Source organism: Heptranchias perlo, chromosome 8 (genome assembly GCF_035084215.1).
Source record: "Heptranchias perlo isolate sHepPer1 chromosome 8, sHepPer1.hap1, whole genome shotgun sequence".
NCBI lineage: Eukaryota > Metazoa > Chordata > Chondrichthyes > Hexanchiformes > Hexanchidae > Heptranchias > Heptranchias perlo.
Genome location: NC_090332.1, coordinates 26,795,296 through 26,907,148, shown reverse-complemented (window position 1 = coordinate 26,907,148; position 111,853 = coordinate 26,795,296). Strand labels below are relative to the sequence as shown.

Genomic DNA, 111,853 nt, shown 5'->3' with positions numbered 1-111,853 from the left:
TTGTGGAAAGGAATGTTGAGGAAGGAGGAAGCCTCCGAAAGCTTGTGAATTTCAAATAAAATTGTTGGACTATAACTTGGTGTTGTAAAATTGTTTACAATTGTCAACCCCAGTCCATCACCGGCATCTCCACATCAAGAAAAAATAGATCATGGAACTCTCTTAATTTGCTGGATGAAAGTTGCCGAGGCAGCTCACATTGATGCTTTGTTCTCACATTGAAAGTATTACAGCATGAGTGCATTTCCCCCCCATTAATGGAAACCTGTTGGAGTTCGTGGCCTTCAAATTGCCATGAATAAGCCTGGCCACATAAACCATTCACGAGTTATTGCCAGATTTCCAGATGGAAGTAAAAGTATGCAAAACTATTCAGCTCTCTGTTTATAGCATCCTCGGGTGTTTTCCCCCCTTTTTTTGTTGGTGTTTAACGATACTTCACTGCTCCACAGTAATGTAGAAATATTTTATTATGAATTTTGGGGCAGGATAAATGTTATTAACAGCTCTTTAATAAACATTAACACCACAAAAAACGCCTATTTTCTGATGACAATGCTATTTAGAAAAATTGATTTGACAATCAACTGTGATAACTAAGTGCAGACTATTCTAGCTAATGGAAGAAATGAATGTTCACATACTATGACTGTTTGCAGTTTGCAAACTACATTATTTTCAATTAAAAATCATTGCTGTGAATTACATATGCAAAATCTAGAAGTCGAAAAAATGAATCTGTTCTTCAGTATATTTTCTAAATTTCTCAAATATTGTGTTGTTTTAGCTCTGTTTCAATTTTAGAGCAGAAATTATGCTGCAGTTCTGGGTTAGACTTGATCTGAGTGAGTTGATGTTATTCCGGGCCAAACAGGGTAAGCCCATGAAATATCATTAACCTCTTAAATCTCTACTTTTGGAGCTAGATGCCTATTTAATATTCACGGGGTCTCAACATTTAACCCACTCTACCTATTTAATGTAAAGATTATTTACTGGACTGTTGGTACGTAGGCCAAGTTTGCCCATACAGTAACAGTCACAGCATGTTTGAAAAAAGTGATCCATTGTGAGATGTTTTGACATGATCGGATGCTATATTAATAGAAGTCTTTTTTTAAATCTTCAAATTAGGATTCCGTGTTCAAATCCAAGTTTGTAGCTATTATCTTCCATTCACATCCCCTTATTCAATGATGCCCACCCCTCCTTGCTGTAATATCAATGGCATACAGTGTGTAATGTTATGAGAAAACATTTATGTAACACACGTGAAGAGAATTAGCCATTTACTTTAAAAGAATAGTGCTGAGAGTTGAAAAGCCAGGAACAAGCCTCTTGATGAAAACTTAATTTCACCTGATTTATTAGAACAGCCCCTGTTTATGGACCTTGGGTGCAAGACTTTCATAAGAAGTTAGTTTATGGTCACGGACTTCATTTCTAGCCATGAGTATACATGAATAAATGTTAGGGAAGCAAGTTCCCAAATCAAGAGGTATTGTAATAATAATTTGGTGTATGTTTATTTTATCTGAGAAGGATTATGTTTTCACACTGAGCTTTTCAAATCCTGTTAAAATATGCCACTGCCTACTCATTGCTATTTCAATAAAATACAACTCCCTGTTTATTATTGTGATTAATCAGTCAAGCATTCAACATCATGTAACAGAAACTGGGAAAAGCACAAAAGCCATACTAAAACGCTCATCTCATAACCAGGAAATCTAAGATGAACCTTTGTAACTGGCATCAGTTGACCTTTGTATTGGGGCCTCACCCTACAAATAAGTTTCCTGCTCTTGGAAGGATCATCTAAAGGAGTGAGGAGAAACATTCACAATGGTCAATCTTGGGCCTAGTGCTGGGTTGATTACAAAATCAGTTGTAATTATAAAGATATCTGTGGGCTGAACTGTCCCAACCTGCCAATTGAGGATATATCTATCCATCACTAAGACAGAGTACTTTCCTCTTCACAACATTGCCTGTCTTTACGCCTACCTAAACCAGGCTGAAACCTTTATCCATACTTTTGTTACCTCAAGACTCAACTTTCTTCGCAGCATCCAAAGCTCATCGCGACACAAACTCCAACTTGTGCAAAATTCTGTTGCCCACACTAAGTTCTGTTCGCCTGTCACTGCTGTCCCCTCCAACTTCCAATGGCTTCCTGTTTCCCAATGCACTGAATTCAAAATCCTGGTCCTCTTTTACCAATCCCTCCGTGGCCTTGCCCCAAGTTATTTCTACAACCTCTTCCAGCCTGTGCTCTACAGTCCTGTGACTCTGGCCTGCTGTGTATCCACTTCCCCCTCCTAGCATTCCTCACTCGTTGGCGGAGGTTTCATACATCTAGGTGCCCAACTCGAACTCCCTCACTAAACCTCTTTGCGTTACTGTTTCACTCTTTGCCTTTGAAAGTCTGCTCAAAATGTATCCTTTTGACTGTACTGATTGATTCTTCCATCACCGTTCCATCTGTTCTCTCCATTATGAAGTGCCTTGAAATGTTTTATTATCTTAAAGATACTCTGCACATGCAGGTAATTGTTGCTAGTTTAGGATGGAGTTGAGGGAAATGGTAAAAGGATAAATAGGAGATAATATGTGTTTTAATAGATTCATATCCATGTCCACTTTCTACACTATCTAATTTGAGAGAATTGAATATGGCAGCATATGGTACAATGTCTATCCTCTCTTATATTTATCTCACATTTCTGTGTCAATTTAGATGTCATGATGAGTTAATCCTATAAACTGGTATTAAGCATTCTTAGGACTTTTATCCTTGAAGCTGTTGTGGACAGTTGGATCTCAAACTGCTAACACAAAAAAACATTTCAAGTCATCGTGAAAGACTTAGGTTTATGAGACCTCCTTTGAAACCATTCCAAATTCTATTACATTTTCAAAAATATTTCAGACTGCCTGAATTGAAATACTACACAGAAATTTTTCAGCTATAATCTTGTAGGCAATTTAAATACATTTAAAATCTATCCTAAATGCAACTAAAATTTTGGCAGTAACAGCAAAACTATTGATAAAAATCACACATTTAATTAACAAACCATACCACGGTTTAGTTTCAATTGGATGTGAATACAAATAATTCCTGTACAAATTCATGAAAAAATTACTCTGCTTGTACATGTCAGTATATGTGGTGGTATCAATTTGTTATATATTAACTGCATCTCCTATTCAACTGAATAGCTAAAAACAAATTTTGATGTTAGACTCACCGACAGGTCAGGCAGGGATTTCCTCATATTCATGTGGAAGCAGATTTCAGAAAAGTATTGGGAAACATCATATTGATCCTGCTTACATTGTGTATTTTCTGAAATCTGAGCCAACCTTCATCATAGATTTCCCAACCAAGTTGTGTGCCTTTAATGGCAGCCCTGCTTTGAATACAGAACATTCTAGTTCTATAAAATTGATTTTTCACGTTTATTTGATTTTTTTGGGGGGGGATTGCTAAGATAAAATTGTTGAAATACATAAAATATTAATGTAAAATCTTCATTTAATGAAAAAATGTCCTTTTTTCTTGGAAGATGCTTTTAATATTGAACCCTATTTTGTAACAGCATATATACTATATAACTTCACAGAGCATTTGAGCTACATTAATGATGGCAGGTGTATTTTAAATATGTATCTTTGTCACAAATCCCGATTTTGAGATTCAGACGCAATACTTTGGTTATATTTACCACTTTATATAGTACAAAGCATGGTAGAAGACTCCTGCTGACCGCATAATGCATAAATTGTCAATGAGTTTAACATAATTTAAGTTGACAATCCAGGTGCAAATTGATGGGTTACATATGAATACAAAATACTGGAGAATAAAGTCCTTGTTAGCGTATTTACTTTATATATTATAAAATGAAGGGAATTATTTATCTGGTTTTGTATTGTACATTTATTCAATTTTCATTTCCTTCTGAGTCCAAATTGTTTTCCCCCGAGTTGTGTCTCAGTCTCTTCAGCTGACTGTGGTGACAATTGTAGGGCCAGTCGTGCCCTCTGCCGCTTTCTCCTCTTCAGCTGTAGCTACCTGATTGAACTTACCCAGCTCTTTAATACTTGCCAGCACAGATTTAAATGTTTCCATCAGGCCTTTCTCCATTAACCAGCCCTCACTCTCACACTCAGGATCCTCCGGGTTTGCAATGCTTTCCAGGGATGTGTGCAAATATTGAATCCCAACCATCGTAGCCACCTAAAGTACAGGTAGAGAATACAGAGCCAGTTTACCAATAAATAAACTCAAACCACTCTTATCCACACACAGGAAAAACATTGTTCAAATACACATCAGTTTATTAATAGAAAGTACTCTGCCAATGCACTTTGCAAATTATAATTACTGCAAATTGAAAACAGGTCTCTTGAAATTAATTAACTCACATCGTCGCCTCGTAGATTAAAAATAGAATATGTGGGGCCTGTCATTTAGTAGTATTACAGCAACAATCCATTTTCTGCATCCTTTCAGATGCACGCCATACCTGAAAATTTTTCCTGTTACATATTGTTGCACGTTATCTTCTTTTGTAACTTCCACCATTGGAACTGACCATAGTTGCATTGGGCTAAGCATAAAAATAATGCTGGTGAATTGTGTGATGTCAGCCTAGTGAGGACTCAAACTTTTGTTTGTCAGTTGTCTAATGACCAACTAGTGACTATCCTTCTTGGGTAAGCACTGCTCTACAGTTTTGTTGGTTCCAGGATGACATGCCTGCTGATGGAAGAGTGGAATCCTGTATTTTGATACCTGAGCCAGACAAGTCCCTAGTAATTCTGGGCACTGTTGACAATTGACCAGACAGCCTGTTGGCATAACGTTGGTGGTGGGAAACATAATGGAATCTTTACTCAAAGATGTAATCGAAAGACATCTGGAGAACGAAAATATAATAAACAATAGTCAGCATGGATTTCAGAAGGGAAAATCATGCTTGACCAACCTTATTGAATTCTTTGAAGAAGTAACAAAGAGTAGACAAGGGTCATGTAGTAGATGTAATATATTTGGATTTTCAAAAGGCCTTCGATAAGGGACTGCATTGTAGACTCATGACAAAGGTCCGAGTATGTGGAGTCAGGGGACAGACAATAGAATGGCTACAAAACAGAAAACAGAGAGTAGGAGTTAAGGGTAGCTACTCAGATTGGCAAAAGGTGGGAAGTGGTGTTCCACAGGGATCGGTGCTGGGACCACTGTTGTTCACAATTTACTTTAATGATTTGGATTCAGGAATCGGAAGTACAATTTCAGAATTTGCCGTTGACGCCAAATTGGGGGGTGTAGTTAGTACAAAGGAGGAAAGTGACAAAATGCAAGAGGATATTAATAAACTTGCAAAATGGGCATGTAATTGGCATTATGGCAAATGAATTTTAATATAGATAGGATGAGGTGGTGCATTTTGGTAGAAAGAATAAGAAGGCCACATACTCCTTGGATAATAAGAGTCTAAACGCGATAGAGGAGCAAAGGGATCTAGGGGTACTGGTGCACAAAACACAAAGTATTTCACAGGTTAATAAGACCATAAAAAAAACAAATCAAGCACTAGGGTTAATTTCTAGAGGGATAGAATTGAAAAGCAAAGAAGTTATGTTAAACTTGCATAGAACCTTGGTTAGACCACACTTGGGAGTATTGTGCACAGTTCTGGTTTCCATATTATTGACAGGATATAGCGCCATTGGAGAGGGTACAAAAAAGATTCACAAGGATGATCCCAGAACTGAGGGGATATCAGGAAAGGCTGAACAGGCTGAGCCTCTTTTCTCTCGAAAAGAGAAGGCTGAGGGGTGACCTGATAGAGGTCTTTAAGATAATGACAGGGTTTGATAGGGTAGATGTGGAGAAAATGTTTCCACTTGTGGGGGTAGTCCAAAACTAGAGGTCATAAATATAAAATAATTGCTAATAAATCCAAAAGGGAATTCAGGAGAAACTTCTTTACCCAAAGAGTGATAAGAATGGAACGTGCTACCACAAGGAGTAGGTGAGACAAAAAGCAGAGATGCATTGCAGGGGAAGCTAGATAAGCACATGAGGGAGAAAGGAATAGAAGGGTATGCTGATAGGGTTAGATGAAGTAGAGAGGGAGGAGGCTTGTGTGGAGCATAAATGCCAGCATAGACCAATTGGGCCGAATGGCCTGTTCATGTGTTGTTTTTATGTAACTTGATGTAGACCTGTCACTGGGTGTTGGAATTCTCACCTGGCTCTGGATAATCCTGCAAGTCAATGTCGTAACTGGATAGTCCAGGCTTGGCCTGCAGCAGGAAGCTTACAAATGCTCTTTGCTGGCACGCTGCACACTTTAAGCTAGTTCAGCACCAACAGTACCCTGGAGCACATTTGGGGGTCCCTAAGCTTTGACTTGTACTAATCCTTTCCTACCTTCTCTGGATTTAGCTAAATGGGGTATGAAGAGAGTGTGCATTCCATATTGTGCAAACAAACTCTATCTTTGTGAGCTTGTCAGTAACTTGGTTGCAGACTTCTAGGCATGGTGATGGGTTTCTATGCTTATTGTAATCCCAACTGACCAAAAACAGGCCCTATTTTGTTATTAACCGATTGAATTTGGGTGTTTTTATCTTGACTGCTGGCACGTTGGTATTGAGCCATTCATGGCATTCTCTGTCTGATCTCCACATAGTTGAAGGTGGCAGAGACACAACTTTTTTAATGGGTTACCCAACTTGTTGCCACAACGACCTCCGCCACTGGCTTGGCAAAGCACATAGAGGCTGTTCATAGTACCAGCGTCCTTGTTTTGGGATAAGCTCACTGATTGAATCAACTGGTTAAATGTAAAATTCCCTGACTCATCCACCACCTGCAATTATGTCTCAATGTAATTTTCCAGGCTTGCCTCCTGAGCAAGGCAACAGTATAGCTACATGAACAGTGAACCTAGATTGCTTTGGTACCAATCTCCCTGAGCCCAGAAGGTAAATACACTGTTTCATTGACTTAGTTTATGATATCATCTGAACCCCCATGTTGTAATGCATGTCAACACAGCTGTAACTGCACCAAGTTGGGAACTGCAGCAGGGGGAAAACTTTCCAGTGGCTGGAGTCATACCGAGCACAAAGGAAGATGGTAGTGGTTGGTGGAGGCCAATCATCTCAGCCCCAGGACATTGCTGCAGGAGGTCCTCAGGGCAGTGTCCTAGGCCTAACCACTTTCAGCTGCTTCATCAATGACCTTCCCTCCATCATAAGGTCAGAAATGGGGATGTTTGCTGATGATTGCGCAGTGTTCAGTTCTATTTGCAACCCCTTGCCAAACAAGTGCCAGACAATGACCATCTCCAACAAGAGAGAGCCTAACCACCTTCCCTTGACATTCAACTGCATTATCATCGCCGAATCCCCCACCATCAACATCCTGGGGGTCACCATTGACTAGAAACTTAACTGGACCAGCCACATAAATACTGTGGCTACAAGAGCAGGTCAGATGCTGGGTATTCTGTAGCGAGTGACTCACCTCCTGACTCCCCAAAGCCTTTCCATCTACAAAGCATAAGTGAAGAGTGTGATGGAATACTCTCCACTTGCCTGGATGAGTGCAGCTCCAACAACACTCAAGAAGCTCGATGCCATTCAGGACAAAGCAGCCTGGTTGATTGGCACCCCATCCACCACCCTAAACATTCACTCCCTTCACCACCGGCGTACAGTGGCTGCAGTGTGTACCATCCACAGGATGCACTGCAGCAACTCGCCAAGGCTTCTTCGACAGCACCTCCCAAACCCGCGACCTCTACCACCTAGAAGGACAAGAGCAGCAAGTACATGGGAACAACACCACCTGCACATTCCCCTCCAAGTCACACACCATCCCGACTTGGAAATATATCGTTGTTCCTTCATCGTCGCTGGGTCAAAATCCTGCAACTCCCTTCCTAACAGCAGTGTGGGAGAACCTTCACGGTTGAGAATACGGACTGCAGTGGTTCAAGAAGGCGGCTCACCACCACCTTCTCAAGGGCAATTAGGGATGGGCAATAAATGCCGGCCTTGCCAGTGATGCCCACATCCCATGAACGAATAAAAAAAAAAAGTTTTTAAAATTCTAGATCAAACACCTGACCCACCATGGTCTCCCCATGGAGAACTGTTCAGGCTCTGAAATGGGTAACAAATATATGTGCAACTCATCATTTCACCTCCTAAACATTCAGCTGAACATTCAGCTAAACAAACCTTGTCCAACTGAGTGTGGAATTCATGGCCTGACCTCTTGAAGGATAAGTGCATTCTAGTAAATTGTTCCATAATCCTTTAATATTATAAAAGTTAATATTTGTACACTTACTAATGTACTTAATTTACCCATTATAACTGGATTGAATAACTTTTTAGAGGCAATCTAGGCAATGACATCTTGGTTAAGAATTTCTCCCTCCTACCTGCCCCCTGCGCCCCAACTTCCATTTAGACAACATGACACTCTCTCCTCTGACCATTGTTCTTATTCATGATATTGCATAAGGAGAAAATTATGTACAAAATGCTTATTCACTGATTGTTTCTAATTAGCAATTCTGAAGCACAGAGCAGAGAATGAAAGTCTTGCATTTATATAGTCTTTTATAACCTCAGAATGTCCCAAAGCACTTTACAGCTAATGAAGTCATTTTTGAAGTGTAGTCACTATTGTAATGTAGGTAACGCAGCAGCCAGTTTGTGCACAGCAAGGTCCTACAAACAGCAATGAGATAATGACCAGATAATCTGTTTTAGTGATTCTGGTTGAGGGATAGATATTGGCCCGGACACTGGGGAGAGCTCCCCTGCTCTTCTTTGAAATGGTACCATGGGATCTTTTATGTCCACCTGAGAGGGCAGACAAAACCTCAGTTTACCGTCTCATCTGAAAGACCGGGCTTCCGACAGTGCAGCACTCCCCCAGTACTGCATGGGAGCGTCAGCGTAGATTTTTGTGCTCAAGTCTCTGGAGTGGCACTTGAACCCAGAACCTTCTGACTTGGAGACAAGAGTACTTCCACGGAGCCATGGCTGAAACATGTAACAAAGACTGAGCGCCCATTATATGTACCTTTTAGTATAGCATTTCAGGATTATAGGGCAACTCATTAGAATATATTGTTTAATTGGTTTAACGGTGACCTTTTTGGTTGGAGAAACTTGGCTTATATTTGCTTTTGGTATTCTCCTGGAGTATGAATGCTGGCAGTCTTGGTATCATCTGAGCTTGAGTGGGAAGGGAGGAAAGTTATCTCTGGACTAGATTATTTATTTAAATTTTTTTAAATTATTCGTTCATGGGATGTGGGCATCACTGGCAAGGCCAGCATTTATTGCCCATCCCTAATTGCCCTCGAGAAGGCAGTGGTGAGCTGCCGCCTTGAACCGCTGCAGTATGTGTGGTGAAGGTTCTCCCACAGTGCTGTTAGGTAGGAAGTTCCAGGATTTTGACCCAGAAGATCTCAGGGCAATGCTATAGTGTGTGGAATGTGAGAAAACAAGCCAACATTTTACATATATATTGTAAAAATATCTCACTACTTGTAATTGTGACAAGTTTGTTTTGCTTAAATTGCCTGATATTCATATGTTTCAAGCAGGAAAAGACCACTGGGCCCATCAAACCAGCTTTAGCCAGAGTTCATGTATGATTATCCTATCATAGTCTTCCCTCCTCCTTTCCACTAATTCCTCCTGCCCCCACTTACCCGGGTTGATCCCTTACTTAAAGGAACTCTAAGTATTAGTTGCAGTTAGTTCATTTGGTGCAAGGTCTTTATGGAGAGTTGGTCCCAGTATTTGCAAAGTCAATTTTATAAACAAGATGTACAACAGTGAGGCCTCTCTTTAGTCCTGTTTAAACTGACTTGTGTATATGTGCATGTTTTTCTCTCTCTCTCTCTCTCTCTCCCCACATGCACATGCACATATTGGGATCTGAGTTTGTATATGTGGATTCTCATACAGGCTATCCTGGAAAAGTACTGAACACAGGATGGACCTTCAAGGGAGACTAAAGATAGGGTATAATGAAAGAAAGACTTGCATTTATACTGTGCCTTTGACAACCTTAGGACCTCCAAAAACACTTCACAGCCAATGAAGTACTTTTAAATTGTAGTTAATGTTGTAATGTAGGGAAACACAGCAGACAATTTGTGCACAGCAAGGCCCCACAAACAGCAATGAGATAAATGACCAGATAATCTGTTTCAGTAATGTTGATTGAGGGATAAATATTGGGCAGGACACCAGGAGAGCTCCCCTGCTCTTCTATGAATAGTGCCATAGGATCCTTTACATCCACCTGAGAGGGCAGACCTTGTTTTAACATCTCATCTGAAAGATGGCACCTTTGACAATGTAGCACTTCCTCAGTACTGTACTGAAGTATCAGGCTGGATTATATGCTCAAGTTTCTGCAGTGGCACTTCAACCCACAATCTTCTGACTCAGAGGCGAGAGTGCTACTACTGAGCCAAGGCTGGCACCACTTAAAGGTTACGAAAGCCTGAATCTATAAAGACGATTAAAGACAAGTGATCCATCCTACACCACAACAGTAGTCCGAAAAATACTGGGTCAAGATTTAATGTAATACTACATCTCAGCAATTGCCCGTGTTAATTAACGGCAGGATAAACCCATCTTGTCCTGGTTTAGATTATTTCTGTAGACATACTCCTTTTGTTGTTTTCAAATAGTCGAAGATATGTTTATATAATTCCTTTTTCATAATCTAACTAATAAAATCTCCCCCACCCCCAAAAGCACAACTCCAAAGAAAATTGAATAATTTACCTGATTACATTAATGAAGCAGTTTGTTAAAATATTGACCAATATACAGGATGTTTAGGGACTTTAGGCAGATCTGGAATCCACCCTGACCCAAAAGTACATTGCGTCAGCAATCTACTAAAATGTCACAGTAATTCAGAGACAGGTGAGCATAAATATTGCATAATTCCACAGATTAACCCCGTTATCAACATCGTTGCTTTTACAAATAGATGTTTAACTTCACACATGTTTGCGGTTTATGACACAAAAGGAACTGAAACAAAACCATCAACAATTCAATAACATAGCCACAGAGAAAAAACACCAGCTAATCTTCAAACTGCTTATCTGGACTTGTTGGTGAAAAAGTAACGCACAAGTCTTAGTGCTGTAGTCTGCATTATACTTAATATAGTCCTCTCAGTATTGGTCCTGTGAATATGTGACTGTATACAATGAATGTAACAAGTAATATAAAAGTAATTCTTGTTTTAATTATCGAGGCTATCCTATCCACTTAAGTCAAGATGTTATGTTTAAGTTCTAAATTGATCAAGCTTGTAGACTGCCCACGTACTACTTATCAGAACAAGAAGCTGGAAATAGGTGTTTAAAATCAGTGCTGAATCTGAGGAACAACTCTCAATTTTCTTCAACGTTCTGACTAGTAAGCCATATGCATACATATACAGAGGAGGAGCTGGGCTCATTGGTCACTCTGCAGAATGGAAAAGCAGATTCCAAAATATCAAGATGTACTCATTCACGTTGATTTTTCTGCCTTTTGGAAATGCACCTCCCCACAATCTGACTGCAGAAGATTATGGTTCTGCCCGTAAAGTATACACAATCATGCATCTAATGCCCTTACAAACACTCTCCAACAAAGCCTGTGCATTACATTCACGTCAGCCTCAAAAAGTGCAATAATTTCCCGAACATATCATCGGGGTTTTAACATTTATAATCAAAGATAGGTAAAAACGTTTACCGTTTAATACACGAATCGTTTGACAAGAACTTATAAGGTTTACAACCCGGCTCAAGTTTTTTTTCAAATTTGTGTTAATTATTGCCCCTCTTACCTCTAGTACTAAATCAACTAAGATCAGAGCTCCCATAGACTGCATCATGTTAGTGTAATAGTTGAGCAGTGCTTGCTTGCAACCCCGTGTCCAGAGGTTCAACTCTTCGGTCTGGAATTCATAGCTGTAATGGGCTGAATTGTTGGTGATCTGCTGCTGGATGCAGGGTCGAGGGGAGCCCGGATTGCAGCAGCTGAATGGGACCCCGTCCACCAGGTATTTTCCATCAACATTGCTCTTAACGCGGCTGTAGGAAAGAGAAGGCAGGCCACTGAATGAATAGGGCTCAAAACTCAACTAGCGCGGAAAGACAGTGGCCAATGCATTTTATAATCCCAATTTCTTAGTGATAAAACTTTAAAAAAAAGACCCGAGTTAGGGCTGAGAGTAAGGACATATCCTACCCGCACTTTTCAATAACACTCATCTCATTTCCCCCACCGTGGTTTTCCTGCTGTACTTACTCTTTCACTTCCTTGGAGCTGAAGTCCAGGTATCTGTTGCTGATCCATTGGATTTCAAACCAATCTCGGAAGCCGTTGTTTCCACAGCAGCGAAAATCGATCTGAAGCTGATCGATGGTTTTCTTCATGAAGCACCTGCCCGGCGTGTCGGTGTCTCGGTAGTATTTCATTCCGTTCTTCAGCCCCTTGGCCAGCGTGTCCTCCAGATAAATCCTCATCAGAAAACACAACACCACGACAATGAAGGTCAGGAAAGCGAAAAACAAACAGGAGGCCAGGTAGAACTTGAGGAAAGATTTCCATCGGGCGTATTTAGCCGGATCGAGGGAGTCATAGCAAAACTTGCCTCCAAGGCTGTTGATAACGCAGGCTAGGATGCCCACCAGGATCAGGGAATTGGGCACCAGGTGGCTCTCTTCATTGTCCATCACCTCGCTTCGTTTCCTGAGCTCGATCTTGAGGAACAAACCCATTCCAAAGATAATGATTCCTGTCAATACACAGAACCAGTTCAGGAGCCATAGCCCCTGGGCTAACTTGACCCGTTTCTGCACGTTGAACTTGATTTTCAGAATGGTCATTTTCTATTATTCTAAAGTCGAATCAGTCGAATTTGAAGCTTGATTTTGGGTAAATCAGAAAGATTTGTGCATTGGTGCAGAAAGGGCAGGAGACATTCCGCCTGCGATTAACTCAACGTTGTATTCCTCCATACTGACCACCCTAAAGGTAAGTCTACAACTGACGCAAGGAGCCTATGGAAGCTACGTGCTCTCCAATATGGCCAGCCAGGAGGGGGGAAAGGAAAAATAGTCCGCGGCTAAAGCTAACGTTGGCGGTCCTTCGGCAAAGGAGATGGATGTTCCAGAATCCACTGGAGAAAATCTGAGACTGCAAGACGTCACCTTAATACTAGTAATAGGTTTTATCTCTAATCATTTAGAGAAAGCTTTGCCCCAGATGAGCGATTGGAATTAATCCGCCTTTTTACCGTTTAATTGCTTTGCCCTCGGGTTGTCAGCGATTGTACCTTTACCTAGAAAGTTTCATTGTATTTGAGAAGTCGGTTCAGGGAGTTTGCTGAAAATTAACTTCGCTGGGTATCACTTCGTGGGCGGCGCGATAGTTGCATTTGAAATTTGTTTTCGATTATTTATTACAAATTTATATCGAGTTAATATCGTGCTGTGTCGTACAGTCTTTGTTTGCTTAATGTTTGTTTGTGTAAAGTATAATAAAATCAAAATAACGTTCAATTTAATAAGCTAAGTAAGTTTAAATATAGGTTAATACCCTGGAATGAACATTGGGATCAAACATAAATAGATCTGCAGCAGTAGCGTGCTTTTAAAGCTGGTCAGGATAAAGTTCTCCAGGAAACGTTATGTTTAGAGGAGTTTTATTTTAGGCTGAACATTCAACAAATGGTTGATTTCTCATACCTTGTACCTCCCCATCTCTCTCGCAGACTGTAATACTTAACAACAACCACCTGCATTTCTACAACGCCTTTAACGTGGAAAAACGTCCCAAGGAACAGTGGAATACAATTCTATAGGAGTTGACAGACAGGGGTACACTTAATTTTATATATATGAAATGGTCTTATCCCTCTATCCCTCAATACAGTATATAATAAATACTGTGATGAACATAAATCATTACCTGTCTCAGGATTCTCTTTGCCTTTGTCAAAGCCCGCAACAAAACCGCTATTTCCAAAGAACATGTCTTGGGCAGAATCAGTTTAAGAATTCTTGAGGCCCTGGGCACCAAGAACATTTGGAGCCTCTCCACACCACCTGCAAATGCTTTCAACCCCCACCCCCATCCATCAACACACAAGCCTATAGTAAAATGTGTGAAGAAATAGGCCCATAGAAAGTTTAGACACTGCATATATCAGGAATACTACACTTAAATGAAACTATCCCCTAGCGGGGCCCCTTATTTGATTTGGGCTCCTGGGCACAGGCTCCATATGGTCCGTACATTAATCTGCCCCATGTCTTGCGCTGAGTCTGGAGCTGAGGCTGCAGGTCTCAGGCGGGACCTGGAGTGCGAAGCCAGGTCTCTGGAAGTGAAGGACAGATATAACTTTACCTCACCTGCCATTGGTATGGGCACACCCCGGCTAGCAGCCTTTTACTATCATGCCCAAGTTGCTGATCCCCAAATGGTGAATTGCCTCCCTGGTGTCAGGGTAAGGAACATAATGGATTTGGTGCAGAAGTTCTTGGAGAAAGAGAGACATCAGCTAGAAGTTATGGTTCATGTCAGAACAAACGATGTAAAGAAGAATAGGATTCAGGTCTTGCAAAACGAGTTCCATGAGCTAGGAAGTAGATTAAGAAGAACCTCAAAGGAGTAAACTCAAATTTTACCAGTGCCATATACTAGACCTTACAGAATGGCGATTAGGGAGCTACAGATGCGGTGTAGGAGTGACGGGTTCAAATTCCAGGGCATTAGGACCAGTTCTGGGGCAGGAGTCAGGTGTACCAATGGGGCAGCGTACATCTGAACAGAGCTGGGACCAATATTCCTCTGGCAGAGCTGTTGGGGTGTGGGGTGGGGGGAAGCAAGAAGTAGAGCAGGCAGGTTGGAATAGAAAGTAAGTTCCAGGTATATAGGTAATAAGGTAGAAAGGTTCAAAGAGGTTGAACAGGACCAGACAGTACAATAAGAAAAAAAATAGGATTTATGATAGGAAAAAAATCCCAAACTACGGGAATCCAAATTAAAATGTAGGTATATCAAGGCACAGCTTATAAGAAACAAAATTGGGGAACTAGAATCATTTATTAAAATAGAAAATCATGACATAATTAAAATAGCTGGAATATGGCTTTAACTGTATCAACATTGACAATTAATTATTCCTAGATGTAAAACTTTTAAGATGGATATGGAAGGACGAAGGGGAGGAATGGTACTAATTAGAGACAATATCAAATCATTAGATATAAGGATTTAAATTTGAAAGTGTCCAAACAGAATCCCTTGAGATTGAGCTGGTGAATAGCAAGCTATGGGTCAGCTTACCAGGAGTATATTATAGATAGTGGAAAGGAAATTGAAGAAGAAATTTGTAAATTCGAGAGGTCTGTATTAACAGTAGAGTTATAATTGTAGGATATTTTAATTATCCATAAGTCGACTGTGATTGGGCAAAACAATTGTGGTGAGAAAAGGAAGTTTTCTGAAGTGTGTTCGGGACTATTTTTTCAGTCAATATGTTGCTGCTCCAAGAAAGACAGGAGCCACTACTTGACCTGATTCTGAATAATAAGGATGAGCAAGTAGACAACCTAAAAGTAGGGTAATGTTTGGGAGTCAGTGATCACAGTATAATTATGTTCAGAGTATGAACAGAAGAGATTTAAAAAATTGAGGACAAGAGTAGTTTATTGGGAAAAAAAAAATTATAGTAAAGATAAAAAAAGCACCTTGCCCAGATTATATGGAAGGGAACATTGTCAGGTAGAAACCGCGATCATTAATAGGAAATATAAAAACAGAAGATGAAGAGTTTACAAATCAAATACATTCCAGTAAAGAAAAAAATGTCTGTTGAACCATGGATGAATAGGGAGATTAGACCAAATTTGAAACTAAGATAAAGAAACATTTAGAACCAAAAGGAAGCCAGAACAAATGTAAAGAATGTAAAAAATCTACAATACAGCAGGAGTGAGGGGATGGGAGGGTGGAGAGGGAGAGGGGAGGGAGGATGGGGGGACTGGAGGGGAGAGAGGAGGGAGGGGGCGTGAGGGGATGGGAGGAGAGGGGAGAAACTGGAAGAGGGGAAGGGGAGGTGAGGGGGGTGGAGAGGGGACAGGGGAGAGAGAATGGGCAAGAGGGGAAGGAGAGAGGGGACGGGGAGAGAAGGAGGGGGGAACGGGAATGGGGAGAGAGGGAGAAGGAAAAGGGAGGGGAGGGAGGGGGGATGGGAGGAGAGGGAGGGGGAATGGGTGAGAGAGGACAGGAGAAGAGGGGTAACGGGAGGAGAGAGGGACATGGGACGAGAGGGGGACAGGAGGAGACAATGAGGGGACTGGAAGAGAGAGAGGGGGGGATGGGAGGAGAGAGGGGGACAGCAGGAGAGGGAGGGGGACGGGATGGTGGCGGGAGGAGAGTGAGAGGGGTAGGAGGAGAGGGGGGGATGGGAGAGAGAGAGGGGCGGAGAGAGGGGGGTGGGAGGAGAGAGAGGAGGAAAGAAGAGAGGGGAAGGTGAGGGGGTGGTAGGTGAGAGGGGAGGCGGGAAATGAGAGAGGGATAGGAGGAGAGGGAGGGACAGGAGAGATAGGGGATGGGAGAGAGAGGAGGGGGCAGAAGGAGAGGAGGGGTGGGAGGAGAGAGGAGGGGGCTGATGGAGGAAGGAGGGAATGAGAGGAGAGGAGGGGGTGGGGGAGGACCAGAGAGAGGGGGGCAGGAGAGAGGCGGGGAGCAGAGGTGGATTATGGATGGGGGGGAAGAGAGGGCCTAGGTGGGAGAGATGGGCAGAGAAGGACTTGAGGGGAGTTCAGCAGGGGAGAGAGAGGAGACTGCAGATAGAGACATGGATGAATAAGAATGAGATGATGGGATAAATGAGAGCCTAGGGGGGAAGGGTAGAGTGGAGACCATAAACTGAGATGTACAAACATAAAGTTTATACTTTACGTTTGGCACCAGACAAGTGCCAGGCAATGACCATCTCCAACAAGAGAGAGTCTAACCACCTCCCCTTGACATTCAATGGCATTACCATCGCCAAATCCCCCACCATCAACATTCTGGGGGTCACCATTGACCAGAAACTTAACTGGACCAGCCACATAAACACTGTGGATACAAGAGCAGGTCAGAGGCTGGGTATTCTGCGGCGTGTGACTCACCTCCTGACTCCCCAAACCCACACATTTTTTTGTCAAAATTTGTAACTTACATTAAGCGTTCAACCAAACATAATGTAAGGAAAGCTGATTGAGAATTAAGTCACATTTCATAAATATAATGTTTTTTGTGAAATTATTAACATTTTGAATATTATTGATGGTGATGTATTTTTGAGCATTTGTAAAGACACAATAACTTTTTATTTCATTATCAACTATTATAAAGCAATCTGGATGGGAAGTAAATGGACCCTCTCTCAAATTCAAGTCAACTGGATAAAGTAAATGGATGAAATAAAATGTTTTGTTTCATTGACTGTCATAGTGCATGGTTATTTTGAAATACTAACAATACATTTTTGTACTTTTTGCTCTTTTCTTCTTCCAAAGTAAGGCTTAGTTAACCTGCAACATCTTTGCAGAAAGTCAATATCACTCTTGTGGCAAGTTCAAATTCTGAGAGAAATTCTTTCACTAGCTCTTCTTCCCCTCCTCAGAAGGCCTAAACAAATTAAGCAAGCAGCTCTTAGGGGAAGCCAAAGTGTGAAAAATCAAGTATGATGAATTTATACTCACATCTACTACTTGAGAGAATTTCAGCATTACACTGTTGCAGACTATATCGGTTCAGAACATAGATCTAAACCAAGACAACGAAGCAGAGTGAGTTTGTTTGATAGTAAAAGGTCGTATGGTTTCTGCTTGCAAAGATTTTAAACTTTCCTACATATCAGCTGATACTTCAGACCAATATCTGAATTGTTCTTGAACATAAAAGTTGCTATTTTAACCCTTAGTGCAGTGGACATGAGTTCACTCCTTTTTTGGTCCTGGGTCACTAACAAATACAATCATCCATCCACATCCCCTTCATCTCCAATGTGAGGAAACATATCAAAGAGTGTCAGACACATCAGATGGGTGTTTGCCATTTGGCTGGCTAAAAGAAACTGCATTTTGGAGCTGGCTTATAAGTCAGATAACAAATCCAAAGTGGAATAGGCTAGGAAGGCAAAAAATAGCAGTGATATTAGTAAAGGATGGGTAACATTTAGAAAGTATAGGTGGAAAAGAGACAAGGTCATTCAAGGAAAGGTGCTTAAACTGTTTTTGATGTAAAAACTGTTTCAAGTGTTTAGCTTTCATAGTTTAGGATTATACTAATACTGATTGTGGAGGAGCTTTATTACAGTGAAATTAATGTTCCCCTCCCCAATTTCAGTGCAGTAGCTGAAAACTCAAAATAGATTTAGGCAGCTTCCCTAAAGCTGGCAGCCATCTAAGCTTGAATGAGTTGGAAATTCATCCACGGTGCTAGGCTGACACGAACCAGAACAGGTCAGCCTGATCAATACTGGGGCCTCATTTTAATAAGTCTGACGAGAGATGAGAAATAAGGGATGAAGTTTAGGCTGCTGTGCTGCCACTAGCAATGCTATGCTCTCTGGTAGGTGCCGGGGGGGGGGAATGGAAGTGAACAGGATGGAGCCGAGCAAGGGCCACCAGCTCCTTACGGTTTGATAGCCTCTAGCAGTTCCTTTCAAGGGCCGCTGTAGACCTGGAAAAACTACTGGGGCTTGCACCTATTAGGCTAATGCCAGAAATGGCTCCTGGTCACCGAACCAATATGGCAGTGGATATGTTTCTGATGCTGTTCAGGCACAAGAGGCTGGCCTCCTGCACTGCTCTTGTTTCTGTCAGGAAAACAGATGCAATGAGGTTCAATTTCATCCCCTATAGAGATTTTGGAATCTACAAGGGATGATTTCAGATTTAAGTAAATATTGGCCTTTATGTAAAATCAAACTGGTTAAAGATGGTCAAAAACACCAAAGACAGGAAGAATTTTTAATTTCATTAATTACTTTTCTCCATTCTAAAATTAGTTTCAACTCTTCTTTTAGGAACTATATTCCAACAGTACAATAATGAACATTTTCCAATAGAAACTCAAACATTACAATAACAAACTGGTGACAAGGGTACATTGCATGTAACATTACATCTCACACACAAAATACCTTACAACAGATCATGCAAACTGTACAAGTTGGGCCTTAACACAAGCCAACACAAAGTCCTACAAATAAGCATGAACAAAAATTAAATAAGCTAACTTTCTGTCCACACGAGGCTTATTTTACTTATATTAAAGTATACGAAGTGCTGTAGATTGTAGCATGAGCTGCAATCAAGTCACGAATTCCTGCGATTGCTCAGTAAACACTGACTTTAGGCACACGGTACACACTTATGGCGTTAAGATTTGGTCCCAATCAGTTATTCGAGACTCTTCAGCCAGAATACTCCAGTTAGGGGAATGATCAGATGCGAGCCAGTTGAAATCGTCAATGATGTTCCAATTGTTTTTCGCTCTGTCTAAACCTGCCAGTTCAAAATCCTTCTCAATGCCTTCGTATTTCCAGTTAAAAGGAGCAAAAGAAACTCCGGTACAATCTTCTACGATGGCTCTGCTGGTCACATGCAGGTACACATTTGCATCCTTAGTATTATGGGTTCGCAGTTGCTGACAAGCGAAAGCAAAAGTGCAACCGACGGACTGGTCAATAAACACAGAAGTCGAGACAGGTCCACACAAAACCTTGGAATTGGTGACATTCTTGACATGGAGTGTGTTGGGCGAGCCCAGCAGCTTCACCACACAGTTGGACAACCGGCTCAACAGCACGTCTTTCCCACTGATCTCGTCCGCCCGCCGGACCAGCAGCTTGGAGTCGGCGTCTGAAAAGCCGCAGAGGTTTTCCTCGATCGCTATGGGGTCGCTTGGTTTCTTGTCGGACGGGGTATCGGGGGATTTGGTTTCTTTGGGGCCGGCGCCTTCCTTTTTGCGGGATTTGAAAGCGAATTTCTTCTTGGGCAGACACTCCTCCCTCTTCTCCACCAGCGCCCCCTGCAGCTTCTGCACAGCGTCCTGGGCCTGGCGCAGCTCGTAGGCAGAGAGGAACATCATGCTGTCGTTCACGAACTTCTGCAGCTTCTGCATCTTCAGGGAGATCTCCTCGAAGCGGGCGCTCAGGACGCTCCTGTCGGTGCCTTCGCAGCTTTCCAGCAGCGCCTCGATCTCCGACTTCTCGCCCGAAAACGCCGCGGTGAAGAAGTTGGACTTTTCTTCCTTCACGCCGATCACGTCCTTCTCCAGTTTCCTCCTCTCCACCCCCTGTTGTCTCTCCTGGTCCCTGCGCTGCAGGATCTCCACCATTTTCTCTTTCCGCCGGTCGTATTCCGGTATTTCCTCCGTTAACTTCTCTCTATTCTCGCTCTCACCCACCAGCGCCATCTTGAACCGTTTCTAACCGATCACGCAATAACGAGCCATTTTATTGGTCCGATCGCAGGCTGCGGTGCCTCCTTGTATCAGTCAATCTGATTGGTTCCTAGGGAGATAGTTATTGCTCTGCAGACTATAGGCTGTGAAAATGCCTCCTCATCTGAACAGTGACATTTTACAAACCCTTATTTTGATTTGACCTGTAGGGGTGACACTACCAAAGGGAAACAGAAAATTGATCTAACAAGTGCCCTTGGGCACCACTTGTACAATAAACAAACAGTTCAAAATAATAGACATGCCCAATGGAACAACAGAATACAAATAACAATTAAATTATAATATCACGAATGTCCAAAATACATTCCATACCCTGCGGTGCCCACCGGTCACGGAACCAAGCACATTCAGGACAGGTGATGGGTGTGCTCGTTTCAGTGTTTTATTTACAATACAGTGATGCTATAATTTCAGTTCAAAAGATCAGCAAACCCTGAAAATTATTACGACTTGACAGGTCTACCACCTCTTCTGTAGGGCATTTTTTTGCTAAAATAAAAACTGGTTGGGGAAAGGGGAGGAAAAGGGAGGAAGATCATGGACTGTACTCGTTTTGCTGAAATTGAAAATCTTATTAACTACAACTTGCATTCATATAGTATACATTATATGGCTGGGGTGAGGGGGTTGAGTAAGTTTTTGGTCGTGATGCTCCATTCAGCATGTATGGGGCAGGCTTGATGGACCAGCTGGTCTTTTCCTGCTCATCATTTTCGTATGTAGGAGGAGCTGTGGATACTAAACAAAAAGTAGGACAGGAATTAGGCGAGGTGACCAAAAGAACAGTTGAGGAGGCTTTTCAAGGAGGATAGAGAGGTAGGTAGGTAGACAGCATTCCCGAGTGCTGGTGCAAAGTGGCTGAAGGCTCTGCTGCTGATGGTGGGTGGGGGTAACACACAGTAGACCAGAGTTAGAAGAAAGGGAGCTATGTGTTGGGACATAGGGGTGTAGCAGATTGCAGAGGTGAGACTATGACAACATTTGAAAATTAGGATAAGGATATTGAAATCTATACACTGAGAGACAGGGAGCTAATGCAGGTCAGCCAGAGCAGAGTGATGAGTATGTAAGAATTCATATGAGATGCCTCCTTCACCCTCTTCTTTGAGCCTCCTCAGGTCTGTGCTGCCGTGCTTGTTGCTGCTGTTGTTCCCCCTGGTTTGGCAGCCTCAATGGCAATCCCAGCAACATTCCCACCTTTCCCAGTACTCCTGAAGCCAATGAAGTGACAGTGTACAGCTGCAGTCAAAAGTCAGCTCTCCAAAGCTATTTAGTATTAAAGACTTTCCAAACTCAGCCAAAGTAGCTAAAATTGTGGCTTCAAAACCTCCCGGCAGCCAATAACAACTATCCAGAGACTTATCTTAATGGAGGTAAGGATCTCTCTATCAGTCTGCTTCCTGAGTGTCTGCGTCATGTTTTTCTGGATAGACTTAAGAATGATCGAATCAATGCTCCCTGGCACCAATTTCCCAAAAGGGTCCTAATACAAGCATAGAGCCCCTAATTAATTAGTTTAATGAGCCCAGCATTCATTTTCAGGTGGCCGCCAGGGACACCTAAGGAGTGTCTTAACCAACATGGAGGGGTATGATAGAGTAGTGGTTATGTTACTAGTCTAATAATCCAGAGAACATTGAGTTCAAATCCCACCATGAGAATTTGAATTCAATTTTAAAAACCTGGAAATTAAAAGCTGGCATCAGTAAAAGTGACGACAATACTGTTGGATTGTCGTAAAAAAAACAACTGATTCACTAATGTCCTTTTAGGGAAGGAAACCTGCCGTCCTTACCCGGTCTGGCCGATATGTGACTCCAGTCTCACCAATGTGGTTGACTCTTAACTGCCCATTGAAGGGTCCTAGCAAGCCACTCAGTTCAGGGTAACTAGGGATGGGTAATAAATGCCAGCGATGCCCACATCCCAAGAATGAATAAAATAAATATGGTGACCGCTGCATTTCATGCACCCTTCTGGCATGGGACATCCCACTGGTAATTTTATAAGTGGAATGCCAATTTAGTTCCCAAAAATTAGATGAAATGCAATTACAATTCTACTCCTGATGGTTTGAAAATGGACACTAGGATCACAGAGCTATTATGTAAGTATACATTGTTTGATAATATACCAGATGTGTGTGTCATAAAGGCTAAATTAAGAATAATAAAGGAACAAACACTAAAATTCTTTAACACAGGTGTGTATCATGTATGCTTTAAAAAGCAAAATTTTGGATGAACTGAAAAAACAAATAGAATGGAGTAATCACAAAGGTAGCATGCTCAGAGTGGGCTAAACCCTTTGTTTCAGGGCAAAAACCAGATGGAAGTATGAGTATAAAGTCATCACAAGTCATGATTTAGAAGTCCTTCAATATCTAATGCATAAACCCGCAAGAGCTATGGAGGACAGAAATCTTCTAAGTTGTACCTTCTTAAGGCTCATCAGCAAGGTTGGCACCAGTTTACTCCTGAAAATTTGAAGTTTGTTTTGCATTAAAAAAATGATTATCCTCTAATTTAAAAGCATATAATGTTGAATAGTAGGAATTTAGTGCTTTTAAAAAAATTATCAGGTAATTTGAATGAAGCAACTTTAAATTGAGTAGACTATAAACTTTATTGTCTTTTGATATTCTTATCAGCTCCTCCTATATTCCAAAAGACTATAGATAAAATTTTACAATGTTTACCACATACAGGGATGTAATCTGGATGATTAGGTTATGACAGGAACAGATGATTCAGAACATCTACAGAACTTAAAACTGTTATTCAGCTATTAGATAACTATGGCATAAAAATAGGTCAAAGTGTTCTTTCATGCAACCCTTTCTTCTGTATCTGGGTTTTACTGCTGATGCTGAAGATCACCATTCATGTTGCAATAAAGTCAGTACTATCTTGGAAGCATCTCCACATGAAAATCTGATCAGTCTTTCCTTGGGCTAATAAATTTACAAGTGAAAGTTAATTTTGAACTTGTTAATTATAGCTTGTCCTTTAAACATCTTGCTTTGGAAATGCTATGGAATTGAACTGCTGAGTGTGAGGCAGTTTTTCAGCAGTTATAACAGATTGTGGTATCAGCTAATGTTTTGATTATGATTATGATTCTACCAAAGTGGTCATTCTGGTGGTAGATGTCTCACCTTATCATTCTGGTGGTAGATGTCTCACCCTATCATTTTGCACATTTTTAAAGGAGCTGCAGAAAGACCAGTAGCATATGTATGTTACATAGAATTACATAGAATGAACAACACAGAAACAGGCTATTCAGCCCAACAGGTCCATGCCGGTGTTTATGCACCACATGAGCCTCCTCCCTCCCTACTTCATCTAACCCTATCAGCATATCCTTCTATTCCTTTCTCCCTCATGTGTTCATCTAGCTTCCCCTTAAATGCATCTATGATAGTCACCTCAACTACTTCTTGTGGTAGCGAGTTCCACATTCTAACCACCCTATGGGTAATGAAGTTAAATGTTGGTCATCGACCTCTGTGGAAAGAGATGGAAAAGGAAGTACCAGCTATCATAATTGGTCTACGTAAATTTTACCAATATCTGTATAGCAGGAAGCCAGTAATTATAAGCCACTTATGTAGATACTGGAGCCAAAAAGAGGGATTCCAGGCTAGCAGCTTCTAGACTGCAAAGAGGGGCGTATTCAGCTTATCATTGTAATATTAACTGTAAGTCTAGCAAACAGAATGCTGGTGGTTTATACCTGAAGGGTATGACATTTGAAAGAAGTATCATAAGGCTTTACTGTCCCTTTGACATGCAAAAGCAGTGTTAAATATTTCCCAGTTATAAAACCTTCCAGTAACACCAAGTACAAATCTGTGAATCTACACCTAAAGAAATACGTTTATCACAAAGCTTGCATTTCACACTGCAAAGCTTGACAGATGTGAATGACCTAACAGGAGGGATGGAACTATTACAGGAAAAAGGATGAAAAAACTCTGGAAGAAGGCTATTTGGTATGATGTATTCTAGTTAATGAGCAGTTCAGTGTCAAGGTTATGTATTGCAGGCTTCCAATGAAAACCATATTGATATTGTACAAATGAAAGCCCTCACCAAGATGCATGTTTGAATTCTGACAGTGACCAAATGGTATGTGATTGTCCATTTGTCAAGACATTCAAACCATGCTAGTCGCTGGGTTTGGCTTTCAGGACCATAGAAATGGGTCGATATTTATAATATTCCATTTATGAATTTTCTTAATACTACCAAATCTCCAGTGGCATTGCTCAAGTAGCCTGGGGTCTGGTTGTGGTGTTTCGGTGGATACTAGATCCAAGTGACACTAGTACACCATCCAAAACTACCAGTATGTTTGAGTGAAACCCGTCGAAAAAACACCGGGTTGCTCCAGTGTCCAGAACCCCAAAAACCTAAAAAAGTGCCGCCAAAAAAAAAATGTTTTTTTGACACACCCAATCACACAATTTAGACCAAAATGCCATTGTCCTCATCAGTTATGACTCCAGTCCCTGCAGTGCCCACCGGTCGAGGGAAGACTCAAGTGTACTGGCAGACACCGCGTGCTCCCTCTCTAGGGTGTGGAGAATACCGCGGAAGAGAGGCAGTCGTTGTGACCGCCCCCATGGGCCGCATCTAGCCTGGACCTGGTAGATGGTAACGTTGGCCAGGCCCAGGAGCAGACACAGGAGGTGGTATTCTAACTTGCCTGCCCCCTTCCCCACCGGGTGGCCAAAGATCAGGATCGGGGGACTGAAGTGCAGCCAGAACTTGAGAAGCAGCCTCTTTAAATAGTGGAACAGGAACAGGAACCTCTCACTTTCAACAGATACATGAAACACGGACACATCCAGGCCACAGATATTACGGGCAGCCTGGGTGTCTGTGAAATGGCTTAAACGCTGGTTTGTCGGGACTGCTGCATGCAACACTCTCCGCCCCAGATCCCCAATGGTGCAGGGGAGGACTCCTGTGTAGAAAGCCCTTCTTTGGGGACCTCCGCCGGACAGGAGGATAGTACGTGTCCTGATGGAAGACGAGGAAGTGGAGAGTGTGCAGGAGCAGCCCATACAGGAAACCTCTCCATGCAGAGTGAAATGGCACAGAGGGGATTTCCCAGAGACGGCTCAAGTTGTGAGGCACAGGCTCCCGAGGATTCGGGGCCTGGCGCCGATGAGAAATTCCGTCCGAACATGGGTCAGCTTGGACGGGATCGCTCCACGTACTCGACACACCTGGTGGAGTCAGGGCTGAGTGTGACTTTTAGCGCCTTGATTGCTTTGGCCGCGGGTCGGACGTAGCGCCCAAAACTACCAGTGCTGCAATGAATGTATTGAGGATTGTTTTTTCATCTCATTGTTTACCAGGAGAACTCATTTTAGGCAATGGTCGTTGGTTTACATGCCAAAAATGTGACATTTGTAAGGCGTAATGGGATGCAGCACATCGTACCATTCCAGTTTGAATGGAGGGGCAGAAAACTTTGTTAGATCTTTCAAATAAGCAGTGAAGACAATCAGAGTTGGACACAACGACTCTGAAGATGTTGTCCATTATATCATATTCAAACATGCCACACAGTACCAACAAATGCATGCCTGCTGAATTGTTGTTGGGTAGACAACTGTATATCTGGTTGGATATGAGGATAACCTTAAGGGGCTGTTCAAAAGCAGGCCACACTTCCAAAGTAAATGACACGTTCTCTGAAGATTGGAATCCAATTTTAGTTTCTGATTACAGAAATAAGTTGGAATGCTAGGTTCCTGGAAAAATAACTAAAAAGCTTGGACATACCATTTCTGGGATTGGGGAGTTAATACTTGGATAAGATTCATTGATCAGATCCTGGATCAATCAGGAACAATTTTATAGATCACCTGCGGGCTGTAGTCTTAATCATCAGGAAAGCCTGTCAAATGTATAATTTCTGGTCCATGTCCCATTCTTTAGGCAAGACCATAACTGAAGAACAGTCTGTAACACTAAAGCCAGTTGAACAATCATTGATGCCAAGTGAGGCATGTAGTCAAGTTTAGCTTCCATTACCTAAAAGGGCTGAAATGAAATCACTACCATATCTCAAAGAGCAGAGATAACCATAGTAACAAAGATTTAATTTGTTACTCATTAAAGGTAGATTTTAAACATGACTGGACACACATAAATTGTACTATACTATACGTTGCTTAGTGAAAGTTATAAGATTGTTACTATATCTCTTTTCTAAACACTAAATTTAAGGACAACTACTTCCTACCTAAATCGTAGTGAAAACTTGCTTGAAATATAAGTTTGGTACAAATGTACCTGGAGTATTTGATGGACCCAGGGAATGGAAACAATTGCGCTTTTTTCATGTATTGACAATAATGAACTGGGCATTCCCTCCATCGGTTATTAATAGTTTCCCAAGGTTGTCCCTAATTAAAAATCTAACTCGATAACTCATCAGACCGTTGCAATTGAAATACTGAGGCCATTGTATTTCTTTTTATGGATGTTGGTGTCTCGGAAATCGAAATGTGTTGTTATTCTTATAGAGTTCCTGTACGGTTGATGGTAGATCGTATAAAACACAGGCAGGGAGATTATTTCGCCACCACCACCTATTCCGTGTTTCCCAAATTGAACAAGATGGGAAACAGCAGAATATACAGTATCTTTATGCATGATGTTTACGTGGATCAAAACAAACACCAGTCTGTATATTTAGAACCAGAAAACACTTACAGCAGAATAGTACGCTAAATCATATATAAATTATCCTTACACAAATTGAACAGCTACAGCGATGGACTCGAGCATAACTGAACTTAATTTCAACTGCATCGAGAAAGTAATAATTGAGTTTGATTATGTTTCACTTGTCACAGAGACAGAAGCGCTTCAAAAAAGGTTCTTAGAATCAACGCAGTACTTTGCGTGAACATTCATCTCACCCTGCAAAATATAAATACTTTCTCTCCGATCACTAAACGTAAATAAATGATTACATTTGCCCATTTTTTTTCATACAAATAGGCCCTTCAGTGGAAAAGTAAATTAACAGCCACAACCTGTTGCACAAGTTCTTGTGTTTTTCAAATGATTAGACAGAAATTTAAAAATACCGTCGCTAAATTAGTCAGTCACATCCAAACGTTTTTGTACTTTACGTTACTGCGTCATGCCAAGCCCAGCAGATATTTAAAGTGGAACTCGATACCGTTGAACAGTAAAGAATCACATCGAACGTGTATGTATGTCACGACGTGGACAGCAGGTTTCAATAGTAAAGGCGATTTCTAAAACCGACAGTGCAACAAAAATCAAACGAGAGGTTTTTAATCGCAAACTGAATTACAGAGAACTAAATATTTCTCTATCCGTCCTCCCTCCAGTACTAAGATCGGATACCGCGGTTACAAAGTAGAATTCAGCATTTCCAATACTGTAGTCGAGCAAAGTTCGGAAGCAATTGGCAAAACTTATCCAGAGACATTTTAGGCACGGAGACAAGATCCTTTAATGCAGATCTCCTCATCTGTTTTTTTTAAAAAGTAGTTTAACACGTGATCGCTCGATAAAGGTCGGTCTCAGTCGAAACGCAAACATAAATAAATAAGAAGAGCTTCAAGAAAGACTCGAGCGGGCCCGCACCACTTCCCCCTCAGCCCCGCCTCCTCCCCCCCCCGGTCGCCCGCGGCCCAGGGACACGGTGCTGACCAATGAGCGTAGCGACCTGCTGGGGGCGGTGCCTCCCCCGCGGACCAATGGGGAAGCAGCGGGTGGTTGCGGTGCGCGCGCCGTGTTTGTTCAGGGCAAGGACCCCGGCGCCATGCGCTGCGCTTCGTGCACTTACAGGAAGAGGGAGGGGGCTGGAAACCATCTCATTTTACTTTTCTTAACAAGTGTTGAGGTGCTAGAAAGCTTAAAGAAAAATGATGTAAAAATATTTATATCTACATGATGTGTATATATATATATATGTATAGGTGAGACTTCTTAAATCTTAAACAGTAAGAGATGATCGCCCTTTCAAATCGCTGTGTCATGTGATCCTGGGACCCACCAAGAGCACATTTCAATTAATTTCAATATTTTCATCTATTGCTCCAATTTCTACGGTAGAGTTCGAGGATGCAAAAAGAAAAAAAAACGCCACGCAACCCAGACATCGCTTTTTTAAAAAAAAAATCATTTTTTCCGCAATTGGGAAAAAAAGGAAAGCCCAAACACGGCTTTATTATACAACGAAACACAAAGAAATAAAATCCCAATTTATTAAAAGAATTTCCACGTCTCACACTTTTTTAATACATAAAAATAAGTTTCAAAAACACTCCTCCCCCTCAAAAATATACATATAAAACAAACATGTTCAAACAAATTGAAAGTGGTGTATTTTAAAAAAAAATAGAAAGGTAATACTTTCAGAACAGGCGTGTAATTTATTATATAAAATTATATATATATTTTTTTCCTTGCAGGAAAATGCCCTGAACAGCTCTTTTTATTTTTCAATATGTGTTGAGTCGGATTTTTTTTGTTCTTGGTCATCTCGCCCCTGATTTGATGGCGAGGAAACCCCGTTGACAAGGCACGCTTCATGACGGTGAGTTCCTTCAGTGTATTATAATTTTGTGATAAAATTTTCAAGGAAAGAAAAAACAACTCCTTCGGGGAGGGGGAAAAGAAAAAATAGGGTCTAAGGGAAAATAGATTTTAAAAATCACCTCCCCGGCTTTAGAAGCAGCAGCAGAAAGAGGAGGAAAAAAAATCCACCCATCAACGACAACAACCACCACCACCACCACCAAAAAAAAAGCTATTAAGTTGCAAGAGGCACTTTTTAAAAAATACTCTACCCGTCTTAGTTCCCCCCTCATCTCCACCCTCTCCCCAAACTAAATGAGTCATTGATTGTACAGAGAGCTGTTCGAAAATATAGTTTTTCTTTCCGCCCCCGTGATCACGATGAGTTTAAAAAAATAGACGCCAGAGAGGGAGAGAGAAATAATCGTCTGAGATCCCTCCCTCTTTTTCCTGCTTTCTAAGCGGTTTTGTCTGGAGTCACGGGCGGCTGTTTAGTAGCACCATTTGGTAAATTGACCTCACGGGGTTATTTTTCAAAGCGGCGATTCTAGATTCTCTCAGTAGATTCCCCCCTCCCCTCTCTCTCTTCCCTTTCATCGCCTCGAAAACGGGGAGCGAAAAAAATAATCCCGACCAAAGGTGGATGAAGTCAAAGACTCATCAGTCACCACCGTCTTTTTGATTTTTCTTAAACGTTCCCATTAAAAAAGAAACCCCACAAATCTCTCGATTTCGAGCGATAACGAGCAGCTGCTCGCCCTGAGCAGCTTAAAATAAAATAAACCTAAACCCAACGCCGCAAAGAAAAAAAACCTAAGAAGCCGTTTGGTCCGCTCCTCCCGTTCATGGCGATGGGCGGGATTGGAGGTCGATCTTTGCTTTTAATTTCAGACTTTTATTTTCTCTCTTCCTTTCTGATGGTCTCTGACTCATTTCCAACCGATTCTTCTGTTTCTTTTATTAAAACGTTTTTTTTAAAGGGGGAATAGACGGTTGCTGCTTTCACAAAACATGGTGACATGAGTTATTTTTTCCTCCTCCCTTCATCTTGTTCAATTCTAGGTTGATTTTTCTTCTTTTTTCTTGCTGGTTGGACTGCGCTTCCGGATAAAAAGTAAAGCCCCAGCTAATAATCGCCCGCTTTCAATGTCCCGCCGTCGGTTCTGTTCGCTGTAGATATTCGTCAGTTTTGCTGATTTTTCTTCGTACCATGTAGTATCTCGCTGGAAATGTTCATTTTTTTTTAAAAGGAAAAAAATATTTCCTTTCCCCCTCTTATCTCGATGCCCAGCTAAAGTTGACGGGAAAAACAAACACGATTCGATTTTAGTTTGTGGAAATTTTTTTTTAACCGCTGCCTCTGTGGGCGGGATTTGAAGACTTATTTTTACTTCGGTTTCAACCCAGTTTTTAAAAATCAACTAAAACTGTCCTTGACAAGCCCTCGTTTTTACTTTTAAACCGAGTTTTTAACAGCATTAATTGCCTAGTGCCAGATTTGTCCCTTTTATTTTGTAGGCCACAACCGTAGCGCAGTATGTCTTTCCGCCCTGTTTTATTGCTTTCGCTTTTTTAAAAAAAGTTTTTTATTTTTAAAAAATCTTTCTACTGACCATGTTGGCAATAAATAGCTCAGAATTCTCTAGTAAGAGACCATATAATTCAAAGCTCCACTTGTGGATATAATCATTGGCGCTTTGCCAACAGTGGTTGCGCAGTTTAAATTCGCTGAAGCGACGCCATTTTAGCTGCTTAGAGATACCGAACATTTCCGTTTGACAAACATTTTACGTAGTAGAATTTCGTTCTGATTGCAAAATCATTGTGGCCTGATCTGTTAATGTGTAGTACGATATAATGTATTTTTCTAACAACGAATCTTGATTATAGTATTGTGTATTATAGAATGATAATACATTGATCTAATAAACATCGTGCAAGTACTTGCGAGCTTTTGTTGGAGGGTATTTGTAACCATTCAATTTGCTTCAAACTTAAATGAATTACGGTCCCTTAAAGTGCTTTATGAATTTTTGGAGATATCTTTATTTTCGTTAGTTATAGTTTTAACATACCTGAGTATTTTAAGGGGTTCATCCAGCGTTTAAGCATTTTGTTAAAATGCGTTGCAACGTAAACTAAAGTAGTTTAGCTAATTAGTAACTAATTGGCCTACATTTGATTCACCAAAATCTTGTAACAGTTAGCAAGGCTATTTAGCATCATCTATAAAAGATCCACAAAATGATGCAAAACCACAGCTGCCAATATTTGAAAGTATATACTAGAAAGAATTTCATTCTAGTGGCATTTTATGTATCTGTTCAAAACTTGCATGATGCACAATGAGGTTATGTAAAATCTGGTGCTTGAAACAATTGTTTTGTAATACCATATGTTGGTTCTTGTGCTGCAAGGAGATAGTTATCATGCAAGTAACCTGTTTAAATTGGAGGGAATTGAATCCCACGTTAAAAGCGGACAAGTAGGAGAGTAGAACATATATCTTTTTGCCTACCATGCCCTTTTCAGTAAACACCCAGATCTGAGTGCTTTAAAACATTTTTCAAAATCACTGAGCATATAATTAATTCAGGGGTAGGATATTATTTTGCACCTAGCATTTTCAAAAATTATGCAAAGGCAAATTTGAATATCTATAGTAAATTACTATAATTTATAAATGAGAGATATAGGCTAATAATTAAACAAGTGGGGATGCAAAGCTGATTCCACAGAGACAAATTTGAATATGAACATCTTTTAAGTGGTATAAGCTGAATACCTGCTGTTCCCTGTTATATATTACAGTGTGTGTGTATATATATATATATATATATGTCCAAGGTCCTTGAACATGTTGTGCTCCTCCCAAATGCCTATCTTTCCAGCAACTCTGTGTTTAAACCTCTTCAATCAGGTTTCCACCCCTGCCACAGCACTGAAACGGCCCTTATCAAATGACATCCTGTGTGACTGTGGCGTACACCTCCTCATCCATCTCGACCTGTCTGCAGCCTTTGACACGGTTAACTACACCACCCTCCTACGATGCCACTCCTCTGTCGTCCAGCTGGGTGGGACTGCCCTCACCTGGTTCCATTCCTATCTGTCCAGTCGCAGCCAGAGAATCTCTAGCAGTGGCTTCTCTTCCTGCTCCTGTATGGTTACTTTTGGAGTCCCTCATGGACCTATCCTTGGCCACCTCTTTTTTTCTGATCTACGTACTGCCCCTCAGCGCCATCATCCGAAAACACAATGTCAGATTCCACATGAACACTGACGTCACCCAGCTCTACCTCGCCACCACCTCTCTCGATCCCTCTGCCTCTGATTTGTCACGCTGCTTGTCCTAGCAGAAGTTAACCTCAATTAAATATTAGGAAGACCGAAGCCATTGCTTTCGGTTCCCGCCACAAACTCCCCTCCCTCACTACTGTCGGGACTAGACTGTTCACAGCCTCGATGTCCTATTTGACCTTGAGCTGAGCTTCTGACACCATATCCTCTCCATCACCAAGACCACCTATGTCCACCTCCATAATATCACCCATCTCCACCCCTGCCTCAGCCCATCTTCTGCTGAAACCCTCATCCATGCCTTTGTTACCTCCAGAATCGACTATCCCAAAGCTCTGCTGCCTGTATTCTAACTCGCACCAAGTTCCGTTCACCCATTACCCCTGTGCTCGCTGACCTACATTGTCTGGGACCGCCTCGATTTTAAAATTCTCATCCTTGTGTTCCAATCCCGCTATAGCCTCGCCCCTCCCTATCTCTGTAACCTCCTCCAGCCCTACAACCCTCCGAGATCTCTGCACTCCTCCAATTCTTGCCTCTTGCATATCCCAGGTTTTAACCACTCCACCATTGGCGGCCGTGCCTTCAGCCACCTAGGCCCTAAGTTCTGGCATTCCCTCCCTAAACCTCTTTTCCCCCCCCCCCCTCTCTCCTCCTTTTAAGACGCTCCTTAAAACCTATCTGACCAAGCCTGTCCTAATATCTCCTTATGTGGCTCGGTGTCAAATTTTGTTTGATAACACTCCTATGAAGCACATGGGGATGTTTTACTTCGTTAAAGGTGCTATATAAATGCAAGTAGTTGTTGTGATATATATAATTATAGGCCTGGATCCATAACTTGCATTATTTACATAAAAGTTAATTATGTGGAAGTATGCAGAATCTCTTAATGATATAGAAAGGTAACTGAAACGTATTGATAACGTGTTACTCCAACAGTGTATGTGGTGGACTCTGAATCTGCATGATATAGGGAAGTTTTGAAGGGGGTAAACTCAGAATGTTATAAAATAGAACATTGTACCAAAAGTAAAACCAATCTAATGTTCATGGTGCTACTGAACCTTCTTTATTAGTACCATTGTGTTTTTACATGTATGAGAAAAGTTGCAATGCAGAGGAGCTGTGTGATACAATTTATATCTGATAACTGAGGTAATATAAGTCATCATGATTGATGAAGTTGCAAGTTGGATATAAATGATATCCACAGCTCCTCTTGCAGTTTTTTTTATTGCAATTGTTCAGTTTCAGCTAAAAGGAGAAAAAATTACCACAGATTATTTGCATGGTCTACAGGATGAATGGTATAGTGCAGGAGTGCATTTCATAATTTGTGATTTAAACAGAATACAGGATTGCACGCACATTAGTTCTGGTTATGTATTCTGTTTATATCATACACTAAATAATGTTGCGCATTTATAGTGGTGTTCAATAATAACTTGAATGACAACACTGTTTTATAAGGACTGGAGAGTTACATTGTATAACAATACAGTATTATTCTACTGTTAAAGTGGAGTTGTCTCTAAGCCACAAACCTAATTACTGTAAAGTAAGCATTGGGTGTGGTCAGAATTTAATTGCTCTTCAGACTGCAGGTCAGTTGGCTTCCTCTTTTTTTAAAGGAGGGATTTGTAAAATCAGTCAGGGGTTACAGATATAGCTCCCTTGACAGCTAAAGTTTATTAAATTGCTGGGGATCTTCGTATATTGCAAATGATTGCTTTTGTTTCTTTATACTGTTTGACATTTGATATATGATGGAGAGGAAATATGCATTATGCATATTATTTTAAAATTATTTTAGTGACTCTCCTGTGGAACTGATCATGGTGAATCAGTGAATGCACAGGAACAATAATACCCTAAAAGGCTAGGAAGCATAAATGCTATGAATTCTTGGGCCTGGAATTTCCTGCGTATTCAGACCCAGAGACACGTGCAGTCTGGGCGATAATCCAAATACGGGGCCGAAAAGATTGCGGAATTTTGGGTGTAAGTGTGTAGAGCGTGTAAGTACAACCCAAATCTCCTTGAGTTTCTACGATTGTCTATTGATCCCTCAGCCGAATGCATCTGCACCCAAAATAATGCCCCCCCCCCCCCCCAAGTTACAGAGCCTTATACGTGAGTTTCCTGCAAGTGCGTGTGCTTAGAAGCTCTGTTCAAATTACGGCCAGATTTTCAGGCGCAGCAGGAAAGAGTCATTTTTCTGGTGTTTTATGAAATTTTATTTAGCGTTTTAAAAAAAAATTATCCTCACTGAGACCTGCAATTTATCTTGTGGCCTGTTACAGTTCTTGAGAAAGAAGAGTAGTACGGTAGCAAAATGGTTATGTTACTGGACTAGTAATCTGGAGTCATGAGTTCAAATCCCATCACGGCAGCTGGGGAATTTAAATTCAATTAATTAAATAAAATTTGGAATAAAAAAACTAGTATCAGTAATGGTGGCCATGAAACTACCGGATTGCCGTAAAAACCCATCTGGTTCACTAATGTCCTTTAGGGAAGGAAATCTGCCGTCCTTACCCGGTCTGGCGTATATGTGACTCCTGACCCACAGCAATGTGATTGATTCTTAGTCGCCCTCTGAAATGGCCTAGCAAGCCACTCAGTTGTACAATCTCGCTACAGAAAGTCACAATAAGAATAAAACCAGACGGACTACCTGGTATCGGGCAACTAGGCACTAAACGCGACAAAGGCAAACCACGCCTAGTCGAACCTGCAAAGTCCTCCTCACTAACATCTGGGGACTTGTGCCAAAATTGGGAGAGCTGTCCCACAGACTAGTCAAGCAACAGCCTGACACAGCTATACTCACAGAATCATACCTTTCAGCCAATTCCATCACCATCCCTGGATATGTCCTGTCCCACTGGCAGGACAGATGCACTAGAGGTGGCGGTACAGTGATTATACAGTTAGGAGGGAGTGGCCCTGGGAGTCTGGACCCCATGAAAGCGCATGGCATCAGATCAAACACAGGCAAGGAAACCTCCTGCTGATTCCAACCACCCTCCCTCAGCTGATGAATCAGTCCTTCTCCACGTTGAGCACCACTTGGAGGAAGCACTGAGGGTAGCAAAGGCACAGAATGTACTCTGGGTGGGGGACTTCAATGTCCATCACCAAGAGTGGCTCCGGAGCACCACTACTGACCGTACATTAGCTTCCGGTCTGGGAACTGTAACCATACACGAGGGAAAAACCTACTTGACCTCGTCCTCACCAATCTACCTGTCGCAGGTGCATCTGTCCATGACAGTATTGGTAGGAGTGACCACCGCACAGTCCTTGTGGAGTCGAAGTGCCATCCTCACACTGAGGACACCATACAATAGGTTGTGTGGCACTACCACTGTGCTAAATGGGATAGATTGAGAACAGATCTAGCAGCTCAAAACTGGGCATCCATGAGGCGCTGTGGGCCATCAGCAGCAGCAGAATTGTATTCCAGCACAATCTGTAACCTCATGTCCCAGCATATTCCTCACTCTACCATTACCAACAAGCCAGGGGATCAACCCTGGTTCGATGAGGAGTGTAGAAGAGCATGCCAGGAGCAGCACCAGGCATACCTAAAAATGAGGTGCCAACCTGGTGAAGCTACAACACAGGACTACATGCGTGCTAAACAGCGGAAGCTAAGCGATTCCACAACCAACGGATCAGATCAAAGCTCTGCAGTCCTGCCACATCCAGTTGTGAATGGTGGTGGACAATTAAACAACGAACGGGAGGAGGAGGCTCCGTGAACATTCCCATCCTCAATGATGGCAAAGTCCAGCACTTGAGTGCAAAAGACAAGGCTGAAGCGTTTGCAACCATCTTCAGCCAGAAGTGCCGAGTGGATGATCCATCTGGCCTCCTCCCGATATCCCCACCATTATAGAAGCCAGTCTTCAGCCAATTTGATTCACTCCATGTGATATCAAGAAAGGGCTGAGTGCACTGGATACAACAAAGGCTACGGGCCCCGACAACATCCTGGGTGTAGTGCTGAAGACTTGTGCTCCAGAACTAGCCGTGCCTCTAGCTAAACTGTTCTAGTACAGTTACAACACTGGCATCTACCCGACAATGTGGAAAATTGCCCAGGTATGTCCTGTCCACCAAAAGCAGGACAATTCAATCCGGCCAATTACTGCCCCATCAATCTATTCTCAATCATCAGCAAAGTGATGGAAAGTGTCGTCGACAGTGCTATCAAGCGGCACTTACTCACCCAATTACCTGCTCACCGATGCTCAGTTTTGGTTCCACCAGGACCACTCGGCTTCAGACCTCATTACAGCCTTGGTCCAAACATGGGCAGAAGAGCTGAATTCCAGAGGTGAGGTGAGAGTGACTGCCCTTGACATCAAGGCAGCATTTGACCGAGTGTGGCACCAAGGAGCCCTAGTAAAATTGAAGTCACTGGGAATCAGGGGGAAAACTCTCCAGTGGCTGGAGTCATACCTAGCACAAAGGAAGATGGTAGTCGTTGTTGGAGGCCAATCATCTCAGCCCCAGGACATTGCTGCAGGAGTTCCTCAAGGCAGTGTCCTAGGCCCAACCATCTTCAGCTGCTTCATCAATGACCTTCCCTCCATCATAAGTTCAGAAATGGAGATGTTCGCTGATGATTGCACAGTGTTCAGTTCCATTCGCAACCCCTCAGATAATGAAGCAGTCCGAGCCCGCATGCAGCAAGATCTGGACAACATCCAGGCTTGGGCTGATAAGTGGCAAGTAACATTCATGCCAGACAAGTGACAGGCAATGACCATCTCCAACAAGAGAGAGTCTAACCACCTCCCCATGACATTCAACGGCATTACCATCGCCGAATCCCTCACCATCAGCATCCTGGGGGTCACCATTGACCAGAAACTTAACTGGACCAGCCATATAAATACTGTGGCTACAAGAGCAGGTCAGAGACCGGGTATTCTGCGGTAAGTGACTCACCTCATGACTCCCCAAAGCCTTTCCACCATCTACAAGGCACAAGTCAGGAGTGTGATGGAATACTCTCCACTTGCCTGGATGAGTGCAGCTCCAACAACACTCAAGAAGCTCGACACCATCCAGGACAAAGCAGCCCGCTTGATTGGCTCCCCATCCACCACCCTAAACATTCACTCCCTTCACCACCGGTGCACAGTGGCTGCAGTGTGTACCATCCACAGGATGCACTGCAGCAACTCGCCAAGGCTTCTTCAACAGCACCTCCCAAACCCGCGACCTCTACCACCTAGAAGGACAAATGTAAGGAACCTTACAACACCAGGTTATAGTCCAACAATTTTATTTTAAAATCACAAGCTTTCGGAGATTGTCCCCTTCGTCAGGTGAGTAGTGAATGAGAGCTTCTCAAATCGCATATCTTATATTAGGCTGGGACACCATCACACCAATCAAAAGGTGTCATTGGTGTTCAGACAGGTTAGCCATGGAAAACAGAAGGTCCCAGTATACTGAATACACATTGTGTCAAATTATACAGACAGAAAGAAAGAGACCCAACAGGCAGAGGGAGAGAGAGAGAGAATATTAAAAACAGATAACTTTTTTTTCCCCCCTTGCTGGTGGGGTTATGTGTAGCGTGACATGAACCCAAGATCCCGGTTGAGGCCGTCCTCATGGGTGCGGAACTTGGCTATCAATTTCTGCTCGACGATTTTGCGTTGTCGTGTGTCTCGAAGGCCGCCTTGGAGAACGCTTACCCGAAGATCGGTGGCTGAATGTCCTTGACTGCTAAAGTGTTCCCCGACTGGGAGGGAACCCTCCTGTCTGGCGATTGTTGCGCGGTGTCCGTTCATCCGTTGTCGCAGTGTCTGCATGGTCTCGCCAATGTACCATGCTCCGGGGCATCCTTTCCTGCAACGTATGAGGTAGACAACGTTGGCCGAGTCACAGGAGTATGAACCATGTACCTGGTGCGTGGTATACGTGTCGATGATCTGGCATGTCTAGCAGAGATTGCCGTGGCAGGGTTGCGTGGTGTCGTGGACGCTGTTCTCCTGAAAGCTGGGTAATTTGCTTTGAGGTTGGGTGGCTGTTTGAAGGCGAGTAGTGGAGGCGTGGGGATGGCCTTAGCGAGGTGTTCGTCGTCATCGATGACATGTTGAAGGTTGCGGAGAACATGGCGTAGTTTCTCTGCTCCGGGGAAGTACTGGACGACGAAGGGTACTCTGTTGGTTGCGTCCTGTGTTTGTCTTCTGAGGAGGTCTATTCGATTCTTCGCTGTGGCCCATCGGAACTGTCGATCGACAAGTCGAGCGTCATATCCCGTTCTTACGAGGACGTCTTTCAGCGTCTGTAGGTGTCCATCGCGTTCCTCCTCGTCTGAGCAGATCCTGTGTATTTGTCGGGCCTGTCCATAGGGGATGGCCTCTTTGACGTGGTTGGGGTGGAAGCTGGAAAAGTGGAGCATCGTGAGGTTGTCCGTGGGCTTGCGTTAGAGTGAGGTGCTGAGGTGCCCATCTTTGATGGAGATTCGTGTGTCCAAGAAACCGATTCTGAGGAGTAGTCCATGGTGAGTTTGATGGTGGGATGGAACTTGTTGATGTTATTGTGTAGCCTCTTCAGTGATTCTTCGCCGTGGGTCCATAGGAAGAAAATGTCGTCGATGTATCTGGTGTATAGCGTTGGTTGGAGGTCCTGTGCAGTGAAGAAGTCGTGCTCGAACTTGTGCATGAAAATGTTGGCGTATTGGGGTGCGAATTTGGTCCCCATGGCTGTTCCGTGTGTTTGGGTAAAGAACTGGTTATCGAAGGTGAAGACATTGTGATCCAGGATGAAGCGGATGAGTTTTAGGATGGCGTCTGGAGGTTGGCTGTTGTTGGTGTTGAGTACTGAGGCTGTTGCAGCGATGCTGTCATCGTGGGGGATACTGGTGTAGAGTGCCGAGACGTCCATCGTGGTGAGAAGTGTTCCTGGTTCAACTGGTCCGTGGGTGCTGAGTTTTTGTAGGAAGTCTGTAGTGTCGCGACAGAAGCTGGGGGTTCCCTGTACGATGGGTTTCAGGATGCCCTCGACGTATCCAGAGAGGTTCTCACACAGTGCTCTCATCCCACGTACTCCCCGCGTGGGAGACTTCTACTGCCTCCCAAAGATACACAAAGCCAACACACCCGGACGTCCTATCGTATCAGGCAACGGAACCCTGTGTGAGAACCACGACACCATGCAACCCTGCCACGGCAACCTCTGCAAGACATGCCAGATCATCGACACGGATACTACCATCACACGAGAGGACACCACCCACCAGGTACATGGTTCATATTCCTATGACTCGGCCAACGTTGTCTACCTCATACGTTGCAGGAAAGGATGCCCCGGAGCATGGTACATTGGTGAGACCATGCAGACACTGCGACAACGGATGAACGGACACCGTGCAACAATCGCCAGACAGGAGGGTTCCCTCCCAGTCGGGGAACACTTTAGCAGTCAAAGACATTCAGCCACCGATCTTCGGGTAAGTGTTCTCCAAGGCGGCCTTCGAGACACACGACAACGCAAAATCGTCAAGCAGAAATTGATAGCTAAGTTCCGCACCCATGAGGACAGCCTCAACCGGGATCTTGGGTTCATGTCACGCTACACATAACCCCACCAGCAAGGGGGGAAAAAAAGTTATCTGTTTTTAATATTCTCTCTCTCTCTCTCTCTCGCTCCCTCTGCCTGTTGGGTCTCTCTCTCTGTCTGTGTAATTTGACACAATGTGTATTCAGTATACTGGGACCTTCTGATTTCCGTGGCTAACCTGTCTGAACACCAACGACACCTTTTGATTGGTGTGATGGTGTCCCAGCCTAATATAAGATATGCGATTTGAGAAGCTCTCATTCACTACTCACCTGACGAAGGGGACAATCTCCGAAAGCTTGTGATTTTAAAATAAAATTGTTGGACTATAACCTGGTGTTGTAAGGTTCCTTACATTTGTCCACCCCAGTCCATCACCGGCATCTCCACATCATACCTAGAAGGACAAGAGCAGCGGGTACATGGGAACAACACCACCTGCACGTTCCCCTCCAAGTCACACACCATCCCGACTTGGAATATATCGCCCTTCCTTCATCGTCGCTGGTCAAAATCCTGGAACTCCCTTCCTAACAGCACTATGGGAGAACCTTCACCACACAGACTGCAGCGGTTCAAGAAGGCGGCTCACCACCACCTTCTCAAGGGCAATTAGGGATGGGCAATATATGCCGGCATCGCCAGCGACGCCCACATCCCATGAACGAATAAAAAAAAAGGTAGGAACATAAGAAATCGGAGCAGGAGTAGGCCATACAGCTCCTCGAGCCTGTTCCGCCATTCAATAAGATCATGGCTGATCGTCAACCTCAACTCCACTTTCCTGCCTGATCCCCTTATCCCTTGATTCTCCTGGAGTCCAAAAATCTATCTCAGCCGTGAACATATTCAACAACTCAGCATCCACAGCCCTCGGGGGTAGAGAATTCCAAAGATTCACAATCCTGTATGATGAAATTCCTCCTCATCTCAGTCTTAAATGGCCGACCCCGTATCCTGAGACTGTGCCCCCTAGTTCTAGACTCTCCAGCCATGGGAAACAACCTCTCAGCATCTACCCAGTCAAGCTCTCTCAGAATCTTGTATGTTTCAATGAGATCACCTCTCATTCTTCTAAACGCCAGAGAGTATAGGCCCATTCTATTCATTCTCTCCTCATAGAACAACCCTCTCATCCTTGGAATTAATCTAGTGAACCTTCGTTGACCACCTCTAAGGCAAGTATATCCTTCCTTAGATAAGGAGACTAAAACTGTACACAGTACTCCAGGTGAGTTCTCACCAAAGCCCTGTACAATTGTAGCAAGACTTCCTTACTCTTGTAATCCAACCCCCTTGCAATAAAGGCCAACATGCCATTTGCTTTCCTTATTGCTTGCTGTACCTGCATGCTAACTTTTTGTGTTTCTTGTACGAGGACACCCAAATCTCTCTGAACACCAACATTTAAGTTTCTCACCATTTAAAAAAATTCTGTTTTTCTATTCTTCCTACCGAAGTGAATAACCTCACATTTCTCCACATTATACTCCATCTGCCACCTTCTTGTCCACTCACCTAACCTGTCTATATTCCTTTGCAGACTCTTTGTGTCCTCCTCACGGCTTACTTTCCCATCTACCTTTGTATATCAGCAAACTTGGATACATTTACGCTCGGTCCCTTCATCAAAGTCATTAATATAGATTGTAAATAGCTGAGGCCCAAGCAATGATCCTTGCGGTACCCCACTAGTTACAGCCTGCGAACCTGAAAATGACCTGTTTATCCCTACTCACTGTTTTCTGTCCATTAACCAATCCTCTATTCATGCTAATATATTACCCCCAACCCCATGAGCCCTTATCTTGCGTAACAACCTTTTATGTGGCACCTCATTGAATGCCTTGAAAATCCAAATATACTACATCCACTGGTTCCCCTTTATCTACCCTGCTAGTTACATCCTCAAAAAACTAATAAATTTGTCAAACACGATTTCCCTTTCATAAAACCGTGTTGACTCTGCCTAATCATATTATGATTTTCTAAGTTCCATATTACCACTTCCTTAATAATGGATTCCAGCATTTTCCCGATGACTGATGTCAGGCTAACTGGTCTGTAGTTCCGTTTTCTCTCTCCCTCCTTTCTTGAATAGCGGGGTTACATTTGCTACCTTCCAGTCCGCTGGGGACCGTTCTAGAATCTAGGGAATTTTGGAAGATCATAACCAATGCATCCACTATCTCTGCAGCCACCTCTTTTAGAACCCTTGGATGTAGGTCATAGGCCCAGGAGATTTATTGGGTTTTAGTCCCACTAATTTCTCCAGTACTTTTTCTCTACTGATATTAATTACTTTAAGTTCCTCACTCTCATTAGACCCTTGGTTCCCCAATATTTCTGGTATGCTTTTTGTGTCTTCTACTGTGAAGACAGATACAAAATATTTGTTTAATGTCTCAGCCATTTCCTTATTCCCCATTATAATTTCTCCTGTCTCAGCCTCTAAGAGACCAATGTTTACTTTTGCTACTCTCTTCCTTTTTACACACTTGTAGAAGCTCTTACAATCCATTTTTATAGTGAGTAATATGAAACAGAAAAAGGGGCATATTACAGATGTCAGGTTGATAATACAAGTGAGAACCAGGCAGAGTATAGAAAGTTCAGAGAGGAAGTGAAAAAGGAAGTAAGAGGGGCAATGAGAGAGTGTGAGTGGCGGCCAACATAAAAGGGAATCCAAAAGTCTTCTACGTGGATGTAAACAGTAAACAGGTAGTAAAAGAAGGGGTGGGGCTGATTAGGGACCATAAGGGAGATCTACTCATGGAGGCTGAGAGGATGGCCGAGGTACTAAATGAGTACTTTGCATCTGTCTTTACCAAGGATGAAGATGCTGCCAGAGTTTCAGTGAAGGAAGATATAGTTGAAATATTGGATGGGCTAAAAATTGATAAAGAAGAGGTACTAGAAAGGCTAGCTGTACTTAAAGTGGATAAGTTACCAGGTCCGGATGAGATGCATCCTAGGTTGCTGAGGGAAGTAAGGGTGGAAATTGCGGAGATTCTGGCCATAATCTTCCAAACATCCTTAGATACGGGGGTGGTGCCAGAGGACTGGAGAATTGCAAATGTTGCACACTTGTTCAAAAAAGGGTGTAAGGATAAACCCAGCAACTATATACCAGTCAATTTAACCTCAGTGGTGGGGAAACTTTTAGAAATGATAATCCGGGACAGAATTAACAATCACTTGGACGAGTGCGGATTGATTAGGGAAAGCCAGTATGGATTTGTTAAAGGCAAATCGTGTTTAACTAACCTGATAGAGTTTTTTGATGAGATAACAGAGAGGGTAGATGAGGGCAATGCAGTTGATGTGGTGCATATGGTAGGCTTATCATCAAGATTGCGGCACATGGAATAAAGGGGGCAGTAGCAACATAGATACAGAATTGGCTACGGGACAGGGAACAGAGAGGAGTGGTGAATGGTTGTTTTCCGGACTGGAGGGAGGTGTACAGTGGTGTTTCCCAGGGGTCGGTGCTGGGACCACTGCTTTTCTTGATATATATTAATGACTTGGACTTGGGTGTACAGGGCACAATTTCAAAATTTGCATTTGACACAAAACTTGGAAGGGTAGTAAACAGTGAGGAGGATATAGACAGGCTGGTGGCATGGGCAGACACGTGGCAGATTAAATTTAGCGCAGAAAAATGCGAAGTGATACATTTTGGTAGGAAGAACGAGGAGAGGCAATATAAACTAGAGGACACAATTCTAAAAGGGGTACAGGAACAGAGAGATCTGGGGGTGTATGTGCACAAATCATTGAAGGTGGCAGGGCAGGTTAAGAAAGCGGTTAAAAAAGCATACAGGATCCTGGGCTTTATAAATAGAGGCATGGAGTACAAAATTATGGAAGTCATCGTGAACCTTTATAAAACACTAGTTCGGCCACAACTAGAGTATTGTGTCCAGTTCTGGGCACCGCCCTTTAGGAAAGATGTGAAGGCCTTAGAGAGTGTGTACAAGAGATTTACTAGAATGATTCCAGGGATGAGGGACTTTAGTTACGTGGATAAACTAGAAAAGTTGGGGTCGTTCTCCTTGGAACAGAGACGGTTGCGAGGAGATTTGATAGAGGTATTCAAAATCATGAAGGGTCTAGACAGAGTAGATAGAGAGAAACTGTTCCCATTGGCATAAGGGTCAAGGACCAGAGGACATAGATTTAAGGTGATTGGCAAAAGAACCAAAGGTGACGTGAGGAAAAACTTTTTTTTACAAGCCAGTGGTTAGTATCTGGAATGCACTGCCTGAGGAGGTGGTGGAGGCAGATTCAGTCATGGCCTTCATAAGCTAACTGGATAAGTACTTGAAAGGAAAACATTTTCAGGGCTACGAGGCAGGGCGGAGGAGTGGGACTAGCTGGATTGCTCTTGCATAGAGCCGACGCGGACTTGATAGGCCGAATGGCCTCCTTCCGTGCTGTAACCTTTCTATGATTTAATGAATGGCCGTTTGAGAATTTGAATATGGAGTCACTGGGTTTCCTGCCAGAGATGTGATAACAATGGAGAATGCAGTTCCACTTTTTGGCATTCCCCTGCAGCACCTTGGCATCCCCATCTCACCCGGTCTGTGATGTCTCGCCGGAAATGTGTCTTTGCTGACTCCTTCCTACATTGCTTGACCACTTTTTCTCATTTTAACTCTCCTACTTGCAAGAAATATCCCAGTTTCTGTGCACACTTTCAGTTTCCCTTCTCTTTGCTTTTGATTACTGTCGTCATACCTGTCAAATTGATGCCAGCAAAGCCAGCTGCCCAATCTGTTTGCTTTACAGCGCCACAAAGAGTATTACTGCACTGTTTATATGATTGTCGGGAGAATGCCACCCATTGTCATGGTATCATAGTAGGTACAGCACTGGAGGAGGCCATTCGGCCCTTTTTGCCTTTGCCGGCTCTTTGAAAGGGCTATCCAATTAGTCCCATTCCCCTGCTCTTTCCTCATAGCCCTGTAAATTTTCCCTTTAAGTATTTATCCAATTCCCTTTCGAAAGTTACTATTGAATTTGCTTGCACCACCCTTTCAGGCAGTGCATTCCAGATCGTTACAACTCACAGCTTAAAAAAATGTTTCCCCATGTCGCCTCTGGCTCTTTTGCCGATCACCTTAAATCTGTATCCTCTGGTTACCGACCCTTCTGCCACTGGAAACAGTTTCTCCGTATTTACTATATCAAAGCCGTTCATGATTTTGAACACCTCTATCAAATCTCCCCTTAACTTTCTCTGTTCTAAGGAGAACAACTCCAGCTTCTCCAATCTCTCCACATAACTGAAGTCCCTCATCCCCGGTACTATTCTAGTAAATCTCTACTGCAACCTCTCTAAGGCCTTGACATCCTTCCTAAAGTGGTGTCCAGAATTGAACACAGTACTCCAACTGAGGCCTAACCAGTGTTTTACAAAGGTTTGGCATAACTTCCTTGCTTTTGTACTCTATGCCTCTATTAATAAAGCTCATGATCGCATATGCCTTTTTAACAGCCTTCTCAACTTGTCCTGCCACCTTCATAGATTTGTGTATGTGCACCCCCAGGTCTCTCTGTTACTTCACCCCCTTTAAAATTGTACCGTTTAGTTTATGTTGCCTCTCCTCATTCTTCCTACCAAAATTACCACTTCACATCTCTCTGTGTTAAATTTCATCTGACATATGTCTGCCCATTTCACCAGTCTTTTACCGTCCTCCACATTGTTTGCTACATTTCTGAGTTTTGTGTCATCTGCACACTTAGAAACTGTACCTTCTTGCCTTCTAGCCCCCAGTTCAGGGTCCCGATTTTAAAATCAGATTGTGGGGGGGGCGGGGGGCCTGTGAAAATGAGGAAAATCCCGAACGGGTTTGGAAGCTGGCTCCAACCTGCCGACTTGCGGGGTTGCCACAGACGCACTTGTGTGCGCGCGCGCTTCACGAATCCGGAAGTCCCACTGTCAATTAAAGCCGGCTGGACGATAGTTAAACCACTTATTGACATAGTTGATTTTGTTTAAGTCATTAATTTTGTGGAGATTGGAATTTTAATTCAACCTCAGCATGTTTCTGGTGCTGTGGGAAACACTCCATGTCCAAGGAGACGTGTTTCAGGCAGCAGCAAGTTGGACATTTAAATGCCTGTTACTCGGGGATAAAATTGCAGCAGGACACTCGGGTGTCTCAGTCAAACTTTTGGCTGGGAAATCTTTGTGTTTAGGCTGAAAATTTTTGGTTTACACTCAGAAATCTTCTGTTTACGCATATTTACAAACTTTTTGGCCCCCCTCAAACTGACATCATCAGGATGGGGGCGCCATGGCTGCATTCACCACTACATCCGAGGACGAGCAATATCACCATCCTTGCCAGGCACGGCATGCACTTCCGCCACTTGGAGCTCCACAACACAGTGCTGCACCACAGGCACCTGCACAAGAGCACAGAGGGCAACAACAGAGGGCGCGCCATTGCAGGAGGCACTACTTTCGCCAGAGGGTCTACAGACCAAGGCTCAGCTTCCTGGACCTTTCTGAGGAGCAGTGCATACGGAGGCTCAGAGTGAGTCGTCAGGTGGTCGAAGACATCTGCAGCCTCCTTCATGCCGAGCTGCTCCCGGCTGGTCCTGGCGGCATCTCATTACCCGTTGCTGTTAAACTCACCACTGCCCTCACCTTCTTCACCTCCGGATCATTCCAGGATGCCACCGGTGACATCGCCGGTGCCTCTCAGTTGTCTGCGCACAAGTGCATAAGGCAAGTCACCGACAGCTTGTTTATAGCCTCACAGTACGCCAACTTCCCCATCGACGACCTCAGCCAGACGGAGAGGGCAGTGGGATTCCACTCTGGCTGGCTTCCCACGTGTACAGGGTGCAATCGATTGCAATACGAGCACCTCCACACAAGCCAGGACTATTCATGAACAGAAAGGGGTACCACTCCGTCAACATTCAGCTCATTTGTGACCACTGCAAAAGATTCCTTCACGTGCACCAGATTTCCTGGCAGCTGCCAAGATTCGTTCATTCTGAGGGAATCCAACATCCCGCCCCTCTTCCATGCACCGAAAACCCTTAAGGGCTGGCTGCTCGGGGCAAGGGATACCCCATGCTCACGTGGCTCATGGCACCTCTGAGGAACCCCATCACCGAGCAACAGCCACACCGCAACCAGGTCTACAATTGAGCATGCTATAGGGTTGCTCAAGATGCGATTTAGGTGCCTTGATCATTCTGGGGGAGTGCTTCCATACACACCAGACAGAGTGGGATGCATTATAATAGTGTGTTGTGCCCTGCACAACATGGCACAGCAGAGAGGGGTGCCGCTTGAGGAGGCTTCATCCACATTGAGGAGGAGGAGGAGAAACCCATGGCCAGAGCAGCGGCTTACTTGGCTGCTCATCAGGCCAGGGAGTCACTGATATGTGAACGGTTCTCCTAACATCAGAAAGCGTGAAGAGTCCAGTCCTCACACCACCTGGAAAGACCAGCGCCGACACCAGCCCCCTCCACCCCCCCCCCCCCCCCCCCCGCATTAAATAATCGTGCAACTACACATACGCCCACTGTAAAGTGACCCATTGGGTGGCATCAAGTGTCGCTGTTCATGGTGAAGCTCATGAAAGGGCGCTATCACAAAAGCCAATCAAGAATGGGCAAGATGTGGTAGTAGTGGTGAGACTGATAACATTTAATGTGAATATAACAAAAACCAAATATAAATGAAAAACTTGACAGTCTGTCAGACATCCATGTGCATACCCTTCATGATCACAAAACCTTAGCCTTTCTCTTCCTACTATTTCTATGTGGTGCATCCCCTGTGGCTGCAGCAGAGGTAGTGAAAGGTTACTCATGTTCATGCCCTGACTGCTGAGATGCTTTGGGCTTACGCCTTCTGGTCTTTGGAGCCCGTGAGGGCCCCTCCGAAGACTGCTCCACCTGCACCTGTGCAGGGGCAGACTCGACCACCTGGAGAGGAGGCAGCATTGCGGGTATTGGTTGAGGGGGGGGGGGGCGGCGGCAATGGGTGAGTCATGGGAGCGCTTTGAGTGGCGTCCCCACTTCCATGTCCCCTTTCGCCATCATCCCTCTCCTGGACCAGGCCCGCATCACTCCTACCACCCTGCTGGACAACAGTTTGGAGGACCTGTGTGATGCCTTGTAAGGCCACTCCTAAAGTATCTGTCAGCCTGTTTAAGGTGGCAGGATGTTGTTCACCCTGACTCCGAACGGTCGTCGTCAGAGCCTGAATTTGTGAAGCTCAACGGAGGCTAGCCTTCTCTCTATTGCAAATATTCCCGCACTTACCTGCGACACAGTCTGAGACAGTTGCGCACGTCCCTGTGACAGTATTTCAGAGATTCTCTCCCGTACCAGTGCCACCACTCCACTCGTGCAAGAGTTGGACTCCTTCATCCTCTGCGCTATTGTGGAGTGTGCGCGTGGCACCTGTTCCAGTACCTCGCAAATGTGTTACTGTCCCTTGATCATTCTCCTTTTAAAGGATGGCCCACGGGGTTCAGCATCCACGTTCAGTTGAGCAGAGCCCGGAGAGGAGTGTGCCCACTGACGCGGACTCTCCACAGCTGCCCCTGCCAGTAGTGTATGCTCATGCTCACTTGTGCGTGGTCACTCACCAGTTGCCAACCCAACTAACTGACTACTAGGACCCGCCGAGGTATGAGTATCTGCGCTGGTGGATGGCTCACTAAGGTGTGACGGTGCGCCCTCAGAGGCCTGGAGCTCCTCTGAGGTTGTTGAATGGCCTGTAAGAGAACAGAAGACAATATTAAGTAACATCACAGATGTGTCATGTTGCGATGAGCATACTGAAGTGTTCAACATGGCCAGCATTGTTAAGATCAATTCATGTTGTGTGTGATGAATGTTAATGTTGTGTCCTCGCCCTCTCGCGTGCATTTTGCACTCTCTTCTCGTAGAAGGGGAGAAAATGCAGACGTGTGAGTGAGTGATGTTGAAGCGGTCAGCCGATGAATGCATTGCTATGGGTGAGGCTGACCGTGAAAGAGATGCATCAGAGGGGGAGTATGAGACAGAGCCATCACATTGGATGAGGATTGGGGTGAGTGGTAGTGGTGGGGTGACTAATGGGGAGGTGAGGAAGTGCAGGTAAGTTGAGGATGAGCCTTATGTGGGCGTGAGGAGTGATGTGATGGAGTAGCCTTGGCAGTGCGGAATGAGTTGGGGGTGATGGGGGAGGTGATGTGCACCACGGAGTGCAGGAGAATCAGTAAGTGTACTCACTTTTGCTGACCTAGTTAGGTCATTGAACCGCTTCCTGCACTGGACCCAGGTGCTGGAGATGTTGCTGCTGCTGGTGACCTCCTGTGCCACCTCGAGCCAGGCCTTCTTGGTGGCAGAGGCAGGGCATTTCCTTCCATTTGTGGGGTAAAACACTTCCCTCCTCCTCCCCAACCCGGCCAGTAGCTGATGCAGAGAGGCATCATTGAACCTTGGAGCAGCCTTGCCCCTGTGCTATTCCATCTTGTGTGTTCTTGGTGTTCATCTGTAGCAAAAGCAATTGGAGCAATGGCCCTTTAAATAGAGCCACTCCAACTGACAGCCTGTCATGCGGGTGCACAGTCCGCCCATTGCACAGCTTTCAGACGGCAAACCCGAAAGCCTTGTAAAGGGCCACCAATTAACTTGCGATCGCGTGGGAAATGGTAAGATTTTCGTAGTCGGGTTACCCGGGCGCCCATTGACCCTCCCGCTGCCATCCCGCTGCCCTTTCGAAATTGAGCCCCTGGTCATTAATATATATCAAAAAGTGCAGTGGTCCTAATACTGACCCCTGGGGATCACCACTATATATTTCCCTCCAGTCTGGAAAACAACTGTTCACCACTACTCTCTGCTTTCTGTCCCTTAGCCAATTTTGTATTCACGCTGCCACTGTCCCTTTAATCCCATGGGCTTTAATTTTGTTAACAAGTCTATTATATGGTGCTTTATCAAATGCCTTTTGAAAGTCCATATACACAACATCAACCGCACTACCCTCATCAACCCTCTCCGTTACTTCTTCAAAGAACTCAATCAAGTTAGTCAAACTGATTTTCCTTTAAGAAATCCGTGCTGACTTTCATTTATTAGCCCATACTTTATCAAGTGCCAATTCATTTTGTCCCGGATTATTGTCTGTAAAAGTTTCCCCAGCACCGACATTAGGCTGACTGACCTGTAATTGCCGGGTTTATCCCTCTACCCCTTTATTGACATTTGCAATCCTCCATCCTCTGGCACCATCCCCATATCTAAGGAGGAGTGGAAGATTGTGGCTAGAGCCTCCACAATTTCCACCCATACTTCCCTCAATAATCTATGATGCATCCCATCTGGACCAAGTGACTTTTCTACTGCCAATCTTTTAAGTACCTCTTTATCTATTTTTATCCTATCCAATATTGCTACTGCCTTCTCCTTTACTGCTACAATGGCAGCATCCTCTTCTCTAGTGAAGACAGATACAAAATATTCATTTAGTACCTCAGATGTGCCCTTTACCTCCACAAGAAGATCTTTATGTCCCTAATTGGTCCCACCCTTCCTTTGACTACCCTTTTACTATTTATATGTTTATAAAAAACTTTTGGTTCCCTATTATGTTATCTGCTAATCTATTCTCATACTCTCTCTTTGCCCCTCTTATTCCCTTCTTTAGATCTCCTCTGAAATTTGTGTATTTAGCCTGGTTCTTTACTGTATTATGAACCTTACATTTGTCACAAGCCTCCTTTTTCTGTTTCATTTTAATCTCTATATTTTTGGCATCCAGGGAGCTCTAGCTTTGGATGTCCTTCCTTTCCCCCTCGTAGGAATGTGCTTACTCTGTACCTGAACCAACTCCTTGAAGGCCTCCCATTGTTCAATTCCAGTTTCCTTGTGCCTCCCCCTCTTCCTCTTCTTGCTTGCCTATTATTTACAAACCATCTGAAATGCCAAGGTTATTGATCATCATTGACTTTAACTTTTGCCATCCAGCCACCTGCAAAACCTGGCCTGCATTCACAGCACCACATGAGAAGTATTTTCCCGACAATCTTGCAAACTGGGGATTACCGAGGCAGTAATTTGGGCCGTCACGTAACACATAAGTGCTGGTCCATTGTAGTCAATTAATCACGTATTTTGTGTTTGCAGAGCCACCTATAGATGCAGTACCTTTGGACTCCTGAGACCACTCACCGTTTTTAATACATAATAGATAATGGGACTGCATTCTCCATTGTTATCACATGTCTGGCAGGAAACCCGGTGACTCAGTAAACCATATTCACAGCTGGTTGTTGGGCCTTCTTCAAACAGGTGCCCATTGATGGTACGCATAAAGCTGTCAAATGGACTAGCTCCCATGCATCTGATAAACACTGTTGCTTGAATTAAGCAGCTGTGGATGAGAATATCTTTGGTAGATCTATCCTGGATAATACATAATGAACAGTTGTGTCTGCCAGTGATTTGGTATTATTTGTGTAAGACCTCAGGGCAGTATGCTTCTTGTCAAAGATTTCCCATTTTCATTTGACAAAAGATTTTAGTCCTCTTATTCTATTAGTAGCCTCATAAATTGGAATTGGAACATTGCTTCCATAGTGTGCATATACCTCCACTTGAAATTAAATACAATATGTACGAATAAAACTATATTATGTGAGTTTTGAGTTCAACAACAGTTCATACCATACAGCATTAAATCACTTCTTTCTATGAGAATTGCTCTCCATACCTGTTTCCAAACATACTGAATTGTTAGCTTTTTAATCATTAGCAGTTTAAAACTGCAACTGAATTCAAAAGCAAGATCAAAGGAAGCCCTTATTGATTTCACAGCTTTGGTAGTGCTGGCTTCCATTTTGGACCTAAAAAAAAATTTAATAAAAGAATTTCAGCGTTTATTACATTGATCTATAAGACTTCCCTATCCACCTAAACCATCATAAATTCTCTTCGTATTCTATCATTGGGCTATGCGCTGGTGCATCACATGTGAAAGGTAAACATTTGTAAAGTGATGCTATATTTTTTGTAGTAATGATTTGAAATTTACATAAGGAATCTTGGAGCCATTTACACGAATTTATATTATCTACCAGGAGATCTTCCGTGGCAAGTCAGAGGACACACTGATGTAAGTGTGACGCTTACAGGAAATCATTATATTTGCAAGACATTTAATATTTTTAAATTGTATAAGATGCATGAAAAGCCTTCCCTAATGGCTGTCTTTACATGCAGAGTGCTTTCAATGTCTAACCAGATAATCTCAGGTTCCAAAAACTCAGTAACTAACTTAAAATTTTGGGTGCTTCTAGACAAAGGTAAAGGCAATTCAACAAAATCCTAAGGGCAGAGGGCAGGGAAGTCAACAGATGTTTCAGCTTCTTATGATGAACTATTGATGCAGCATGTACCAAAACCACTAAATGCAACAGTATTACAAAAAAAATCTGTTATTTTTACTTGCTCCAGAGGTGGTGCTCTAACCTCTGTTAGCCTGTTACAACAAACAGAGCTAAAAAATATACTATTTTCTCCAACTACATGTGAGCAAAGCATAAGGTGTGTACTTGCTGTATGCGTTACACATATTTCCTGTAACATTTACCTGTCACATTTTGTTGATAACACCTAATTGTTATAAAATAGCATATCCACTAACTCAACGTGAGCAAGGAGATCTGGTAGTAACATAATAGCATAGAAATGGTAAATCTGGAGTACTAATCCATGACAGTAGGACAAGGGGGCACAAGTTCAAATTAGTATTAGGCAAATTTAGCACTGATGTTGTTGGTTCTTCACACAGAGTGATCAACATAAGGAATGGACTTCTGGGTAGGACAGTGGAGGGGAAAACTCTGGAATAATTAAGAAACATTTGGATGCTGTGATGGAACTACTGTAGGGTCTTTCGGGATAGACAAGCCAAATGAGTGAGTTTGTCAAAGGACAACAATCTGTGCTAGATCCTAATATAGCAGTATGCATGGAAGTGATGTTTATCCTGGTGTGAAACTTGCAGTCTGGTGCATGGAAACAAATTATAGGCAACATATCTAAACTCTTGATTGCAGGAGGTGGGGTTGTGCAACTAATTCTGTAGAGAGGTTTGGGAAGGATTCATTTAGCCCATCGGTACAATGCTAATAATAACCCATATTCATGAAATTTGTAGTCAGTAGGCTCTGTCCCACGTCTCATGGATTACTTCAAACTTTTCACTCCTTGGATGAGGCCACCACTTGTGGTGGACCCAGCATCTATTCTATTGTCCCACGTATCTCTGTGCGATGCAGCTAGAAGGAGAGGTATAGGACCTGAAGTAGAGGAAGAAGAAAAGCTACTAGAAAGAAATCAGAGCGACTCTATGTCATTTGATAAGCTAGATAACAAAATGGCATTAACATAATGCGTTCTAGATGTTGTCGATTGATCCTATGGTAAGTTTGTTCCACAGCCCCCTATGGAAAATTATTTGGAGAGGGATGTATTCCTATGTCGGTGTCGGGCAGAAGCTGTCACTATGTAGCCCCTTAGAAAAGATAATCTCAGCGGGACTCTAAACCAACCTCTGCTGTTGGTGAACTCCTCTGTAGATTCCATAGCATTATACCAAGTTCAAACATAGATGTGAGGGTAACTCTCCAGGAATTCCACCCTATATCCCTGAACAAGGAGGCAAGAAAACTGATGAGGTGTGATGAAAATTATGGCTTTGGATACAGGCCCACATCATCACATGCCATATTGTCTCAACTGTGAAACTTTTATCTTTTGTGGAAAAAAGATTGGAAAGAATGTTTAAATTCAATTCATCCTGGTTTGTTAATCCTTGCATACAAATTGCCACCATCCTCTGGGAGAAGAAAAACCACCTGAGACATTGGGCCATAATTTGCTGTAGAGGAACATCTAACGGGTAAATTCAATGTCAAATCAGGTACAGAAAGAAAGAGCGAGAAAAGAGACAGAAAGGAAAAGTAAAAAAAAATTAATTTAAAATTTTACATTTTTAAAATTTCCAACACCAATTAAAACCTGAAGGAATGAGACTCCACATTAGTAATAGTTAATTTTCAGTGTCAGAGAGGTTAATTGGCAGCAACGAACACTTATGTCATTAAAAACTTGAAATGACTTGACTTAACTTTCTGAGGCGAGTTCAGTTTGTATCCGCCACGCAAATGCAACAATGTCACCCCATTCAATACATTTCAACGGTGAGGCAGACAACGAGGTGCTGTTTTCGCGAAGCTAATGGTGGAGCGGCGCAACTGGGACAGCAACTTTTGGATATCTGCGTTTAACTGCATATCTGCCCCTCGCCTGAAGTTGCTGTACCATTTGCGCATAAATAACGGTGAACACCATTTGTCTCACCATTATTTTGAAGCAAAATCTGGGTCCTTGATCCATTAAGAAATTCATGCAGTGTGTGCCCATCTTGGTCAGTTAATCTTTCCTTAGTCTTACATGTGAGGTCTTGTTCTGAATTTTATTCAACAGCAGTCACGACTGTTGCCTATACAATCTAGAAAAATTATCTTTTTCATCATTCTTTGATGTTTTGCTTTGCTGTAATTCAATACAATTTAATTTCCTATAGTCTAAGGATAATTGGGTAATAATTCTTTAAAAGTTTGATTTTCTTTTTGTAAAGTTTACCAAAGATTTTGTTTTGCCTAGTCACCAACATCTTTTTGTTTTGGTTGTCTGAGTAGCAGCTCACTAAAGCCTAGCTAGGCTGGTTTTGTATGGAAAATGCTAGATCAAGTATGAGCAATGATTTTATCAGACCTGGTGGATGTTTCTTTAGGACCAGTTACCAACTACCTTCTCCAGTGTGGACAAAGATTGAAATATTTTACCAAGTTTTACTAGGACTTTTAAGTCTGACAGCCTTGTCCAAGTGCTCTTATTTACTCAGCTAGTCTTACCTTTACCGTTGTTTTCCAATGTTTAGAAATTGTCTATAAAAAGCAAGGAACTTACCCTCCATATCAAGGAATCCAAACAGAAAGGGGGAACAAAATGCAACTAACTCACATTACATTATCTAGGCGATACACTTGCCTCTATAGCTGTTAACAGTGAATGCCCTGCACACAAGGATCAGTACTGTTGTTTATGGTATTATTCTCATCCAGACAGAACTGTGGAGGTTATCAGGTTTTGCTCCAGATGTCAGAACTGCTTGGAATTATGAGCTTTGTTTGATCTTGAGTTTGTTACACTGAGAACTACTACTGGAATTATAATTTACACTTGTAATTCAATGCTGTTTTTGTCATTTAAATTAATTGACATTGAATAAAGAGTAGGCTGTACCTGATGTACTGTACATTGAAAATACACAAGGTTTTTCACATTTTGGATTTCTTTATAGGAATAATTCTATTCCCATTTAAATCCCACCACCTCCCATCTGCTAATAGAAGTCCTTTGTAAGAGGTTGCAGTTCAGTGGGACTGGGTCTGATTAAGTATGTATTCACCTGGAACTAAGGCAGTGTCAGCAGATATTGTTACTATATATGAGTTGATTGGTCATTAAGTCAATCAGATTTTATATTATGTGGTAATACCTACATTTTATCTGGTTATTTAAATTCTGTTTGTAGAAGGCTAGTGGTATTGCTATAGTAACAACAACACAAATTATTTTCCGGTTTTTTAATAATTGTTACATATTGTGACTAAAAGTATAATCTGCACAAGCTAGTGTTGGTTCATTATTACAGCATACAGCACACCAAATGCACATTTAACAAAAGCACTAAGTATAAATACTGTCACTTTCATTGATGGGCTGGGGATACTTTGGTAGCTCAGTATCCATCAAGTTGTGTATCACACATAGATAAATGAAAAATACTAGTGAGAAGAAGCTACAGTTGGGTGCCCCTAAGGCACTCTGGTATTCTTATAATGACTTATTATGATGAATTATAAATAGAAAGCCTGAACATTAATTGAAGGAAATATCCAACATCATACGATAAGTAATATCCCCTATATCACTTATCTTATTTGATAGTAGAGGCCTTGACCTGAAAAGTCAGACATAAAGAGTATCATGCAATTTTAAAAAAAATTAACACTAGCAATTGCTCATCTCTTGGAGACCCTAACAGCAGGCTTCATGTTCACTAAATTTGGTTTGCTCATCTATGGTTGTATTGCAAAATTCTGAACAAAAAGTATAGCTTTGTAATTGCTGGTAGAAGGTAAAAACTATTATTCTGATCTTATGTCTTTTCTAGTTGTCATGGATGATGACGATGACCGTGATCTGCGAGATGTTATAGGGTAAGTGTTCTCTTTGTAAACTTATATATAAATTGATTTGCAAATTGATTTATATATTGCGTCAGCTTGGTTCAGTGGCCGTTCTCTCGCGACTGAGGTGCGGGGTTTAAAGCCCTATTCTAGGATTTGAGCACATAACCTAGGCTGACACTCCAGTGCAGTACTGATGGAGTACTGTACTGTTGGAGGTGATACCTTTTGGATAAGATATTAAACTGAGAGTTCATCTGATTATTTAGATGGATGTAAAATATCCTGTAGAACTGTTCGAAGAAGAGGAGACGGTTCTCCCGGCGTTGTGGCCAACATTCCCCACTCAACAGACACCACCAAAAACAGATTACTTGGTCATTCATTCATTTGCTGTTTGTGGGTCCTTACTGGGCTCATATTGCCTGCCACTTTTATAGCATAACAACAGTGACTGCACGTAGCTGTGAAAGGTGCTATATAAATGCAAATTCTTTCTTACTTTACAGTAATAGTCTGGTTAAGTTTGGTACAGTAGTGTAGCAGTATTATAAACAAGGGCAAGTAAATATCTAACCCTGACTTTAGAAGGCTTTTTTGGCAGTTTGGAGTCTTGTATGCCATGTGTATTTTCGCAGTGCACTACATTTTACGAACTGCTATTTGTGGGGACAGATGGAGACCGCATTACAGGCATGCTTGAGCCTCATTTAATTGGGCCAATTTTGTCAGTAATGTTCCATGTTGAATTTCACAGGGTTGAGTGAAGGCCTGCCTCATATAAACTGGGTACATGACAGTTGAACAGGCCTGGCCTAAAATTGTTCTTGTGTTTGCAGATTTTTTTTCATTGCCATTAATTTTCTACTTCTGCAATTAAGACCTGGCATACTTTTTAAAATCTTCTGCTTGGAATCATCAGAAGTGAATTTGGTCTGGGGGCGGGGGGTTCTTCTGCTCGTCTGTTGTAACTTCCATGCAAGAGCCATGGAAACACGAAAAACAACATAAATGGAATTTCACCCCCATTATTGCCATTGATAAAGTAACTGGATACACAAAGGCGGAGATCAGAGAAGCTTGTTGCAAAAAACAGTAGTTATAATGGGAGACTTCAATTTTCACATAGACTGGGGGAAGCAGAACAGCTCAAGTCCCAAAGGCAGCGGATTTCTTGAGTGTATCCGGGACAGTTTTCTGAAACTACATGTTCTTGAATCAACAAGAGAACAGACCATCTTAGATTTAGTGATGAGCAATGAGCCTGAACTAGTTAAAAATCTAACGGTAAGGGAACACCTAGTTAACAGTGACCATAATATGATACAATTCGATATTAGGTTTGAGAGGGAGAAGGTTTTAAATTTAGGTAAGGCTAACTTTGGAGGGATGAGGCAGAAATTGGCCACAGTAGACTGGGCAGAACTATTAATGGATAAAACTACGGATGAACACCGGGAGGTGTTCAAAAAAGTATTTGGTAGAATACAAGACCTGTACATATCCCTAAAGGGCAAGAGTTCTACTTAAGTAATTAAACAACCTTGGTCAATGAGGGAAGTGAGAGATAGTACAAAACTAAAAGAAAGGGCTTATACAAAGGCAAAGAGCAGTAGAGATCCCACGGACTGGGAGAGATATAAAAAACATCAAAGGGATACAAAGAAAATGGTAAGAGCTGCAAAAAGGGAATACGAGAAAAAGCTTGCGAGGGATATCAAGGTCAACACTAAAGGTTTTTACAAATATATTAAGAGAAAGAGGGTGGCTAAACCCATTAATGAAAGTTTATATACACTCATGGTTGGCTCAGGCTTGCCGAGGCCCTCTATAAATATCTTGATGGACACGGGTTGTGGTGTAGCACACGGTTTTCTCTTGTGGTCAGATCAGCCATTCCAGAAGGAGTCTGTAAGCCTATATTCAGGTAGAAAGCGGTTAGGGGGTTGGGTTTTTAATAGCCCTTTTAATTTTGAACCACACCTCTGGGGTAATTGCTTGCCAACAATAGGCTTCTTCAAGTACAAACCCAGGATTGATTGACACTCCATTTGTTTTCTTTCAGTGTTTTTAATGTAGCCATGTTAGGTAGATTTTCAGGTAGTCTGGAACCAGGTTCTGCAAATTGCCATGGTGATCTGTTCTTCTTTTGTGGTCTTTAACAAGGTGTTCTTCAAAAACCTTTTTTTCCTTCAGCCTGTCTGGAGCTGATTTTCCCTTTAATATAACTTTTGTTTATCATATATATTTTTACTACAGTACTCATATGAAAAATATGAAGTATCTGGACAGGGTCTTATCTGGTTCTACATATTGTAGTTTATTTTCAGGTAGTCCTTGTGGCTACCAAATGCAGCCAAGGGATATGTACATTTTGTCTCCCATTTGTTGCACTTTTCTTATCCTTTCTGTAAATTTTTCTGTGAGTCTTTCTACTTGTGACTATAGTTTGTTTCTATTTCACCTGCAAATCTTTTTATGAGTCCCTTTCCCACTCTCACATCTTTGATTCTTTTCTGTGCGTTTGGGACCTTTGTTTCTTGGAATCTTGATTACAGTAGATTGGTGTGCCAATACACCATGTCACAATAAGGGTTTGTTCTCTCCAAGATTCTCCAGTGCATTCCTGATTTCTGAGCCTTAAGGGGGAGGTGCTCAGCAGAGGTGAGATGTTTTTCCTCAAAGAAATTTGGAGAAATTGGAGGGCATCCCAAGTTTGATCTTTCAAACTCAATAGTGGCTAGTTACACAGCAGCATAGACATAGGTGTGAAACAGGTTTACTGTTGTGTCCTCTACAGCCCTCATAACATGTATGGTGTGTGGAGCTTTTTTTAAAAGCAAAAATACTAAAAAACAAAATCATACTCTCTCATTTCTTGCCTCTTGTTTTCTTCCACTTTATCTGTTTCCTTTTAATGCAATCCCTGATAGAAGTAGCCAGAATATTCAGAAAGCCATAGATACAGGTTTGGACTTCATTTTGGGTCTGCGGCATTTCTGGCTTGTTTGAGATAGACTTCCATTCAATTCCAGTACAGCCTTCCAATTTGCAGTGATTGAGTTTTTAACATTTGCCAGATATGCTCACTACTGAAATCCAAACAACTATATTGGCTTCCTGTCCCTATCTCAAAAGTAGTCAAAGTGCTAATTTGTGTTACTGCAGCTGCCAAAATAGTCGCACAAGGGCCTGGCTCAGAGACTTAGGTCCTGATATTTACGGTGGTGGGGGGGCATATTTGCTGGGGGGTGGGGGGGGAGGCCCAGAAATCCCGGGGATGAGGAGTTTTAACGGCAGCACTGCATTATCATTTTTGTACTCCGTTTCCCACCTGGCAGCTGGCCAGATTGATAGGTGGGCAGGATAGCCATTGGCCCCGGCAACCGGGAAAGATCAGGGGTTGGTGGGGGGTCGGGAGTTCGGACCGGCAAGGAGGGAGGAGGGACCGGGAGAGATCGCGGATTTGGATGGTGGGGGGGTGGGGGGTCAGCCGATTGCGGCAGAACATTTGTTTGAGGGGCCGGAGGAGCACTCCTGGCCCATAAGCACTGCCATAAAAAGCACTTACCTGCTGAATCCGGCTGTTCCCGCCTGGGAAATGGCTGGCCAATATTAAATTTAAATGGTTGCCAAAATATCAGGAACGGAGCCTCATTTACATATTATAATGATGGACCCGCCTCTGCATAGCGGGTTACTCGGATGCTCTGAAACCCGCTGCGGTTAAAATGGAAGCAGGCGCATTCACGGCTGGTTGTGCTCAGGTTTTGCATTTTTGCCAATTTAACCCTCGACCCTCTCCTGCCCGTCACGGGGGATTTAAGCACTCCTCTTACTAATTCTGTGATAAAGACATGTCTCTTTTGTAGTATGGATTTATTGTTCCACTCTTACAGAAAATTTTACATCAAATTAGGCATCTAATTAGGAACAAAAATAAGGCACTAGTCTCAGGTCTGCATTAGTAACCAGGTAAACATTTCATTTCACATTGTGATGAATGCGTTGTGTAGTTGGTGCCACAGTCGATTTTTAAAAAATCTATTAGTTATGTTTATATATTTTGTAATGAAGCATTTTGCAATACTGCAAGTTATTTATAAGTTGCGACAAGCTTAAAGAATTAATATGGTTTCATTGATTTTTTTTTCTTTTTATAGTGATGTGCAGGCATTGAATGATTTTCTGCATGGACCTGGTAGTCAAGAAGTAAGTATTTTTTATGTGTACCACTGTAAATTTTAATGCTTCTAAATTGATAATTAATATATTTATGGAAATTTTACTAATTTCTTTGTCAAGTAGATTACATTTAATATATCTAAAAATATATTAAATGTAATCTACTTGACAATATGAAATTTTAAAGCAACAAAGACCTTGGACTAAATAGAATTGATGATATGCTTATGATATGTTTGTGTTTTTTCTGACCAACAGTAGAATTTAGCAGCGACAGGACTAAAAATAAAATGATGATGTAATGATATTGATAGATGTTGCCAGAGTTCCAAAGGACACAGGGCCCGATTTTAGCAGGGATGCGGGTTCTCGGCGGATGGGCAAGCACGCGCCCGGTGAAATTAGTGGGTTTCCCGCGCGATCGTAGCAGGCAACCCACTAATTGGATTCACTTAGCTGCTCCTCCGGGTTCCCCGCTGCTGATCTGCGCGTCGGGCGGGCTGCGCATGCGCAGTAAGATCTGTCAGCTGGAGGCGCTCTATTTAAAGGGGCAGTCCTCCACTGACAGATGCTGCAACCAATAGCAAAGATGACTGCATGGAGCAGCCCAGGGGGAAGGCTGCTCCCAGTTTAATGATGCCTCACCCCAGGTATCAATACATGGGGTGAGGAGGAGGGGGAGGACAGAGATCTTCCACCCGGCGGGCGGGAGGAAGCGGCCCGCCTCCGCCACCAGGAAGGCCTGGCTCGAGGTGGCAGAGGGGGTCACCTGCGCCACCAACATATCGCCTACCTGCACACAGTGCAGGAGGCGGTCCAATGACCTCAGTAGGTCAGCCAAAGTGAGGACACGTAGTCTTTCCCCTACACTCCGTCTGCCACATGACTGCCCCCACCCCACATCTCCTTCGGCACTGCCAACACTACTCTGTCACATCATCCCTCATACCCACTCAAACCCCATCCTCATCTTACCTGCACCTACTCACCTCGCCAGTACTCATCCCGCCACTACCACGCAACCCAATCCTCATACAATCTCATGGCTCTATCCCATACTCACCCTCTCGTGCATCTCTCTCACGGCCAGCCTCACTCAACCTGCCACCACCTGTGCTGCAGCCACAGGGCATGCATCACATATGTGCAGTAGGCAGCGTAAGGCAAACGTGTCGTGAGCATGAAGGGGAAGCACAAGAGTGTTTGAGGGTTTGTCATGGTTGTTACTTATATTGAATTTCAGAACAACTCACATCACACATTATATTGGCACCACTACTGCCATGTCTTCGCGAATCCTGTCCGGTTTGTGCAATAATGCCCGCTCCTGGGTATCACAATGAGGACCCACCACTGATGCCACCCATTGTGTCACTGCAGAGTGGGTGTAGGTGTATTTGCAGGGCTCTTCTGCGCAGACGACTGAGAGACATCGGTGATGTCCCCGGTTGCACCCTGGAAGGCTGTGGAGGAGAAGTTCGGGAGGGCAGTGGTGACTTTGACAGCGACAGGTAGGAAGATGGTGCACGGGCCAGCCAGGAGCAGCTCAGCATGAAAGAGGCTGCAGATGTCCACGGCTACATGTCGAGTGACTCTGAGCCTCCGTGTGCACTGCTGCTCAGAGAGGTCCAGGAGGCTGAGCCTCGGTCTGTGGAACTTGTGGCAAGGGTAGTGCCCTCTGCGACGCATCTCTCTCTGCGGTAGCCCTCCCTCCTGCTGTACAGGTGGATGTGTCACAGCACTCTGTTGTGGAGCTCCACGTGTCAGAGGTGGACGGCGTGGATGGCGAGGCTGGTGATACTGTTCGCCCTCCGAGGAGGTCATGACTGCAGCTACGGCGGCCCCCATCCGCAAGATGTACATCTGAGGGGGTCCGCAAGGTAGGTACATGTCTCCGGACCCCGGGGTAAGTGTGCAGGTTGGTGACTTTGACCGTCAGGAGGAGGGTGGTGGAGGCCAAACTTTGTCCCAAGTGACAGAGTGGCCTCTTGCAATGGGTGAGGGTCTTCCCCCCCCCCCCCCCCAACCTGTCAAATGGACCTTTGCAGCTGCCACAGGCTGACAGCTGCAACATGTCCATTCGAGCTGGGAGTGTTTCCCCCAGTGTGGGAAACAGTCCCATGTTGATCAAAAATCACACACAGTCCCTTAATTAGGTCAGTTAATGACCTGAAATACCTAACTAAATATTGTCAAGTGGCATCCCGCTGGCTTTAATTGCCTGCGGGATTCCCGCCAGCGGGGGCTGCGCGCGCACACCGGCGCGTCAGCGGGGAACCCGGAAGTGGGCGGGATCGAGGCGCGATCTGGTCACGCTCCTGGATTTCGTGATTTTCGGGGCCCCCCCCCGCCGAGAATGCACCCGATAGCGGGTGCTAAAATCGAGCCCACAGTGTCTGTTAGGCTGTTGGTATAGCCACTGCAAAGCTGTTCTTTATATAAAAAAATGGCAGATATTGAAATTCAGAGTTTAGTAAAGAACCTAATAAAGTTTTCTTGAATTCTGTGATGGTTTTATAGACAAGTCTCAATTAGAGGGTATACATAACTGTAAATTACTCAATTTTGGCTTGCATATGTGTCTAGAGGGAATCCCTTGCCTATTGTCTGCCCCTGGTAAAAACCCTCTCCCAAGACTTCAAATTCCCAACTGTCTAGCCTTTGGCCCTCCATTCACCATGATACTTCTGCAGCTATCGATCTGCTCAGTCTGCTAATTGTAATGTTGCTTTAGTATAATTCACTCTTGGGTCTTTGGTTTTCACAGATAGACGAGGATGACTTGCTTGGTTCAGCCTGCACTATTGACAACTCTAATTCACTTTTTGCTGATGTAAGTACTGAAATTCAAAAAAATACATACAGTAGGCAAATGGCTTATATTCACAAAAAGACTACGGTATATGTGAAATGTATCTATTTTAAAAGAACCAGTCTATTCAGTGTCAGTTCTCTTTTTATATATGTCCTTTTTTTGGAAAGCTCATTTCTTTGACTAAGCTTTTGGTCACCCCTCCTGCTATTTCCTTCTTTGTCTTGACGTCCATTTTTTTTCTGATTACGCCGCAGTGAGGCACCTTGGGACGTTATTCTACGCTAAAGGTGCTAAATAGATGTAAGTTGTTGTAAGTTTGTTTAGCATGAGCAGAGTTAATCTGGTTACCATATATGTCCCTAATACTGGTCAGGCACGATTTCTAGAGGTGGTTTCTTCTAAAGCTGGGAAGTTACTCAAACTTCTTTTGATCATAGGTGGGGATTTTAATCATTTTTCAGATCAGATATTGGATTGTCCTTGAAAGAAGGATAAATACTTTGGTGCCCCAGGGGTGTTCTTAATATTTGGCAGCAAGATAGACCGTGCAGACATATGGAGGCTATACAAGCCACCACTTGGGATTACATCTAGCACTCTCCATGTGATGAATTATATTTAAGAATTAACAGCTTTTGGGCATCACAAGATAATTAAGTCATCAGATATGATCCAATAGTGACCACCCTCACAATTGTTCCTTTTGCAGAGAATAAGAAGCCTCTATGGTGAAAATTGAAAAATAGATTGCCGATCAACCCCACTGGCATACCAAGGCTAGAGATAATAATTGATAAGTACTTATATAAAAATAGTGGTGTTCTTGGGGGACGATAATGAAAAGGTAGATTATAAGCTATGGGGCTTCTCCCAAAAAGAAAGAGAAAGCAGCCTTGTAGTGGGCTGAGGTTCACCAACTGCAGAGGTGGCACAAAGCTTCTCACTTTGAAAAAACACTAAAGATAGAGAAAGATCGTGCCTTTCATGACCTCAGGATTTCCCAAAGCGTTTCACTGTCATGGAAATACTTTTAAAGTGTAGTCACTTTTGTAATGTCGGGAAACACGGTAGCCAGTTTGTGCACAGCAAGGTCCCGTAAACAGCAATAAAATAAATGACCAGAAATCTGTTTTAGTGATGTTGGTTGAGGGATAAATACTGGCCAGGAAACTAGGAGAACTCCCCAGCTCTTCTTTAAATAGTGCCATGGGTTCTTTTATATACGTCGGAGAAGGCAACTAAGGCCTTGTTTTTTTGTCTCATCCGAAAGACGGCACCTATAACAGTGCAGTCCTCCCTCAGTTCTGCACTGAAGTGTCAGCCCAGATTATGTGTTCAAGTCTTGGACTCACAGGTTAGAGTGCTACCAGTGAGCCAAGGCCGACACCTAAAAAAGACCTAATACATAGTACATGAATATAATCTTAACTTTCTGTTGACAGAATAGAATTTGTGTTGTTTCGGACTAGGCAGAGATTTTTTGACCAAGGAAATAAAGCAGGAAGATTGTTGGCTGACAGCTGAAACAGGTGGAGCAATTCCAATGATTAAGAATAGGTTGGGTATTCTGCGACAAGTGTTTCACCACCTCACCCTTGAAAACCTATTCACCATCTGCAAAGCTCAAGTTAGGAGTGTTATGCCACTGCACCCATCCGCTTACCTGGATGGGTGCAGTGGCAACAATACTCAAGAAGCTCGTCACCATCCAGGACAGAGCACTTCCCTTTGGACTCACTATACACTGCATCCATCAGCACACTTTGGCTGCAGTATGTACAATCTAGAGGATGCACTGCATCAACTCATCAAGGTTACTTTGACAGATGTAACAAAATGCAAATTTTAGTGTCACTTTGTACCTGATTGACTTAAATTTCATATTCATATCAAACAGTGACAAATCAAATTAGAACAGGTACAAAACTTACCAATCAACATGTAACAAGGCAGCCATTAAAATACCAATTAACAGTTTCAAAAAACTTTGTCAAAAATGGCCAATCAGCAACAGCTACCAACTTGCTGCAATTTTTTTTGTAATTCCTTTCCTGCCATGCTGTTGCTTCCTCCCGTAAGCAAAACGATTATGACATAATAAAGACAAAAAGGTTACTAAATTGATTTTAAAAATTATTAAATTTACCTATATAACAACTTTTTCTGTGTTTGAAATGCCTATATAACAAAGTTTTCTGTCATAGGTCTGTGTCAATGCAAGTAGCCTAAGCCTTGAGTTCACACAGGTTCCCAGAGGTACCTGAACTGTTCGCTGAAGAGATTCAAGTTATTAGGTTACAGCTGCGAGCATGCAAATGTGTGTACAACTTATAGATTTTTTCTTTATGATTGACAGCAAGACTGACCGTTTACAGAACATGCCGGGACTAGCTGTTTGTAAGTTCCAACCCATCCTCTGATAGAGTTACTGGGAATGAACATCCCTAGGGAAACCAGTTTTAGGACTGTAAAATTAATCAGAATTTGTACTTTTTGCATTAAACATTGGAAATAAAATAAAGCAGGACTCTTCAAATGTTTTTCTGGGGTTTTTACTTATGTGCTATGGTTCAAAGTGTAATCATTTTATTTTGTAATGTATTCTGAATGCTTGCACCGTTTCTTTTCTGTTCACGCTGAGTATTCAGAAACAATGATAGTTTGTGCAAACAGAAAGCGCATTCTGGAAGGACTGTACCGTTATTTAAGTTTAGAGGGAGGTTCTGAATAGAAGTCCTGAATTTAAAATGTTTGATCAAAAGGTTCTGCTTAAGTACATTAAATATTTTTTCAGAGATATTTGATAAAAAGGAAAAATGCAAATAAAGAACATCAAACTTGATAAATTCTGTGGTCTTTGCTATAAAAAGCTATAAGAAGATTATAGGCAGAGATGTATTTATTTAAATATGATATGTGAGGGAACAACTTTATTTATCTACTTGCTGTTCAAAGAATACTTAATTCACAGACTTTGGGGAGACCTCTTGCAAACTTATTTCCATTTTTTTTTCAGTGGACATATGTACCGTACTCCATTTCCACATCCCAATATCCTCAACTGTGAATAACAAAGGAGATATGTAGTAATATATAAGAATATCTTGTGCTTATAGCATATAAATATATCTTGTGCTCATTTCCTGTCTGTCATACCTGAAGTGTCACACTCAAATTTCTGTGTCACATTTCAAAAATAGAATAAAAAACAAAGCAGTCATTTGCAGTGTATAAGAGAAACTTCCTAGCAACAGAAATACCAGTCAGAATATCTAATGCCTCTCAATTGACCAGAGCAAGTATAATAAGACAAAGAAAGTAATTTCCAATGAATAGAGAAACTTCTCATATGAAAATATTGAAGTCAGAATATCTGCAGCCTCTTAATTCAATTTAGCAATCACACTTTAAAAAGCTCACAAAGCCAGGGTGAACAGTTAAACTCTGCATAAACTCCATGTTTACTTAATAGCAATTATACATTCTGCTGCTAAAGTGAACGTGTGCTTCTTGAAGATTAATGGAACGCAGATTCACCTTAGCAGCAGACAAGTACATCCGGTATCATGTGGTATAATGATAATGTTTCTGTCCTTGTGAAACAGCTTATCATTGGATTTATATTGAGCAATGTCGTAGATGATCTGCTTATCTATATATAATAGATCACAATCTCAGGATGCCCCAAAGCCATTTCATAGCCATTGAACTACTTTTGAAGTATAGTCACTATTGTAATGTAGGAAACGCAGCAACCAATTTGTACACAGCAAGGTCCCACACACAGCAATGTGATAATGACCAGATAATCTGTTTTAATGATGTTGGTTGAAGGTTAAATATTGGCAGGGATACCGGGGAGAACTCCCCTGCTCTTCTTTGAAATAGTGCCATGGTATCTTTTATGCCCACCTGAGAGAGCAGACGGGACCCCAGTTTAATGTCTCATCCGAAAGACGGCATCTCTGACGGTGCAGCATTCTCTCAGTACCGAACTGGAGTGTCAGCCTAGCTTTTGTGCTCAAGTACGTGGAGTGGGCTACTTCATGTCCATCACACTTTAGATATCACATGGTTGCAAATTTCTGTCTCTCAAACAAAAAGTATAAAGAAACACTATCAATTGGAATATAAAAACTCCCTAGCAATAGAAATACAGGAGCCACACTGTCTGCAGTTTATTAAACAGTGTATAACTCATCCAATGTTTACTTAACAGCAAATAAACTTAGTGGGCTTGAATGGACAGATTCACATCAGCAGTAGAATAATATATTGTGTGTTATAATGTTCCTGTCCTTATCAAATGGTGGACCATCTGACTTACCGTTAGCAATGCCATGAAAGATCCACTAATCATATATTATCAGAGTTGCACCTATCATGCATTCATAAAGCTGTCAGGAAGTCAATGAAGCCCTCTAAATTAAGTTTAAAAAAGACTTTCCTCAGTCTTCGCGCACCCCCCCCCCCCACCCACTAATTCACCGGTCAGCTGTTACTTTCTGGCCAAAATGGGTAAGTAGCTGAATCGGCCGTTAGGATTCCTTTGTGAGTTAATCGTTTGAAGCTTGCTTGATTCTCATTGTATCAAAAATTACTTCGGTAAAGCAATTTTACATTACTATTTTTAAAATAAACTTCAGCCACACGTGTAAAATTGAAGATAAATATGTGACTATATTATTAGTATGGAAACTATAAAATAAGGCCACTATATAGCTTTGTCCCGCCGTATTCTTTTATACCCAAATAATTTAACAAAGTAAAAGAAAAGCAAGTAAAGATTCTTAATAGAATTCTTTCTGTTTGATGATGATGCTCCCTTTTTAAAACCTGTTGAATACAGATAAGTCTTATGTATACATGGTAATTTATCGCACACAACATCTTAATCTGTTACATTATGTATTTTTTCTCTTTCAACTTTCCATTTGATTTTTCATTCTTCTCTCCTGAAGGTGATAATTCAGGGAAGTACACTTCCACAGTTTGCAGTGGGCCTCTGTTAGCTTTCCAAGACGCCATTCCTCATATGCGTGAATGAACAGGAAGTGCTAGGTGGACTGGTTAATTGTGGTGGGGTATCACAGACCAGCCTGACCCTGTAGTCGCCCAGTACACTTGCAACATGTGTCAATAGATACCAATTAGGTATATGAGGATGCTGGATGATTTCACCATAACCCCCCCTCCACCCCAGCCAGGGTACATGGAAATCAATTGTAGAGCCCTCACTGCTGTGTTACTGCTCATACATTTGTAAAATCACTTCTGCCTTTCTCACCTCATCAGCGGAACTGGTCAGATAATTCTCTTTCAATATGTAGCAACCCAGAACAATATTTTTATCAGATTCAGATTCTACTGTTTTCACTTAACTGAACTTTCTAATGCCAGTTTCAAGTGTGACTACATAACATATAATCAGCTAGATCTTCTCTACATTGCTCTGTGTGAAATATTTTTCACATGCAACTAAAATGTTGAAAAGATATCAGGATCGTACTCCTATTTTCACCAAAAGAACTAAACTCAAAACTGTAAATATTGTTCAGATATTGCAGATGTATAAGGTTTTTTAGAAATTATATTGAATAGATTGACTTGTATCATGACATACTGGGTTTGCCATATGGTGCTTGAGGTATTTAGCACCAGTACTAATTGCTGTCAAATTAATGACCGGGAATTTCCTTGGAGCTGCTGCTGCCCTGCTGCCATATCTTTGCTGGAAGTGTGGTAGAAACCCCGCTGACACATAAACAGGGTTTCTGTTACACGTCTGGCAAAGTTACAGTGGCAGAATGGAAGCAGTTCCAAGGAAATTCCCAGCCACTGTTACCAAAATACTATGGAGCCTAAATTTTTGAATTGTGGGTAGATAGAAAAGGAGATTTCTGTCCGGGGAGCAGGAATTTGGGATGGAATATGGATCCACCATGTTTCTACCCTGTTTCTCGTTTCAAGTAGACAAGGTGGAACCAGTGGCTGTAGTATATTTAGATTTTCAAAAGACATTTGATAAGGTGCCTCACAAAAGGTTGTTACACAAGATTAGGGCTCATGGGATTGGGGGTAATATATTAGCATGGACTGAGGATTGGTTAGTGGACAGAAAACAGAGAGTAGGAGTAAATGGGTCATTTTCGGATTGGCAGGTTGTAAGTAGTGGGGTGCCTCCAGGATCGGTGCTCGGGCCTCAGCTGTTTACAATTTATATCAATGACTTAGATGAGGGGACCGAATGTAATGTATCCAAGTTTGCTGATGATACAAAGCTAGATGGGAAAGTATGCAGAGAGGAGGCTGCAAAGGGATATACACAGGTTAAGTGAGTGGGCGAGAAGGTGGCAGATGGAGTATAATGTGGGGAAATGTGAAATTATCCACTTTGGTAGGAAAAGTAGAAAAGCAGAATATTTTTTAAAAGGCACGAGACTAAGAAATGTTAGGGTAAGCTGTGAGGAGGATGCAAAGAGGCTCCAGTGTGATTTAGACAAGTTGGGTGAGTGGTCAAGAACATGGCAGATGCAGTATAACGTGGATAAATGTGAGGTTATCCATTTTGGTTGTAAAAACAGAAAGGCAGATTATTATCTAAATGGTGATAGATTGGGAAAAGGGGAGGTGCAACGAGAACTCGGTGTCCTTGTACACCACTCACTGAAAGCGAGCATTCAGGTGCATCAAGCAGTTAGGAAGGTGAATGTTGGCCTTCATTGCAAGAGGACAGGAGCAGGGATGTCTTACTGCAGTTATACAGGGCCTCGGTGAGACCACACCTGGAGAATTGTGTGCAGTTTTGGTCTCCTTATCTGAGGAAGGATGTCCTTGCCATGGAGGGAGTGCAATGAAGGTTTACCAGACTGATTCCTGGGATGGCAGGACTGACGTATGAGGAGAGGTTGGGTCGACTAGGCCTATATTCACTAGAGTTTAGAAGAATGAGAGGTGATCTCATCGAAACATATAAAATTCTAACAGGACTAGACAGACTAGATGCAGGGGAGTCCAGAACCAGGGGTCACAGTCTCAGGATACGGGGTATGCCATTTAGAACAGAGATGAGGAGAAATTTCTTCACTGAGGGCGGTGAACCTGTGGAATTCTTTACCACAGAAGGCCGTGGAGGCCAAGTCATTAGATGTATTCAAGAAGGAGATAGATATATTTCTTAATGCTAAAGGGACATGGGGAAAAAGCAGGAACAGGGTACTGAGTTAGACGATCATTTTGAATGGCGGAGCAGGCCCGAAGGGCCGAATGGCCTATTCTTGCTCCTATTTTCTATGTCTATGTTGGTAGTCAGAGGGATTTGGGTGTCCTTGTACATAAATCACAACAAGTTAACATGCAGATACAGCAAGCAATTAGGAAGGCAAATGGAACGTTAACTTTTATTGCAAGGGAGTTGGAATATGAGAGTAAGGAGGTCTTACTGCAATTATATAGGGCTTGGTGAGACCACACCTGGAGTACAGTGTACAGTTTTGGTCTCCTTACCTAAGGAAGGATATACTTGCCTTAGAGGGGGTGCACCGAAGGTTCATTAGATTGATTCCTGGGTTGAGAGGTTTGTCCTATGAGGGGAGATTGAGTAGAATGGGCCTATATTCTGTGGAATTTAGAAGAATGAGAGATGATCTCATTGAAACGCATAAAATTCTTAGAGGGCTTTACAGGGTAGATGCTGTGAGGCTGTTTCCCCTGGCTGGAGAGTCTAGAACTAGGGGTCATAGTCTTAAGATAAGGGGTCGGCTATTTAGGACCGAGATGAGGAAAAATGTCTTCACTCAGAGGGTTGTGAATCATTGGAATTCTCTACTCCAGAGGGCTGTGGATGCTCAGTCGTTGAAAATATTTAAGATTGAAATCGATAGATTTTTGGACACTAAGGGAATCAAGGGATATGGGGATAGGGCAGGAAAGTGGAGTTGAGGTAGAAGATCAGCCATGATCTAATTGAATGGCGGAGCAAGCGCGAGGGGCCGTATTTCTTATGTTCTTATCCCAGATTCCCACCTCCCCATATCCTAATACTACTTTGGGAATGTGTCTGGGGAAGTTTCTGGCCTACCCCAGGAATTCTGCCAATTACACCCTCATTCGGTCCAACGGAAGTCTCGCTAGCTAAGAGCTGCTGCGAGTTCCTTTGAGACCAGTCCTATGACTGCCCGAGACAAAGAATGGGATCGATTACCTTTAACAGTATTGTATTTTGTTCCCTTAGGAGCATAACAATAATGACTGTACTTTGTTCTTTGTCCTTTCCCTTGGAGTCTAGTGGAGTGAGTGAGGGCTGTTCTGACTCCCACTGGCAAAACAGGGCAGGTGCCTCTAAAGCGTCCTTGTGGTGCGGGCTGCCCCGCACCCCTCAATTATGATAATGATACCAACCCTACAATGTGGGACAGAGAATTGGTTGCTGGCCATGGGCCGCTGGAAGTACCATTCTGCAGCAGGTGGAGCAAGGGCCCCGGAATGCCAGACCCCCTATAACTTTCGCTAACAGTTATTTCTAAAATGTTTCTAATTCTGATCAAAATTCAAATACTCAAAAGAAATAATAACCCAGTTGTCTGTTTCAGCCAGAATTGTACCAAATTGATTGATATATGATTACATTATGTTCCAACTTGCATTTTTCAGAGTGCTGACCCTACCTCTTCTACTAAAGATACACATAACCATATTGGAGAAGAATCCAACTCAAGACTGCAATTAGCGAGTAGTCTTAACGTTTTGGAGGAGCTGGATACCTCTTCACCTCTCTCAAACTTAAATGGGGACCAGCCTTTTGATATTCTGCAGAAGTCTCTTCAGGAGGCCAATATCACTCAACAAACCTTACAGGAGGAAGCAGATTTGGCAGCCGGTATTACTTCTGCCCAGGAGTTCTCACAAACTCAACTTTACCCTGCATCCTTTTCTCAGGTTTCACAGTTATCTTCTAGCGCTTCAGCTGTAAGAGGCCTGACACAGCAGCAGATGAATGTAACACCGTCTCCCATTTTACAGCAGGTTTTGAGAACTCCCTTTGTAAATAATGAAACTAATGTACAGCCTGGCTTTTTTCAACAAATGGGTATCAACAGTGTTGCCATTCAGCATGTACCCAATAGCAACCAAGCTGGTGGAATTGGCCCAATTCAGCTGATTAGTTCATTAGATAGTCAGCAGCCTGTAATGACGCTTAACCACCTTGAAGGGTCTCAGTTTATATCGAAGAGTGGTGGACAGCCACCTGCTCTAAACTCGGTTTCTGTAGGTGGTTACAATATGTCCTCTCTTCCCAACCAGCAGCATATGTCTTTGAACACATCTGGTTTAAATGAAAGTGGTGGATTGTTGCTTCAGAGGCGAGTGACAGCACTTAATGGAAACACTTACTATGGAGCCTCTAATATTGGCCAGGTACCACAACCTATGTCTGTTCATTTTAGTGGTAATAATATTCAAACAGCATTGCCTTTGCATAATATTATCATTCAAAGAGGTCCTGTACCAAACCAGCCTAAAATTTCACTCAGTATTCAACCCAAGCCTGCTCAGATGAATCAGCAACAAACAGTTTACAACATCAACCATTTAGAATTGCAAACAGCGTTCAAACTTCAAAACGAAGTAGCATTACAACAGCAGCAAATGCAGCATGGCCTTCCTTTTGGCTCAACAAACTCTTCTCAAAGTTCAGCAGTGGGCCCACCACTGGGTGTCAATATAACAAAACAGCAGGTACCTAGAAAGTCAGGTAGACCACAAGTTTTAAATCAAACTGGAAGCAGTATCATAATTCGTCCTCCCATTGGGCAACATGAACCTCTTGTATCCCAGAACCAGTTTTTCATTCCTACCAGCCTAGCATTAAATATGAATTCAACAGTTCAGCACCTTCAGACTGCAAATGGACAGATTCTTCAAAATCGAACAGTACCCACCCAATTGGTATCCAGCCAAGTAGCTTCTGAATGTGTTCTAACAAATCGGAATTCTTCAGGTACAATGCTGGCTACCCAGTCTTTTTCAGGACAATTCTTGAATAATCAGAACTCTGCTGGACAGTTGGTTTCTGGTCAGAGTGGTATGGAGCAGGTTGTTAATGCTTCAGGAGGACAGCTGTTAACAAACCAAGGCTCATCACAGTTAGTTGCTGGGCAGGTTCCACTCCAACAGGCTTCACAGATGGTATTTAATCTTCCAACCAATCAAGGTGTACAACCCATTGCTGGCTCAAACATTAATACAGGAATATTTAAGCAATCTGGGCAGAATGCAGCCCGAGGAAGGTCATTGCAAAACCAGCTTACTATTTCAAATACGCCTAGTTCAATGTGCTCCAGCTATGTGTCTACAGTACAACCTGTAATATCATCAGCAAGCAGTGGTGACCATGTCACACAAACAGCTACCAGTGGTAATATTGTAATGGTTTGTCAGGGGGAGCAATCTCTTGTGACTGTGCAGTCTGCACAGCAGCAGCCTCCACAGTGCCAGCAACAGTTGGGTATGAATCAAATTTACCGCATTTCCAATCCATATCATCAAAATACCAGTGTAATGCAACCCTCACGACAGGTCGTATTCAGCCGGACGGAGATGCCAGTAACACAAACCAGCAATCAGCAGCAATTTCTGTTCTCACAAGTAGGTGATGAATGAATGCACTAAATTTGTCAATGATAAATTTTAAAGAAGAGAAATACTGTACTAGAAAAGAACCTTTTTCATCACATTGCCTGAGGTATTCTCGGTTGCAAAGCATTGAAAAATATGAACAATAATCTGTTGATTATATTGGTGTAAAATTCCATATACACACACGTTAGCGTACCTTTTAAAACTGCAGTCAGAGAAGAACTAAAATGAAGGCGTTTTTTCATTAAATTATTTGTCACTCAAAATGAGCATAAATGGAAACATTTTTGGAGGGTTGATTACTTTCTGGACCTTTAGCAAATTCAAATCACATCTTATCAAATGACTGCAACATGGTCTATGAAATATTTAATTATTAGACTACATTTTATGTAAATATAGGTAACTCACTGTAAACACAGATTGTTCTCAACATTTTTTTAAATGTACTCTGATTCTGCAGTGTGCTATGCATTATCGTGCAATATAAAGGAAAACAATTTAATTTTTCTATTTTCACAAATCTATCCTCGTGAACATGAATAACAGCATGCTGATTTCATTATTGATTTTAATGCTCTGTTCTATGCCAACTTAATTTCCACTATTAACTGTTGTCTTCCACATGGAACCCTTGTTTTCATTTTCCTTTTTAAATTTGTTTCAAGAGTTTGGCTTCTCATTTCTTTTTTAGTTTTTCCAACTTTAAACTTGTGACCAACAAATATGGCAACCGACTGTTCCATACAATCATCTGACAGAATTATCAAATTGTAATTGTGGTTAACCTGGGGTTCATTTGCTTTGCTTCATTACCTAATACAGATAACTTACTCTTGTCCTATGTGAATAGGCCTAAAAACAGAGCTGGTGAAATTCAACTTTGACAGGGGCGCAAAGCGGGCAGTAACGAAAGGACAGGGTGTATATGGACGAGAGATTTGCTTCTGTTCATTTTGTGCCCCGGCTGATGTTAAATTTCACCTCCAGATTAACATAAAATCTTTGTCATGTTTTATCTATATATATATATAGAACGTCCAAACCAGCATTTTGCAGACAGACAAGATTTTATATTTTCACGATGAATTGCTGTGGAAATTTTTTTTTAACTTCAAACTTAAATTTACCTGTACTGGGGTAGAGTTTCCGCTAGATTGCGCTGGTTTTATCAGCGCAATCTGCCTGAACTAGCGCAAAAGGACGCGGAAAATCAAGCGTAAGTTACGTCAAGCTTAAATCGAGTTTCCGTGATCTTTAATGCTGGTTCAAAAGTCATTGTGCCCAAAGCCAACCCTGCTCACAAAACTGGCCACGCCCCCAGGTCAAAATGACGAGGATGACGAGTTTCCGCCAATTGCGGCCATTCGAGGAGGGCCTTCAAATTAAGCTAGTTTTCTTAGATGCGCAGGCACTAGTAGGCGCATGTTAAATGTTTTTATACATTAAAAAATATTTAATTTACTAAGAAACTGACTAGTGTACACCAATGAAAGTAGTAAATGCTTCAGTATAGTTTCTAGAAGTCATTTTCAGTGATTTAAAATCAGGTTACTCAGGTGGAGGACTGGACACTTATTAAAAATGCTTATTTTTTGTGATAAACCCATTTTCAGCTGTATTAATAAAACTGTACCAGGATACCACTCTTAAATACATCAATGAATATTTTTTAATGCAAAGAAAAAAATAAACGATTATGTTCTATTGCGTTGACCGATTGCGCTGGTTCATGGAAGATTTTACATTTGTGATTATGCAAATACATCTGTGATTATGCAATGAATTTTAGCGGAAACTTGAACTGTAACCTAATCAGTGTAATTTCAAGCGCAATTTGACGATTGCACCAGAAACTCTACCTCGGTATGGCTGTGCCTCAGCTTACTGTAATTTATAGTTGTTTCAATTAAGTCAGAACAAGAACAAATAATTACCATGATTAGTTTAAAAAGATCTTTTACTAACTCTATTCCAGAATTTGTTTCAGACATTTTCTGATTCAATTTTATTATAATGCATATAAATTAATATCAGAATTGTAACTGTATTAATTTGTAAGTTGATTTATTTTCCAAAATTGGGACAACATATGCAGTTGTGCAATTGTGTGAACAAATGACCATAATAATGTATTTATTTTGTACCTGTAAAATTATGAAATAATGAAATCCACAAGTTGTAAAGTGCTTAAAGTCTAAATGTTACCTACAAAAGATACTAGATGAAATTTGTAATTTAATACTCTGATACGTGCAAATAATAAAGGCTGTCTAGATTTTGTTCAGTTGGATGCTAGGTGGATTAGTGTATGATTTTATTTATTCAATAACATGGTTGCAGGCTCAAAAGAAGATGATGGCAACAAGTAAGCACCAACCAGTCACTAGCCATTCCTTGGCTAGCTTGGGGCAGCTCTCCAATCAAGTTTCAGCTTCTCTCTTTGGAAGTCATACTCTGCCCAGTTCTGTTCCAAAGGCTCATGCTGCAGATGGCCTACGACAGACGCACGTACCCAGTTTATTGAACAGTACAGGGATTCTAGGCAAAACTACATGTCTGGGTACGTAAGGGAAATTTTCAGTGTATTTCTTTAAAGGGCAGAAGTTTCAACATGACCTTGCATTTCCACTATGTTAGGAATAAGCCTAGAAAAAGTTTTTATACCAAGTGCACTGCATGAAGAATGTAGTGTTGTAATGAGGCACATAGGAACAAAGTAGAGGTAAAAAAAGAAAATGCAAATGCTGGAAATCAGCAAAAAACAGAAAATGCTAGAAAACACTTGTCAGCACCTGTATAGAGAAAACATGAGTTAACATTTCAGGTGCGAAGGCTGCATCGGAACTCAAAATTGTCTACATTTCTCAATAATACTGATGTAAAACCAAGGGCAAGGAGTATATAAAATAGAATTATTTTTTGCAAAGTGCAAACTAACAGCATCAATCTTTAAATAGATAATGTAGATAGAAGCAAGTTATTTAATTTGTGACTGGATAATTCAGACATGAGGATAAAATTAGTAAGCCGAAGAAAAGTTTACGGTTCAAAGGAATAGATTCACAGGTAAATCATTAATATTTTGTCCCTTTTTTTAACAACAAGGAGCTAAACAGTATCTGTTTAGGAGAAAATTGAGGGTTGTAAAAATGCATATAGACATGTGTGCAGCATCATAGTTCCTCACTAGCTAGAAATGTCATGTCGAGAAAGGCAGTTATCTAGAATGTATAGTGTAGGATTTTGTTTCTTCTGTGAAGCCTATGTTGAAGATGCTTATATAAATGCAAGTTATTGTAAGATTAAATAGATATTCTGGACTTTTACCTTTCTTTGGTGCAGAGTGGATGGGGAGAAACTTTTCAATTTTTAATCAAGCATAATTTACCTGCTCTGTGGAAAGAATGGGCTTGATGTGCCAAATGGCCTTTTCTGGTTGGTTGGTTTCTTATTTTCTAAAAGGAGTGGTATGCATCAATCAAAATTTGTTGTCTTTAGAAGAGTATTGCAGTTACTGCAATAACATCTTCCAAGTTAAAACACACATATATAACTTATCCAAGTTTTCTTGGAAGCAAAGGAATGCTTCTCTCTTCACCTTTTTGACATGGATGAACTGAATGAATTGTAGCTGTTTGTTCCAACCCACTTACAGACTAACCCCATTTCTTAGACAGCAGATATAATAGGAACATATATGATAGGTTATGTAATGTTGCTGTTGCCTCTCATTGTCCCTGGCCTACAGACAGTGTGGAGATCAGCTGAGTTGAGGGCAGCCTGCCCTAACAATTCACAAAATGTATTTAATTTTATTTTAATGAACAATGCTGTCTGGAGAGATGAAGATGGCTAATTTAAATTTTTTTTTTACAAAAACCTATATGAAAATGTACATGAAATCACTGATGCGCTTACCGTCTTAGAGATTTTTTTGCAAGTGTGTGCAGACTTAACCAGCTCAAGAAAAATATAATTCCCTGGAACTAAATTAGTTAAAAGTTGAACAGCTAATTAAAGCACACCTGCTCCTTTCATAAATCAGCTGGTCAGTTTAACTTGTTTTAAATCTCCACATTCTGTATTAAGGTTTACATGATTCTATTTCTTAAATGTCCTTTAGAAAGTTATGTTCTCTATATTTATATATTGCAGCTGTGCAAGTGAGTGACAGTCAACTTCACAAAACTGCTGGCACTTTACAACAGCACTTGGGACAAGTACATCCACTGCAGGATAAAATATTAGGGCAGCCAGAGATACAGAAAATTTCACAAGTAGGTTGCTGCCTTTTATGGTGTATTTGGTTTTCTGTCTAATATAATTTTTCAATTATATCATTTCAATTTCTAGTGAAAATGCAACAAAATACCAACGGCTAGCTTTGCCACAAGTTAATCGAAGTATCTTAAAATTCCTTTTTGGGAGCCACATTTTAATGATTGAGGAAAGTGTAAACAAGCATTCCAGGAGATTTTATAAAGTCATGATGAATATGTTGGATACATTTTTGCACAAATATTTAAGTTTAGAAATTAAAATGTTTTCATTTAATATTAGCCAAACTTAAAGTTTTACTTCAAAAGGAAAATTTCAGTTTTTACAAAGCTACACTTTTTTCAATGAAATATGATCCTAAATGCTTTTATGGATTGCTCCAGTATTTTTACTCCCAAAAAGTAAATAGCAATGTTACAATAGCAGTGATCCTTTTCATATTTCAAAAAATTATAAACTCAATTAATTTTTTCTGTGTATCTATTTTGCAATGTTGAATGCAAAAAATCTGCAAAAGTACTTTTTGTTCGAGATGGGTACTAAAAATGTTATTTTGATAACAGCATAAGGCATTGAAAAGATTAATGGAGAATGCTAAATGATATATATTTAAAATTTTTGTGGATTTGTCAACCATTTGAGCCATTTAATGATTTTAAACATTTTCTAATATTGCATGGAATACTCAAATATTGATTTACTCTAGTGGAGCACCTTCAAGTGGTAGAGTGTTGCCATAAATTGGAATTTGCTTTTTAAAAAATACAGTAAACTAAATTGGTCTAAAATTCTGTATTATTAGTAGTTGAATGAATAGGTTCTTAGCTAGTTCAGTCAAACTTGTTTGATATTCAGATATTAGAAAACAAGCTTTTCTTTATATTGAACACGGCTTGTTCATTTTGCTATTGTTTATCAAACTATGACTTCTAATGTGTTTCTTACTTGTTTTCAAGTAGTTTGGATTGGTGGCATTTGGAGTGGCATTATGCAAACAGAAATGAGTCTGAACTGTTCCACAATGCCACACCTCCCACCGGTATACTAACCTGCTAGGAGATGGATAAGACCCATATCTATAAACATGTTGATGAAATTGCTCTGTACTGGTTGTATTATTTCTAATATATACGTGTATAGTTTTATATCAAAAGTTTATTTCATTCTAGTTCGATGGCCAGAATGGGGGACAGAAGAGACCCGCATCAAAACAACTTACTAAAGAAAGTTTGTATGTATATTTGTTTAGCAGTATACTGTATGTTTTAAGAATTTTAAAGCCTTTAAATTAATACTACCCATACCAATATCTTCTCTAACTGCTTTTCCTCTGGGCCAGCATTCACCATTAAGTCACCGCTTCTGTCACTTCGCTCAGTCACTGCCTTGCCCTTGCTTTTGATGCCTTTGTCTCTTCCAGGTCCCTCATGATCCTCACTCCTCCCAGATGCCCTGGTACAGTCGCTACCTTTACATGAGTGCACCTGCCACATGACCAGCCTGGTTGTACACTGCCAGATTTGGCTTAACCATCTCAAGCTGCATTACTGCTCATGTTCTGTGGCTAAATCCAGGGTCATTCTGAGCAACTCCAAACTTTCCTTCTCCACCAATAACTGATTTATTCAGCATCCTCCTCCACCCCACTGACTTCCTGCCTTCAATACCATCCCATCATTAAAAATGTTCAGCAAGTTCTCCCCCAGATCTCATCAGATTTATCTTCTTCATGAAATCCACCAGCTGCTTCTTTGATTCTCTCCTGTCCCAGATCCTCAATAGACATCTATTTTTTGCATCAATACTTGCTGAAATAGTTAAATTCTCCCTTTCTTCAGGCCGTGTTCCTCCCTTTCAAAGCCACTTTCATCGTTCCACTCGAGCCCTCCATCCTCTCTCAGTACATCTTCATCTCTAATCTCCCCATCTTTTCTAAGATCCTTGAAGATATTGTCACCAATTAACTCTGTGCCCACCTCTCTATCCACTTCCTATTTGAATGCCTTTACTTTGGGTTCTGACCTGCCTGCAGCATCTAATCATAGTCACCAATTATACGTTATGCAACTATGACCCTGGCATGCTATCTGTCCTTGTCCTCAGTGTCCCCACAGTTTTTGTCAAGGTGGACCACACACCATTCATGAAATATTTGTTTTATTGCAATGCAATGTATACGTTACAATGAATAACGTAAAGCAATACATTATTCATGTCCGTATTCACATTATTGGAAACTCCTACAACAGTAAGTTAGTTCTACTTTCTGCAATAGCCTTATGGAACGTGAGTGAGATTTTTCAGTTTTGAGATTTTATATTGTGGGCCCACATCCAAAAGAAACTAGGTCAGACTAATCATGGTTCCCTTTTGTAGAACAAGGCCCAACAGAGATAGAGATGACCATCATCCAGTCATTCTTCCTGGATTCAAACCCAAGTCTCAGAGGTGAAAGGACACATGCAAACCCATTATGCTAACAAATGTCCCCTTTTAATGATTTGTTTCACTAAGCTGTGAAACTCCTTTCCCCAGAAACATGGCTTGAGCATAAGTGTATTCCACAGAATTCTTCAATATTTATTGTCACGGGAAAATAAAGGGACTAATTTAACCCCTCCCTTCCCCCCCCCAAGTGGGAATGGTGCAGACAGTGGGGTTTGATATAGCGGGGAGTTCGCACTGTGTTCCTGCCCGCACCATTTTTGCTTGCCTGAATTCAGGCACGGGAAGGCTGCTCACCCCAGAGGAGCAGGAGACTAAATGCAGAGTCGTGTCTTGATGACGTTATCGAGACACGCACGTCATTCTAACCTTGGGCTCGACTAAGGTCCACACAGTCTCCAGTCCACCAGTAAAAGCTGGCCGGCAAACGACCTGAACCCCCACCAATGTTGACTCCTGCCCGCCGGTGGTGACATCATTCCCACCGGCTTTGGGCGGGAGTCAGTGTTGGGGCATGCAAGTGATGCCCAGGAGTTAAAATCTCCCGGACCTCACACTCCAGGGGTCTGGATAGTTGACTGCCCACTTCGATCCCCGCACTCTCGATTCCCACACCAAGTTAAAATCGGCCCTTCAGTTACCTAGGTTAATAAAGGTCATGCAGGCCATTTATGGTTGCAAAGCTGCTTCATTTTATATTAACTACAAACATTTCAGTGGTAGCTTAAGTTACTGTGGATAGTAAATTGCGGTATGATAAAAGCAGAAAATTGCATTCTAATAGTTGTTTTGTAATCATACAGTTACCATCCATGTAGCTGTAACACAGCACATAGGATGATTCTGGCCATTGTTTAGTTTTATATTAACTGTCTAAAATGAATAAGTTTTTAAAAAAATGAACGATTGACTAGTTCTATTGTAGTCTTATTTTGATATTCCCTTTTTGCGTTTTTATTTAAGGGTTCTTCAGCAATTGCAAGAAGAACAAAGAAATGTTCTACAGCCTGACTATAAAACACCCTTCAGCTCACTAGAGGATGCCATGCAACGGCTTCTTCCGTATCATGTGTTCCAAGGGAATCTACCTTCCCAAGAGGAATTTGAGAAAGGTAGATCTTTGAGTATTTCAATATCATTTTTGTATCAGATATATTAAGCTATATTTGTATGCAGCTACATATAGAATTACAGCAATGTTATAGTCTGTAATAATTGGAAATAATTTACCTCTAGCCTCTTCGAAGTCCACTATGTGCTCATTGCTGTATTTGTGATCCACTACAACTGTAAGGTTCTTCTGTAGCTTGTAGTAGCAAATGTGCAACAGTTAGCTTTTGCTTTATTATCTGTAACTGAATACGTAAAAGTTAAAAAAAAGCTATGAAGTGCAAACAAAGAAACTATTATAGTTGTATATTGTAAGGCTGAATATGAGATTGGGTGCACTGGTAGCAACAAACGGCAGAGGGTGTATTTTCGGGTGAGCAGGCCTTCGGTCTCTTTCTCTCCTAAAATGCAGAGAGCATCATTCTGTGGCCAGACTGCTATTTAAGAGCAGAAGGCAATCACACTTTCTGTGCAATCCCCAAATTCAGCAGTTGAAATTTATGTTAATTCATCTAAATTACCTGTTGGTATCTTTTCACTTGTTCAAAACTAGGAATCCGCTGAAGTCGTTCAGCGCATTTTTAAAACAAGCACTGCTTTGGAAGCCGCTTCAGCCATTTTGAACATTACACTCTAAAGGAGAGTGGAACTTTGTTTTGCTGCAGTACTCAGTATTCATTCAGTTTTTTTGCATTGTTTTTGTCCCATTTCTTGCAGGTTTCAGTAGTAGCCTAGTATTTGCGTTTTTTGATTTTTCAGCAGCTCCCTATTTTCTGTTTGTGGTGGCTTGGTGGCAGCTGCAATTTAAGTTTCAACAGTTCTTAAGATGGACATCCTGTTGGGTATACCAATCTATTTGCTGGTTATAGAGGAGGATGAAGAGGATCTGAGGAGACATAAGAGGGAGGTCTGTTTACACTGAGGTGGTCTTGCTGCATTCGCCCTTACCCGGCAACTCGCGTCTCCTTCATACAAGTTCCATGATGTGAACGGCTCTGCCAGTGGCTGTTAAGGTAACCACAGCCTTTAACTTCAATGCTACTGGATCCTTTCCAGCAACGGCAGGGAATTATATGCCAAATTGCACAACCAGCAGTGCTGCGATGCATCAAGTAGATGACAGACGCCTCGTTTTCCAGAACTAACTGTTTCATTCTTTTTCTAAACGAAAGCAAGCAGCAACATGAGAGAAGACTGCACTTCTTCCGTGTTGCACGTTTCCCCAATGTGAAGGGCATTAATGATGGCACGAATGTGGCCATATAGGTCCCTACTTCAACCCCACACCTTCAGAAGCAGAATGAGGTTTCACTGCACTAAAATATAGTTAGTCTTTGAATCATATGCACAAAATTATATATGTGCATACCCTGGTAGAATCATGTTTTCTTCATTTTACGGCAATCAGTATTGCCCCCATTATTTGAAAGGACAATAAGACTGGACAATTAACTCCTTAGGGACCAGGAATATCCAATGTTATAGCTCTCTCAGCATGCTGAAACTGGACAAGAAAGACCGCTGTATATTGGAAACAAAGGTATGTGCAGCCCTAGTCAGCAATCAATAGAGAAATGAACTTAAGACCTCTGTCACTGGAAGCTCCAGTGCAGATGGCCGTGCAGTGGCTACGCTCTCCACAGTGTTCTACAGTTCGCTTAGATGGTCAAACATCAGTTCACAGATGTGGGTAGTGGACTTCTCCATAGTTGTCCTCAGACTTTCCAGGGTTTTTTTTTTTACATACTCTCAAATGATTGTATGTATTGGTCTCAGACTTCTTTTGTAATCAAGCCATGTGAGGTCCTGATCTTGGGCTGAACAGCTGAAGGAGGACTCAAGCTGGGACTGTGCATTTGGAAAGTATATGAACAGTTACCACACTGCTGTGCATTCTGAGTGATGTTGAACCAAGCTTACAGTGAAGAGATGATAACATACATTGTATGGCAACATTGTAAAATAGAGCAAAATATGAGCAGTATTTACCGTAGCAAATTTCCTGAGACCAGTAAATTTCTTCCTCACCTGCTCCCAGCTTTTCATTGTTCAGGTGAGACATCTTTTACTCTTTATGCCATTCCCATCCAGGCTGTACTGGCGCTGCTCTTCACTGGTAGGTGGCCCTCTCCTCCCTAGAGGATCAACTGTCTTTTCAGGTCCTCCTGCAGCAGCATCTCCAAAGCTGTATAAATGAATGGCGCAGTTTTGTGTTATTGCCTTGTTCTAGCCATTTCACCCCCTTCTTTGTAGCAGGACAGCTTTAGCGGGGCATCTGATATCCTGTACCTTCCAACATGAGCCCAAGTAGCGCCTGAAGAACATTGATCCCAATGTTACTCTGCCCGGACCACATTATCAGTTCCCACAGTGTTTTGTATGTGCATCATAGTGACAGACAGTGCTGTGTTGATGCTGACTCTGTGTCAGCAGACACTAATACAGCCAGCAATACAAAGCTGGTCACTGAGGATCTGACGAGTACAAGACAGCACTTTATTTTCTCAACACAGGATATTGAGACCATTTCTCTGACAGTTAGTGACATAGTAAGACTTAATTGGTAGAACTCTAAGACAGTCAAAAGGATAGGATAATACTGAACTATTGCCCCTCTACCTTCAGTGAACCTTAGTGACATTGTTACAAATTAGGGTCTGCTTTAGATACCTTCTCAAGTTCAGTGGTGTAGTTGCTCCTGTAAGCGTACTGAGCTCTTACTTGTGCGGGGGTTCACTCACACTGTCCTATATCTATTTTTACGATAGCATAACCCAGGGGTGTAACAGTAGTTTCTGCATATGATCTGAACTGTATATTTGTGTCTTCAGTATGTGTACTTCTTCAATCTCCCTGAAGGCAGATCGAGCAAATACTTTGTGAGGTGAAGCTTGATACAAATCTAAGCTACTTTATTTCATATAAAGTGAACATACAGAACAGTAGTTACGATTGGAATCACTTAATTCAGTCAGTACAATTTAACTTTGTGTAATAAAAAAACAAAGAATATGCCACAATTCCCCAAAACAGTGGATCATCTCATTTCACTTCAACAAGATGACTTGTAACTGTCCACCAGCATTTCTAACCCCTTAGTCTCAGTCTTTGCTGAGCCTAACTGCCTCACAGCTTTATACTTCAGAAAGCTGACTGCCTCTGTCTCTTATATTCATCTGTTCACCGACAAAAAGGGATCAAAGACTTCACAACAAAGTGGGTGTGAAGTGTTTTTTGATTGCCAAAACAATCTAATGAAATGCTTATTACTTACTGTCTATGGGGAAACAACATCAATGCTAGCTCATTAGCATCTTAACTACAGTTAAGAATTCAGCTCTACCATAGAATAGGTCTCCGGTTCAGTGGTGTCAGTCGCTCCCTTAAACAGTCTGAGCATCTTACCTTTATGGGTGTTGACTCACACTGCCCTACATCTACTTGTACAGTAGCATAACCTAGGGATGAAACAATAGCATGTGATCTGGACCAGATACTTGTCTTTCACACATATATTTCTTCAACTTGTCTGAAGGCAGACCAACTGAACAGTTGGTGAGAAGAGACTTGATACAAATTGTTAAGCTGCTATATTTCCTATCAGATGAACATACAGAACAACAGTTCCAATTGAATTCATTATTTCCATCAATACAACTTGTCTTTGTGAATAATATAAAAACAATGAGTATGCTACACTACACAACTTCAGTGGGTTGCCTTGCTTGACTTAAAGCTAATTTTCTAACTTCTCTCTCTTGTATTCCATCCTTCTCGCAGCCTGACTTTATTGCCTGACGGCCTCCAGCTTTCACAGCTCTCTCCATTTTTAAAAAGTCTGACCCCAGTGTCAACTATTAATATCTATGTGTCCACCCCCCCCAAATCACAGAGCAAATTCCACCAACCTAAATTGGCAATGACTCCTGCTGAGTTCAAATGAAGCATTGTTGTAACAGTAATGAGTATTAATGGAATGTTAAACTATCTTTCATTGTTCAGCACGATGGTTCAGGCACCTCATCTGAAATTTAATCTACACTTGCCATCTCTGCTCCCTTTGAATTTAACCCCTTGAGAGCCAAGTTTAGCTCAATAATAGCATTTTTAGCATATTTACACCTAGGTCCTCCCGTGGCGGCATAGTCTCAAATCCTGAAATGTGACATACCTATAGATTCAGCCTTATTTAAAATAAAACTTGTGTGAATACACTATGCTTTAAAAAACAGCTTTACAAGTATTTTTAAATTTCAAATCCTTTCCTTGGAAAAATGGTCAAATAATCTTGAATTGTGATAAATGTTCACTATGGCCTTCAGTCACTGATTTATTTTATGGAGTAAGTACCTATGTCTTGACACTAGTCATTTCACTGATGCTGCAATGGACACTTTTAATTGTGTGGACAGTCAAAAAGTCTTAACAATCAAGGCAGAGCAACATAAGATGTTTTCAAGATCCTTTTAGAAACAATAGTAGTGTAAAGTTTTGATGTATCTCCATATCCAGATGATATCTAAGATCGGCAAGTGATACTGCAGAAATCCTCTGTGCATACATGGAGGAGAGATTAGAAATGAGCCACCCATTAATGATCTGTATCGGAGATCCACTCTAGCAAATCTTAAGCTGCACAGAAGTAAAACTAGTATTTGAGGATTGCTTCTAGCAATAATTTTGAAAGACAGAAAGACAGTCAATATTTGTTTATTTAAAAAGATATATAGTGCTTTAGCATTGACATTCAATACTAATTGTATTATTTTTTTTTAACCAGTGGATAATGAATTTGAAGCTGTCTCAGTGCAATTGCTAAAACGTACTCAGATGATGCTCAGCAAGTATAGAAGACTGTTGTTGGAAGATGCAATGGTAAGCACTATTATAATGTGAAAGCATCTAGTGAGGAGTTTACATCCCAAGTTGTCCTAAGGGAAGAAGTACAGGCATTTGAGAGGTCAGAAGGTTGAAAAATGTGTATGTATAACCATGTGACTGTAAGCTAAGGAGTGTGTAGGAAATAATAGGTTTCCACAATTGGATGTGTAAATTAAAGGAAAAGTAAAATTGCATTATGATTAGCATTGAGATGAATGTATTCATACAGAAGATACGCTTATTAGTATGCTAATAATTAAAAGTGATGGTGAGCACACGTTTGCAAAATTACAGTAATCTTTATTTGTTTGACTTTAGCGAGTAAATCCCTCTGCTGAAATGGTAATGATTGACAGAGTGTTCAATCAGGATGAGAAAGTAGCCCTTATCCAGGACAAGCGCTTTTCCTTGGAGGATTCTGGTGAGAACTGCGGCAGTCTTGATCACTAGAAGTTCGTACAATGATCCGTGAAATAAAAATGTATTTTAATGTACTCAATTCTGTCAAGATTACTTTAACAATGAAAAGTTAAAATTTTGCCACAAGCTCATTGATCTTAGCGTGCTCAATTTGTAAAATTCTACCAAGGCCCTGACGAGTCGCTTTTTTAATAGAAAAGTACCTCCTATTGACTGAGGAGAGGCTGAGCATCCTATCCTCATCAACTAGAGGTACGCTGGTAGGAAGTCATAATGAAGGTCCTGTAGTGGTTGGGACACAGGGGAACTTATACTTAACAATGTAGACCAGGATATTCAAATTGTAATAATATTAATAGCAATTAGTGGGGATGTCGTTAAGAAGACTTGATAAACAGAACAATGTATTTTTCACAAGGCATCCTAAATAACCTGTTTTATCTATTTGTTATAATATTGTCTTTTATTTATTAAACAAGGTACAGATTTATTGGGCAGATTAGTTTAATGAAAAGTTAAAAAATTGATCATAATCCAGCAGCTGGGGGTGTGAAACTGGTCTGCTGGATCCCTGCGGACCCCCCACCCCGCCACTTCCAGGAATTCTCACCAGGAGTGACAGAGTACATAGAATATGTCTACCCTAATACGGACAAATATATTCATACTAAACATAAATGACAGAATATATTATCACATGACATATTTCCTGTCATTTGCACTCCAACAACATTAGGCACTAAGAATGCCAGTGTGTTCTTGATATCCTGGATTGCATTGGTGATAAGGGTAGTATTTAAAATTTAAAAACCCACCTTAGGCTACACAATCAATTGTAGACCATGCGATTACATAGACTAAGACAGTCTTTTAAAAACGTTTAAAAAGAATGTAGGGCCATTCCCAGAGGCCGCAAACTACGCTATTCTGCTTCAGCCTTTACTGAAGATTAGCTGATTTACCACTATAAATCGAAGTCACACACATTTTAATTTTTATTAAACAATCTACAGGTCTCTATAGGTATATGTTGAATATTTTGCTAATTACCACCCACTGACAATTTAATTTCATACTGCAGTGATCCACATCACTTTTTTTTCCCCCTTTATTTAGATGGCTATTTGGCAAACTTCTGTTGCTCCTCTACTGTTTTTGTAAAACCTGCAGCTGAAACACAACCACTAACTACAGATATGATCCCACACAAGCCTTCAGGCAGTAGCAGCAGGCAGTCGACACCAGCGAATGCTTCTATCAACCAGAAAAGTGAATCTTCAAGATTGGTTCATACAGCTTCTTCTGTGGCAAGTGGGGTCAAGGCAGCCACCAGCTCTCCCACTAATAGTCCATGCACTGCTAAATCCTATAGCAGCAGCAAAGGGCTCAAACTAACAATCAAGCCGGAAACAGCTTACGGAGCTGGAACACAAAGTAAATCTTCAAAAACTCAAGAGCAGTCAGATACTGGAAACCAAGGTGGTAAAATTACTACTGGTCCCACGTCTGGTTACGTAGAGGCTCAAAGCACAAAAGTTTGTGAACCTGTTGTTGGAACTGTCCAAGTTTGCGAAGGAGGAGAAAGTAGTTCTGATGTTGAGAAAAAGCACAGTAATTCTTGTGATAAAGTCACTGTAGTAGATCTAATGAAGGAAGGACAGGACCCTAGTATTAATCAAATTAGTAATCCCATTAAATTAGAACATAATGAGGGTGACTCACAGTTGTCTTGGCATGACCAGTCACAAGGCAAAAGTGCTAAGAATTCTCAACAGCAAGAGTTTACTTGTGTGCAGACTAAAGATGCAAAAGAAGCACAATGTGACACATCACTCCATGAACATTTGGAGAGTGCAATCAATAGCATTTTGGATCTACAACAAGCTCAGAAACCTTCTGACAATGCAGTCATCAAAAATAGCTCACCTGAAGTTGAAACTCCTCATTTTTCAGCCTTAGCTCCTGTGGAGAACTATATAGAAAAATGTATCCCAGATCATAATGAAGGCATCAGAGAAACAGACTCCATCTTAGAAGCAGCAGTGAATAGCATACTGGAATGCTGATAATGTGACCATGAAGGAACAGAAATGACAGAGATTGTCAGCTGTGTTGACAACTTATTGGGATAAAAATGGGAAAAGTAGCATGTTACTCAATACCGAGAACAGGCAGTTAGTGTTCCTGGAAAGAGGATGAATGCAGTAGAAACTAGGAAATAGATTTATTTTGAAGCGTACTAGTTTGAGCTTAGGAAGGTCCATTGTAGTTTGTACTTTGAAAATAATTATGGTGGCACAAGGTGCACATTAAGTCTTTTGTTTAAAAGTCGTCAAGAAGAGATATTTAATTTTATTGAGTTTTTTTTTGAAAGCTCCAATTTCATGTAAAATGTACTCTTCAATTTCAAGAGTGCGTTTCAGTTTGTGGTAGTAATTCATGTTTTTATTCATACTTTAATGTATAAGTGTTGTTTCTGGTTCTTTCTGTCTTTCATTTTATGTAAGACTTTTTGAGAATCGAGTGCCAATAAGTTAATTTTTGAATAGTTGATGAACAACATTCCCACTTAAATCAAAATTTAAAACTGGAACTGTTGATACTGAAGTGAAAGCCCACTTCATTATACATTTTCCATTTTTAATACCACTAAGTATGATTACTTAGGGAAGGCTGCTTTAGGTCTTAAAGGCCTAAATAGAAGGCACAGTGGATGTCCATACTGTGATCCGTTAGATTCTAGATCTAAGAAATGATGATTGCATTCCCATTTTGCAGACCTTTATTATTTTTGTCTTGCACATGCAACAGTAAGCTCCCGTGCATAAGTGAAGAGCACAAAGTACGCAATTAGATCAGTGAGGCCTTACAAACTGACTTCACAAGAAGAAAATGTCACTTATGGACTAAATGGTACAGCATCTTTTGCTTTAAACTCTCTGATTTGTGTAGTGTCCAGCTCTGGTCCTCCTTAGAAATGCTTTGTACACATTTTTAAAATATTTATAAAGATTTTTTGTAAAAAAAAAGAAAAGGAAATGTCAAAGTTATTTTTCTTATGTTGGTTCAGTACCTATATATAAAGCATGGTAAAACATGTTCTGAATGAATTATTAAAAATTATTCTAGTTGGATGCTAACAAAACACTGAATCAACTTGTCAAATGAGCCAAAGAATTCAACAAAACCGATTTGTGTTGGTCTTTTCTTATAATTTATTGAAGATTATCTGTGTATTCAAAATTGTAGCACTGCAGGCTAGTGGCCACCATTTCTCAATATTACAGTTTATTTGAATATTGTGTTGTAATTATTTATTTTGACATTCTTTGCACGAGAAGTAACTGAGTCTGTGATAGATATACCTAGACAGTACAGTAACCTTAAGAATCTTTGAATTCTTAAATAATGGCAGAAGGTTGGCACAAATTGTTTTGAGATGTGGGGTTTATTTCTTATAAAAGGAAGTATGCTTTGTGAATAGTTGTTTAACTGCTGTCCTGCCAAAGATGAAACCTTCTTAATTTTTGTCATGTATTTTATAAGGTTAGTAAATTGAAGATTTGTACACACACAAAGCAACAATAGTCCTTGAGTTGAATCCCCAGCCTTAAAGACAATAAACTAAGAAAACGGCATGTTTCATTGATTATTAAATTTGTAAAATCCTCATTCATGTGAATTTTGTTTGGAAATATTAAACATTTTTGGAGTTTACTGTAAGTACATTGTTGAGAAAGCAACTTGAATCTAAAGCAATGATACTTCAACTACAGCTGGATTGAATCCTGCCTGATTACCAATTTAATCTGCCCCCTGAATTGCTCCTCATTGAGAAATTAATTGCTCCACCTCAGCTGATTCCCCTCAGTCACAGCACAGATCTACTTGGAGTGATATGAGTGCTATTGATAAGAAGTGGTCACTTCTGAAAAGTCCACTGGCAGAAACAGCTGATCTACTGTGAGGAATATAAAGCAAACAGACAGCATTACTGGCTTTCTCAGAGGGAGCACACCAAACTGTTGCCAACCTCCCCCTCCAGTTGGGATTTGCCTCAGGAATCCGTGATACCAATGTTTACACTTGAAGTGGAGGAGGGGGGGGGGGGTGCAGGGGAAAGGAGCACTGGAAGTGGGAGATAAGTGTCAGCTCTGGGGTGGTAGCAGTGTCTAATTTTTCTGTTTCCCACCAGCATATCAATTACTTTTGCTGGTATGTTTTTTTGGAGGTGAACGCTTTCCATTAGCACCACTTACCTCACTCATCTGTCCATCTTGTGGTAGTGGGAGGGATAGTTGCTGTCACAACTTGACCAGACCCTCGTTGGAGCAATTAGTATTAGTATTTATTACCTCTATTTTAGATTATTTTTGTTGAAACAGGAGGACTGATGAGATTGTCAGTGGTGTTGGCTTGAAAAGATTTCTGGAACTGTGTGTGAAGGAACTGAATTAATATACACACTTATTGAATAGTCCCTAGATTTCTAACCATCTCAATTAATGTCATTTCAACTCTGTCACAGCATGTTGTGCACATAAATTCCTCTTTCTAAAATGATTCCTTACTGGAAAATGTTAGGGAACTTTGCAGGAGTATTCACTGCTGGTATAGGTTAAGAAACAAGTGGCTCAAAGAAATTACACTTTAAAGTTGCATGTTGAAGAATGTAGTGTTTTGACCTATTACGGCATACGACATATTGTGGTGCCAGGTATCAGAGCTTCCAAGTGACCCGCCATGGAGAGCGGCAGCGCTAAATTTAACATATTTCAATCGGGTTCCCACAATGCAATCGGAAGCCTGATTTGAAGTTGACTGCTGCTGTACGAGTTTCCCTAGAGTCGGGAAACACAGCAGTGAAATGGAAGCGGGAGCTGCTAGCTCCCCAAGGTAAATGACTCTTTCAGGTTTCAGCATTCCCTGTGGGCCATGAGTAGCAGGAGTTCTCCTCCCCCCCCCCCCCCAGGCCACTCAAGGAAGCCTTCAGCCTCCCCTAGCCCTGATTGCCAGCCTCCTGTAGCCCCCACAATTGCCAGCTACCTCCCCCACCCAGCCCCGATCTCCAGCCTCCCCCCCCCCCCCCCCCAATTGCCGGGGACTATCCCCAAGCTTCCCTGGCTGTGGCCTCCTGCTGCCAGTGTTCTGTCCCACCCACTGGTCAGGCTGTACATTTGGCTGCCTGCCAGGCAGGAGACAGAGCTACAAGAAGTTAATGAGGTCGTGCCGTTAAGATTGGGAGGATTTCCGCATCCCCAGCCTTGCCGGGTTCTTTGGCTGTTTTCAGCCTCACCCGCTCCCTCCCCATCTCCCTATATCGGGGCCATTTTAAAAAATCTTTGTGATTTTACTTAAGAGCAACAAATATGCCTGATGACTTAGTGGGTAATTGCACTCGTATGTTGTCGTCCTGGGCCATGCAGACCAGGACGGTCTCAAGTTTGATTTCTGGTCTGCTGCATTAACCATTCTCAACTGTGATGGCAGCAGGAGTATTACAATTGGCCTCAGTGCCTCCAAGCTAAAGAGAGTAAAAAAAATCAGGCAGGTTCCTGTAGTTGAATGCTGTTCAGTGACTGCTGCTGGAAAGTATGCTGGGGCGGTAAGAGCGAAGTTTGCCTCCTCATTTGAACAGCCCTCCAACCCTCGCTGTCCAGGTTCAATGTAAAAATTGGCCGCTAGAAGATGGCCAATGCCTGTGGATACCTATCCCAGCATGAATCACCTTCCTTAGAAGAGGAGGGGAGAAAATGTGGGTATGTGTATGTAGTATCTGCTGTAGAAAACCATTCTATAACAATTTCAAGGGAGTCAGTGGCATAGTGGATCAGACACTTTATTTCTCGGACTTATATGTTGAACTGATGAGAGTGAGGTTTCACTTGGCTGTGAAATTCCAGTGTGAAATAAAGTTTTGTGATATTAATCTCATTCTTAGTGGGGGTAGAACAGCAACACAAAATTCAGGGAGGCAACAAGGATATCCTGATGGAAAAGGAAAATGTTACATTTTAGCATTGACACCCCTCAGCTTGATAAGCACGATTGACCAAAAATGTACACATTCTAAAAAATATTTAAGGTACCATAATTCGAATTGATGAAGAGTTGATATGGTAGACATTAAGATGCATATGCTCTCATTATAGCATCTGCACTCTATATAAAAAATGGAATTGGCAATGAAAACTTGCAGCCCAGAGAGAGGGTACAGGGAAGTGATACTGCTTAATTGGAGGGAAGGGATTCGAAAGTAAGTGTTGCTGGTACTAATACATAGCCTAGATTTTCCAATTGGGTGTGAGCACAACCAAATGCAGGGTGGTAAGTGATTTGTGCCCACTCAATATGAGAGCTGACCCCAGTGTGATTTCTGGGTTCAACCTTTAAAAAATATTATGGGTAAGCTCTGGGGGAGGGGGGATTATGTGCTGCTGCAGGATTCAAAAGTCTGCAGCACATAATCCCCCCTCCCCCAGAGCTTACCCTTGACGCAGTCCTCTCTGGTGGATATAAAAAATCCTATGGCACTATTTGAAGAAGAGCAAGGGAGTTATCCTGGCCAATACTTGTCCCTCAACCAACATAATTAAAACAGATTATCTGGTCATTGGGCTCGATTTTCCTGGGAAATTGTGGGGGCGGGCTCCGAAAAGCAGGGAAATCCCGTTTGGGTTCGGAAGCCGATTCCAACCTGCTGACTTCCGAGTTCCCTACAGGCGCACCTGTGTGCATGCAGGCATCCCGAATCCGGAAATTCCACCGGTAATTAAAGCCGGCGGGATGATAGTTAAAGAGCCAAATGTACCTCAATGAGGTACTTAAGGCACTTTACTTGTGACATATTAAGTAGTTAGAACGATTTTTAACTTACCTGGGCGGCTTTTCCACGGCTTCTGATTCACACTTGGTGAAATCAGGCCATGAAAGGCCAGATCAGGCAAAAAGAAACAAAATAAATTAAATAAAAAACCATTGCACGAAGTTAAAACACAAAATCAACCTACATTTCCACCCTGCTCCGATGTCCGATGTCGCCCTCTCTTCACTCCCCCTCTTCACCACCCCGATCTTCCCCTCTCCCCCCAATCTTCCGTTCCAGCACCGGATGATGGCTCGCTCGATCTGTCTCCCCCAGCCCCCGCATTGCAGCTCCTGACGGCAGCAACCTTCACCCCCTGCTGCCAACTCGCCACCATTTCAAAATTGAGCCCACTATCTCTGCTGTTTGTGGAACAATGCTCTGTGTAAATTGGTTGCTATGATTCCCTACATTACAACAGTGACTACACTTTAAAAGTACTTAATTGGCTATAAAGCGCTTTGCAACGTTCTGAGGTTGTGAAAGGTGGCATATAAATGCAAGTTCTTTCTATCAACCTATGAGGATCAATCTTGACTTTGTGCGATGGTGTAATGGGACATAGCGAGTCAGTAACATGCTTTACATCTCCCGATTTTTATTTGAAATAAAAAAGTAAAATGGGCTGCTAACTCATTATCACCCGTTTTACACTACCACACAAAGTCAAGATCTACCGCATAGACTTATTGAGTAAATGCCTACCATGAAGCACATTTAATTAGGCTTAATCAGAATTGGAGATTCATTTGTCCTAAATGCAGGCCTATCTTAATGGTCCCTCATGATAGTTTCATTGTTCATGGATATTACAGCTGGCTTTCTTCTAAAAGAATTCTGCACTATCTGTTAAAGTGTTATTGGACATAGAGAAAATAATCTGATTAGTTACACCTTTCACCCTTGAGCAACTTAATACCACAATTGGCTTTGGCAGGAGCTTAGTTCTTTATTCCATTTTATGCTGCATGATATGAAAACTAGTAAGCATTATTTAGAGACTTAAATATTCTAATAATAAACTGAGTTTCTACTGACAGTTGTCAGAGTAAAAGCAAACCCTGCAATCTGTTTTCTTCAGATGATGATAAAGTAAGATATTTAATAGTGTTAATTGATAGTCTTGTTCGTTGGTGTTTCAAATGAATACTGTAGTTATATAGTTGCACCAATCCACTTAAAGATACCATACCTGTATTACCAGCACAGGGGTCACTTCAAGATTAATGCTACAGTAGCCCTGATCTCCTGGCCTGTACTGCTTAGTTTCACAGTAGTGTGCATTAGGAGTCTCAAAACTGTATCAGCAAACAATTTACAAACCAAAACATAATATAATCCTTTTTTATTAGTCAACTTGCTTTTAATTTTTCTCTTGGGTTCTTTTATTACTATTTTTAACCTGCCTTTGTTTTTATAATTTAGCCGATCTTTCTGCGCACCAGATTCCTTATATTTTTGAAAGCCTCCTGCTTATCTTTAATACTACTCTTTACAGCCCTATTTAATTACATTGGTTCCTGTTGTCAATTGAACTATTATGAATCAACATTTTTTCTCTTCCTGAATCTTATAAGGACCATATTGGATGGCAAGGATCCTTACATACAGGTTATTAATGCAAGACTTGGACTCCAGTTTTTGGTGCATGGTCTCCCACATTACAGATTGCTGTTGCTTTCTAGAAATATGGGCTTCATAATGTTTTCAATACAATTCAGATTCTGTAGACTTGTGACTGGTACTGTGTGCATATCTCTATCATGAAGCACAAATATCAGTATTAGTTGAGCTCGTGAAGGAATGTGCCCTACTGATTCTAGTAGTGTAAACAGAACAAGCAGTGATATAATTCTTTTTTTAAACTGTAAAATTGGATCAGTTTGAATTTTAAATGGGGTTTTTAATTTGAAGCCATTTCATTTGTGGATGACTACAGCTTTTCAAAACTCAAAGGTTTCTGTAATTTTAAATCATAGAATGGTTACAGCACAGAAGGAGGCCATTCGCCCCATCGAGTCCATGCTGGCTCTTTGTAAGAGCATTCCAGTTACTCCCATTCTCCCATTCTTTCCCTGTAGCCCTACAAATTTTTTCCCTCCAAGTATTTATGCATTTCCTTTTTGAAAGCCGCAATTGAATCTGCTTCCATCACCCTTTCAGGCAGTGCATTCCAGATCATAACTACTCACTGTGTAAAAAAGTTTTTCCTCATGTCACGTTTGGTTCCTTTGCCAATCGCCTTAAATCTATGTCCTCTGATTCTCATTGTGTTTTTTTTACTAAATCTATTTTCAAGGATAACACCCGAAAACATGGTAGGCCATCAGTGAGCCCTTGACTATTCATCAGAAAAATACAGCCCAATCTATCTAATTAAAAGAGTTGTAAAATAAATAGTTAAAGAAAGAATTTGCTTTTGTATAGCTCCTTTTACGTCCTCAGGATGTCTGAAAGTGACTCACAGCCAATGAATTACTTTTCAACTATAGTCACTGTTGTTATGTAGGTAAATAAGGCAACCAGTTTACACACAAGGTTCCACAAACAGCAATGATATAAATGACCAATGAATTTGTTTTGGTGGTGTGGGTTGCGTGATAAACGTTAGCCAGGACATCTCTGTTCTTTGAATAGTGCTATGGGATCTTTTACATCCATCTGAACAGAGAGATAGGGCCTCTGAAAAACATGGGATACAGTTCCATCGACACCTGGTGTCTTCCCCAAGGGCCGTTCCTCATATGTGACCCTAGATCAGAGAGTGTTACTGGACAATTCAATCATGGGGAGCATCACAGCCAAGCCTGACCCTGTGCTAACCCAACATCCACACACGTGCAATTTCAGTAGAGGTATCAAGGGCGAGTTGGCTACAGTTGATGGGGAAATTAGATTAAAAGATATGACAGTAGATAAGCAATGGCCAACATTTAAATAAATATTTCATAATTCTCAATGAATATACATTCCATTGAGGAATAAAAACTCCATGGGAAAAGTGATCCATCTGTGGCTAACTAAAGAAGTTAAGGATATTATTAGATTAAAAGAAGAGGCTTATAATGTTGCCAAGAAGAGTAGTAAGCCTGAGGATTGGGAGAGTTTTAGAAACCAGGATGACCAAAAAATTGATAAAGAGGGAGAAAATAGAATATGACAGTAAACTAGCAAGAAATATAAAACCAGATTGTAAGAGCTTCTACAAGTATGTAAAAAAGAAGAGAGTAGCGAAAGTAAACGTGGGCCCCTTAGAGTCTGAGACAGGAGAAATTATAATGGGGAATAAGGAAATGGCAGAGACATTAAACAAATATTTTGTATCTGTCTTCACAGGAGAAGACACAAAAAACATACCAGAAATAGTGGGGAACCAAGGGTCTAATGCGAGTGAGGAACTTAAAGTAATCAATATTAGTAAAGAAAAAGTACTGGAGAAATTAATGGGACTAAAAGCTAACAAATCTCCTGGACCTGATAGCCTACATCCTAGGGTTCTAAAAGAAATGACTGCAGAGATAGTGAATGCATTGGTTGTGATCTTCTAAAATTCCCTAGATTCTAGAATGGCCCCAGTAGATCGGAAGGTAGCAAATGTAACCCCACTATTCAAGAAAGGAGGGAGAGAGAAAACAGGGAACTACAGGCCAGTTAGCCTGACATCAGTTGTCGGGAAAATGCTGGAATCTATTATTAAGGACGAGGTAATGGGACACTAAGAAAATCATAATATGATTAGGCAGAGTCAACGTGATATTATGAAAGGGTAATCATGTTTGACAAATCTATTAGAGTTTTAAGGATGTAACTAGCAGGGTAGATAAAGGAGAACCAGTGGATGTTGTATATTTGGATTTTCAAAAGGCATTTGATAAGGTGCCACACAAAAGGTTGTTACACAAGATAAGGGCTCATGGGTTGGGGGTAATATATTAGCATGGATAGAAGATTGGTTAACGGAGAGAAAACAGAGAGTAGGAATAAACGGGTCATTTTCAGGTTGGCAGGTTGTAACTAGTGGAGTGCCACAAGGATTAATGCTTGTGGCACTCCACAATCTATATTAATGACTCAGATGAAGGGACCGCGTGTAATGTATATCCAAGTTTGCTGACAATACAAAGCTAGGTGGGAAAGTAAGCTGTGAATCTTTGGAATTCTCCACCCCAGAGGGCTGTATATGCTCAACCATTGAGTATATTCAAGACTGAAATCGATAGATTTTTGGACTCTAAGGGAATCAAGGGTTATGGGGATAGGCGGGAAAGTGGAGTTGAGGCCGAAGATCAGCCATGATCTTATTGAATGGCAGAGCAGGCTCGAGGGGCCATATAACCTACTCCCACTCCTATTTCTTACGTTCTTACGTTCTTATGTCCTTAGGTATGAGGGTGCAGGAATCTAGGCAACTTTTTCCCTTTAGTGATTCCTTTAATGTGCTTACGTATGCTGAATCTTATTACTGGTTTTGGTGGCCAGACAGCCCCACCTAATGGTGTAGAGCAAAGTGAGGTAAATTTGAACTACCGTAACCTTTTCTGATAAAGGATGGAAATTAGGAACTATGTCGACATCTATAGCAATTCAGCTACTTACTGCCGTTGTTTAATAATTACAAGTACAATTTAATGCAGCCTTTCCCTCAGTCACATTGCACACATTACAGCAGATACAGATGAGCCATCAACTCTTTTTCTCCTTGAATTGTTTGCTGTTCTTTCCCAGCTGGGAAAAATTTTCTTAAAATCTCAACTTGGTCAAAGACATTTCAACATTTTACCGAACTTTGAAATTGTATTGTTGAGTATAAATTAGAAGTGTCATGTTCAGTGGCTCGATAAGTAAAAGCATTGCATAAATTGTACAGACCAGGAATGTCCCAGATTCACCTCCTGGCTTGTTTTGAGTTAGCTGATCTCAGCAGGAAGGTAGCAAGACTTAATAACTAGTTTCAGTGTTCCCTGGCTAAAAAATGGGAAAGGTGAGCCTGGTACCCTGCTCCTGGTTGCTTTTCAGTTAATCCTGTTTATCTCTGTGGGAATTACATGTATATAGACACAAGGCGAGGAGAGGATCAGCAGTGATGTCTCCACAGTCACTAGTCCATTGATACTCATCATCCAAGCTTACTGATGAAGAGTGATCACTTGAGTAAGGTACAGGAGGGTGGCTGGTACCTAAGCAACTATAATTAGCATCTCCATGACAGGTGCAGGAAGAAGAAAAAAAATATGAAAATTTGAACAGGAAGAAAGTCTTGAGGTACATGCCTGTGCTGGGCTTTATGTTTTATACATCCTGTCTTTGGGCCTTTCTAGCACCCAGAGGTCTTAAAAAATATTCTCGCTGCCTTTAATCAAACACAGTTCTGAAAACTGAAGTTTGCTTCCACCCTTCCTTGTGTTATTTTAACAATTTTGATTTATTATACTCTCAGCAAGTACTAACACACAATTCATACATGTCTGTTAATTAACTGTACTCATTGGATTTAGGAGGAACTAACTCTTCATTGGAATAAATAAAGGTATACTGTAGCTGCATTATGAAGTATTGTTCATTAAGCCATCAATTAAACTAAACGGGGGAAGAGTACTATCAAATGAAATTATTATTTTATTTATTCTTACCATAAAAGAGAACTCTTTAAAATTGAGAAACTGTATTGAATGGACAAGGCCTAGCGTAGAGATCACCGTCAAGGTTGATGAGTAAACAAGCAAGTAATGATTAAGCGATGCCAAGTCTCTGAGTTTTAAAAGTCTGAAAAATGTGGGATGAAGAGAAGCCCGAGGGAGGCAAAATGATTCAAAGTTTGAGATTATGGGAAACAATGAGTAAGAGTATGAGACAGTGGGTAAGCTTTGATTTCAACATAGTGAAGATGCAACAAAAAGTAAGTGTGAGGAACACGGTGTATTTGCAACGTAGAAAAACAGGAACACAAAGTTCAGAAGAGAAATGGCTATGGACAATATAGAGAAAGATTAGAGGACAGAGTTGAAAGAAGAATCACATATATTCCATCCAAATTCGCTGATCAACTATTGCAGCTTTCCATACCTCATCCATCAGAGAGGATCCTGCTGATGTTTACATTTGTAAAAAGGACTTGGGAGATTATCCATATTTTGGGGTTTTCATTTTAATTTTGATTTGGAGTGTTTGGACTTAGTTTAATTTTGGCAAATTGTTTCCTTTGCTGTGTAAGTGTAATCTAGCTCACCTTTATTGAAAGATTCTGAAGACTGGTCTTTGACTGAAGGGAAGTAGAGATCATGCAGGTTTAGTGATGCTTCAGCGATTTAAACTCTTATAGGAAAAGCTTCCTAGTGATTCTTCTCCATAAGATGATTGGCTAACCCTAATGTATATGGAGGATAAACCACACTGAAAAAATAAAGATCAAACTGAAAGTAGTTTTACTTTTCCCTGTATGTACAACCAATCCCTTGAGGAGCCAAATTTTATCAAAAGATTTCTTTCCATTTTTGTTGGTGGTATTTAACTCCCCTTACATGGGTATGCTCTTTCCAGATCTCTGCCAATGTATTTTTTTGGCTGAGAGGCACGTGTTAGTGACCTGGAAGTGATACTGCCATCCAATTTCCCTTCCCCTGAAGATATACCACTCAACCACTGGCTGCTGCTTCCCTGCTTGGTATGGTTCAGACCACATTTCAATGGAATGAAAATCACGTGGATCTGTAAAGGGTATGCGATCCGCTCTGCCAGATCATTGCCCAGGCAGTGAAGACAAAACTCTTTCCCCTGCATCTTCCCACTGAGCAAGCAAGAAAGTATAACTTTTTGAAGTAAAGACATTAATTAGTACAGATGAAATCTATGCGACTGCTAGATTCCTGTCCATGGAAACTTTTGGAATTGTTTGATGGCTATTTTTGCGCTTTTGTATACAAGGCTAAAAAGACTTTATGGTATTTATTTATACCGTCGAAGTGGTGAGTTGGGCAAATGCAGCATTAAAAACAACTGGAGGTGAAGTCCATGGGATTTCTTCCCATGTACAGCACGTTTCAGACTGGTTCTCTAGATTGACTCAAGCCAACCTGTTGAGCACAAAAAAGTGAACATGTTGCTTCAAAAAATATTGTCATAGAACATACTTTGCAAAATAGAAAGCTTCTTTATAAAGTGTATTTTGAATAGTACAACACTCGCGGTATTTACATGATTTAAGAAATTTTTAAACAATCAAATGAATGCAGTTGGGTTAAGAAAAAACTGCCATCGAATTTCCCTTCCCCTCTTATCCTATGGAGGATACTGAGAGATGTAGAGGAACTGAGGTGCCTTGGAGTGCATGTCCACAGATCCCTGAAGGTAACAGGACAGGTAGATAAGGTGGTTAAAAAGGCATATGGGATACTTTCCTTTATTAGCTGAGGCATAGAATATAAGACCAGGGAGGTTATGCTAGAACTGTATAAAACAATGGTTAGGCCACAACTTGAGTACTGCGTACAGTTCTGGTCAGCACATTACAGGAAAGATCTGATTGCACTAGAGAGGCTACAGAGGAGATTTAAGAGGATGTTGCCAGGGCTGTAGAATTTTAGCTATGGGAAAAGATAGGATAGGTTGATTTCTTTGGAACAAAGGAGGCTGAGGGGAGATTTAATTGAGGTATATAAAATTATGATGGGACTAGATAGAGTGGATAGGGAGGACCTATTTCCCTTAGCAGAGGGGTCAGTGACCAGGGGGCATAGATTTAAAGTATTTAGTAGAAGGATTAGAGGGGAGCTGAGGAGAATTATTTGCACCCAGAGGGTGGTGGGGGTCTGGAAATCATTGCCTGAAAGGGTGGTCGAGGCAGAAACCCTCATTGCATTTAAAAAGTACTTGGATGAGTACTTGAAGTGTCGTAACCTACAGGGCTACGGACCAAGTGCTGGAAAGTGGGATTAAGCTGGATAGCTCTTTTTCAGCCGGCACGGATGGCCTTCTTCTGTGCTGTAACTTTCTATGATTCTATGATAGATTGTTACCTAAAAAAAAAGCCACTGTATGGTAGTACCTTAAATAAACCACTTGGTGTCATAAGATTCCTGTCTGAAAGCAATATTGTAAATCCACTTCCATGTATTTTTTCTAGTTTTCCATAATTGGTTTTAAAGATGCTATGTCTTCAAAAACAAAATTATTCAAAATATGTTTATAATTGAGTATGAAGGCTTTTGTGAGCAAGTAAATTACACAAAATTGAGGTATGAAGACTAAGATAAAGACTCATAAGAACATAAGAAATAGGAGTAGGAGTAGGAGTAGGCCATATAGCCCTTCTGGTCTGCTCTGCCATTCAATAAGATCATGGCTGATCTTCTACCTCAACACCACTGTCCTGCCCTATACCCATATTCCTTGATTCCCTTAGTGTCCTGAATCAGCTGTTGAGCAAAGTAAATGAAATTTATTCAACAATTTTCTTCTAAAGGCCTGAATGATTTCTATTATGTAATATTGGGATTAAGCAGAAAGTCTTTATGTTTTACAATATGACCATCGAGGTGTAGCGCATGAACGAATATTTGACTTTTATATCTTTTCCATGCTACAATGCTAGCTATAAAATAAAATAATTTATTATTATTATGAACCATTTTCTGGCTTCAGAAGAAGAAATTGTCTAGCCAATCTTCACAGTTCTGGAGCACATGAAAGAGACTTAAGAACACATTGTAAAAGTTACAAGTTAAAAGTTAATAGACTCCCAATGGAACATTGGAGTCTTACAATATACACACTAGGTTTGGACAAAAGTATTGCATATAATCAGACCTGTAGACTGCATCTTAATCAAAGAGGAACAAAGAGGCTTGTCAGAAACATTGAGGAAGCAAATTAAAATCATTAAACTAGATAGGCGGGGGGAGGGCAGGGAGATACCAGGTTAAATGGATTATAGGCTAGAAGATAGTCAACAAGAGGTATGGACACAGAAACCTTGAAAATTTTACATGGAAAGGAGCGCAGGAAAATGCTGACACTGAGAAACATGAAAGAAGGCAAAGCTACATTAAGCTGCTTATATATGAATGCCATAAGCATTAGAAATAAGGCGACAGAATTGGAGGCAGTTATGAGAATCGGGAACGACAATATGACGGGAATAACAGATACATGACTAAACCCAAAGAATGGAAATTAATTTAATATTCAGTGTATAGAGTGTTCAGAGAGGACAGAGAAGACAGAAATCAAGATGGTGTAGCCTTACGTGTCAGGGACAACTGGGAGGTAACTTAAATAGTTTCAGTGGGAGGGGGTAAGACACAGAAAGAACTACCCTAGTTAGAAATAGCTAATGCGAATAAATCCAAGCTAACACCACGGGTATACTACAGACCACCAGGTCAACACGAGAACAAGACAGTTTGCCAAATGAAGAGATAAGAAGGGTATGTGAGAACAGAAAAGTTATTTTAATGGGAGACTTTGACAAACCCAATATAAATTGGGAAAATCTAAGTGTATAGTCAGATTTTGTAAATGTAATGCTTGACTGCTTCATGACTTAGTGTGTAAGGGGAGCCACGAGAGGCAGTGCCCCATCTTGACCTGGTTTTTGTAAATGACCCAGACAACGTACAGGAAATGGAAGTCACTGTACCCTGGGGCCGGTGACCACAGAATGATCAAGTTCAACATGATCTGGGACACAGTTATACCAAAGACCAAGGCCTTAAAACAATAAATTCAAAGAGATATGGGAAGAATTGAGACAAATGTATTGGAGGAGGATATTTGTCAACATTTCAGTAGAAGGCTAAAAGAATAATGCTGGACATGCAGGAAATTACATATCTAAATGGACCCTAAATGGGTTTAACAAACAAATTAAAAATAACATAAAGAGAAAAAAAACTCTACAATTCCTGCAGGCAGGTACAAGAAAGCATATCTGCAGAGATAAAATATAACAGTACTATAATAGCAAGAGGACTGTCGGAGAAGAGGTGAGAATATTAAAAGATGCAAATGAACTTGATATTGAGAATGAGCACAAGATAGTAAATATTCTGAATAATTACTTTGTCAAAGTATTCACTTTGGGAAGACATAAACAACATGCCCTCCTCCAAAAACAGTACCAAGACATAAATCAAGACTTCAATATAAATGAGATTGACGTCCTGACAAGCTGAAAGGGCTTGAAACAAATAAATCCCCGGGGTTAGATGGTACTTATCCCAGAGCGTTGAGAGAGACTCGTGAGGAGATTTGCAAGGTACTGACAATCATTAGGAGAGAGCCACTGGACAGCGGGAAGTACCAGTAGATTGGAAACAGGCTAACATGGTTTCTATATTCAAAAAAAGGTGACAAAAAATACTCAGACAACTACCGATCCATTAGCCTTACTTTAATTCCATGGAATCAATGATCAGGAGTAAATTCGAGGATTAACTGTTCAACAACCTAGTAAACAGCAGTCAACATGGCTTTAGATGGGTAAGATCCTGCCTAACCAACTTCCTTGATATTTTTGAGGAAGTGGTGACACAAGTTGGCTGTGGTAAACCCTACAGCATTGTGTACTTCTAAAAGTCATTGGATAAAGTTCCACATGAAAGATTACCAATTATGCTCAAAGTTGTGGGGATTTGGGGCAAAGCTTGGGTATGCATGAGAAACTGGCTGAAGGGTGGAAAACAATGGGTGCTAATTACAGGGATTATGTCAGAGTGGAGGGAAGTATTGCGTGAGATACCTCAGGGCTCAGTGTTGGAACCACTATAGTATATCAATGTATATCGATGACTTGATTCTGAAGCTCAATGCAAATTGGTTAAACTTGCACATGATACAAAACTAGAAAGATCAGTGGAACTGAAGGAGGCAGCCCAGAATCTACAGAATGATCTAAACAATGTATGTGTGTAGGCTGAACAATGGTAGATAAAATTTAAAACAGACAAGTATAATGTAAGTGCCACAGAATCATGTGGTGTGGGTTCATGCCTGCCATACCATTGAGTTGCTGATCTGAACCGTGCCACTGTAGGAAGGTAGTGAGTAGAGATTAGATGATGGCTAAGAGTGGGTTGTCTATTAAACCTCTTGGAAACAGTTGAGTATATGATCTTGGGAAGTCAGATAAAAGAGGGCGAGAAGAAATAACTTGAAAAACACATGGAAGGGAACCTACCCTTACAAAAGATTACTCCATTTCTGTGACAGTTACAACTTTCACCTCCATGAGCACAAACATTCACCAAGAAATACAAGTTATAAAAGAGGGGATGAAATAAATTGAATTGGTAGATGGATAAGTGGCCTGAAAGAAGAGCAAAAGGTTGAGAGAAAAATAATGAAATGAAGCAACTGTTCAGAGCTTTTGTGTTCTCCTGTATTGGAAAAATAGCAAAAATGCAACAGCTGTCATTTGACCAAACTGAGCATTATTTAATCCTTTATCACATACAACTGATATATATTTTGCTACAGTGGGTATAGAACAAAATGTGAGTTGGGGCAGACTGAACCAGCAATGACTATAAACAGTGGTTGCTAACATTGTTGATATTCATGTACATTAATTGCTGGCCATTCATCCTGTTTAGTGGCATTGCAATAAATACCGTCAAAAAGAAAGAAGAGCTGTCACATGTGGAGAGGGAAGGAAACAGACCAGAAATGGGAATGAAAGATTCTCTGCAGAAAAATTCTCTTGGGAAAAGCCTTTAAATGTGTATGAAGGAAATAAAGAGAAGCATCATGTCAGGGGAGGAGGAAAAAAACATATTTCTTCTTATGTTCTTTTGTTCATAAACTTAACTCCATGTTATTAACTTTAGGTGAAACAAACTAAGGAAAGCGTCACTGTGTGCAGTGAGCATTAGAGGCAAGAGGGTAGATTTTCCTAACCCTTGTCCCTAGAGAATGCTGAGTTTGTTGGGTGCAAAAATCAGGAAAAAGAGACCTGTATCACTAGGTGTCCAACCCTTTAACATTGCCCTGGGATTTCCAAGGCTTTCCTGGGGTTGGAGGGCAGAGCGTGGCCTGCACCTGCAGAAGGCGCAGGCTGGATGGAGCCGCATAAATGAGGTGGGAAGGAGCATCCCCAATCTCCTCCCTCGCTTTCTGGATTGTTCACTGGCTGGGCACTCCAGGGTAGAGTTGCCCAGACAACACGTTGCTGTCGCCTGCCCTGGACCCCTGCTGACTGGAGAGTCTGTGGGGTTCCCAGGGACAGGGCAAACACTTCAGGTAGGAACATTACTTTACATTTCAAGAATCCACCAGGATCTTCATTTGGAATCAGGACCTTCTGGCTGTCAATCTCCATCAGCAGCCAGAAGAGCCCAATGCCTGAGACCTGACATACAGTTGCAGGCCTAGGAAGCCTGCAGCTGTGCCTCATTTTCCTGTCCCTTTGGCTGGTGCTAGGTTCTGCCAGGGTGTGGACCTGTGCCAGAGTTGCTCCTGAACCATGCAAATGGTATGGGACAAGGAGTTCTGGTGATCCTAGGTCTGGATAGGAGCAGCACACTTTGGTCTATGGTGGGGGTGGGGGGGGGGGTGGGTGGGGGGGAGCGGGGCAGGGTAATCTGCCCTAAGACTTTTTGGAATTTGGCCTCACAATCCTCCATTTTCCTGACTTCAGGTGACTTCTGAATCCAATTCCAACTTTCTTTTCTCTAAATCATTACAAAAATAATGGAATATGAGAGAAATTGAGGCTGTGGTGGCGAGGCAGAAATTCACAGAGACTGCTTATAACACAAGAGTTCGCAGGGAAATAGATTCCTCAAAGACTTACCTCCTTCAGTTGAACATTTTGAATACACAACCCCTTAGAACATCAGACAAAATTGACATTTCAAATATATACGCACTTGATCACCACAGCAATTGGATTGGACGCATAACCCCTGACCACCAGGGAAACAGTTTGTGCACAAAGCCAATAAACCACCATGAAAATTGAATGCACACTGGCTGTTTAAAATAAGGCACCTGTCACTGACTTTAGAAGTACCCAGAGAAACCCAAAATACATGACGATTCTTTTGCTGCATTATTGCCACAATGATTCTAAGCAGCATGGGGCAAAATAAAATGATGATATGTTTCACTGTGCATGTTTGGTGTTATTTTCCTAGAGACATAGGCATTTTATTTTAAGTGAGGGAATGCACCAATTTGTTTTCTTTCCTCCTGCTTCCCAGCCTTGACATTCAACGGCATTACCATCGCTGAATCCCCCACCGTCAACATCCTGGGGGTCACCATTGACCAGAAACTTAACTGGACCAGCCATATAAATACTGTGGCTACAAGAGCAGGTCAGAGGCTGGGTATTCTGCGGCGAGTGACTCACCTCCTGACTCCCCAAAGCCTTTCCACCATCTACAAGACACAAGTCAGGAGTGTGATGGAATACTTTCCACTTGCCTGGATGAGTGCAGCTCCAACAACACTCAAGAAGCTCGACACCATCCAGGACAAAGCAGCCCGCTTGATTGGCACCCCATCCATCATCCTAAACATTCACTCCCTTCACCACCGGCGCACTGTGGCTGCAGTGTGTACCATCCACAGGATGCACTGCAGCAACTCGCCAAGGCTTCTTCAACAGCACCTCCCAAACCCGCGACCTCTACCACCTAGAAAGACAAGAGCAGCAGGTACATGGGAACAACACCACCTGCACGTTCCCCTCCAAGTCACACACCATCCCGACTTGGAAATATATCGCCGTTCCTTCATCGTTGCTAGTTCAAAATCCTGGAACTCCTTTCCTAACAGCACTGTGGGAGAACCTTCACCACACGGACTGCAGTGGTTCAAGAAGACGGCTCACCACCACCTTCTCAAGGGCAATTAGGGATGGTCAATAAATGCCGGCCTCGCCAGCGACGCCCACATCCCATGAACGAGTAAAAAAAAAGCAACTGCTCCCAGGTCTCATGAACTGAAGCTGCACAAAAATGGCCAAACGATAATTATTCCTCTGACTCAGCACCTCTTTGTTACTGTGCATTGAAGTTTCAACATGCTGGGGTACAGGCCATCAAAGAGACAGGCCTTGAGCCATGATTCAAATCTGGATTGATCTAAATTCCCCATTCTATTTTATTCTAAGCAGCTTTGATGGGTAATTCTTCATTCTGTTTTGTGGGCACCGCAGCAGTGACTGAGGGAGAGGTGATGTCAAATGTTTTCAGGAGAAGAAATGGAGCAGATTGGGAATGAAATATTTTCAACAAACTGTCTTAACAGCTAATCAGCATTTAAGTGATCAATCGTGCTTATAACTGGCATGCTATTTGTTGAGTGTTTTTACAGTTATGAGCACAGAATTGAGATTAGTATTTGTACGGGACACAGGGGGGCGTGAGAGTCCAGTGTCTGTAGCGTTCAAATCCCAGTCAGAATCCCAGCTTCAACTGAAATTAGAATTTGCTTGCCCTGATTTAATGATTTTTAGCAGTTCTTGGCCAGATTACTAGGTGGACAACTCTATCTCACAGGATTATGGGAAGGTGGGGCTAAACTGGATTAGTCCTGATCATAGAAATACACCTTCTCTTGGCTGATCATTAAGAGTGACCCTGGATGTTTATAGGCAAGACTGTTTCCCTCTATCTGCTGATGAAGAAGAAGCATAGTAGTACTTCCCAATGCTTTGCTTACAACTAATCCTGGCTACAAAGCCACCACTTCCCTTTCCAATACTCATCCCAAATAGTGTCACCTCCCTTTCCAACACCACTGCTTCCCTCTCATCAGTGCTCTCCCTACTAACCTACTACTACAAAGATAATCATCACTATATAAAAACTTCAATGGCTTTGAAGACATCCAAGGGCTAGTTTTTGAATTTTAATATAAAAGGAGATGTGAGTAGGATGACGGAATGTCGGGACAAAGTACTAAAGCATTAACCATCTGTAGATTTGCTCTGGGTATTTGTGATATCAAAAACCAGTAAAATACTGGTAAAAACCAGCAAAAAGTGAAGTAAGATAGACCAATTTAACATGTAAGGCATTGATAGAGGCCATTAATGAGCAACCTGTGCAGCATTCTACAGTTGTGGATGCACATTGACAAGCAACTATTTATCTCAAAGTCAGACCTGGGGTTAGCGAGCATAACAAAGGCAAAAGGCTAGGAGTAGCAAGACAGCAGCGAAAGCTGTAGAGGTTTTTCATCGAAATATGGCATAGTGGCCACTGTGGGCATATTGTGATGGTTGAGGAGAGGAAGATCCAGGAAGACAGACGGCACAGTATGCTTATGAATAGTAGCAGATATTAACCCAGGCAGTGAGTCTGCTGCAATAGAGTTAGTTTCTAGGCTATGATAGACCAGGAGTGCATGATGATAATTAGGCTCACCAAGGAGGGTGTCACTGAGTTATACCACCTTGTCCATGTCGATCTGCAGAGACAGTAAACTAACTATCTGCACTGCCAGTTGCAGTAAAAGCCATCATTATCTTAAATGCTTATGCCTAAATGAAACTTCCTGACACCCACAAAGGACAGCTCAGGAGTCAAAGGCATTGCCAGTTATCGCTCCTTTAAGAGGGTCAGGGAGGCTTTGTATAACTACTCACGGAATTACATATACCTCAACTGGAAGCAGCAGCAGCCCAGCTGCCACAGGCAGATGTGTAAACTCTGCAATTGGTTATGAATTTTTTTTGGACATATTGGCCCTGAAATTCTGCAGGGGTTTTCGCAATCGCTTGCTGTAACATCAGCAGGAGACCAGCAGAATCCCCAGAGAAATGACGTAAACAGGAGTGCATATCTGGATGCTAGACTTCTCCAAGCTGCACAATGTGTGCGTGGAAGTAACAGACTCCTCAATATGGTCCTGCTGCTGTAACAGAATCCTTTTGAAAGCAGGTCTGTATCCCCATACAACTCTCTAGGAGCACATAGCATGCAACCCTCTGCCCAGTATCAGTTGGTCCCCCCATCAACCACAACTATTGCTACCCCTTCATCACCAGTGCTTAGTGCCTCACCCAGTGCTTTTTCATCCTCACTGATATCTACATCTCCTTTAGCATGTGCAACTGTGCTGGTGCCTGTTTAGGTAGAGATGGTTACAAAAGATGCTCAGTTGTTTGGTGTTCCTTGGATGTGGCTGGTGGTCCACTGGGTTCCCCATGGTCTATGAAAATAGCAAATGGCATGTTATGCGTACATGTGAACTCTTATCTATTTAAGTATTGTATTGTCATTACATGCACTATTAGGCACTTTTGCATAAGCAGTGTGTGTGGATACATTCATATAACATATCATGTAGATCACAGACTTTCTACTTAATATGGTGCTTATCACTAGTTCTGTTCTTTCCCAATCCGTATAGATCCAACGACTTCCAAACTGTTCCTCCCCAAAACAATCTACCATTGTTTGCTCATATGGGATCAATACTTTCAGATCTGATGGGCCATCACCTGTACACGATGCCCGTTTGTCATGTGTGAGTTTTGCCTTTAAATGTAAAAGCAGTGCAGACTGAGACTCTGTGATTTGGCCCATGGAAATTCCTTCCTGGAATCCATCCAGTATCCCAATATGGCATTTATAATGTGATTTGCAAAAGCCTGCTATTTTTCACTTCTAATACCTTACTTGTGACATTTTTGCTAACACTTCATTGCGTCAGTACAGCATTTTTTCCATAGAACTTTTACAATTGCAACTTTGCCTCACGTGTATATGTTTGTCTCAACATCAATAATCATTGTACTCTAAAAATCATTCATTACGTGAAGCACTTTGATATGATAAGATGATATATAAATGCAAGTATTATTATACCCTCTTTTTCATATACTCCTATTTCACAGTACTATTCATGCCGTACTTCTATGCTTCGTTTTAAGTCGTGCAACTTTCTTCCGGAGCCTTCCAGCTCTCCAAATCATGGAGACAGTTTTAATGCTGTCTGTAATGCATTGCCAAACTTTACAGCTTCTTTGCATGCTGGGAGCTGGCTTGTCCCGTCAGCAATATTCCTGTGCTGTTCTCGGACAATGTTCGCCAGCACTTGCAGAGCAAAACCACTAAAACTGACTTTGTATTGCTGTTGTCGTGCATTTTTTGGCTGCAATTGCACACTCCACAGCTGGATTATGGGAAATTTCAAAATTTATAGGACTTGGGTAGCTAACTAGCTGTTCAGAAACACCGAAAGAACATTATGATTGACTAATAGTTCTTTTTGTTTTCATTAGTAAAGTCACATTTCTCCCAATTGGTACTTAACAATGGCACACACTCCCACGTTAGTGTTTTATTAAAATGGTTGACAAACATGGTTTGCGCCCATTTTTGTTTTGACCGTAAGAGTGTCAGCCTCCTAGTTATCCACACACAACAGCTGGAAAACAGTTGTTTCCAACCAAGAATTATTAAACCTGAAAATCCGTCAGACAGAATTTATGCCTATCTGAATATCAATTTCCCTCACCCGAATATTCACCAGATGGCGCTATGCTTAGTCTTGAAAGATAATAAATAAAAAGGGAGAAATTGTAGTTTTACATTGTTCGGAGTGGGGGGGAGGAAATCAGGTAACTCTGCTGCCCTCTGAACTCTATAATGACCTGCCCAATCTGATCCGTACAGTCCTATAGGTTAGCGTTAAATAAATCAAATCAATTCAACCTTCTGCACACACAGATCTGAAGGACTTTTTCAAAGGGCAAAGTACTGTGTAAATAAACAGTAGATTGCAATTGTCTGTTGCTAATTATTTGAGAAATGTGAGCTGCTTTGACATCAAAAGCTGCATCCTCTTTTTAATTTAGTCATTTGTTTCAGAA

General features: G+C 41.6%; 3 protein-coding genes across 4 annotated transcripts; 1 reads left to right on the top strand and 2 right to left on the bottom strand.

Annotated features, from left to right (window-relative positions):
- Positions 1–3,879: 3,879 nt before the first annotated feature.
- On the bottom strand, positions 3,880–12,965 carry prph2a (peripherin 2a (retinal degeneration, slow)). The gene is made up of 3 exons (XM_067988309.1): positions 12,385–12,965; positions 11,921–12,167; positions 3,880–4,246 (listed from the first exon to the last, which is right to left on the bottom strand). The coding sequence occupies exons 1-3, from the start codon at positions 12,963–12,965 to the stop codon at positions 4,010–4,012; spliced, it is 1,065 nt and encodes a 354-aa protein (XP_067844410.1). The 3' UTR covers positions 3,880–4,009.
- Positions 12,966–19,098: 6,133 nt separating this feature from the next.
- On the bottom strand, positions 19,099–20,872 carry tbcc (tubulin folding cofactor C). Its single transcript, XM_067988831.1, has one exon. It carries the CDS (start codon positions 20,560–20,562, stop codon positions 19,516–19,518), a length of 1,047 nt encoding a protein of 348 aa, XP_067844932.1. The 5' UTR covers positions 20,563–20,872; the 3' UTR covers positions 19,099–19,515.
- An 8,221-nt stretch (positions 20,873–29,093) lies between these two features.
- Positions 29,094–90,821, top strand: bicral (BICRA like chromatin remodeling complex associated protein). Of its 2 annotated transcripts, XM_067988830.1 has the most exons (13): positions 29,094–29,214; positions 52,205–52,239; positions 56,374–56,419; positions 60,553–60,601; positions 63,342–63,407; positions 72,042–74,036; positions 76,371–76,590; positions 78,186–78,307; positions 79,478–79,539; positions 81,717–81,865; positions 86,644–86,738; positions 87,063–87,165; positions 88,281–90,821. In XM_067988830.1, the coding sequence occupies exons 3-13, from the start codon at positions 56,379–56,381 to the stop codon at positions 89,228–89,230; spliced, it is 3,852 nt and encodes a 1,283-aa protein (XP_067844931.1). In that variant the 5' UTR covers positions 29,094–29,214; positions 52,205–52,239; positions 56,374–56,378; the 3' UTR covers positions 89,231–90,821. The 2 variants fall into 2 exon arrangements, with proteins under 2 accessions (XP_067844931.1, XP_067844930.1); XM_067988829.1 differs by lacking the exon at positions 52,205–52,239.
- Positions 90,822–111,853: the final 21,032 nt, after the last annotated feature.

Bases quoted from the DNA above. Each gene is read 5' to 3' on its own strand.
- tbcc (XM_067988831.1), bottom strand. From the start codon at position 20,562: ATGGCGCTGGTGGGTGAGAGCGAGAATAGAGAGAAGTTAACGGAGGAA.
- bicral (XM_067988829.1), top strand. From the start codon at position 56,379: ATGGATGATGACGATGACCGTGATCTGCGAGATGTTATAGG. The intron at 60,602-63,341 runs GTAAGTATTTTT...TGGTTTTCACAG, and splicing joins ATGGACCTGGTAGTCAAGAA to ATAGACGAGGATGACTTGCT. The intron at 74,037-76,370 runs GTAGGTGATGAA...ACATGGTTGCAG, and splicing joins AGCAATTTCTGTTCTCACAA to GCTCAAAAGAAGATGATGGC.
- prph2a (XM_067988309.1), bottom strand. From the start codon at position 12,965: ATGACCATTCTGAAAATCAAGTTCAACGTGCAGAAACGGGTCAAGTTA. The intron at 12,168-12,384 runs GTAAGTACAGCA...TCTTTCCTACAG, and splicing joins AGCTCCAAGGAAGTGAAAGA to CCGCGTTAAGAGCAATGTTG. The intron at 4,247-11,920 runs GTAAGAGGGGCA...CCTGTACTTTAG, and splicing joins TAGTTGATTTAGTACTAGAG to GTGGCTACGATGGTTGGGAT.